General features: G+C 32.7%; 2 protein-coding genes across 2 annotated transcripts in view; one reads left to right on the top strand and one right to left on the bottom strand.

Moving 5' to 3' along the window:
- Window positions 1-1,258: 1,258 nt before the first annotated feature.
- LOC129225185 (integrator complex subunit 3-like) lies at window positions 1,259-112,278 on the top strand (the record flags this gene model as incomplete). Its single annotated transcript, XM_054859750.1, is given in 30 exon segments — window positions 1,259-1,342; window positions 6,918-7,001; window positions 10,747-10,860; window positions 10,948-11,029; window positions 11,936-12,002; window positions 15,329-15,470; window positions 18,775-18,904; window positions 20,166-20,263; window positions 22,211-22,258; window positions 38,135-38,366; window positions 41,695-41,774; window positions 41,874-41,965; window positions 42,882-42,976; window positions 46,094-46,216; window positions 46,845-46,980; window positions 47,114-47,171; window positions 48,742-48,842; window positions 56,319-56,363; window positions 56,726-56,969; window positions 59,292-59,351; window positions 61,233-61,301; window positions 64,680-64,755; window positions 74,512-74,625; window positions 80,493-80,541; window positions 84,963-84,969; window positions 89,152-89,309; window positions 95,716-95,804; window positions 99,191-99,263; window positions 105,505-105,658; window positions 111,983-112,278. Coding segments are annotated over 30 exon segments (2,973 nt in total), but the record flags the coding sequence as incomplete, so codon positions are not given.
- Window positions 112,279-135,166: 22,888 nt separating this feature from the next.
- Window positions 135,167-144,179, bottom strand: part of LOC129225041 (uncharacterized) — a 15,128-nt gene continuing 6,115 nt past the window's right edge. Inside the window, exons 2-4 of the mRNA XM_054859587.1 lie at window positions 137,481-142,215; window positions 137,136-137,145; window positions 135,167-135,817 (exon numbers count right to left, since the gene is read on the bottom strand). Coding sequence (XP_054715562.1) covers window positions 135,266-135,817; window positions 137,136-137,145; window positions 137,481-142,215 — 5,297 coding nt within the window. The 3' untranslated portion in view covers window positions 135,167-135,265. The remainder of the gene's footprint in view (window positions 135,818-137,135; window positions 137,146-137,480; window positions 142,216-144,179) is intronic.

A 144,179-nucleotide genomic window follows, 5' to 3' on the forward strand; every position in this document is an offset into this window, starting at 1 on the left:
TTTTCGCGTTTAACAAGAACCCTTTGACATTTCCCCTCATTGCAACTGCTCCATCACTGCAGTGCTTGTGCAGTTATAAGAATGGATCCCGTTGCAATTTATTGATGTAGCTGTAACTTGTAATATTTCCTCACCAGTTGCAATCTGAGCAAGTTCTTTGCAAAAATATAGTGATCTTGAATACCGTCCTCATTAGCAAGAATAATGCACCCTTTGTGTCTGTTGATCCATCAGCATTAAATAAAATTTTCCCAGCCATTAGCAGATTATAAACCAATGTTTTTCACTGTCATCCGTCGTGTCATTAATTCATCGTTTGGAAACATCATCTGGAATTGGTACTCTGACCACCACCTCATTCATTGCATCGGAACCTATCTTTCTTAGTACAATTTCTTTACAAACAGGTAAAATAAACGTTTTACTGTTGATCTGCAGTTTTCAATGCAAGATGGCAATTAATTAAACTAGCAACATTATATCTGATCTCTTGCGCAGCGCATGTAAAATGCATCAGTTCTTCCTTTTTCTATAACTCCGAAAGCACCGCGGCACACCAAGGACCTTGTCACGACACACCAGTGTGCTGAGGCACACCACTTGAGAAGCACTGACTTAAAATAACCAATGAAAAATTTCTAGCATATGTTTTGACACCAAAAACTGAAATTTCTGTGTTCTATGTAACATGCAGCAGAATGAATAAGCTACTAAAATAAATATTTTTTTACATTTTTTGGGATCGTTTTTTAAAAATATTTTCCCTCATATATTAGTCAATAGTTGTTATTTTTAAGTTTTAAAAAATGCTAATTTACTGGGCTATTACAACTTAACGAGATTAGAACGGATCAGCTGTATGTTTATATGTTTTTAAATACATATTTGAATGTTCACATTTAGTAAATTAAGTTTTAGCAATATTAATAAAATATTTTTTATAATGTTTTTTATATTTTCTTACAAAATAGTTTGAGTTTCACTTAAAATATCGTTTTGAACACTTTAGATGATGGTGAAAACCAAGGTTTTTTTTCATACTGTAGTGTCTACTGTACTTCATTTTTTTAATAAGTAGGATCTGCGAGAACTCAAGACTTTACTGCTGATTATACCTATTACAAAATAAAGTGGTCTATTTTCGCTTCCAGTTCACCAGCCATCTCTCTGTGGTCAAGCTTCAATATTATTTAAGTATTTACCCTTATAAATTCTTACAGCATCACTTTATCTCTAAATTTCCTTCTTTCTTTTTCAGAAGTACGAACGTTGTCATTCACTTGTTTTAAATCTCATAAATGGTTTATCAGAAAAAGAGGCACATGATGCTCTAAGCGGAGTCGTAAGTGATTTTCAATTTTCATATTATTTTGACCTATATTAGGCTTTATTGTAGTCGTATGTGCTCATAACTAAAATACTTACTTTGAATTTCATAGTTATGGGTACCCAGACTTAGATAAAATGAAAAGCTTTAGTCGGCGAACACAAATCCTAACTGGAAAATTTTCTGCAAAAAATTATTTTGCTCAACTCACCCTTGAATGAAGAATTAAATTTATATTCAAATATGAAAGAGAAAAAAAAGTTCTTTAAATCATTTTATTTTTACAACAATGTATAATTTGTGCTTATTTTTCACCAACTGAAAAAAAAAAAAAACCTACCAAAACCATTATTTTTTTCACAATGTGCTTTAAAAGGCTTCAACAGAAACAAACTGGGATTTTTAAAAAAAAACTGCAAAGCCAAAAATTTTCTGCGAACACTGTTCGCAGCGTTCGTCTCTATTTTGCAAGACTGTGGGTACGTGAAACAATTTTAAATATCTTAGCTAAATCAATCAGTAAAACTGCAACCTTATAAAAAACAGCAATGTGGGGTTCAAAAAAGCAACCCTTTGAAAATTTAAATGCTAAGGAAATATTATTTTTATGGTGACTAAGAATCATTAACATAATAAATGACACGGTATGGTACGTAAAAACTTATGTTCTGAAAAAATGTGGTGTGGGTGTTCTTGAAAGATGCTATTTTGCGAATCCACTAATGCTTTTTGCGGAATATCGAGCACAATCTTGTTGTTGACGATGTAAGAGAAACCTGTCTATTACTGATTTGGTGCTCATAACTAGTCATTTACCTACGTGTTGGTTTTTTTTTCTGGATAAAATGATAGCAATCTTGCATAACAAAATGTGTATAAAAAACTAAAAACTTGAAGCACTCAATCAATACCAAACACCTGCTCAATCCTCAATATCAATTTGTGTTTTATTTTGAAATTAACATAGTTTCTTTTACAAATTTTTTTCATTGCGTGGTGCACTTCCAACTAAGTACAGGGTTGCCACGCCACAGGGGAATCTGAAGAAAGAGGGAAAATACAGGAAATACAAAAATCAACAAAAATACAGGGAAAATATGGGACATTTTGAAAATGTCCTCAAAAACCTGGAAAATACAGAGATTTTTTTTTAAAAATTGAAGTCACAAAAATCAATTCCAAAATATATAAACGAACAAAAAAACAAAAACAAAAAAGGGAGATAAATAAATAATAATAATAAAGTTCTGAGGAAAAGAAAAACCTGATGATTTACTTATTTTATTTATTTATTTATTTTTGTTTAACTAAATATTAAAATGCCTAACACAGAGGTTCCAAACCGGTAGTTCGCGAACCCCTGGGGGTTTGCAAGAGGTTTCCAGGGGGTTCACGAATTATTTTTTTTGCAATGGCGGAGTTTTAATATGCCTGTTTCTGATAAAGTCTCATGTTCAAGCGGTTTCAAGCAAATTTTGCTCCTTTTGTATTAATTTTGGTTTCACACATTCCATACTCTTAGCATGAAAATATTTGCATACTTGCTGGCATATTTTACATTTAAAGAATTTAGTCTGTCATTGCAAAGCGCCGGTTTTAGCACTTTCATTGAGAATGATAGCCCAGATGCTATGCTGAAAAAGCTCTACATGTGAATACTATGTCCTCAAATGAAAGAAGTTGAAAGCGTTCGTTTCCTCAGAAGCTTTTGATCGGAAAGGTTTATTAAACTTGATGAAAACATTACATTGAGCATATGCGAGTGTCTTTAGTTTCTGTTAGGAGGAAAAACTATTTAAAGTTTTAGTGGACCTCACAAATGTGTCTTGGTTAAGTCAAGTTATAGGAAGCATATTTAAGTAAATCATTAACATTTATTAGTTCAGTAAAAATACAACATGTTAGCAAACATTTCTAAAGCTTCTTAAGTAAAAATAGTGTATTCGTGTAGAATCCTAATCCAGCAATGAAAAATATTGCAGCATAACAAAATAAGAAAAACAGAGGTGCTCCTAAAAATTCATCTTAATAAAAAAAAAGTCCAGTAGTCTTGAATCGTCTTCACCCAGGTAATTTCCAATCCAAATCTTGAGCAGTTCACGCAAGGCCGGCCGGCCCAACTTATTCATTCAGCAGGTGGATTAAGCACGATTCCAGCATCAGCCGGATGATCGAAGCCCAGGGCAGCTAGCGCACTACTGGAGCTTATACTGGAGGATACATACTTGTTGTGGAATCGGGAGAAAGAGAGATCGATGGACGGATGTCCACCGCTTAAATACCTCCTCACTGATGTTCCACTCAATTTGCATGTTCACACTAGACTGTTTGATGAAATTCTCCAAAGAAACTTTAAAAAAAATATTATTGGCAACACTTAATTTCATTGAAACCGTTACTTTGACAAAAAACAGTCTTATCACTGTGAGTTTTAACTGAACCGTTAATCGTGGACCATGCGGTTTGTTTACCTTTTGCACCACACCTGCCGGTATGAACGAAAGTTTTGGGACTGTATTTCACTAGTGTAGGGTCAAGGTGTGGAGAACCCCCTCACATAGAAATAGGTAAGTATAATTAATATCATTTCCCCAGCACCGGAAAGTCAAGAAAAATTAATAAAATTTCTAATATTTTGACATTTCTTTACCATTGGAGTCCGCCGAAGAGTTTCCCTCTTCCCGTGTGTAAAGTCAAAAATGCATAGAAGTGAGATAGCGCTGTTTGTTGCTATAATTTTCACACTATATAAACTCCAATTTTTATCAAGCTTTATAGTTGAAAAAGAGAAAGAATGGCTAGCAACTCAAAAATACCACAGGAAGTATGGAAAATTTTCGTGAGTGAATTGTAGTGTGAGGTTTTCAGTAAAAATAAAATTAACCATGCAACGAAATTTGCGCTAAATTTAAACAAATAATTTATGAGATTTGTGTAGAAAATTTCACTTGTAGTAAGTGGGATTAAAATATTTTTTTTGTTAAAAATCAGCTTTTGTGTCAAAATTAGAATAAATGCGTAAATTGAAAAATAGATGCTGCTATTATTTTGCTATATACTCATTTTACTCCTCATTTATAGTGTAAGTACAGGAGAATTCTTCAGCAATCAAACTATTAATGTGCGCAGTATATTCTATCAAACAGCTAAGCTCGTAGTCATTTTCAAGAAGACTTAAATCTAGAGATCTTTCTCATTTTACAGGAAGAAAAGAGTTCATTTAGTTAATCTGAGGCAGCTCTCTGAAAGATATTTTAAAGGTCATTCTTTAATTGACTTCTGATTTAGTGATAGAGATAAATATACCCTTGTGTCACAAAAATTTCAACCAAACTTCGAGCTCTTTGTTCCACTAATACTCCATTTAAAAAAAATTTTGAAAGTAGATTGAAGCCCAACACTGACTAATCACTGTGTTTATTTGTTGGTGAATTTGCTTTGTATTCATGTATTTGCGATCATTTTAGTGCGTAGCAATATTTGTAATTCTATATAGTCGCCTCAGAGCAACTCTAAGACATCTAATCCCAGGAATAACACTAAGATATCCTACTGTTGCTCTGAGACGACTATATTTTGCAATTATATTTTCGTTCTTGTTAAAAAGTATGGAGCAGCATCAAACTAAAAAAAAAAATCTCCCAAATTTTATTGTCTATTTGTGTGTGTGCGCACACGTTTTTTTTTTGCTTGGTTCTTATTACCTAGTACAAGGCTGTCCAACTGGTGGCCCGCCAACACATATTCTGCAGCCCGCCAATTTCTTATTCAACAAATTTCATCGACAAACATCGATGTTGACATTCCTGCCCTTGTAACGAAGGCGGATCGGCCTCAGTTTTCCCATTAAAATGTAAGCAAACTGTCCTTCTGTTTCATTGTTTTACTAGTGGTACCCGCACGGCTTCGCCCGTAATAGCAAATTAAAAGGTCTTTTGGTTCGCCTGTATATTTACAAATGATGTGTAGTGAATTTTCTCGCCAATTGGCTTGTGCCTACGTTACGGTTCCACGTTATGATAAATTCGTATCTCGCCAATTGACTTGTGCCCATGTTACGGTTCCACGTTATAATAATTTCGTAATTTATTCGTCCATCTTATGATATTTTTTTCTTAAAATTGGAATATAAAAAGAACAAAATCGAATTTTCAAAAAATCGCTTCGAGGTGCACACCCCCATGCTACATACTAACTTTGTGCCAAATTTCATGAAAATCGGCCGAACGGTCTAGGCGCTATGCGCGTCACAGACATCCTACAGATATCCCACAGACATCCAGACATCCTCCGGACAGAGAGACTTTCAGCTTTATTATTAGTAAAGATTATTAATAATTCGACTTTTAATTGTCAACTTTTTTAAGCTGCGTCCCGCCAGGTGATCAGTGACCGGAATTCTGGCCTGTGGGTTCTTTGCAGTTGGACAGCCCTGACCTAGTACATAAGGGGTTCGCCAACTTCCTTCGGAGTTTGGAAGGGGAAAAGGTTGGGAACCACTGGCCTAACATAAAACCAAAAATTATTTTTAGTTTTATTTGACATTCATCTTGAATTTTCTGCTAATTTAATTTAGAGAGCATGAAATTGTTTGCTCTGCTTAACTTATGCACTTTTATCCTCATAGGTCCAAGTAATGCAGCATTTCTTAAATTGTGTTCCGTGGAAACAAGGGGTTCCATGGAGACCAATAAAGGGTTTCACAAAACTCTCAGTCTTTATTTGCCTTGCTTTTTACGAAACTTTAAAAATCTATTAAAATAATGAATTCTAGTTGTGCACCTCCCTTTTTGGTTGCATTCTGATGTTTCAAAGGGGTTCTTTTGGGGGGAAATGTTAATTTCAATGCAAACTAAAGTGGTGTTGGCAATATATCGCCAAGCTTTTGGTCGCCAAGTTTTGTTGCCAACTTGGCGACAAATTTGGCATTTTTTATTTAATTCAATTTTTAAAATTGCCAATAATGGGGAAATAACTTTAAATTGGTGTAAAAGGAAGTCATGTGATGCACACATCAGCTCGTTTTTCAAACTTGTTTCCAGATTTTACTTTTGTTTAATTTTTGATATTATGTTTTGGCATTAAAAATTTTTATTTCAAATAACTTCTGCTTTGACTGTAAATAAAATATTTCAAGAATGTTGCTTCAAATGAAGTGGTTCCACTCATTAAACAAATTAAGAAACGCTGAAGTAATGCATGGGCAAAAGAAGGCATTTTTTCCCCTTTATATTAAAAGTTAAATGTATTCTATCTTCTATCACCATTCTATTCTCAAGCAATGAATTCTTCTTTATATCCCCTTATTTTCATATTTTTTATTTGTCCCCCCCCCCCCCCCCCCCCCCCCCACCTTTGTCATGAAACTATCAGGATATTAATATTCTTTTTCAAATATCAGTATTTGCTTATTTGTAATGCTGCATTTTCATACTGGGAAAACGCAGGGATTTTTTTTTTTGTACAATTGACTGGCAACCCTGAGTGTGTAAAATATTAGATGTTCAATTATGCATGAAAATTATTGCATTTTAACTGATTGTTATTTGTTTTCGATAAACTAACTAAAAGTATTACTTTTCTTTTACAGGTATGTAAGAATTCTCAAAGTCATGATGATGTTAACCTTGGTCTTTTAATTGCGATTTTAACTGACCCCACTAACGCATCTAGGGTGAGATTGTTATTCCTAAATATTACTGTTGAATTTAATCCATTTCATGAAATCAATGACAAAAGAATCTATTAAATTCTTGAAAAAAGAAACCAAACCCTGAGTTCCCACCCCCTTCCCCATCCAATTTTAATGGAGCACTCCTGTATTTTTATTATATTGTATTATTAGTATGCGAAAATTTAAGTTTATTGACAGGCTTATATAACTTAAACTTTCGCAGCTTAAACACCCGGTTCAAGAACTTGACAGATGGGGCATTTATAGTATTTCTTGTAGTGTCAAATGACATACTGTCGGCTCCGCTTAATCGAATATTGTCGGTTACAAGAAATATTATTTGATTAAGCAGGGAAATTTTCTTTTCCTTTCTAAATTGACAATATTTGTTTTGAAACATAATAATAATAAATAAATAGCTATATAAAGGAATTGATTAATGTTATTGGGGGAAACTTTTTGAAATACGAGGTAGGGTCAAAAAGTTCCCGGAATTGGTTAATACAATTTAATTGAAAATATATATTACATTCTTACATTATTTTCCTTCAAAATACTCTCCTCCTGCATCCACACACTTATTCCAGCGTTCGTACAATTGTTGGAAACACTCCTGAAAGCCGGTTTTTGAAAGTTCTTTCAGCTGCTTCGTCGCATTTTCAATCACCTCCGATGAATTAGCAAAACGACGTCCCTTCAATGCTAATTTCAGCCGTGGAAACAGATAAAAATCTGGTGGTGCAAGATCGGGAGAATATGGTGGGTGTTCCAGAGTGGTAACATTGTTCTTAGCTAAGTACTGTTTCACCAATAGAGAGCGATGTGAAGGGGCATTGTCATGCAACAAAAACCAATCATTTTCTGCCCATTTTTCAGGTCTTTTTCGTCGAATTGAATCTCGTAACCGTTTTAAGATCTCTCTGTACATTTCTTTATTTACTGTTCTCCCTTCAGGAATAAATTCATAATGAATCAAGCCACGGTAATCAAAAAATACCTCCAACATTACTTTACCCCGGCTTCTGTCCAAGCGAAATTTTTGTTTTCTGGGTAAACTTTTTGACTTCCATTCAGCAGACTGCCTTTTCGTCTGAGGGTAGTAAAGAAAGCACCAAGTCTCATCACCTGTTATAATTTTGCGCAGGAAGCTGTCGTCTGCATCAGCCATTTCAATCAAGTCCCTGGACATGGTCACTCTCATTTCCTTTTGCTCAGGGGATAACATTTTCGGAACCATGTGTAAGCAAACAGGATGGATGTTCAAGTCATTATGAAGAATGCTGTGAGCACTCCCATGTGAAATACCAAGTTCGGAGGCAATAGTATCGATGTTTGTTCGCCTGTCCGCACGCACAAGTTTTCGAACGCGCTCAACATTGTCATCTGTAGTGGAAGTGGAAGGCCGCCCAGTCCGAACATTATCTTCAATTGTTGTGCGACTGCCAAGGAAACGCTTGTGCCACTCGTAAACTGCCGATTTCTTCATCGCAGAGTTTCCGTATGCTTTTCTCAGCATCTCAAGAGTCTGTGAGGGTGATTTCTCCAGCAACACACAGAATTTAATATTGCCACGTTGCTCTAATGACTACATTACACAATTCGACGAAAGATAAATCAGAGACTGCAATATTAATACACCGCACGCACGAGACTAACAACATCTGCCTGTTGAACCTCATATGACCTTCACTAGCAGTGATGCCAACCTCCCAAACACAAATTTCCCTTCCAGCGAACAAATACTTGACTGTAAGCGACTATTTCGGGAACTTTTTGACCCTACTACGTAAGCTAAGTAAACAACAAAATAATTTAATAATTAATCTATATATTACTAGTGCATATGAAAATTACAAAAAGTAACTTAGAACTTGAGTTATGAAATCTTGGTTTTGGCACCTTTTTTCCAATACGTTATTTTTTGAAAAATTCTCTAACAGCAAGTTGCTGTCTCAAGGTCTTTTGGTTATATATTTCTGACCCTCTTTTCTCCCTCCTTGTCTGCTGTGTTTATCATTTAATATTTATCAATTTTTTATCATCCAAAATGTGTATATTTCTTCATGTTAATTTAACTTAATTATTGACTGCGCTATCTATTTTTTTTTTGTAATGGCTAAGACAAAAGAAACTATAGAATAGTGGAAACGTTTTCATGGAATATGAATGTTATTTTTCTCACCCATTGTCGGCGAAAAATATCACTTTATATTTTTATGTCAATAATTGTTCTTACATAATTTATTTCTAATTTATTCTAATTTTTTGTTGCAAAAATATTTGCAAAAGCTGATTAATATTATTTGATTCTTCGGGGAAAATATTCAATTAAACGGAGATCTTTCACATTGCGTCTATGGGGAAATATTCGGTTACGGGAGGTTTTATTCGTATAAGCGGGGTATTCGTTTTTCCGTTACCAGTTTAAGTGGGGCTAACAGTACATAGGACAGACTCGAGGTTCTCTTAAATTCCGTATTAAGAAACATGAAAATTATGTCAAGAAACAGGATTTAAAATGCTCCTCTATGGCGCAACACTGTTGGTCTTACAATCATATTTTCAATTTTTCTTCTGCCAAAATTATTTCTGCCTTAGCCCTGACTATAGGGCGGTAACTTACTGAAATTATCTTGCCTTGCCTGCAATCATCGAGTTGAACCGAACCATTGCTTCGGTCACTCATCTGGTGATTGCTAATTCTATATTAGCTACCAGTTTGTTTGGCACTCTTGGCTTCTTTAAGAGGTTTTCCACCTCCAGCTCAGTCACTTCCTAAGCCAGGCTGATGAATGCTAATAAGCACGAAACTGCAGTCTTCGGCTGGAATGATTGAGCTGGAGGTGTATTTCATGTATTAATGGGTGTTCTTCGATTTATGATTTAGATTTTTGGAAATCTTATTACATCTAAAAACATTTTCCTTTAGTAGTTAATGATTTGTCGTGTACACCCTCCATCATAAACACACATATGTTTTTAAGAGTAATTTTAATAGTTTCTTAAAATTCTTATGCTAAGTGATTTGTGGAAGTAAAGTATTTTTTTTAAATTTTCTATAAATGTTTCCATTGTAGAAAAATTTAATATACTGTTTTGTAGGTTCCCCCCCCCCAAAAAATTGACTTGATAGGGTTTTTTTAAACCATTTTATTAAAAAAGTAGCATTTTTTTAAAATGTATCTTTAGTTCAACAACTTTACACATTTTAAAACTTTTAAAATACTGCATTTTATACAAACATACAATGGATTTCAAACAGAGCAAAGAAAGAAAACCATTATCATTGTTAACGTAAATCAGGGAAATTTGGTGAACTTAATCAGGGAAAAGTCAGGGAACTTTTTTTCACAGTTCCTGTCGCCACCCTGTAACTTGACTCATTTTATTTTTTAGTGTTTAGTAATTTATATATTTATTAACATTATTTTAATTGGTTTTTTTATACCATGTAAAATTAAACCAAAAAAAAAAAAAACACACACATAGTTTGACACCTAGGTTCGAATTTTTTCAAAATTTTGTTTCTTTGCTCTTTCTATGCATTTTGTTTTGGGGCCTTCAACATCCTATTAAGTTTAAAATTAGAGCTGGTATTGTAATGTTATTGCTTCATAGTAGTTCATATATTTTCTAAAATTTGCTGCATGCTTACATTATGTTCTGTCGTATTATCTATTATGTTTCAATTATTGTTTTTGCATTTCTTTCTTTGTAACATGCATCGTTTGTTCTTTTTTTATAGTATTATCGTGATCTAACATATTTACAGCGTGATGGTTTAACATTAGTTTTGAATCAGCTTACACAAATAATTTTAGAAAAATTTAATAAACTTCAAGAAACAAGTCGGAATCAAGTGAGTTTCTATTCTTAATAATTTCTTACATGTATTTTTTTATTGCTGTTTCAATAATTATGCTAATTTTCTACTGTAAAATTTCAGTTGATTTGGCTTGTAAAAGAAATGGTAAAAAATTCGCATGCTGTTGATGGTTTGTGTTATCATTTGCTTCGACAGATAGCAGGTAAGTGGCCTCCTAAATTTTGACAATTTGAAAGTTTTAAATTTCAGTTTTAGATATTTTTTAAATAGCAATTTTATTGAAAACAGTATTAATAGCATGATTTAAGAAGTAGTTTGCAGCTATCTGTTTTAATGTTTTAAAATTTGCCTTGATTTATGTAATACAAATTCATAATTTTATAATCGATCATTTGCTCTACAAAATATGTATACCGATTTGATGTGAGAGGCACAATAGATGTACAGTTCGTTTTTAAGTATTTCTTTGTCAAAAAAATAGGAAAAATGTATTATTTTAAAGAAAATTCTTTTTTACAGGAGCCTTGTAAATAAATGAGTAATTTTTCAAATTTTGAACATTTGTAAAATGCTAACTAATAAATTTTAAAATGTAAAAATTTTATCTATTGCAGCTCTCATTATCAAAGGAATGTTATAAATAGCATTTCTGTTCTACTTATGTGTTTTTCTAAATAGACTGGTTTCTCAGTTACTAACAAATATGGATGAAGTTATAGTTAAGGTTATGTTATTAAACGGCAGGCATTAAGTCATAATAATAAAAATGAATCTTAAGTATCAAGTTATGCCTTGAAACAAATATCCCATTCTTTGTAACTACCCAGACCAATACCTAATGATTAGTTTAAAAAAAATGTGTTTCAACTTCAAGTATAATCCAGACAAACCTAAGTACAATGGCCATCAGGTATTAATTTCAGAAGTTGTAGCTGTAACGACTAGAAAAACGTGCATTAAGATGTATGTTGTTATTCAACTAATAGTTTAATTTAATTGAAAAGTAATGCGTATCATTGATTGAAAAATAAAAATATTTATGTATGTATTATTGTAGAAATTGCTAGAAAATTCCTCTTAGAAAATGTATTTCTTAATTCTTTTGTAGGTGGTGATTTATCTGTAAAAAATATGTGGTTAACAGAAACCCTATTAGAAATTTTCATTGAAAACAGGTAATTTTTCTCACATTGTTTTAAAAATTGAAATTGAGACTTTTCTGCTGTGGGAAGACAAAGCACAGTATCTGCATTTTTTATATATTTTTGCATTTGCGTTATTTATTGTACTACAACTTTATTGTACGAGCTTGCCCTTTCGGTTTCCGCTGAAAATGAAGCACTAAAAAATGCCGAATTCCATTTCCTTATTCTTTGTATAAGATCTGAAACACATATCTTCAAATATCTCAAAACTTCATTTTTGCATATACTTTGCTTTTTCTTCCCGCAGCAGTATAAATGCTAAAACTTAATTGTTTCAAATCTTTGTGCTTTTTTTTCTGTATGTAATATCTATAAACAGTAAAATAATATAACCTATTTCATTAATATATATGTTTTTACACTGCATCTTAAAAATACTCTTGTTAAAATACCAATTTAAATATTTTTATTTCCATTTGTATTGTTAGCATGAAAAGTTATATTTCATTTATTTTTATTTGTTGTTATAATTTTTTTTTATTAAAAGAAATATTTATGAATAAGTAATTGAAGTAAAATCCTTTACATAAAATTTTTGAATTTTCATGCGCAGTTAACAACTTTCTAGCTACTATTTGTAGTCAGTTGCATCTATATTGTAAAAAAATGCTGTCTACTATCTAAGATTTAAAATATTTTACAGGGTTCGTACGGGTCATGGAAATCCTGGAAAGTCATGGAAAATAAATAACAGAATTTCAGACCTGGAAAAAAGTCATGGAAAATTGAAATTTTCATTGAAAGCCATGGAAATTTATTTCAAATCATGGAACAATGTCCTGGACAAAAAGAAAGGAACAATAGCTAAAGGAGCATTAGAAATCTTGAGTGATTTAACAGTATAGCTCATAAAAGCTATTAAAAGTGGAAAATTGAACGATCCAAAAATCAAATCTGAATTTTGAAATCTCATTGCATCTACTTCTGTCGTAGCCGCTTGCCATTTTTTGCGATGTGATTTTACTGCCTGGACATCACTTATTTTGAATTTTCTGTTATTTTCAACACTTATGTTTCACATTCTGTAGTAGCAAAATTTCACGTTCTTAGTTTTGCTACGCCCACTCCAAAAAAAAAAAGCAATTCAGTTGCATGCAAGTTCGATTCCATCACTCGTAAGGACTTTATTATTAAATTTATCAGAGTTTATCTTAATTTGTTGAGTGTTTTAGAAAATAAAGATCTTAAGTCAGGCGATAGAATACAGAAAAAGAGGAATTCTAATGCTCTCAAACAGTAGTGCCCAACATACGGCACGCAAAACTAATCCATGCGACCCACTGCTACGTTGAATGTCAGGAATCAAACGTGTTCTGGAATTTCTGAACCTATTAATCTCTATGCATTTGAAAATATGCAAATTTTTAAACAAAACAGATATACTTTTGAATCAGAAGATTGATTCATTACTGAATGGTTTTTCAAAAAAGATCTGGTTTAGAAACATAAAGAACTAAACTATGTGGCTTTTCTTTAAAGAACCAAAATACTGTCAATTTACGTGGATGAAAGGCACTGTTGACATTAAAAGGTAACTTTTGAAGCAAATTTATTGAAACTTAGTGATGACTCATTCAACCTTTGTCTCATTCAATATCATTCTGCCTGTTTTTAAAAAAAAAACATCAGACAAACATAGTGATGTGGATCGGGTAAATACCCAGCGGGTAGGTAAATATTTTTTGGGTATTTACCCGGGTATTTACCCAAGGCCTGGGTAAATACCCAAAAACTGGGTATTTTACAAAAAAAATGCAAAAAGTGAATGGGATTTTTTTTTTTAAATCTAAATATGAAATAATTGGTAAAACTGATACATACATATGTATTACATAGTTTATAATATTTTTTATTAAAAGACTTGATGAAATTATGAAAGAAACACATCATGAAATGAAGAATCTTTTTTTTCAATGTCATAATTGGAGAAGTATAAGCAATTCAATGATGAACTTCAGAATTTCACAATCTAGGTTAGTTATATCCAAATGAAAAAAAAAAGGAAGCGTGAGGGATGTTTGAAAGAATAAACTGAGAAGTTATCAAGACACTGTGATGTTATTTATTTATTTTTTTGCTGTTTAAGTGATAATGTGGCAAATATAGAAACGGTTTTCACATTAATAAGCAGAAAAAAAAATTGTTTTCTGTTGCCTTGCTCATTTGCATTTGCTCCCCGGTACTTCATGATGAATATTTATTCAAACTATTTTTAATACACGCATTAGTGATGTAGGGTGGGAAGGTAAATATTTTTTTGGGTATTCATCCGAAGGCAGGGTAATTGCGCATTTTGCAAAAACGTTTTGGGTAGTATCAAAAGGTGATGATTTTCTTTTTAAAACATAAACCGAAAAATGAAAGATTAAAAATATAAAAATTTATGTATTATAATTTTTTTTAGTTAAAGGCTTAATGAAATATTACCAAAAAAAAAACTGTCAGAATTTAGAATGAACTATTCTAAAACTTAAATGGGATGTTTGCTTTTTTTTGTAACATGTTAAGCTTTTTACTTTTTGTAGAATGACTTTTTATATCTGAAATTTGGCTATCAACATTGAGTAGGCATATCCATTTAATGTGAATATCATATTAGATTGCTAAGTTGTTTCACAGAATAATTCTTTAAATATGTGATCAAAATACAATTTTTGGGCAAAAATTTATTGTTTTGTATATGGTTGGTTATATATATAGTAGAATACATACAGAAAAGTATTTTAGTTGAATATAAATTTTTGAAATAAATACCCGGGTAAATACCCATTTTGGGTATTTACCCAGGTATATACCCTGGGTATTTACCCCTAAAAATAAATACCCGGGTATTTTACATCACTAGACAAACATCATCATTTTCACTTCACTGCATTTTTACTTTACTTAAATTTATATGATGAAGACAAATAAGAATAGTTTAGTTTTTTAAGTGTACACTTATATTTTTTCCATTACAAGTAAGTGCTTCAGTGAGGCTGTGGCATTCATATAGACGTTTTTGCTAATGCTCATTTCCAAATATTATTAAGTTTGAGATAAAATAGTGCTATTCTCTTCGTGTAACGAGGTCATGAAATTTTCATTGAAGTCATGAAAAAGTCTTGGAAAGTTCATGGAATTTTTTCATCCAAATAGAGTATGAACCCTGATTTTATGATTTTACTCCTGGTAATGTTTATATCGCAAATCATATCCAACAAAGCATTATATTGTAACAAGCTAAAATATTTGAGTCATATCACCTGTTCTTGTATAATTTCATCTAACAGAATTCTATGAATCTTTTTTTACAGAGGCTGGGTGGAAAAATTTTCTGTGTTAGTCGCAACAATTGTATATACATACCTCCGGTTAATAGTCGACCACATAGGTCCCAAATTTTCAACGTTAAAGCAACGAGAAGTAGATTTTTGTGTTTCATTATTGAGAGAAAAGGTAAGAAAACTAATCTGTTATCATTGCAATACTTTTTTTTTTGATTATTTGTAAATCATTGAGTGGAAAATACTTTCATTATTTTCAGTTGCAAAGACATTCCTGTGAACTTATGTGTTGTGTGTACCATGTTCATGTACTTATTTGAAAGTTTTCAAAAGACTCTTTTCAACTCATTCAGCAGAGCCTTTTTTAATGGACATAATCGGTACTGAAGTCTGTTAACAGAATCCTATTAACCAAGGAAGATAAATGCTTGAACAAATTATTTGATTTTACATACTGTAAAAAACATTAATCTCATAACTAAGGAGACCCCAAAAAAATTTCATGTTGAAAGAGGTGTATTAAACCGTTCAGTAACCCAATTTTTGATGTTATGCATTTTGTGCTAAACTTAGTTCACTTAGCGCCAATTTTATGCTGTTCGATAAATTTCTGCTTTTATAATTTTTTCTCAAAATTCACTTTTGCTCTCAATTCTCTTAATTATTTTTGCTTTTCTCTTATAGTTTTAACTTTCTGAAAACTCAAATTTTAAAGTTGAAATATCTTATTTTAACAATAATAAAACTTTAGATTTCTAAAACAGGTCCAAAAAACTGGAAAAATTGCTCTAACTCATGACTAACAATAAACTTGTTTCACGAAAATTAGACTGCCAACGAGTGTACTTGCAATATAAGACCTAATTAACGATTTTAATAGGTATGCTTCTTCATTTTATATGTTTGTTTGCTAGAAAAACTTACCGCATTTCTCTCTAGTCTGCACCAGATTGCGCCAATTTTCTGATACATCCTGATACAAATAAATTTGCCAGGCTAAAATTGAAATTTTTAAGTCCAAAAAATGTTTTCTACTGAATAAAAATATTATTAACAGGGCTGCCACTGCAGACTAAAAAAGCGACTATTGCGACTATTTTGAAGAATTGCAGACTATGATGACTATTTCAGCTGAAATTAAGCCAAAAATGACTATTTTGTAAGAAACTGCTACTATTTTGGCCAAAAAGCGGCCAAAAAAAAAAAAAAAAAAAAAAAAAAAAAATTCAGCTTCAAGTATCATCGGGCAAACTTTTCTAATTTTGAACTCGCCCTGTCTGCTAATTACGCGAAAAACCGCGAAATGGACTAGCTCCGCCTTATTTATTGCCAAGAATAAGTAAAACAGTCCTTTTTTTTTCCTCCTGGCGTCATCATACACCCGTATTTTTTGCCAATAAGAAGAACAATGACAACCTCAGAATAACAATAATAGCGTTGTGAAGGGGAATATAAGTTTCAGTTTTGGGGGTTGGCAATTACGAATTTGTACCTTGTACTTCCTGGTTAAGAAGGAAATATGTAGTATGACTAATTCAATGGCAAAGCAAAGTTTAAAGGGGCTAAGCGGTTCTTTTTAGGTATTTTAGGTTACTCTAGATCATTATTTTCTGGCAACCCTGCCATTTTTCTCTGCTTGATGTTCTCTGCTGCTACAATATTCCAACGATTTTATTTGACAAACATTGAGTATTCAGCCTTATCATTATTATTATTTTCATTTTTCTGTAACTGTGAATAAGACTCAAGTGTGTAAATGTAAATAAAAGCTAACAATTGTTTTATCTGCAAAATTGATAGTAAATTTAATGGAATTAAGCTTTTTTTTTTTTTTGTGAGTGTTATTAACAGTTACTTGTGCAATATCTTACTTGCTTCACATTTGTAAATACATTTTAACTTTATTAATTATGCAAGGTTTTGGGGATGACTTGTTAAATTTTTTCCACCACATATTATATTAATAACCATTACAATTATATGGGTGCTAATCTTAGCCTTGTGTTATTTAATAAACATACACTGTTCAGTTTTTTTTTCCATTATTTTCATTTGACTGTAAATGTAAATAAACTTTAATGTATAAATGCAAAAAAGAGCTTTTGAGTGTTTTGTATTCATCGTAAGTGATTGTGAATTTAATAACAGTGTTTAGAGATTTTTTTAAATTTAAAAGTCTGTTGTACTTTATAAAATAAAAATAACTAGGGAGTGTTAGCAATGCCTTGAAACAGAAAAGTGACAGAACTCAAAATTAGCAAAAAATGTATTAGGTACTGACGTAAAATCTAAATTAAATGCTCTTTCTTGCCACAAAACTCACGCAAAGTTAGCTTACGTAACTGGTGAATGGGCATATGAACGATATAATCAATAGGGATACATCATTAAATTTTTATAAATTAAGAACAAATACTTTCAAACTCTAAATATGCATTACTAATTTAAAGATCAAAAACTAACCAGTAAACATCAAATTATAGTTCTTTTGCGCATATTGTAATATTGGAGACTCAATCGCTTAAAACTACTAATGCGTAAAACCTTAATTTTCTCCTTGCAATTTTTTTGAGCTGTGTCACTTTCCTTTCCATGGTGCAATATGGAAGACAGCAGATGATTTTTTAACAGACTATTGGGTTATCCATCATATAAAAAATAATGTAGTGAAAATTGAGAAACGTTTTGCTTTGTTTTATGTGTATACAGAGTAGTGGGGATGAAAAGTTACTTTATTTAAGACAGAAAAGTGGCTAATTAGTACTTGAAAGAACAAAAATGTGTTTTTTTCCAAACAATTATATATTATGGGACACTTTAAAAAAGTACTTACCGGCTGTAATGTTTTAATTATTTTATAAATATCTCTAATATATGCCTAACTTTCATTCTTATTATTGAAATAAGATTGGTATAAAACCATTGAGGGAATACCATTTGTGTGTAACTGGAGAGAACCCAGCTTGTCCAGGAGATCCCGCTCGTATATCATACAGCTGAGATATGTCTATTTGTCAAAGTATATGTGGCATAATTTAATATTAATACTATTTAAAAAATAATAAGACGATTTTAGATACTGTTTTCCTTGTTTGACAACTATTTTGCAGACTATTTTTCATTTAAGAAGCTACTAGAACAACTATTTTTAGGACCATAACTCAGTGGCAGCCCTGTATTCATATTTAAATGAAGAATAATGTCATATAGAAATTATTTCAAAGGAAAAAATCTTATTTAAAATTTCTCTTAGATACTATTCTGGATGTGCGGAAATTATGGTTTTCTCTAAAGTGTGCTATGTGTTGGTCTTTTTTTATTTTCTTCATGTACACTGCTGTAGTAAAATGCTATGTATTTTTTTTTTTAAAGAGATTTGATAAAATATTTTACTAATGGGGGGGGGAACATATATTAAGCGTGGTTTGTAATTTACATATTTTTTAAAAAAATCTAAACCTTTCTTTCTCATTTAGTTTTCAGAGTGTATGATGATTGGACGAGACTTAGTTAGGTTATTAATGAATGTAGCTCGAATACCTGAATTTGAAAAGCTTTGGAGAGACATCTATCTCAACCCTACATCTCTTTCTCCTAGTTTTACTGGTAACCATATACTCATTCTTGTAATTTTTTTAAATGATTTAATTGCTCAAAACAAGATCTTTGTAAATCAGTAAGATGTTTTAGATGTTACATTAAATATTTAAAAAATACATTAACAAAGTAAAATATTGTGTTAAAAATGGAAGGACGACTTAAAATGCACATATGGCAGTAACATTTCAGGCAACATTTTTTAAAGGTAACAAGTCATTTGCCGCCCTTCTTCAGTACAGTAAAAATTAGCTTATGGATTTAAAAAAAACAACATATTCCTATTTGTGCTTTTTTGAAAGTAATTTGTTTTTAGAAATGAATGAAATGCAATGTACTGGGGTATTTACAGAAACAAGTTTTTGAGATATTCGAAGAAATATATTTTTGGATTCCATACAGAAACAAATGGGAAATGTTTGAATTTGACATGCCTTATTTTCAATGGAAACCAAATTTGCAAGCTTGTACAATAATGCTAAAGTGCAATAGATAAAAAAAAGTGCAAAAGAAGAAGGGAAAAAAATGAAAAATTTGCAAAAATTGTGCTTTACCTTCGCATGGCAGTATTAGTTGACCTTTTGGCTCACTTTTGTTTTTTACTCAACTGTCATTATCTGCTGATTCCTCATTGTCTTTTTGCAGCAAGTACATCATTTGTAATGTATTTTTGTTTGATTATTCATTTTTGCTACTTTTAATTCATCTATTTATTTATTATCTGAGGCTCTGTTTCAAAAGGGCCATGTTGCAGAATTCCATTGACTGTTACTAAAATTTGAGGGAGAGAGAGAGAGAGACAAAAAAAAAAAAGACGTGAAAAAAGATTTTCTGCCTGCTATTTGACACAGACCATTTTAGAACTGAAAGAGCCAATCAAATTTAATATTTGCTTTGAATAATGCAAAACCTCAAAAATTGACGCAGTCCCTTTTAGAACCAGGCTACAGATTTATTTTATGTTTCATTTCATTTATTAATTAATTTAAAAAATTTTTTTGGTGTTTGTACACCCTTATTTGCATTAAGTTTTCTTTGTTTTTCTGTGACACTTCCACCATAAATTTTCTCCTGTCCCATTTTTTTAATTAGCTTTTTTTGAGTGTATTAATAATTTAATTCATATACTTATGTATAACATACGTTTGGAAATTTCACAAAATCAGGAAAATTTTTTGAGGTTATGGTTTGTGGGTTTGCCTATGTATAAAGCTGATTTTTAATTAAAGATGTGTAAGATTTTTGATTTATTTTTTAAATATATTTTTAGGAATTATCCAATTGTTAACAACGAGAACGCCTCGTCGTTTCCTCCAGTGTAGACTAACTCCAGACATGGAGAAAAAAATTGCCTTTCTAACGTCGCAGGTTTGTCACATTTTGTATATACTTTAAAATTGCTTTCAAAATATCAGCAAGAAAATATGAAGTGTAGTTTGCTACAACAATCAAGTAATAAACAGAACTAGTACACATATCTATATATTTATGTTTTGTCTTGCATAAAAATTAGAGCATAACTGAGCATCAGTTTTGTTAGATTTTTTACCCATAACCATTAAAAAAATAGTTTTAAAATTTAAAGCTATTTTTTTTTAAATAACAATTCAGTATATTTTTATTCCTTTAGTATATTTTTACTCTTCCAAATGTTTTCATTCTTAGTAAACATTTGAGGGAAAAGATTTGAGTACAAAACTTGCCCTTGGGGGGAGTGAAATTCTTAAAATTTTGTTTTTACTTGCCGATGCTGATCCCAGGGTGTATGTGTGACCTGAAAATGTCCTTGAATTTCTTTATTTTTTTTCAAGGCGTCGGAAAGTTTCTGGAGAATTGGGGTAATGTGCAGAAGCATTATCCTTGATTTTTCTATTGCCATGTGCCAAGCACATAGTGTGATGTGTAGTAAATTGTGTGACATAGAAAACTCTTCTCACCAAAAGAAAATGGTTTTGCCCAAATCCCCTTTTTGGAAAAAAACTCTGGGCAAAAATTCATTTTTCCCCTTGTGTGCCAAATTGATGGAAATAGCTGTTTTTCTATTACTTATGCTAATGTATTAAAATTGACACTTTACCAAGGGACTTGTGGAAAGAACCTGTAATGTTTACTTGTGTTTGCTTTTAGACACAATATCACGTTCTATGCTAACAATTTTTGCCACATTGCTTTGACCATAAATACATTAAGAGGAAACAGAAAGAATTTCAGAAAGGCTTCAAAGAGTTCAGAAATGAAATTATCTTGAAAAGAATACCCAGAAAAAAGTTTGCAAGTTTAATAAAAGAAACATGATTTTGATATGTTTTACGAAAAACATATTAACCGGATTACCAAAAAAAGAGAAACATAAAGGCTGTAGTATTTTGACATTAACAGCGGAGCAATTTTCAGACCAGCAGAAAATGATGATGGAAGCAGAATAATCTATGAAATGGGCAATGTAAAATCAGGGATACACATTATATACATTTATGTATAACTAAGGTTTCGAATATGCTTTTTGTGTTTTGTCTCAGCACATATATCTATTTAACTGGTTTTAAATGTTTTTATAATGTTGAATATCAAGTTATTCATTACAGTTAAAATACTGTTAATTAAATAGTTTTTAATGCATATTTCTGACTTGTAATATAACATACTTAATTGGTTTCATTTATTTCATTCTTACCACATCCTTAATTATTGCTGTTAAGAATCCCGAAAGTGCTGGTTTTTTTTACTCTGAAAGTAGTGTCTTGCACTCTGTGATCCATTTAAATTTCTTATTAAACTAGAAAATCGCCCGTCATGATATGACGTGTGAAAACTATTTTTACATTTGAACGAAGCCATTGCCTGTTTGGTGATATTTTGATAGTTGAAATTTTAACCCTAACACCAGTGGATTAACCCTAAACTCCAGTAGATAGCGTTAATTGTTTTCGTTTCTTCATTCCCCTGAAATGACAGTCTTACCACTAAAACAGTTAAGTGACCGGATCGAGTTCAGCCTTGTCACAATAAAGCCTTCCCCTGGCATGTCAAACATTACCAAAACTATTATCATGCCTCAGCGCAAGTTTCATTGTTGAAACACACGGGTTACTTGATCATCAGCTATTATTTATATGAGGATTTTAGTTGTAGGTAAAATTTTGAAGTTTCTTCTTAGTTATAATTATTCTGATGTTGTAACCTATCTGCTTACTTTTCTAAAAATATTAAAAATTGTCATTTAATGAAAGTTTAATAAGATTCATAAATGTAAGAAAAATATATTTTGGAAATTGGAATTATTAATTCTTTGTATACATTTTTCTTTAATTTTAGGTAAAATTTGGTCATCAAAAAAGGTATCAAGAATGGTTTCAAAGACAGGTAAGTTATAAGATTCTAATTTACAATATGCTGCATATGTTAGAGTTTGCATTTGTCCTGTTGGTTTACTTGAATTGTGTTTGCATGTTTTCTATGCAAATCCCTCATTGATGTACATAGATACATTGTCAGTTTTGGAATTCCAAGCTACACTTTTAATTTCTTGTTTGGAAATGAATACATAAAATATTATTCTTTTTAAGTTTTTACCCATTCACACATATTATTTTTCTCATTTGAGAGCAACTACTAGTATCCTACTAGATACTTTTGGTCATGGAGTCATTTTCAGCTCAGAATAGAAAACAAGCATTATAACTTGATGAAAGTGGTTTCTATTGCAAGATGAATAAACAAGTCATATAACAGTGTTTTTTTTTTCATATGAGTCATTCCACGTCAACTGACCTAATTTTTCAAATCGTCCCCACTCGACCATCTCCGATTTGCATGAAATTCTATAGAGGAGTAGAGATGCCTTTGAAACTAATCTATGCAAATTTTCAGCTTCCTAGATCCAAATCCTGAGGATCAAGGATCTGAAAAATGTGATCCAAGATGGCGGATCAGCTTTTTGTGCCAAATTGCCAAGTTTACACCAATTTTACAGGAAATTTTATTACACTGGAAGCCTGAAATTTTAGACGCTTAAAGTATGGTTGACCGTTAGTATATTCAAGTATTTTTTGTGAATTTAAGCTCTTTAAATTTTGTGTAGCATGCGCGTGAACTTGTGAAAAAGCACGATGGGAAAATTTTTTCCTGGATTTTAAGTTGTCATAAAATCTAAACAAAAGTAATTCAATAGCTTGTACTGTGTGATTCCTGCGTGAGTAAAGATGCTTGTTTTTAATGGGTTACAGTTACAGAGCTTAAATATGTATTTTCTGGAAGATATTGTGATTCAAAGTGGCTATCAAAACCATTCAAGTGAAAAATAGCCTATTTTCAAAGCGCTATAGCTCAAGTTTGTCACCTCGCATCTTCTTTTCTTTTATACCATTAGAAAGAACACACTTTTTCCTTTCAAAATAAGTTTTTCTTCGATGGTGTTCTTTCGAATAAGGATAAAAAAACGAGCTTGAAATTATGTCAGTCGTGAAGAGTTGCCATGTTCAATCTCAGATTACGGGACATTTTATAACACTGGAAGCCTGAAATTTTAGGAGCTTAAAGTACTTTTAGTTGTCAACACATTCGAGTATTTTTGTGAGTTTGAGTTCATTAACTTTTGTGTAGCACATATGCAAAGTCTTGACAAAACGCAGCAGAGAAACTTTTTCCTGGATTTTAGAATGTCATAAATTCTGAACAAAAATGATTCAAATGCTCAAGCCTTGTAATTCTATTCTCGATATGCATGTTTTTAATGGGTTATAGTTGCAGAGCGTAAATATTGATTTTCTAAGAGATATTGGCATCCAAAGTGGCTATCAAAATAGTTCACATGAAAAATAGCCTGTTTTTAATGCCCTGTAGCTCAAGTTTGTCACCTTGCATCTTCCTTTCGTTGGTACCATGAGAAAGAACATATTTTTTCCCATAAAAATAAGTTTTCTTTTTGCTGGTGTTCTTTCAGATAAGCAGGAAAAAATGAACCTGATATACTATTCGTCGTTAGCGAGAAAATCTCGTTAATTACATTAAAAACTAGTATGTTGTGGCCATCACGAAACTTTCTTCTATATTTTTCTTTTTTTTCTGATCCCTCCCCATGCTTGACGAGGAAGCAATATTCCCAACAAAAACAAAATTACACATGCAAAAACTTGACCCAATGTCTGAATTATTGCAAAAGCAAAGCAAAGAGCGAAAATTGAAAGTTATTTTAAAAGCCTTGCTTGAATGAATTACAAATATTTTATTTGTTAACAAACATAAGATGGCAACAGTTAAAAATTTTAAATCATTGAGATAATATTTCCGATCATTTCGATACAATTAAAATCACGAGAAATACGCAGACGACAATCTATTACGATTTATCTTTCTTATTGTTGCATTAATAAAGCCATTTTTGTTCGCAAAAAAAAAAATCAGCACCTCTTGGAGCGATTGGCGTCAAAATTGAACCAAAGCCTGTTTACATATGGATTCACATATATTCCAAATTTCAACCGGAACGTAGCATTACTTCTTGAGATAGGGCACTCACAATAGATAAAAAGAACGGGCGATTGCGCTACCCCCTTTTTAGCTGTTGACACCAAAATAAAATCAGCTCTTATACCCACTAAGGGCTATTTGCCGATAAATTTTTCTTTCATTCCGTTCATTATTTCTTGAGATACAGCAGTCACAATTGACGACAAAAAACGTTCTATAGCTCAACCCCCGTTTGAGTTATTGACATCAAAATCTAATCAGCACCTGTTTCTGTTAATGTCAACATATGGACCAAATTTTGTTTGATTCCGCCAGTTACTTCTTGAGGAATAGCAAGCACGCGTAACTCAAAAAACGTCCTATTGCTCCACCCCCTTGGAGGAATTCGCGCGAAAAACCAATGGGCACAAGTTCACATAGGGGCACATACGGGTCATTCCATGTCAAGTGATCCAAAATTTGGGAAATTTTTTCCCTCACCCTTTTGTATTTCTTTGAAATTTGGCTCATCGATTGTACCCTTTGAGGTAATCAAAAGTCCAAATTTTTAGATTTTTATCTCTATTATTTTTTTATTTATAACACTTTGATTTTTCGAAAAACCCGCTTTTTTTCATTGATGCTTGAACATAAAATGGACGATAACTCAGCACCAAATATAGATAGAAAGATTTGGTAAAAAGCATTTTAAAGTACATGAGTTGCTGTTTAATGGGATATGCAACATGACTAATTTCAAAAAAATTATAATTTTTAAAAAATGAAATTTAAATTTTAAATTTGAATTTCTCAAAAAAGGTATAATGAATTTTTTTTAAAAAATTCTCAAAAATTTTTGTGTATTTTATCTTCATTTGTGCAAAGTTTCAAGTTGGGATCTCAATGGGATCATATTTTTATGAATTTTTAAATAAAATTTGACTTATGAAATAATGACATTTTTCAGATTCTAACTAGTTAAAAATGGGGTTCTCTCACTGGGGATGGTCTAGTAAGTAGTAATTGATCATAACTATGCTTGAAATGAGCTGACGTGAATTTCTATATTGGCAAGCACCCCCCCCCCCCCTGCATCACCACTTTTATTTTTATTTTTTTTCAAAACTATTTTTAAAATGTAAAAAATAAATAAATGAATAAAAACCAAATTGAATAGTAAACTTATTAAAAATTGGTAAATGTTCTTCTTTAAAGTAAGAAAAAGACCCCCCCCCCCCCCCCGGGCCACCACTTTTATTATTTTTTTCCAAAACTATTTTCAAAATGTAAAAAACAAATAAATGAATAAAATAAAACAAAATGAATAGAAAACATATTAAAAGCTGGTAAATGTTCTTCTAAAGCAAGACAAAGTACATTACCCCTCCCCCCCACATTCACTCACACATACGATTAACACTATACTAGTATCACGCTTCATCTGATGGTTTTTTTTTTTTTTTCAGACCAAGTGTTTCTTTTTCAATCCGAACTTCACAAAGTGTACTTGATTATTTCACTATCTGATAAGGAAAGTTATGATTCATTTCGTTCCTTACCCCTGCACCAACTTTCAATTTTGGATGGAGGAAAGAAATAGTTTGCCCCAAGATCACAGCAAAATAGGAGTGTTTCCCCCCGTGTTGTTTCATTCTTTTTACACTAAACTAAAAATAAATCTAAGTATCAGGTCATATGTCTGTCAGCATAAAACTAACTGTCTTTCTATAACATTTGGAGTGCAGCTGTTTTTTCTTTTCTTTAATGCTAGTTTTCTTTTAATTTCACTTGTAACTGAGAGCAATGCAGCGAGATCTATTTATGCATACATTAAAAGCAGTTATAGATCAAACAAATTTTGCTAATTTGAGCATAACCTTCCATGTTGTTATGTTTCATTCCAGATTGCCTTCCCCCTACCGTCCGACTTTCCGAAAGAAAAAAAATCTGCAAATGAGTGGTTCTCTTAAGTTTTTCTGACCCCCCCCCCCCCCCATTTATAAGCTTTAGTCACTACTGATGTTTAGCAGCGTGTGTCCCAGTTTATTAAGGTTATAACTCTTACGTGCCGGCTTTTTTTCTAAATACAGTTTTGAAAGAAAAAAAACGATAAAAAGTGGTTGTGTGACGGGGGGGGGGGGGGGGGGGGGGTACTAATCTACAAAGTCATGTCAGTTCATTTCAAGCATAGTCATGATCAATTACTACTTACTAGACCATCCCCAGTAAAAGAACCCCATATTTAACTGGTTAGAATCTGAAAAATGTCATTATTTCATAAGTCAAATTTTATTTAAAAATTCATAAAAATATGATCTCATTGAGATCCCAACTTGAAACTTTGCACAAATGAAGATAAAATACACACAAATTTTTGAGAATTTTTTTTAAAAAATTCATTATACCTTTTCTTAGAAATATAAATTTAAAATTTAAATTCTATTTTTTAAAAATTAAAATTTATTTGGAATTAATCATGTTGCATATCCCATTAAACAGCAAACTAATGTACTTTAAAATTCTTTTTACCAAATCTTTCTATCTATATTTGGTTCTGAGTTATCGTCCATTTTATGTTCAAGCATCCATGAAAAAAAGCGGGTTTTTCGAAAAATCAAAGTGTCATAAATAAAAAAATGATAGAGATAAAAATCTAAAAATTTGGACTTTTGATTACCTCAAAGGGTACAATCGATGAGCCAAATTTCAAAGAAATACAAAAAGGTGAGGGAAAAAGTTTTGGATCACTTGACATGGAATGACCCATATGTAAACTAAATTTCGTTCGATTTCATGCGGTAGTTTTTGCTGTAGAGCGGCCACAAAAAACTGGTCACACACGGACACACGCACACACAGACATTTTCCAAAAAATGGTCAAAATGGACTCGGCACACCTCAAAACGTTCGAATCCGTCGAAATTCGAAAATTTGCACGAATCCAGTACTTTTTTCTATATATTAGATAAAGAAGAAAGTAACAAGCATTTTTACAATGGAGTCGCACAGTACGAGCCTTTGAATTATTTTTGTTCAGATTTTATGACAACGTAAAATCCAGGAAAAAGTTTCCCATCGCGCTTTTTCACAAGTTCACGCGCATGCTACACAAAATCTAACGAGCTCAAACTCACAAAAATACTTGAATATACTAACGGTCAACCATACTTTAAACACCTAAAATTTCAGGCTTCCAGTGCAATAAAATTTCCTGTAAAATTGGTGTAAACTTGGCAATTTGGCACAAAAAGCTGATCCGCCATCTTGGATCATTTTTTGGAGATCCTTGATCCTCAGGATTTGGATCTAGGAAGCTGAAAATTTGCATTGATTAGTTTCAAAGGTATCTCTACTCCTCTATAAAATTTCATCCAAATCGGAGGTGGTCGAGTGGGGACACCTAGGTCACTTGACATGGAATGACTCATGTGTTGTATAAAAATATCAACAAATTTAAAAGTTCAGTTATGCATTAGAATTTTTTTTTTTTTTTTTTTTTTGGGGGGGGGGGGGGATATAGTAATATACTATGCTATTTCAAACTATTTAAAATGATAAAATCACTAGTACTCACAAAAAATGGTCTTATAAAGTTTCTTTCTTCTTTTTTTTTCGGTTTGAAAGATGGAAAATAGTAAATAAACATGTTTGAGTATGCTCAATTCCCCATGAAATATACAGGGGATGCAAAAAGTCTTAGACACATATAAAAAAAATCATTAAAAAAAACAACAAATAATTATACAAATGTGCAATTTGCACAATAGTTTAATACTTCTCTGCGTTCACATTTTTATGATATCGTAAAAAATATTAAAAGAAGAGAGAAACTTCCACATTGTGTTTAAAGGTGGTGCTGCACTGTCACAGTAAGGAAAACAAACATAATGTGAGGTGTTTAATCATTTTATTGAACAGAAAGAATACCTTTCATTACTAGAGTTGAATGTGTGCACCATTCGTTGTTCAAACCATGTCTCAACTGTACTCGAGTTCATCCCATGTTTTAACCAGCATAGACTGCTGAACAGTTACCTGGGTAATTTGTATTTTCAGATCTTTAATGCTAGCAATGCTACACAATTTGATACAATTGAGTACAAAAATATTCTCTGAATATTTTTAGGCAAACCACGTATCTGTACGACAAATTGTTGCGTTTCTATGAACTTTTTAAATATGTCTAGGACTTTTTGGACATCATGTATTATTCAGTGAGACCTCAGAAATCCTAACTCTGTAGATCCGAAATTCTGGATAATCCCAGCAGCTTGTGAAATGAACAGGGGAACTTAAGACAGGGTTCGTACGCTCTTTACAAACTCATGCTTTTTAAGAAAAAAAAATAAGGGCCTTTAAAACTCCTGAATTTTACTATTACATCCTGACAAACTCCTTATTTTTTTATTCTGTATGACCTGAAAGATTTTCTTCTATCGCCAATACGGTATGAGTGATTACATTAAGACGAATTTTACCAAAATTCCGTTATTTTTTTCATCTGTTAACACCAGAAATCCGATTTTTTCGTTAGAGTATTTTCTTCCCCACATCCGAAATTGTTTTCTAATTTTCTGACGACTATGTTGATGATTATTAATAATATAACATCATGTAGGCTAGTCAAAATACCATTCTAAAGTTTTTTTGCTTTTACAAATTCTTTTGTTTGCTGTTTTTAGACTTTTGATGCTTTCATTTTGATTAAAGCAATCTCTTTACATCCGAAAAGAGAATCGATTTTTTTTTATGCTTATTATGCTTTCTTGGAGGGCAAAAAAATGAAATTTATTTTTATTTCCATAAAAATCTCAAAGTTAAAATTTTCAAGCCAAATTCTGTGTCATTTATGAGAGTCAAAAAGTTAACATCTAAATCACTTGTTTAATTCAAATTTTGCTTCAACTACTTTGATTGTTATTAATAATACATTTATTGTAGAGCTCTAAAATGCAATTCTAAAATAATTTACTTAAATAAAATTCTTTTATGTGCCATTCTTTATGCTTTTAACTCGTTCACTTTGAAAATCCGCCTATAGTATAAGATTTTTTGCATTTATGATACTTACTATGCCTTGTGAAGAGGCAAGGAAATTAAGTTAATTTGTATTTTTTATTAAAATCATTAAATTGAAATGATTTTAACGAAATTCATGATCTTTAAGAGTGTCGAATGTCAGAAAGTTAAATACGCAATTGCTGGCTGAAATTAATTTTTGTTTCAAGTTCTTCAAGTTTTTAATACATTCAAAACATCTGTAGTTGGCAGAGTTTGTGATTTTTTGGATTACAAAAAAAAGGGGATTTTTTTTTCGTTAAATCAGTTTTTTTTAGTTTTAAAAATTTGTAGATATTAATTAACATGAATAAACATAACATATTTTATACAATAGATGAAAGAGCAATTTAATATCTAAGCAATGGTACCACTATTTCCTAGAATTATACTTTTTATACTTTTTCGAAGAAAAATTCTTAAAATTAGTCAGTTTTCTATGTTTATCAGCGTAGAGTCACATAGAAGTTTTGAAATGGTCTACAAAATTTTGATCAATTTTGAAGATTAAAATAATCTGTATATTTTTTTCAAAAGGATCCCTAATGTTTAAATTGAATTTTCTGTATTTCAATCTCGTATGAGTAACCTTATGTTTCTATCCCTTATCAAACACAAGCTTCGCTGAAAATTCTTTGTTGTGTTTGAGCTTGTCCTTTTGTATCATTGTAATATTTCAATTATTTGTATAGTTGGAAGTTATTTTGGCCTCTACTACTTTCAGTTGGCTTATTGTAGTTCTTATGTTCGCAATTATTTTATGTTTTAAATCCTTTTTTTTTGGTTATTAAATTTTTAGTACCTGTTTTGTTTTTGAGAAAATACTAATTTTCAATCACTTATTTTATTATTCATTTTCAAGGAAAAAAAAATATATTTCAATGGTTAACCCCCCTTCCCCTCTCCCCCCGTATTTGAATTTGATTCTAAGACGGCTCAAGTCTAAGTGTTGGGAGACTCCTCGATTTTATTCTGACCATTGTTTATCAGCGAGATTGAACACATAGGTACAAGAACTAACTGAATGCGCTTACATACGGACTTTATTGATGTTTGCCATCCACACTACAACGCGCAGAGTTGCGCTTCCAGTGAAACAAAAAAAAAACAGTCGACTACCTGTTAACAGAAGGTATTATTTTATCTGGCGCCACCTGCCAGATAAATTTCTTTACATCAAAATTTACATAAATGACGATAAATAAGGAATTGAATAATTAAAAATAGAAAACAGTTCAAAGTTCTTTTGTGATCATTTTCACAACACTCCCACCTTTTTGATTTGCTTGAATCAAAAATTAAATAATGCTATTTTTAAAACAGGAGCACACTTCTAACGGGTACAATTTTCGTACAGGACGGGTCAATGTACCATTTTGGGTTTTTACTTTAACAACTCTTACCCTTCCATCTCTTCCAGTATACAGTTCTTGAATACGCGCGATTGGCCAGTTAATTCGTTTGAGATTTTCGCTTCCAAGCAATACAATGTCCCCTAATTTCAGCTTACAGTGAGTTTGTCCATGTCTCTGCACTAGTTGTCCGAGATACTCCTTGCGGAAACGACTTCGAAGTTGTTCCCGCAACTCTTGGCAAAAGCGTTGGCGTACTAAAAGTTTATCTCGGTCTAACAGGTCCAAATCTGGGGTACCTGAAAATTTAATGTCCTGTATAAACATAGAAGGTGTTAAAGGCGTTAAATCCTCCGTGTCGTTCGAGACATATGTTAGAGGACGACAGTTCATTACCGACTCCACGTCACATAGGAGAGTAAGTAATTCCTCATAGGTTACGGATGCTTGTCCCAAAACTCGCACTAATAATTCCTTAGTGGTACGAACTAGACGCTCCCACCATCCGCCCCACCACGCAGCTGTGGGCGGAATAAAATTCCAAGTGATGGGGCTTAACGTTTCCAGCGATATCACCTTTTTCCAATCTATTTTTCTCAGCAATCTTGACGCTCCAACAAAATTAGTCCCATTGTCGGTGTATACAACAGACGGACGACCTCTTCGGGCTATGAAACGCCGAAGCGCTTGTATGAAGGTCTCTGTGCTTATGGATGACACCAACTCTAAATGTACGCATCGGTATACCGCACACGTAAACAATACTATCCAAGTCTTAGTTTTATTCCGGAGAATAAGCGGACCGCATAAATCTATTCCGGTGACTTCAAAGGCGAAAGCATCACGAACTCTGTCCAATGGTAACTGAATGGATCCAGTAGTTGGAGGTTTTGCAGTAAATCTTTTACATCGAACACAGTTCTTAACAATTGATCGGATTGTGCGCCTAGCACCTATTATCCAAAATTCTTCTCTCATTATAACAGTCAATGCTTGAGTTCCAGCATGTGAATATTTCAAGTGATAGTCTCTCACTAAACAGTTCACTATGTAGTGCTTCGATGGCAACAAAATAGGATACCGGAATTCATAGGAATCTTCTCTTTCGACGATTCGTGTTCTTACTCTTCTTAAACCACTTTGATCTCTTATGGTCAAAATGCCGCCAATAGAGTCTCCCATTTCCGGAAAACTTTCCGTCTGAACAAGAGCAAGAAGCGCGATTTTAGATTCTTTTATTTCGGAATCTAGCAAGAAAGGTTCTCGAATTACCGTTATTTTTTGACAATTTTTAATGAATCTTTTTACCCAACTTAAAACTCGTATCATTTTTGAAAATTTAGAAAACTTCTCGTACCATTTAACTTCACTTTCTACTACGGCACTAAGATTTAAACATATGCCTTTCTTGCGTTCTGCAAAAACTAAAGTTTCACTTGCTTTAACCTCAGATTTTGGCCAATTATCTTTAGGACTTTTAAGCCAAACAGGCCCACTCCACCAATCTGATTTAGAAAACTGAAGAGGCAAACAACCGCGTGAAGGTAAATCTACGAAGTTTAAATGACTTGAAATATGTGACCACTGATTTGCATTTGTAACTGAGCAAATTTCCCTAACACGATTACCCACAAAAGTTCCCCACGCGTCATTTCTTTGTATCCAAAATAATGCTGTGCTGGAATCTGTCCAAAAATATTTAGCTACATGTAATGCGAGTGCTTCCGACACGTATTTAGAAAGGCGCACACCTAAAACACACGACATAAGCTCTAGACGCGGAATAGTAATTCCTTTTAATGGAGCAACTCTTGACTTGGCTGCTACAAACCTGACAAATATTTCCCCTTCACTCTCGGACCTCAAAAAAATTACCGTTGCATATGCATGCTGGCTAGCATCACAAAATATATGAAGTGACCAGGTACTTCGATCTCCGAACCCTATACGTCGCGGTATTCGCAAATCATTCAGAATTTTCAGTTGATTATACCATTTTAAAAATTTGTTTCTAGTAATACCGGGTAAAGGGGCATCCCAGTCCACTTTCATCTCCCAAATTTCCTGTAGTAACAACTTCGCTTGCAATAAAACAGGTGTCAAAAATCCCAAGGGATCAAAAATTGATTGCGTTAAAGACAAAACCTCCCTTTTAGTCACTTTCTCTGAAACCGCTACGTTCTCAATTTTTACGTGAAGATTATCTAACTTTCTGTCCCACATAATTCCTAAAACTAGAACGGGATTCTCTGCCGGGGAATCTGCGCTCAAATATACTGGCGCCAATTCAATATCTTTCTCTACTGGACCATATGTCCACATTCGCAAGTCCATTCGAGCTTCAGCTAAAATTTCAGTAGAGGATTTTACAAAATCCACGAGATCCTTTTCATTATCTACTGAAGTCACGCAATTATCAATGTAAAATGCTCTGTCTAATTTTCGTGCAATATCATTTTGATCAGGCGGGTACTTTCGACAAATGGAAGGAAATAACCGCCCCCAGTAAAAATGGGCTCGGCCGTACCCCGAACACGACTCTTGTGTGACGAAGAACCTTCAACTTGCCTTTCTCCCACCATAAAAATCTCAAAAAGTCCCTATCTTCTTTCCTCAACTCAATCTGCAAAAATGCACGCCGAATATCGGACGTAACACCAATACTTTTCTCTCTAAAACCCAACAAAATAGATGGAATTTCTTCGATTAAATTTGGGCCTTTAACCAAACAATCATTAAGGGAAGGTGATCTATTAACTTTGCATGACGCGTCAAAAACGGGTCTTATCTTAGTCGTAACACTACTAGGTTTAAAGACTGGGTGATGAGGTAAATAATGTCCTTTAAAATGCAATTCATTATTTGGTACCGCTTCAATTACACCCTCTTCTAACCACTGTTTAAAAATGTTATCATATTCCTCATATTTTCTCAAAGATTTAAGTCTATGGGTGACATTGAACAATCTCTTTTCGGCTATATGACGATTTGAGGGCAATTCTACATTGCATCCCAGCCAAGGTAATCCCACACTATAACGACCCTCCTCGTTTCTCGAGAGAGAATTCAAAAATTGCTCACGTGCTATTTTTTCCTCTAAAGAATTATTTAAATTGAGATTAGCATCCAAAATTCCGATGGTTTCTAAGCTCCAAAGATCGGAAATCTTGAAATCCTGTATTGCTAAATTCGTACAAAAGGCAGAAGCATTTTTCCCTTTATGAAAATCATCTGATACACCGCAAACTGTCCAGCCCAATTTTGTACAAATAGCGGTTAAACCTCCTTTCAATTGCTTAACTCGCCCGGTAAGAATTTTCCCGTAAATGTCACTACCTATGAGCATTTCTATTTTAGGACAATTTTCACCTAAATCCGACAACCAAATCCGATTTCGCTTTAATTCTTTCAATATCGGACCCTTTGGTACCCGAGGTATATCCCCACAAATTACCTTCTGATCCAAGAATTCAAATTCTAAATTTGGATACCTATACGAGCTGACCGAGCACAATTTTGCTCTGTATTTGTTATGCAACTTTGGTTCAGTTTTAGTACCCCCAAATAAAGTAAGAGCTACATTTTCTTTTGACACAACGGGTAATTCTAGCTCTGTGGCCAATGATTCCAAAATGTATGATTTTTGGGAACCACAATCTAAAAGGGCTCTTATTTCTTTACACTCCTTAATTCCCGCTACTCTTACCCACAAAGTCATTAGAGCTACCTCCGGGGTACAAGTTTGCCCTACTGTAGTTGTATGCAATATTTCAGCTACCGTCTTTTCCTCTATTGGCTGAATTGGTTTATTCAACTCTGGGCATAAAATATTTAAATGCGCTTTACCGCAAGAAAAACACTTAATGAACTGTTTACAAAATTTTGCTATATGATTTGGCTCTAAACATTTTAGACAACATTTCTTTTCTTTAACTTTAGCTATCCTTTCATTAAGAGATAATGCACGTGCCCCATAACAATTTTTACAATCATGCATTTTATCACAAAAAAGACAAGCTCGATCCTTAGTGCTAAGAAAACTTGAAGCAGTGGAAATGTGAGCTTGTTTCTGAAACTTAAATTTTCCTTTCAACTCACGATTTCCGTCTTTATGACTAAAATTTTCTAACCCACTGCGAGCCAGTTTTAGCCTCTCTTCACCCTCCACTTCAGCTTTCAAAAATTTCATTAAATTGGAAAGGCGAGAAACATCAACCCCTTCAGGCTCGTTAAAGAGCGAACTTCTTTGCCACGCTTTCAAAACATCCTCGGTAAGACATGATTCCACCATCGGAAACAACCAAGCTGTATTTTCGTGCGACTTTAAACCTAAAGATTCCAAGGCTCTCAAATGAGCTTCAATTTTATCATAGAGTTTATCGAGTGATAATTTATCCTTACTATTTGCTTTAACATTAGAAACAATTAACTTAATCAACTCTCTGACATATACTTCTACTAATAGTTCCGGTTTTCCGAAACGTTCTTTCAAAGCTGAAATAGCTTTATCATAATTCTCGGAAGTAACTGGATAACTTTCAATAAACTCTCTAGCTCGAGAACCGAATTTCATACACTGAATTAAATAGGCAAATTTGTCACTCTCATACAAATCAGGGTCACTGTGAATTTTTTCAAATTGGGACCAGAACGGCAACCAATTTATAAATTCCCCGTCAAACTTTTTTAATTCAATTTTTGGAAGTCTATATTGTTTAATCCTATTCAAGGAAATGTCAGCACTATCGGCTGACCTCGATTCTAATTTAACTTGTTCAGGATTTTGAAATTTCTCATTTACTTGCCGAGACAAAGTTATGAATTCATCAGAATACATTTCACACTGTTCTATTTCTTTATTAACATCTTCCTCTAAAGTATTCTCATCAGAAACCAACAAATCAAGAATTTGATTATCAAGTGTTTTAAGTTCTAACTGTACGTTTGTTAACTTGGTAATTTTATCTCGTACTACATCTGAGGAAAATTCTTCCTCACTTAACTCTACTTTTACGACATTCGCAGTTTTCGTAAAAGAAGTTCTTAAACCAGTTCGTTTAACCCTCAATGCTTTTAATTTTAAAGATTCCATTTTTAGCATTCAAAGTTACGTTAATTTGCAAAACAATGTCGACATTACAGAATTACAAACTATTACAATTGCTAAAAATTTACTTTAAGAAACTTGAAAATTCCGAACGTTTATCAAAATACAAAAGTATTGGAAAACATCGACAAATACTTAAACACTTCTAAAAATACCTCAAAATTCCTATAATCCTCGTCACGGACGCCACTAAGTGTTGGGAGACTCCTCGATTTTATTCTGACCATTGTTTATCAGCGAGATTGAACACATAGGTACAAGAACTAACTCAATGCGCTTACATACGGACTTTATTGATGTTTGCCATCCACACTACAACGCGCAGAGTTGCGCTTCCAGTGAAACAAAAAAAAAACAGTCGACTACCTGTTAACAGAAGGTATTATTTTATCTGGCGCCACCTGCCAGATAAATTTCTTTACATCAAAATTTACATAAATGACGATAAATAAGGAATTGAATAATTAAAAATAGAAAACAGTTCAAAGTTCTTTTGTGATCATTTTCACAACACTAAGAAGCAGTAAACGCATATTTCACTATAAATTTAGTATGTGCATTCAATGTATTGTATGAAAATAAAAATAAATAATATTAGAGTTGTACATATTTTTTCCGGAATATGTTTTAAAAAATGCATCTTTAAACAAGAAACTAGTCCTTAAAAAGTAAAATGAACTCCTGCAAAACTCCTTAAAAACTTGCTTTTAATTTTCCAAGTCGAGTATTGAACCCTGTTAAAAATATTTGAAAAAACAAAAGGGAAAAATCAATAACTATGATTCAAGAACTAAGTTAGCTTTTTTTTTCTTTTACTTTTAACAAATGTTTGAATTCATTGTATAATATAGCTCTGTTCATCTGTCTGTATTAGGTAATTTTTCGTTCACACAAAAAACTGAATTGGCTTGATGAAATGATGTTGCACCTGCGACACATGAAAATTACATTAGCACTCAACAGTGTTTACAGGGTTCGTACGGGTCATGGAAATCCTGGAAAGTCATGGGAAAAAAATAAGCAAATTTCAGACCTGGAAAAATCATGGAAAATTGAAATTTTCAGTCTAAGTCATGGAAATTTATTTTCAGTCATGGAAAAATGTTCCGGGAAAAAGTAACAATAGCTAAAAAGAGTATTAGAAATCTTGAGTGATTTAGTATTGCACCATGAAAGGTATTTAAACTGGAAAATTGAACGATCTCAAAAAACATTGCATCCAAGTTCGTTTCCATCACCCCTAAATCTTTATTTTAAAATTTATCAGAGTTTATCTCAATTTGTTGAAGGTTTTGGACAATCTTTAGTTATGCGATAGAATACAGAAATATCGGAATTCTAATGCTCAAAAACAGTAGTGCCCAATATATGGCCCGCAAAACTAATCCATGCGACCCACTGGTACGTTCAGTGTCATTATTCAAACATGTTCTGGAATTTCTGAACCTATTAATTTATATGCACTTGAAAATGTACAAATAAGTAAAAAAATACATTTAAATCAAAAGATTTATTTACTATGAAATGTTTTTATTCTTTTAAATAAATATCTGGTTTAGAAACATGAATCTTAGTAATGATTCATTCAGCCTTTTCCCCAATCATTATCATTCTGCCTGTTTATAAAAAAATAGTCGACATTTAAGTATCATTCACTGTAAACTTAAACCCATAAACTTTTACTTAACTTAAACTTATATGATAAAAACAGGTAAGAATTATTCAGTTTTTTAGGTGTACACTGATATTTTTTTTCAGTTAGGTAGTGGCATTCACATAGAAGTTTTGCTAATGTTCAAAATAAATAAATAAATAAATAAAAATTAAAATTAAAAAAAATGGCAAGTTTGATATTAAATAGTACTATTCTCTTCATGTAACAAGGTCATGAAAATTTTCATGAAGTCATGAAAAAGTCTTGGAAAAGTCATGGAATTTTTTCATCCAAATAGAGTATGAACCCTGTGTTTAGCACTCATGCTTTATCAGGGGTAAAACTGCATTATTATTAACTTAAAACAAAGATTCTCAGATCACTAAGAGACTAGTTTTTCAAGAGTTTAATTAGAACACTGAAAAGGGCTCAGCTTTAATCAGTTTGGATTTTTCAGGTTTCACTGTACTAATTTTCATTGAGTTGTATGATTTTTGGAAGTAAATTGTGCTATTGTTTAAGTTGCTAAATTTTCAGCTCTGTGTTTGCTTTATATGAGTGTTAATTCAATGTTTGTTTGAAAACCGAATCATTGTTTTAACAGTTTCCTCTCATTTCAGTACCTTTCTACACCTGAAAGTCAAACCCTACGCTGTGATCTCATTCGTTTCATCTGTGGTGTCATTCATCCGTCAAATGAAGTCCTGTGTTCAGAAATCATTCCTCGTTGGGCAGTAATTGGCTGGTTACTGACCACTTGTACATCCAATGTTGCAGCTTCTAGTGCAAAATTGTCATTGTTTTACGACTGGCTGTTTTACGATCCTGAAAAAGACAGCATCATGAACATTGGTAAACTCTTAAGCTTTCTATTCATGTGAAATTTTAAGCAACATAAGTTCTGAACCTCAGAGTTAGACAAACGTAAAGCCAAAAATGGCAATTTTTAGGTTATCACCACATCATTTGTAGAATCCCATTCCTCATTGAGCCGTTACATCCAGGGCTGCTGAGTCGGAGGGAAAATGACCGATTCCGACAACTTTACTCCAAAATCAGTCCAACTCCACAAGCACTGGCAGAGTCGTGGACTTAAAAGGAAAATGACCGGCTCCGACTCTTGGAACTTTCAGGGGTGCCCATCTCCCCAAAGCTCAATGGCGCAAATCCCCCCCCCCCCCCCAAAAATTCTCGCTTTCGAATCGGGTTAAATATAACAGTTTTTAGAATGTGTAATTTCCAGTTAAATTCATGGGAGGGGGAGGGGGGGGGGGGTAGCGCTAACAAATAGCATTTGAACTGAAATATTGTTGGATTGTTGACCTGCCTTGCCTTCTCAAATTTTACAACGTGCACCTTGAGTAAATAAGTTTTGGGTACCCCTGAATTTTGCTACACCTTTTTTTTCTCCCCCAAGCGTATGAACAATTACAGGAAGAGTGGATTCAACTTTCTGGCTTGGGATAGAGTTATTACTAGATGTATACAATATGAATCTTATTTTATTGTCACTTAGATAGGAGGTTCAAAGGTTTCTACTCCGGAAAATTCTTGAAATTTTAGTTTTAAAACCACCATTTTAGACGATCTCTGGTGATGTTTGGGGGATAAAAGGTTTGGTGTGCCCTTCCCGGTAATTTTTCAATATTGAAACTTTAAAAGCGCAATTGCAGATAGTTTAACGTTGTGTGAAAGAGGGCTTTCCTTTGTTTTCAAAATTGTAATTCTGAAAACGCAGTTTTAGACGATCTGTGGTAATGTTAGGGAAAGAAGAGATCCTAGGGCTTGCCCCAAGAAATTTTTCAGAATTAAAGTCTTTAAAACGCTATCTATGGTTGGGGGAAAAGCAGTTTTCTGAAATTGAAGCTCTAAAATCGCACTTGTAGCCGACCTTTGTGATGTTAAGAAAACGAGTTTTCGGAAGCTCTCCCGGAATTTTCTCGAAATTGAAGCCCTGAAAACCAAATTTAACACGATTTTTTAATAATGTTGACAAGAGTAGGGAGGGGGGAGGGAGAGGGGCACTCCACTTAAATTTTCGAACTTGTAGCTTTAAAACGCAGTTTTGATAGATCTGGATAATTTTAGTGGAAGGTGAATTTCGGTGCCATTCCCCTGGCAATTGTTCGAAATTGATACGCCAAAAACGCAATTCTAGGCTTGTCTTTGATCGTGTTAAGGAAAGAGGGGGAATCAGGGGCTCCCTCCAATAAATTTTTCAAAATTGCAGTTCGACAAACGCAGTTTTAGATGACTCTTGATGATAAAGAGGGTGTTATTCTGGCACTGCAGTGGGGAGCGCTCTCCTGGAAGTTTTCCAAAATTGAAGTTACATATCCAAAAAAGATGGATCGGATACACCGTGACAGATATGTTTCGGAAATCCTCAAAAATGGATTCAGCTATTCAGCACACATCGAAAATCAGAACTTGAGAATTTTAATGAATCAAATATCCTTCTATACATGTCAGATATAGAAGAAAGTAAATATGATTTACGAAACATAATTTAAACACCTTAAGAACACTGAAAATTTTAATAAAAAATCATCTAATGATAAATTGAAACAATCAGTTTAAAAATGGTAGAAAAGATGGGAGTAAAGTGAAATGAGAAAAATTCTTCATAAGCTTAAGCTTGTTAATGAAGAAAATATATTAATTGTCAATTGGAGGAATAAAAATTATGTTATTGCCACCAGATTCAGAAATGCCACCTGCATCTCTTCATCAAACTTTGATTTACTTACGATTTTTACATTCAAACATTTAGAACTTTTGGTGTGAGAATTCATTATAATACTTTGAATCTCTTTTTGCATTTAACTGTTTTTTTTCCCTCTATCTCTCTATTTCAAATTTATTTCGGCGATCAATACATTTTTCTCCACTTAGCAATGATTTTCAGGACATTTTTCATCAAAAAAAAAAAAAAAAGTATATACATATGGGAATGTTTCGGCAACCCCTATCCTATGGGCTGTCTTATTTATTTATGTATTTTTATTTATTTATTTATTTTTTAACTGCAGAACCATGAAGCATGGTTTTGTATAACCAGGGCCGCCGAGAGACAAGGCGTGCAACATGTTAGTTTGGTCGCCTGTCCTCCCTCCCATTGTTCAAATTTTACTCTATGCACAGTACTTTAATTCGAGCCAGAGCCCATAGTTTCCTAGTTTGCGACTAGGCAGACATACGCACTCTACGGGCTAGTGAAGAGTGGACTGTACTGAATACTTTTTTTTGTGTTAATAAAAATGTTTGAAGTGTACATTCCTGCGGCCCTTACGTAGATACTCTTGATAAAAGATAATCATGGATGTTCCTAAATTGTATTTTAAGATTAAATTTTCTATTCAAATTTTGACAGAAAAAATACTTTTTGTCACTATTAGTTCACTTGTTCATTTATAATTACTATTTTAATCTTTTAAAACTACGAAGAGTTTTCCTTTTTCTTTGTTAGTTGCATTGCTAAAATGAAATTGGTGACAGCATTTCTGAAAAACGCGGAGGGGGGGGGGTGGCTTGCTACGGTGACAGCCCTGAAAAGTACGCGGAAAAAGTATTATTAATGCATCTATTTCTTGTTGAATGAGTTTAAATATTTTTCTTTCCAAAATTCAAAAATTTCATGTTCTAAATTAAAAAAAAACTTTCTGGAAAAAAAAAATCCCCCCACCCCAAATTTTGATGCCGCAACTTGCGCCATAATCCCTCAATGTACTTTACCCCTGGGAACTTTAGTCCTTCAACTCCCGACTTCTTTACCCCAAAATCAGTCCGATTCCAACTCTGTAACCCTGGTTACAGCATATTTCTTTAAAAAAATCCTGTGTAATTATGTATTGGTGTCATAAGACTGTGAGTCCTAACCTTTTTGTGTAGCAGACAAAACGTTTTTGCGCTCTCCAACTAAGTAGTGATAATGTGACTTATGCCAATCTGGCTTTGACATACTGAGTTTTGCTTTTAAATTATTTAACAAGTTCTATTGTATTATTAAATGTGAAATCTTGTTGAAACCTTTTGCTTATCATCCATAGTGGCAACTGGATATTTATTCATTGGTTTAATTAGCCTGTAATGCTAACCTGCATCATTCTATAAAATATATCAAATCAGTTTGAAGTATTTTGATCATTTTGTTTGTAATTACTGTTATTTATGTTTTCAGAACCTGCAATTCTTGTAATATATCATTCCGTGAGGTCGCATCCAGTTATCACAGCAACGCTTCTGGATTTTTTATGCAGGGTATGTAATTCTATTTTACCATAATATTTTCTTATTTTCAATCATGTGTTTGGATATAAATGCTTTATTAAAAGTATTTTTTTTCTTCTTTTACTGTAGATAATGCCAAACTTTTGCTTAACACTCAAAGCACAAGTAAAACAAGGCATATACACATCGTTGCGTCAAATTTTAGAAAAACGGGTCTTACCGTAAGTTCTAAATTACAATCATTCAATAAACTCCCACAATCTTGCATATTTATGTTTGCAAATTGAAGTTTTTAAAAGTTTTTTAAAAAATTTTATTGACTTATTTTGTTCTTGTAGAATATAAATTTTTTTTGGAGAGTCTGAAATTATTTCAGAATGTTTAGTAGTTTGTTTCTTAAGCATTGCTTGATACTTTATTTTTGGTTTTTTATGGTTCATCATCATTAGTTTTTATCGAACATGATTTGTCTAGATTTAGACAGAATTCCATATTTTCATTTTCTGCTAAATATATTCTATTATTTTCAGTTTCTCCTCATTTCTGAAAAATTGTAGTCTTGGGAATTTATTTCGCTGTGAAAAAGTATGATTGTTATCTGAATAATTTTTCAAAATATGTACATTTATGAGAATAATATTAATGCACCCTAATGGTATCATTTATTTTTAAGAAAGAAGCAACGAAAAAATCTTTTTCCGTGCTGGACTTCACTTTTTTCTTGTTTCCGTAGAATGGAATACTTTATTCTGTATTCCATTTTTTGGTTGATCCGCTGCTGAACAAACAAATTGTTGGTGTAAACAGCAGTTTCCTGTGCTGTAATTGACCCAGTTCAAGTCTGATCAATTGGGGAAGTGTTGAAATAAACGGGTTAGAGAAAACTCTTAATAACATGCATGAAAATTATCCATTGTTTTGCAACAGTCTGATTTTTGCAGATGGGTTCTGTCGGTTCTTGTGATCGAAATGAATCTGTTACAAAGCTCTGGGGGAAATATGGAAAATAAGGGTCATATAACTTATAGCATTGTTTGCAAAATCTGTCATGTGAATTTGTGGGAGTTAGTTTTATTGTAATTATTTCTTCAAAACTTGTATATATGTGTATTAATTTCTGTGTTCTCTGTCTTTTAGGTCCTTATCACCATTATTTGACAGTTCTAAGTTAGATACAGAATTACAGATATTGCTTAGAGAAACATTTCCAGAATTTTGTTCCCCTACAGGAAGTAATTATTTCATTCATAAGTTTGCCATTGAGATTCTTTGAAATTACTTATTTTTGACTTTGCTTTGTTCCTGAGCGTATTATATGTAGTCAAATTCTAAAAATATGAGCCTATAGGTGCCAGTGCGATGATGAAATTACTGCTTTTAATTGTATTCTTGTTGAACATTGAACAAAATATTGCATTAGAATTGCAATTTTATAAGGGATCTCTTATCACTTAATAATCACTATCAGTTTCCATGAGCTAAGCACTTAAATTTAGGGTCTCAAATTACGTAGGATTTTAAAGGAGAGCAAATTCGTGTCTAATATTTTAATGCTTGAGGCTGACTCGTTAAATCCTATTTAGCTCTTAGTTAGTTCTTGGTAGTATCATGTGAAAAATTAAATTAAAACCTACTTTCTATTAAATGTGGCATGTGTATGGAATTCTACTGATCCAGTAGAAATAAAATCCTAATTGATCAGAATAGAAATAACTGATGAAAGGGGGGGGGGGGAATAAATCAATAAAGATTTGCAGTTATATCAAAAAACTGGATGGGAGATCTTTTCTTTTCAAACTCACCATATGTGTTTCTTTTTTAAATAAAAGTTCAATTAGTTGCTAAACAAAACTATCCTTCTTGATTTTACAGTAGACCCTCGTTTTACGCGGGTTTATTTTACCCATTTTCGATTATACTCGGTTTAAGATTTAACGCCTTTATTTTATTTTACGCGGATGAGTTTCGGGTTTACGCGGTTGCGGTAATGCAAACGGATAACATTTTCCCCTCTCTCAAAATCCAAACTTCTAAAGATTGCAGATTACACGTAATAAACTGCATTTTGGCGTGCTAACAAGCGAGCTTGTGTCACTGGAGACATTTTAAGTGACTGGTTCCAGAGCTTTTTCCAGAAGCAAAGTTATTAAACTCATGCAGTTCAGAACTCACTGAAAGAAGAGCTTTTAGGAATGACAAAGGAGGACTAAACTAACGGGGATACCGACATCAGTGACACACAACCAAAAACGTTCACATTGAAACTTTTGAGCCATTCCTAGACAATAGAAATGATCGTTCTGATTTGTTTGTGAAGGAAGATTCTATCATGGAAATGGCGCAAGTAGTCATGGATGCATTAATGCTCTGTAAAGAATTAGAGAAAAATTCTTAATGCCTGCCAAAAGTCTATCGTAGCCAGCTCTTCTTTATAAACAGAACACAAAATTACTTTTTCTTTATGCATGTTGTGCATACAAATCGATAGAAGTTCACATTAAACTTATTATACAATTAGTATCATAGAATGAAGTATTTTGTTATCTATGGAACCAAACCGCCGTTTTAAGACTAGTATTAGGTCTCAATTTACGCGGTTTCGATTTACGCGGCATTTCTGTGGAACGTAACCCCGCATAAAACGAGGGTCTACTGTATTTAATAATTATTATTTTGGTAACTTAATGGATACTTATAGCAAATTAACTTTACATGAAATAATATACCGGCTTGTGGTTTTTGTATGATTTCACCTTCAGAATTTAATTATCATTTATTTGTTTTATATTTATCGTTTGCTGTCATTACATATTTGTTTTTGAAATTGATTTATTTGCAATGAATTTTATTAGCAAACAGTTTTTCAGTTTTTGCTGTTCATATTGTTTTGGGGACTTCCAGGATCTATTAGATTTCATTTAAGTCTTGGTTTCATTATAATCAAAAATTTTAAACAAATGCATAAAGGTAATGTGTAAATAGATATTGTAAAAGAAAAAAAAATCCCTCATAAGGTATTGAACATTAATTTTTTTAATCACGTAAGCAGTTTCATTTTAATTATTTGAACACTAAGACACATTGTTCAGGTACTGTTAGAAGTACAGTACAATACTGCCATGAGCAGGTAAAAGGCAGTAACTGCAAAATTTTCTTTTTCTTTTCTTTTTTTTTTTTTTGCATTTTTGTCATCTATTATACTTTAGCTTTATTGTACAAGCTTGCTTGTTTGGTTTTCGCTGAAAAAAAAAAAAGCGCAAGAAAACCCCCCCATCTAATTCCAACGTTTCCCTACTAATAGTTCTGAATCCGATACGAGTTTCTTCAAATATCTTGAAACTCATTTCTGAAGATACTGCCATTTACCTTCCCACGGCAGAATAGGCTGCTTTAAAGTGCTTTGTTGTCCTTTCCTCTTAATCATGGATTCTTTTACGACAAATGTAGCACTGAAATAGAATAGATTCTCAGTACAGTGAAATACGTTTAACACGAAAATGCTTAACATGAAAAATCGGTTTACGCGAACTGGTATAGGGATCCGAACTGTATACTGCACACTTAAATATAAATCTTTTAATTTGAAATTCGTTTAACATGACATTTTTTTTTCAGTTCTTTCAGCTCTGTGTTAAACATTTTCCACTGCATGTGTTTCTCAATTCAAAACCAAAAACATAACCGAAAGGTGGATTAAATTTTTGTTCTCTGCTATCCATTCTTTAGCATCAGTCAAATTGCTGCAATATAATACAAATGAATTACGAGCTAGGCACAAATTGTTATGCATTGGCGGGCCATAGATTGTGCATCTCTATTTTGAATATTTAGTTTTCTTGCTTCAGCATTATTACAGCATGTTGTTGTGTGCATTTGTTCTTTACCCAGAATTAATTTGATAAGTTATTGTATGTGCATTTAAAATATATGGTTTACAAAAACATAAGTGTACAGACTCAAGTAAACTTTTTTTTTCTTTCATGCAAATTTTTTGCCAAGTTGAAAAATATTTGTCGATTTATCTCATGTTTTATTTTAAAGTTTTCAAAATGTATGTTTGTAATCAATCAAAGTATGCATGAATGTATATGAACCTACTCTAAATTTCATAATAACAAATACTCTAGCTAATAATGTATGTTTTTTTTGCAATTTTGGGGGAAAAAAGGGAAAAAAAGAAAATAGCTATTTTGCTCTTAAATACTTTTCCTCCATTTAAAAAAAAAAAAAGAATAATATAATTTAAAAAAAACTGGATCATCTAACTTCAGAAAATTTGAAAGAATTAAATATTAATTAAAACAATTAGTTGCTGTAATTAGTTCCATTAATTTAATGCTTATTTTCAGTTAAAATAGACGAGACTCTTAGAGATTCTTCTGAGCTAATGATAAAAACAAATCACACATCTGTTGTTAATAATACCGAACATGAAGCTCAGTTCAGCGAAGACGAAGATGACATTCCTTTAGGTATATTTTCTCTTTTTATTTTTATTTATTTATTTTATTTGAGTTTCAGGCCTTGAGTTTTTTAATTTTAAAATTTGTTTTGTAAAAATTGTGGCAAATTTTGATTGTTTGATATTTTTTGCATTTAATTGTTTTTTCTTTTTCTCTCTTAGTTACGTTGTTATGTATTTTTTGATTTGGAGTCTGTAGTTTTTGTTTTTAAAAATGAATTTTGAGTGTTAATTTTATTTTTTCATCTGTACTCTTTTGTACACTTTTGTTTAATTTATGCCGTAGCTGATTGTATCTTTTTTAATTTGATACACAATGAATGTGTGATCTGTTACCTTTTTAAAATGGTCAGTTAGGGACAAAATAAATAAATAATTTTGCTTGTCATTAATTTCAGAAAGGCCTCAATGGTATAAGCAGCCAAAACAAATATTGTGATTTTTGTGTAGTAAAAAAATAATTTAATGGTTTTATTATGATGAGGTATAATATTATTGACCGGGATATACAATTATAAAGTATTTTTTATACAAAAAAAAGAAAATTAAAAATCCAACATTGAAAAGTTCTTTGAAATTTGTTTATATAAATTAATTTCTTTTTGCTAAAATATATTTTTGTATTCAAATTCAAGCAGATAAACTTCGAATCCGAGACGTGAAATTTCGACCGATCCGAGAAAACAACAAAATGGATCAAATAGTCATTGTCGAATTAATTCAGCAGTTAAATGGCAATATTAAGCAACACATTCTTAACCTTCAAGATGAAAAGTATGTGTATTTTCTCTCAAATGTAATTTTAAAAATTTGTTAATGATTTTCTTATTTATGATGTTTACCAATATTTGCAATATGATGCCCTATTTTAGATGCATGCTCTAATAAATGAAATTTTTGGTTACAGGGATGGGGAAACTCGGTGTGAGATTATGGAAAAATTATTGGAAGCTGTTCTTCAGGAAGTAATTATTTTTAATATTTATGATTCAAATTTTGTAGTATGAGATATTTAGTTAGTTTATCGAAAAGTTCTTGACTGATGAAATAGCTCTTAAATGCATAGTAGGAAATATGTTGGACATTATAATGGTAGTTCATGCATTTTATCTTGAAGTATAAAGTGCATGACGTTCCCCCTTAAATTTATAATGCATGAAAAAAAAATGCTATTAGATCTAAGAATTGATTTCTAAAGTACTTTTTTGTAAGATTATGTCAAAAACAGGTTTATTAAAGCGTGAATTTTTTTGCACACATTACAGACATGCAGTTCTTAATTACCGGGAACCCATTCCTTAGTCTGTTGAATAAACTTAAAAAATGTGCTAATAATGAAAATTTTAAAAATCTAGTTTTCTTATATCTCTTCTCTACTAATAATAAAGCTGAAAGTCTGTCTGGATCTCTGTGACGCGCATAGCGCCTAGACCGTTCGGCCGATTTTCATGAAATTTATTACAAAGTTAGTTTGTAGCATGGGGGTGTGCACCTCGAAGCGATTTTTCGAAAATTCGATTTTGTTTTTTTTCTATACCAATTTTAAGAAAATTTTTCCGAGCAAATTATCACCCCGTGGAATAGTAAATTACGAAACCATCATAACGTGGAACCGTAACATGGACGAGCCATTTAACATAGCCAATTAGCTAGAAATTCATCATCCATTATTTGTTAATATATAAGCGAACCAAATGACCTTTTAATTTTCTACTACGGGCAAAGCCATGCGGGTGCCACTAGTTAAAAATAAAATAGTATAACTCTGAAACTTGTGTTATCATTACAGTGGAAAACGTTTAACACGAAGCTGAAAGGACCGGAAATTTTTTTCATGTTAAACGAATTTCGTGTTAAAAGATTTATATTTAAGTGTGCAGTATACAGTCCGAATTGCTATACCAGTTTGCGTAAACCAATTTTTCATCTTGAGCGTTTTCGTGTTAAATGTATTTCACTGTATATATTTAGGCTTGAATGTGTTTTGAGTTCTATTATATGTTCTATTACAGCATACGTGATCTTAGGGTTTTTCCCATAAAGCTTATATTGTATTTTATAGAAACTGAGGGATGACAGCAGTACTGGGAAATCAGGCTATGATTGGGAAATTTTAAAGCTGTTTAAAAATCAGATATTGCTAAATTTTGAGGGGGGGGGATAGAATCAGCCAGTCTTTTTTTTAAATTTAAGTGCAATAATTGTTTTGCTTTTTCCTGTGCTTATGCTCAAAATAATTAAGGGTTTCCACCCCCCCCCCCTGATACTTCATTGCTGTCTTTTAAAAAATGTATATTGTTTTTATTCTTATAGCATACGCTTGGTTTCCATTCCACTTCTAAAGCATAATTTAAATTTTGTTGCATTTTTTGTTGTAAATACATTAATTAAACAGAATATATATTTATAACTATTGTACAATATCATTAAAATAACAAAATTTTTAGCTGATTCGTCTTTCAAACAAAAACTTTTGTAAATTTGTTTATCTTGTCATGTTAAGCTTTAAAATTAACAAAAACTTTTATATTTTAGGAATTTGATCAAGACGTAACATCAACGTTAGGATTATGCTTAGCACAAATTCTTGCTGAAGAATTCTGCCGGAAAATATTTCCAACAGAATTAGATGATGAGTATGTTTTTGCTTCATTATGTTCGTCTAATTAAATATGCTTCAAATCAAAGCAAAAAAAAAATGAAATAAATAAATAATAATAATAATTATTATTATTAAAAGAAAAAAAAAGATGTTATGGTTGTCAAGAAAATAAAGTCTTGAGTTCATATGTTTAAAATCAATACAAACAGAAATATCAGAGATAAAACTTCAAATATTTTAAGTTATTTCTTCTTATTATTATTATTTTTCAATTTATCACTATCTTTTTCATCTGTTTTCTTCACAGTGATGGTGATTTATTATGGTTGTTATGACAACAAGTATGGCAATTCAATTGCCTTAATCTTTAATCTTAAATCATAATCAATTGAATTGATTATGATTTTAAGATCCACTCTTTTTTGGGAATTTGACTGTGAAATAGTCACATGATTGCTTATTGTATATTTAATATTTTTTCAATTTCAAATTAGTTATATTTCTAAAAAAAAAATCCAAAAATAAGATCAAAAATTTATATTCAAAATTTTCTATTGGGAGATATATAAGAGACGTACCATACATGTGTATTCTCTGCTTTTAATGGTATTTAAACTATTTGTTTTTTAAAATGTTGTTGTCATGTTTTACTTTGTATTTAATGTATAACTGTGATGTCAAAGCATTAAGCATCCTTTATGGCCTCATAAACACATGTATTACAGTTGACCTTCGTTTTACGCAGTTTCGACTATACATGGTTAAGAACTTTTATTTTATTTTATGCGGATGAGTTTCGGTTTTACGCGGATGCGGGGAATGCAAACAGATAAAATTTTCCCATCTTTCAAATTCCAAACTCCTAAAGATTGCAGATTACATGTAATAAACTGCATTTTGGCGTACTAATAATCGAACTTGGACTACTGGAGACAGTTAATACGATTAGTTCCAAAAAGCTCTTTCCAGAAGTAAAGTTATTAAACTCACACAGTTCAGAACTCACTTAGGAGTGACAAAGGAGGTCGAAACCAAATAGGATACAGACATTGGTGACACACAACCAAAAACGTTCACATTAAAAATTTTGAGCCATTCCTAGACAATAGAAATGATCTTTCTGATTTGTTAGTGAAGGAAGATTCTATCATGAAAATGACGCAAGTGGTCATAGATGCGTTAATGCTCTGCAAAGAATTACAGTGAGAAATTTTTACTGACTGCCAAAAGACTATCATTGCCAGCTCCTCTTTATAAACAACACGAACTTATTTTATGTTTTCTTTATGCATGTTGTGCATAAAAATTGATATAAGTACACATTAAACTTATCATACAATTAGTCACCACTAGAATGAAGTTTTTTTTTTTAATCTGCAAAACCAAACCCCTGTTTTAACACTACTATTAGGTCTCAATTTACGCAGCATTTCCGTGCTGGGGTGGCATTTCAGTATTTTGTTTGGGGGTTTGAGTTTCTTGAACATGAATTTCCTCAGTACGGAATAAAATACATATTGGTTAACAAGAAGTGATAATAAAATAGTTTTAATGTTAAGAATAATTAGATTTGTTAAGAACAATTAAAATTTTTGTGACCAAAGGCTTTAAATTTATTTTGTAATAAGTTATCTCACAAAATATCTCGACACTAGTTTCTATTTTATAGTAAAGTTTTAATCTGCTACTTTTGGAGTCAGGAAGAACAGAAAATTTTGTAACTATATTTAATCAATATCCAATGATTTGCTTTATTGCCAGTATAGCTAAAGATGAAGGTCTTGCTTGCCTCATTGTACTTTGTAGGCAATTCTCTAACCTCATGTGACACAAAGTCAAAATTGGTTGACGTTCAGTTCTCGTACAACTTTCTGGTTGTGTGCTGAGTTTTTTACACTGATGAAAAGGCTCCATTGTACCCTTGAAATAGCTATGTGCTGTATTTTCATGTTAATTTATGCTTTATTTACGTTGATTTTTCAATTTAATCATTAAAGTCCTCTTTCAAATGACTGACCTGATTGAAACAGCCAAAAAACAATGGAAGCAAGAAAGTTATGTCAAAAAGCACATTTTCCTTCAGATTCCTCGCTAAAATAACCAAGAAAGCTTTTTAAATTGGGCTAATATTTATTTTGTGTCACTGAAAGTATAGTAGCAGTTCACAAAACAATTCCTCTTCCCTCATGCTATTACTTATAAGTATAATTAATTAATAAGTATAATTAATATTCTTTTTCGTTTTCTATAAGGGTCATTCCGTGTCAGATCATCACACGGTTTAGGTCGGACCGTCACAGAACTGGATGAAACTTGGTACATGAAGAGATTTAGCCCAGTTATGAATGAAAATGCTAAAAAAAAATAATTCTTTCACCTCATTCAAAAGTTATTAAATATTAATTATTCAAATTTTCATCAAAAAATGCTTCACTTTGAGACGGTTAAATCTCATTTTCTCAGAAACTATAACAGATACAAGCTTGAAATTGGTCTTGTTTTGAAGCTCTTTTAATGTGCTTTAATTTGATGTGCAACTTGATAAAATCAAAAAATAATAATTTTGAAATTAAATTAAATTAAATTTTAAAATTTTAATTTCTTAAAAATGGACAATTTTAAAATTCTGAAAAAATTTACAAAATTACTTTGTGTTATCCTCTAGCATATTACCAAGTTTCATAATGGGATCTTAATGGGATCAGATGATACAGGGAGGACAAGTTTTACATATATCAAAGTTTCTGCATTTTGGACAAAATACCTTTCTGATGGATTACTCAAATATTATTCTAAGTTATTAAATTAGCACAGGAAACTATAAATGAACTGCTAATAGTAATGTAAAACCTTCTAATGTCTTACACCTACTTTAAAATTGAATGAAATTAAAATAATAATGGAAATGAAATAAAATAACTGAAAGTTAAAGAAATGAAGTTTGCACAGCAGAAGACAAGGCTTGAATGCTGACTGAAGATAGTTTCAACAGGAATTGTGTATTACAGAACAAGAAAGTATTATAAACACCAGAAAGAATCCCTCTATCTCCCCCCCCCCTTTTTTTTGTGGAAGGATCATTTTGTAATCCCAAATATGCCCTCCCCCTCTCCTCTCCTAAAAATTTTCAGATCATCTTCATCCCTTCACCCCCCCCCCCAAATAAATAAATAAAAATGAACATTTTATGCTCTATTTGGCAAGCATTTCTAGAGGTTTAGTTTCCCTCTTCATGTGCTGGTTTTCTTTTCTAAAAGAAGACAACAAGAAGAAAAGAAAACACTATGACTTAAACAAAAAAAAAAAAAAAAAAGGATCTTGCAAAAAAAAAAAAGTTTCAGTTTTATTCCTTCCAAAGGTCTAGACGCCTTTTGATGCAAGGGCACTTTTCTTTTTGTTCAGTTCATATGTGTTACAAAAGAAGTTCATGTGAGTGTACTGCTTTTGATTATTTTTGGAAGGGGTTTTGGTAACTTAAGGTGCAAAATCCTTTCCTTCAAAAAATATTGTCGCCCCCATGCCATAAAATTATGACAGGCTTTTATTAATTCATTTCTCCCTTTTCTTTAATATTAATAGTAACTATTATTTACTTATTTATTTTGTGTACTCTAAAATTAATATTGCTACAAACAATTATTTTGTCAAATTTTACAAAAACAAAATTTGATTATAACCTCCCCCCCCCCTTTTTTTTGGAATTAGTAAGTTATCTTTTGAAACTAAAGGGGGGGGGGGCTTTTGAGATTTTATGGTACTGCTGACTGAACTCCACAAGCAAAAACATGAAACATGTTGAAAAATTGGTCAATCCCAAACCAGTGAAAGGTGGAAAAAAAAACAGTGAGGCAGAACGAACCATTGGATCTCATTCTCAATAGACACCCCCAGTCTGTTAGTTTTGTTAGCAAAGGGGGTGAAAAGGGTACCTTACTGTTTCAGATCTGAATTTGTAGTGGATTATTTTAAGTTCACATCCTAAGAGAAAATATTTTCTTTTTTTTCCCTTTCTTCCTTTCCTATTTTAAAATTTTATTTCTTTTTAATTTATTTTTCTCAATAAAATGAGATTTAGATGATTAATATTTTCATTAATGAGTTATTTTTCAGGAACAAATCCTACTAAGAAAAACTTCATTTCTAGTAGACAGTTCTGCATAAAAAAAGTGAACATGTATAAGCATATTTATTTATTTTTTTGCACATAAAATAATAACTATTCAGCACAATAACCCATATTTTGGCAGATATGTGAAACTTGTCCTCCCTGTATCAACTGATCCCATTAAGATCCCAATATGAAACTTAGTGAGATGTGAGAGGATAACACAAAGTAATTTTGTGATTTTTTTCAAAATTTTAAAATTGTCCGTTTTTGAAAAATTTAAATTTTAAAATTTATTTAAATTTAATTTTAAATTAAAAAATTTTGAATTTCATTAAGTTGCATATCAAATTGAAGCAGATTAAAAGAGCTTTAAAACAAGACCAATATCAGGCTTGTATCTTTTATAGTTTCTGAGAAAACAAGGATTAACAGTCTCAAAGTGTAGCATTTTTTAACAAAAATTTGAATAATCAATAATTAATAACTGCGAAATGAGGAGAAAGAAAAATTTTTTTTTAGCGTTTTCATTCATAACTAGGTTAAATCTCTTGATGTACCAAGTTTCATCCAGATCTGTGACGGTGCGTCCTAAAATTGCTCCAAATTGTGTTGATTTGACGTGGAATGACTCATAACCGACCTACATTGATATTGAACTTAAGACCAATAATAAATATATCTCATCAAATCCTGTCTCAATTCCTTGAGAAACTGAATTGATCATTTTATTCAAAATATTGATTTAATATTATGACTAAATTTTCATGTGGGTTTTGTCACCTCTTCTACATTGGCATACAGTAAAAACTTATGAAAAGTTCTGTCAAAGTTCCACACCTGGTTCAAGTATGCATTAGTAGGAAAATTACTAAGAGTTACAATTGTCAATCAAAGAATTAAGATTAACGGGTTGAAATTTTTATGATAGAGTGTAGCATTGTTCATAAACGCTCTGCAGTATAAATAAAGTAAACAAAAATTCAAACAAAGTCATACATATTAAAATGACATTAGATTTTCTATCAATAAAAAGGTCGCTTTCCAGTTATTCTTCCAGGGGTCTTTTATAGATTTAACTCTTGAAGACCATCTTGTGTCACTCAGAGATTGTCAAGTAAAGAACTCGAGAGGCATTTTTTGATGTGAAAGTGTTTTTTGATGTGGGATGTTTTTAAAAAATAGCATATCTTTACAAAAAGTTTCCATGAAAGCATATAATATATTGAGTTGCTAAAATGTGTTTCTAGTACAAGGCATCAATAAACATCAGCTAAACAAAGTTATAATGTGAGCATAAAAATTTATATAAAATGACATGTGGAGTTTACGCATAAAAATTGCGCAGTCTCAACACTGTACGGGCATCTCATACAAGATGCACCATCATAACATAGAGTACACAATTTTGAAATATTTAACCCATATGAAGAGATTATTTCTTTAGTTAAGGCAAACAATTATTCTCCATCAGTGTTTTCTGTTCTGAAATGTATACAAATGATTTTCTAAGTTATCTAAATTGAATTTATCCATTTTTTATTATTCTTCGGGAAAAACTTGGGGAGTGAAACCGCCCCTCTCCCCCCCCCCATTTGCCGCCCCTGTTTCCGTGGAACGTAAACCCCCCCCCCCTGTAAAACGAGGGTCTACTTTACTGCATCATTCACAACAGAATGAAAAAGCTAAACATATGAAATAGTTAATGAATACTTTTTGTTATTACCCATTCTGATCACAATAAAAGAAAAAATTATTTGAGCAAGATCAATAAAATGAAGTTGGTTTTTAATGTAATTGTTAATGTTATCTTTTAAGTTAATTAAATCATTTTTACTTGCTTTTATTATTTTTATTTTATTATTTTCCACTTATCTGTCTATTTTTTTCTGTTAAAGAATGAGTTAAATTCCAGAAGATGTGAAATTCATTCCTTGTCGAGAAATATTCTTGTAATGTTTTGAGCCTAGTCACTATACAGTTCTAGGAAGGGGGGGGGGGGACATTATCTTTACAGTTAAAAAAATCGGATATTATATTTACACACATAATAATCTTCTAATTTTACTCCTTTAAGTTTACTCGATAGTAAGTGAATCTTATTATGGCTTTGCTCTCTAACTCAAATCTTTTAGCTTTTTACTTCAACCTGTATTGATACAACTGACGAATGGAGTGCTTAAAAATGTTAGTTTACATATTAGTAATTGTAATATTAATCAAAGTAGGTGCTAAAAAAGATAGCTATGAGCATCTTACATTATTGAAAATCGTTAGGAACCTTTTTACTTCCTTTTACAAAAAAGGAAATATTGTATTTGCGAAAAAATTCACTGAAAAATCGACCTTAATTTCCATTTTGCTCACCCCCGAATGAATGTAATCTTTTTTTAGACCTGACCACATGTGCATATATACCTAAGAACGTATAGACGCCCGAATTATCCATTTTGATGATTCCCGAGTCCCCTGATGTCTGTATGTACATATGTATATGCATATGTATGTCGCAAAACTCAAGAACGGTATGTCCTTAGGAAGTTGAAATTTGGTACGTAGACTCTTAGTCTGGCTAGTTGTGCACCTCCCCTTTTGATTGCATTCGGATGCTCCAAAGGGGGTCTTTTGCCCCTTTTTGGAGGAAATCATTGTTAATTTTGATGAAAACTCAAGTGCTGTTATAATTTGGCGGACACTTGGCAATATATCCCCAGTCTTTTGGTCGCCAAGTTTTGTCGGTAACTTGGCAAAAAATTTGGGAATTTTTTTCTTCTAAATCTGGTTTCAATTTGGCCATTGTTGGTGATATTTAGAGATTTAACTATTGAATCACATTAAAATTGCCAATAGTGTGTAAATAACATTAAATTAGTGTAAAAGGAAGTCATGTGATGATCAGCTCGTTTTGCTCTGCATTTCACTTTTAGACCTTCGGTAATTAGAAAATATCCAGTTAATTCCTGAAATGAGAAATTTTGTATTTTATTTCCTTTTGGATATTTAACAGAGAAGTTAGTTTATCATATTTCCAACTCCTGAAAAACTTGTGCACAGTTCAGTTTATGAGACATGCATTCAATCAGGCTAGGTTATGCTACTGAACAAAGATTAAAAAAATAGTGCCAGGATCTCTAATACAGTCAACTCTCAATAACTCAAAGTCCCAAGGGACCAGCTAAAACCTTCGAGTTATGGGAAGTTTTTATAACAATCTCAAGAGTTTGGACCCAGTGAAAACTTCGAGATAAAGGAATATTTGAGTTATATAAACTTTGAGTTATTGAGATTGGACTGTACTTTACTACATCTCACAACAAAAAGGTGAAAATTTGCAAACTAAAATCAAGTGCTGCAAAACTAATGTATAGAAATATCTTTGTTCATTGTTTGTTCATTTTGTTTCAGATCCATTGAAGATTCTATTGGCACACCGCTATTTGTGATGTTTAGGTAAGTTGTGTTTTGCATACATTTAAAAAAAAAAACCCTTAACATAAATTATTTTGAGAAATATACAGTAGACCCTAGTTTTACATGGGTTTATTTTATGCGGTTTAAGATTTGACACCTTTATTTTATTGTACACAATTAACTTATTATATAATTAGTCATTACTAGAATGAAGTATTTTGTTTTCTACAGAACCAAACACCTGATTTAACACTAGCATTAGGTCTTAATTTATGTGGTTTCGATTTACGTAGCATTTCGGTGGAACATAACCCCTTGTAAAACGAGGATCTACTGTAATCATATATGCATCTTGCACATGTAATGTACTTTAAATAATTTTTTTTTTTATTTCTTCGTAGGAACTTATGTCAAACACCAGAAGATGATCCCAACCGACAACCTCTGTTGAACATATTGGCTGAATTGTCTATGCATCAGAATCGTTTGGGGTACCTTCTTTTGTATTTTCTTAAGGCTAGTAAAGTACAAGAGAATAGAATGTCTTCTTATAAGGACTATGTAAATACTCAGGGGTCATGGGCACCTGTAACCAGAAATAGTGAAACAAAAGATTTAGCAACCTGCTTACTTAGTGATTTAAAGGTAGGCTAAGTTTATTTTTCTTTTATATTTTTAATAATGTCGGCTAGTATACGTTGTATATATATCCCTCTCTGTCTTTGGGGTCCATTCATTAATTACGTAAGGGTCCCAAGGGAGAGGAGGACTCCAAAAATCTCTACCTACTCTTACTTTGGAGGGGAGGGAGAGGTCAAACCCATTCTTACATAATATTTTCCAAGTCGATATATTAGAAATCTCGCGGTAAAGTGGTTTAGAAGAGATCATATTTCATTTGCTTCTGGAAGGTATAAACGTGATGAGCTGTTTTTTACTTGTTTTACAAAGAATGAATAGTGTAAAATATAATTAAAGAATTGCACTATTAATGGCATGTTTTATTTTTAATTAGTATCACATCCTTTAATATATTTGAAAAATGAAAATCTTTAAGTAACGTCAAACTGGGAGTTTTAGTATAATTGATCCTTTTCTAGCAACATTTTATTATTTTGAAAAATCTTACGTACCCTTACGTGGGGTTGGGGCAAAAATTGCCAAAATCCTCCTTACCTAATTAATGAATGGCCCTTTGGAAGCATCAAATGATAAAAAGAGATAAGGGGAAAAAATTCTTCAAAAATTTGTTTAAGGTTCCCACGGGTCCTTGAAAACTTCTTTAAAGTGCATTATTTTACTGACCTGTTACAAAGAGTTCTTTAAAATGCTTTTTTTTTTTTTTATGAAAGTCCTGAAAAATGAAAAAGTATTTTGTCTCCTTTTTTCTTTTTTTAATTTCAAAGCCCATTGTTTTTCGTTTACTGAAAAATTTTTAATTTCAAAGAATAACTAAGAAAAACGGCTCATCTTAGTTAATTTTTTTTTCTTTTTCGAAATTGATAGTTATTAAATATTTTTAAAAGGCTCTCCTTGCTCCTGTTTTCTCTGTTTCCTTTTGTTTTCTTTTTAAAACTTAATCATATATTTTTAATTGCTCAGGACTACCTGTTTTTCTTCATGTTTTAGTTTGAATGACCAGTTATTTTGATAATTGCGCACTTACCAGCTTTTAGAGCCAACTACTCCACATTTTACAAAGTTTCACTGCAAAAACTGAAACTCCGCAAAGAAATTGGTTTGTTTCCCATCTCGCATCAAACTCATTAACACAGCATTTTCAAGCAAACGTCCAAATGTCCCGCTTTTCCAACAAAATGTTTCTGCCAAAATTATATCTAACTCACATATTCTTCTTTTTCTGAACCCTTGGAAATAAATAATGATTTAAAGTTTTAAAACCCTGCTTATTTAGTAATGGAAATTTTAAAACAAAAGTTTTAAATTTCAAATGCTGTCTTTTCTGTTCTGAAATTAAGCATGAATTGATTGTGGTTAGCATTCTCAATTCTTATTTTAAATCAAAGAGTTAGATTATTTTTCATAAAACTTCTAAAAATAAATCATAAAATATTACCAGCGAAAAGTTTTGGAAGTGTAGCACACTTAGTCAAGATTTGTCTTTTCACATTATTGTTAAAAAGGCATATTAGAAGAAATTCTGCCTGTGAAAATAACTATCAAGTTATAATTCCGTATTACCCCGCATTATCCGGCATGCCGCAAAATTCGGGGGTCACCAGATTCTCAGTACGCTTGTCTGGTCCTTTCCGGCATGCCGGAAAAATCAAGGTTAGGAAAATGTATACTACAAAAAATATATGTTCAGCTTAAAAAGTAATATAAGTTCTATGCATATCTTATTAGCATTAATAAACAGTTTAATTTTGTAAAAATTATTTTAGCAAAAAAAATATTGTTTATTAACAAATAATTTTGTAAAAATTAAATTGAAACTAAGTAAGCAAACATTTAATAAGTCAGTTACCGTCCCTAAGCCAGTGCTGAAGAATTTACCACAGCTATTCAATAAATATAAATTCAAAATATCACTCTAAAAGGAACCTAAAGTAATTTATTTAAAAAAAATTATGTAGAAATTGCAGTAACGATGATTGCTTCTGAATTGATTACTTTATTGGCATATAATTGAATCCATTAATAATGACCTACCACAAATAACAAGTACATATTATGTGCAATACACTTTTTTTTTTTTGAAAGAAGGTTACTTTTGGGATTTTTTTCTTCTTACAGTTGTTTGTTTTCTGTTTGGAACTGAATGGGGAAATTTACTGTTGTTTTGTTGCAAAATAAACCTCAAATTATCCGGCATGCTGGAAAATTCGAATATCCCGTTCTGCTGCTCAACCTTGCTTTTTTCCGGTATGCCGGATAATGCGGGGTAATACGGTAGAATATACTGGATTAAAATACTAATTATTTTCAAAAATAATTTTGTTATAGCTATGTCAAGAAGATGATGTTAGAATGTTTTGTTACATCATTCCTGATATTTATACCCAGGTGAGAACTGATTTAACTTCTTTAGTTTGCTTATTGTTGACATTAAGTTATAGTTTTTGGCATTATGGCCATATAATATATTCATGGTGTGACGAAGATAGTGTTTTGGATACTACCTACAGTTTAAACTTTCATAGTGGTATTAATTTGTTTCTATTCAACTGTTTAAATGATTTTACTAGAAATGTATGAAATGAATGTGCATATATATATATATATATATATATATATATATTATAATAAAAGTGAAAATTATTGAAAAGACCACATCAAAGCCCATAGATGTGCAACGCAGCAAAACTAAAAAGCCAAGTAAATATAAAATATGCAAGCCAAATACCAAATATTAAACAAATTATATAAAAATAATGATGATAAAAAGGAAAATTGCAAAAAGCTATTAAATAGGAAAAGATAAAGTATGAATCCAGAGCTCATCAGCCGTGGAGGATTCATTAAATATGATCAAAAGACTAAAAATTTTTAACTATGAACTAAAAGAGAATGCTTAAGCTCCAGTACATGCAAAAAAGAGTAACATTGGGCAAATGCACCACATGCTAAACTATAAACAATAGAGCTCTGAATTCATACTTTATCTTTTCCTATTTAATAGCTTTTTGCAATTTTCCTTTTTATCATCATTATTTTTATATAATTTGTTTAATATTTGGAATTTGGCTTGCTTATTTAATATTTACTTGGCTTTTTAGTTTTGCTGCGTTGCGCATCTATGGGCTTTTGGTGTGGTCTTTTCAATATTTTTCACTTTTGTTATTATATATATATATATATATATATATATATATATATATATATATATATATATATGCATATTGCTTTATGTTGGTTTTATTTCAAACAAAATTTAAACCGTTACTTACCTACCTTCTATTTCATGATATACTAGCTGTACCCGACGCGCGTTGCTACGCCAACAAAAAAAAAACATCATTATACTGATTTTCATTCGGTTGAACGGGGCAGAAGTTGCTACTCTGCAGTGCCACCTGGTGGCGAGTGGCTTCAATGAGCATATTATGCACCTTCTCCGTGGAAAAATACATGTATATAGCAATTTTCATATTAATCGGTCCAGGTATCAAGTGAAGCCGTGACTATACTCAAATTTTGTATTCACGCAGTTTGCAAGATCAATCAATCGCTAAAAATATCAAATAGAATAAAGCAATATCAATAAAACAATAAAGAAAGAATTTATTTGTTCAAACTCAAGAAAAAATGGCAACAGCTAGCTTCTTATCAATGAGATCTTTCACGCGAATTAATTTCTGCAGCCGATAGTTTTATTCGTATTTATCCAATGGATCGTGACTTAAATTGGAATAAAAAAGGAACTATCGATCAGATTTTTTTCGAACTGGTCTATGAACATTCCCAGTACCAAAAATAACAAACGGTGAAAGTTTCAGCCAAATCTGCCGGGTAGTTTTTGAGTTCATGCATGACATACAGACAAACATTCATTTATATATATATAGATTTCCTTATGTGTGTATTTTGTTTAGTTCTGTGCATTTCATATTCAATTTTGACAAATACTTTCTCATTAGTTTTGTTTATAATTCATGTTTTAGTCAAAACTTGCAACTAATTATTAGCTATAAAATTCATTATTTGTTTGTACTCATATACAGGTTGTGATTTTCGCCAAGATTACTACACAAAAATTGCCAAATACTAGCTTTGTATACTTCCATAACGCTAAAGCTATAGCCTAACGATTTTCTTATTTCTTTTTAATTTTTATTCCAATTGTAAAACTGGTTTGTCTTGTTATTTTAGTTTTATGAAAACATAATTTATTTTTATAGTATGATATTTTATGATTTTTTTAATATTATGTGTTTTTATTTTTAGTTTCCCAATATTGCCATTGGAAATGCAGAGCTTTTAAATTTAATAGTGTCGTGCATTGATCCAACTCAGGTTAGCTTGAATTTTATTGAATAACATTTGAATTTTCAACAAATGTAATTTTTTTTTCCTTTCTTTTGACAAATACTTAAGTAAGAAACCCGGGAGAAAAGAAAACATTTTTCGACAATCGGTGGATATGTTATACAGTATAACTTCGATTTAACGATTTCCTCAATTAAATGATGCATTTCACTCTGCTGGATTTAATTGCATTGAATGTATATGTTCCTCAATTTAACGATAACTTTTTCCAGTTCCTTGACAATCATTTAATCAAGGTTATACTGTACTTTAAAAGAAAGAACAATTAATATATACTTGCCCAGAGAGCCTGGTTATCACATCCTGTGATTGAAGTTTCATTCTTATTAAAACTCCTCAGTCAGGAATAGTGCATAACCAAGCTGGAGGGAGAAGTCTTCTCATTGAAGCTGAGAGCGCCAACAAACTGCAGACACTCCCTGGTGAGAAAAATTCACTTTATCCACCAGTTTGTTGGCACTCGCAGCTTCCATGAGATGACATCTACCTCCAGCTCGGTTATTCACTATTCCTGACTGAGGAGTTCTAATAGGAATGAAACTGCAGTCTCAGGATGTGATAATTAAGCTGTCTAGCATGTAGTTAATTCTGCCCTAGCCCTGGCTTAGGGCCCCAAAGCAGAATACTGCAAAATTTGCGACGTACGTCGCAGAACAGATGCCTGAGCTGCAGAACAATTCTGTCTTAAATGTCAGAGGAAAACTGACAAATTTTCTGCAGAAATTCTGAAATTTCTGCAGAAACCTCGGTGCAGAAAATCTGCAGAAACCGCAATGCAGAAAATCTGCATTAACTGTCTGGTGCAGAAAATCTGTAGAAACTGTAGATTTTCACATATCTTCCAACTCAAGATAGAATTTAGCAGAAATTCTGCAGATGTCTTAAAATTAGAAGAAAATCAAAAATTCTCGCAAATTACGATAATTTGGCGGAAAGCACGCAATGTTGAATTTGTCAAGACCTTTGCAGGCCTTTCCCAATCTACTGCAACTTCCACCATACACATATGTTTTGGAAACATGCCCACATTGAAACACGTCCATAGCCAGAAATTGCACGTCTTGTTTGAGATTTTTCTTGATTCATCACATTTGTAATATACAAAATAATAAGAATTGCTCCTTTCTTTTATTTATTTTTTTGTTTGACATGTGAAAAATATTAATTATCTTCCGCTGTCATGCATGTGAATTATTTATATTCTATGCTTTTTTTCCCCACGTACAGTATAACCTTCTTTATCCAGCTCTTGTTTATCTTAATCTCCTGATAATCCGTATCAAATATGCAGACTTAAAAAAATGTATAATTCATATCAGTGATGATTTTAAATGTTGATAGTAAGACCCTAATAATGATATTGGTGATTTTGCTTTTGATAACAAGTATGACACTCCTACATAGATTGTACTTACTTGGAGCATCAGTCTGACATCACTTCAGCTGAACTATTTATGATAAGTTTAAAACAGAAGATAGTAGAAAAATTTTTTGTTACAAAATGATTCAGAAATTATTATTATTATTATTATTTTTAATGTCTTGAAAAAAGTTCTATGTAATTTTGTTGAAAAACATTGTTTTTTATCTAATAAACTGAGAGTTTGCTTTATTTAAAGACCAGCTGCATTGCCAGCTTTTTCCAATCTACCTTGAAAATAAAAGTTGTGTCATGCGACACGTGTTCAACAATTAGGCTTCAATTAGAGGAAAAGAATTAACAAAAGTACTGTAAAATTTCCCGTTAAAATAATCATTCTTAAGGAAAGAAAACTGCAAATAAAAAATTCCCGAATGCTGTCAGTACAGAAAAAAGAAGATAAATCACCAAATAATAGTCAAAAGGGAAAATTTTTACCTCAAAGCAAAAAAAATAGTAATATTTGGTCACAGTCAAGAAAAAAATGGCAACCTTCTGAATGGTTTTATTCACGTTACTTTAAAATGAGTTTGTGCAAAGGATAAAGTTCTGATATAAAATTGCTATTCCATTAGGCTTAATAATGCTTATTACTGTTCTTCTGGTAATTTTACAGCCTTGTTTTTTTTTTTTTTTATTCGAAGGACATACATGTACTATAGGAAAGTTTTTTTGTGGGCTTGCGAATGGCGTTAAAGTCGTGCTGTTCGAACAATTATTTAGGGTTAAAAGAGCCATTTAACGTCATTTTTGTGCCCTAAAATAAAATTTGAATGGTTCAGTTCTTTTCCGGCGTTTGGAAACTCCCCTACACCCCTTCTCAGATGCCCAAGTACCTCCTTGCCAAATTTGGTCAAGATCCGACGTAAACTGTGGATTTGTATAGGGAACATACACACATATTCTTCGTTTTATTTATATAGATTTGTTTTGCTTATTACACATGTTACTCAGATTATCTAGATTTTGGATTTTCTTTGTTCCCATTCAGTCACTATGAATGAGGTTGTACTGTATTTGATTTACAAAAGATTTGCCTCTATGCTTTTAATTTCGATGCCTAGAAAACCCCAGTTGTTATTTTGACAGTTACTGTCCAACCACGGATTACATGGAATTTTCAAATGTCCAGATAAGACGAATCTATGTGAATAAGGGGGGAAAATAAAAATTTGATGCACGTATTCCGCTCGTTTGAATGAGACTCTGCTTCTGCAAAAGCTGACATCGGTAAAAAATAATAGATTCGTCCATTTCCAGCTGTAAAACGGATGTTTGTCTTTCCATACAATCCGTGGTCAGACAGTAGCTAAATTTCTTATTTCTTGCACTAACACAACTGATACAGGGTGCCATGAAAAACACTGACTGTTTTCAAAAATTTATAACAGGAAAATAGTTAAAGATAAAAAAAATAATTTTTTGCAGAAAATTCATGTGGTGGGCAGTAAGTTTTGTCCCCCAGAATTTCAAATTTTAGTTCAACATTTTTTCAAAAGATGGCGTTGCAGATAGTAAGCCTCTAAGTCCAAAAAGAATTATTGGAATTCACCGACTTTTCCTTCAATTGCGACATGTGGTTGCTACCCGCGGCAGGCATTTTGAAAATGTTGTTGCATAATTTTGTTTTTTAAAAACATTTTTCGAAAAACTATAATGTAATTTTCTGTCTTTCTTTCATTTACGATCTTACAATCTGCAGCCCCAGCTATTGGAAAATTCTTGAATTAAATTTTGGAACTTTGGGGGACGAAACTTACGGCCCACCACATGAATTTTTTGCAATTTTTTTTTTTTTTTTTTTTTTTATCATTAACTATTTTATTGTTACAAATTTCTGAGATCAGTCAGTCTTATTCAGGACACCCTGTACATACCATTATTGTTTTTCTGTATAAAGCTTATTTAAAACTTTATTTCCTTAGCTTCAAGACCTCATATGCCTTATTTTGCAGAGAAATATTGTAATGTTTAGAAAAGATTCCTTCCTATCCGTTTTAAGTAAGTCTATTTTTGTAATTTATCACGTGATACAAGGTCTTGTATTAAGGTCACCTCCAAGTATATATTTATCACAAATATCCAAACTCAACTTGTATCAGATATTGATATTCTAAGATACTATCTGACCTGCGCGAAGCATTCACACAGCAACTTTTCAAAATACCAGATTCAATTACTCACAAACTAATTTAGATAGTGACTTAAAATGCAGTCTTTCATATTTATGTGGGCGTGTAAAGTTTCAAGAAGTTATTAGTCTTTGTAAGAAATCCTACCGCAAAAAGTATTCTTTACTAATAATAAAGCTGAAAGTCTCTCTGTCCGGAGGATGTCTGGATGTCTGTAGGATATCTGTAGGATGTCTGTAGGATGTCTGTGACGCGCATAGCGCCTAGACCGTTCGGCCGATTTTCATGAAATTTGGCACAAAGTTAGTATGTAGCATGGGGGTGTGCACCTCGAAGCGATTTTTCGAAAATTCGATTTTGTTCTTTTTCTATTCCAATTTTAAGAACAAAACTATCATAAGATGGACGAATAAATTACGAAATTATCATAACGTGGAACCATAACGTGGGCACAAGCCAATTGGCGAGAAAATTCACTACACATCATTTGTAAATATTCAGGCGAACCAAAAGACCTTTTAATTTGCTATTACGGGCGAAGCCGTGCGGGTACCACTAGTTGACAATAAAAAGTTTACCAACTAAGATATCAGCACAGAAAATAGCTCCAAGTATGTGTTAACCATAAAGACTGCTCATAAAAAGGTTTAAGCAAAACATTAAAGAGGTATTTTCATTTTTAAAAATTAATCAACTTTCTTGCAGCGATGTTAGTTTTACATTGTTGCTTCTCCCTAGATGCAGCACAGATCTCCCTCTCGAATTTTAAACTATGACAATGGGTGAATGTGAATTGTTGGTTTATTCTTCACAGAGAGCATTGAAAAGTCTTTAAAATGTTGCCCTTTTGTACGAAGTTTGATGAAGTATTAAAGAAGATATGATTTACCCACGAAAAAGTATTTGCAGGATATAAGAGTTCTTAAAGCGAGTGAACTTAATAGTTTAGGAGAAATAGTTATGGAAAAAAATTTCATATTAGTTAGTGCATACTTAACTTTCTATTTGCCAATTCAGAAATTTTCCTTACGGGTATAATTTTTGTTTTTAAACATTCTTTCCTAACTTTGCTATCAGTAACAATATCTAGTAACATTTAATTCATAAAATGCCAAACCATATGACTTGCAGCTAGATGCAAAAGTTAAAATTCAGGATTAATTGACATTTTATTGAAAGAAACTCCCATCCAGCCTTCTCTATCCTAATCATGAGACATTTTTAACAAATATTTACTATCATGAGAGTAAGTCAAAAAAAAAGTTGTAGTTGTTAGAAATTTCTACTTCTAAAATGGCTTCTGTCTTTACTTTTTCTGCATTTTTAAATATAGTGCCTGTAAAAATAGATGAAACTATTTTAAATTTACCTTCAGGAATTTGAACTTTCATTGTTTTCACCCATTTTTATGAAAACAAAAATTTGAAATATGTTAAAATTTTGCATTTTAACTTCAAAACATAATTAATTTTTCCGAATTTGAAAAAAAAAAAAAAAACAGTTGTATTTTATTTTTGAAGTCAACTTATTACATATTTACGTCTACTTCATTGAAGATATGTGATCTACATAAATTTATGTGGGGAAGAAAGCATATTTCCTAACACTATCGCATAAAACAATACAATATTTTGCTACGTTGCTACAACCCTTATTGCCCCTTGAAAAGTTGTTTATTAAAGAAGGGAACAATAATAAAATTTGTGTATATGTGCCTCATCTTAAAGTGTTTAGTTTGAACCTTTCTATTTATAGAAGTATGAGTTTATATTTATTTACTGAAGGAATTGCATGATGTGATATTATTTGTTTCAAAATATTGAAAGGCTGGTGTCAGGCTCATAGTACGTACCATGAACGTTGGCTACCAAGCCTACACTTGTATCCAGTGAAAATGTATTGCCTAACGTATATCTGATACCAGACTTGCAATTCTGTAGAAATCATAAATCCTTGGAAATCATTCTCCTGATTTATGTGTATTTCACTATTATCTTTTCATGACTAAAGTCTTCTTATACCATCTTATGTAAGACATTGTATTTTCAGGGTGCAAATATTACATTTGCCCACTTGCCAACAGCCAGTAATCTACGTTTCAGGCAAGTAGTTTTTGAGAACTTAGAATTACTTGCCGTATTTATAAATTCCACTCTGGCATTCATGAACAGTTTTCTGGCTGATTGATAGTTGTTAATTGATATTCAATTAATTAATTAAGAACTTAATGTTTAGTAATGTATTTTGGAGATAAGGTGAACACAACAAATTGCTAAGAGTTATTTTTAATAGATTAAGCTCTACATTCAGATAAGATGAATCGATAAAGATACTTTCCTCCCAAAAAAGAGATTTTCTAAATAGGAAGGTTGGTTTAGACAGGAATGTTTAGGCATCAGCATTCTTAAAAATTAAGATTTTCAATCAATTGATTTTATTTAAAAGGGATGCAGTTTGAAAGAATTTATTGTTGCAACTAAATATCAATTTGAGAAGATTGAAATGCATATTTATTAAAGGTGTCTTTATTACTATTAACTTTGTAAAAGTGAAATGAGAAAAAAATGATGAGTCAGTAGTAAGCTATTGTACCTATGAAGTTACTGCCTTTTACTACTGATTATCTTCAGTTTAAACAAAAGCAATAAAAAACTTTTAGTTCAGTTTCATAATTTTTTTTTTGTTCTTCAACAAGTCCTAAGTAGGCACAAAAATGGCTCTTATGCAGCAAAAATTTCATTTGTCTGATCAGTTGAATTTTGTATGTTTCCTAATGCAATATCAAAACGCCCAAGTTGATTTAATTTAGTGTCTACAATGTGTAAAGCAATGAGAATAACTGCTGACTTCCCACCCAGAACGAAACGCAAAGAACTTGATGCAAAGCTACACTTGATTGCAAGTAGTGAGTTGACATGCATTGAAATGATGTTCTTTAAAATGGTGTTTCAATGTATGTCAATTAACTTGATAATTATAACTTTTTTATGAAGATTAGCCTAGACCAAACTAGCAAGCTAGTATATAAATGTTTACCTGCCCAGGACAGAGTTCATCCTGGTCTCCCATCCGCTGCTTGTCCTGGATTGCAAAGAATGTTCAGAATTTTGAAAGTTTTATGACCGGCAAGGACTTAATTTATATAAGCTTAAGATCTATTTATGAAACTCAAGTCGCCATGTTTGATTTGGAAGAGAGTGTGCAAGTTATTAATAAATAATAAATTGTTCCATAAATATTGATGACTTTTTCGATGGAAGTGGAAGTACGCTGTTAAACCAGATAAATTTAAAACTAAAAGCTAGGTTGTAGCTCAAGTTTGGACAAAGTACGGAAATACCAGATACTATGGGAGAGAGGAGCAGGCAATTTTTAAGTTGTTCCAAATAAATTCTCACTTTAAATATCAACTTGCTGCGTCGCCTGGCTTTGCACGATCCACCTGGAAAATAAAAGGTATGTCAAGTGAAGCATATTCAACAATCAGGCTTTAAAAAAAATCAGTAAAATTTTGCAGCAGATTGCGGAAAAATTACCGAAAAATAAACATTTTAAATTATCCGATTACAGGAAAAGCCTCAAAACAAAACCCAGAATTTTATTTCTTCATATTTGAGAAAAAAAATGGCAACACATCTTTCTTCTCAATGATTATCTTCACGCTACAAATTTTAATAAAAGGCTTGTTGCGGAAAGTTGAGATGAAGCACTGAATAATAATTTGAATGGAGGAAAGCCTTCGAAAAATAGGGATTTTGTGTCGAAATCTAAGTGTCATAATTAATAGTTTTTAATTGATATCTTTGCTAATCATTATCGGAGGATAAGGTTTAATAGCCAAACATAAAGACTGGAAGATTACAAATCCATCAATACCTGGTTCGATGGTCAGTTCACTGTTGTCCGGGAGAAGAAACTGGGACATAGATGACTACATAGATACATACGCTCAGTTTTTAATTATATAAGCTGTTTCTAGAACAATCGAGATTTCAATGTTCAGAACATTTGATCTGAATGAGAGAGAATTGTCAATTATGGTGAACTCTTGGACTGCAGATAGAGGCAGACTTTTGATCCCTGCTGCTTAACATTTGCTAGATGTTAAAATAAAATCGAAACTTTCGTGTCATGAATTGTTTGATGAAGAAAGTAAATAAGAGTCCCCTTCAAAAACTCGTGTCCAGTGAAAAACTCACCTGATTCACACGATATAACTTTATGAGTGTATGTAAGATTTCAATGAAATGGCAAGGTTTCTGTGTAGTACCAATTCATTTTTCCAGCTCTGAAATCATTAACAAGACCTGTAAAAAGCAAAAATTCAGTAGTAATGCCGTTGTCAATATGGGGGGAGTTGGACCCAAAAATGTATGGTAAGCCTATTGATAAGTCTTCTCAAGATGAAATCAAATAACGTCTGAATTTGAATGTAGCAAAGACACATGTGCATGAACAAAAATTATTCCTATTTTTTAATATTAATGTTTAAACTTCTCTTTGGTACGGCATGGAGAAAGAAACCAAATAAATACATATGATGTATTAATTTTTAGAAATGGTAGATTGGTGACGGTCATCCAAAGGCGGACTGGCCAGGTCGGCTAGTCGGGGATTCCCGACTGGGCCACTTCAAGCAATTTTTTTATTAAACTTAATACATTTAAATTCACACGTAACATTTTTTTAAAGTGTCATAATAAAAAAAATTATAAAATACCTAGTAATTTGTTTACTCTATGTGAAAAAAGTGTTTGGAAACAGGGTTTTTTTTCCCGTCCTAAGTAGAGACCAAAGTAAATAGCCGAAGTTCACACGTGCGAATGCTTTTCTCTCTTATCTGCTTTCTCTACAGTTTTTAGAGCTCTGGGGGCTATGGCTCCCACATTGAGGAAACAGGAAGGGGCCAGAGAAATTGGGGTCCCGCGCGGCCTGAAAATTTGCCCGGAAAAAGAGCGTTCAAAACTTATATTTGTACGTCTATTTACAAAAATTGAAGGGGCCTGCATCCATTAGATAAATCGGCCCCGGTCCTGCTATAAATGCATGGGCCATGCTTTTGGGTGTTAATACATAAGCAGGAGCAAGCACAAGGGAGGGGGGGAGAAGGGACACCTGTTAGCTTGGTTTTGAGCCTGAAGGGGGACCGAGATTTTTTTCATGAGAGGTGAAAAAAAAAAGATTCAGAAACGTTCCTGGAAAATAATAGGCAGCTGATGTGCCCAATTTCAGCTAGTAACATAGTTTACAAAAACCGGGAACAATTTCCGCTAAAAGTCGGTAACCTTCCGAAAATCATCCCTGAACCTTTCTGAAATATTGGGAAATGTCCCCTGTTGAAGCCAGTCATGCTCAGGGAACCTTCTAGAAAAATAGGTGAGTTTAATTTAATTGATTGAAACCCGCCTGATACACCAAGAAAGCTCCATACTCATTATAGCAACCATAGACTAAGCTACGTGAAAATTACAAGCAAGGTCCAAGCATTTTCCTGGCCTGCAATTCCTGCTTCGCGAAGCTGCAGCTATCCAATGACTTAATTTGCTCCCATTTTAGCTTAGTCTATCCGGACGGGCCGTAATCAAGCTATAGCCGATACACTTAATAAACATGCTCAGTTGATCTTTAAACTGGTAGCAAAAGTTTTTTCACACCAGTGAAAAGTCTGCATTCGTACATCGTTTAGCAATTCAGGAACCTTTTTTGCGAAGATACCTGATTTTACAGGGAAATAAGTGAAAAACTTTTAAAAACCTTAAACGTCCCATGGAAATAACCAATAGCGTTTCAGAATTTTTTTACAGCATAGGGACCTAGGGGTAAACAAGATGGAGGAAAGTCCCTAAAATTTATTAGTGATGAGCCCCAAAATTTCTGTGCACACTCCTGGTATTCACTGGTTGTGACAGATTCAACTAAATGCTGTCAGTTGGCAAGACACTTCATTGGTCTATTGTAAATTATTGCTATATACGAGTATTTTCATCTCAGAATCGCATAAGGCAAAGTAAGTCTGGACTACGATAAACTGAATCTGAAACAGGACAAAATTTCGACTTAAAAGGGAGAGCTGATCGTAGGCGGATTTAGGACTGAGTTCCAGGGAGGGGGAGGGGGGGTCAAAAGTTTTTTTTTTTTTGAGCAACATTATTTGTAATCAGAGCCAGATTTAGACTTAACAGGGTCCCTAAGGTATTTTAGGTATAGGTCTATTTGTAGTCCTAAAGTCACCAACGGGTCTTAAATCTACAATTTGATGAATAAACCAGTTAATTCAAAACTTTTATTATTTTTTTTTTAATTCATTTTTGCGTGTGGAAAATATAAGATGTTCCAATTGGCGCAACAGCGAGACACAAATGTAAGATCATACCCCTGCTTTGTAGTAAATAATGTGGGACAGATATTAGCCTTTCTATTTGACACTGATGTTATTTGCTGGTCTTACCAAAAATGAGTGAGTCTGGACTTACCTGGTTCTTGGCTCTTGTATCAAGGCTCTCAAATGTGTTTTTCAAATTTAAATATTGAAAAATTGGCAGACAAAGTCTTCGAACCTTCGCCATTCCCTTAAAGTCACTAAAGATAACTTAAAATTTCACTTATAGAAATTTCTGTGGGAGAGCTTCGTAACCCTTATATCTGCACTATGGCCAAAAATTGATTTCAGTTTCAGAATAAAAAATGCCCAGAGGGAACTATGTTTCCCTCAGACCAAAAAAGGGGTGGTGTGCTTTCATATAAAAGGGTACTTTTTAAGAGACGTTTTGTCAAATAAGGTGATTCTTTTACTTTTTGGTCCACTAGAAACAGGAAAAAGGGGCACATGTGAACAGTTATTTTTCCTTTTTTAATTTCTCATAAAATATTAATTTCTCAGAGCAAAAGTATCCCCATGATTGAATAGTCTTTTCTTTGTACCCTGATTTTTTTTCAGATTAAAAAAAAATATTTCTTAACTTTATGCATTTTTTAAAAAAATGTCTTGAATTGTTCACATGTGGCCCTATAGAGGGGGATCATGTGAACAAGCCTGGGGTACATATGAACACGATTGAAAAATGCAGGACCAGCATCACATTTCAACAGTAAACTCTTTATGAAACATATACGTATATACCAGTTACATTGAAGGATTTGTAACCTGTACTGTGTTAGTTAAACTGCACAGTAACTGTCAATAAAAAATATTTTTTCCGAATTATATAACTCGGCTATCTGTCAAATTTTTAAGTTTCGTAGCATGTTCTAATTACAAGATCAACAAGCAAAAAACTTATGAATAAACAATACAAATAATATTTTATTATGTAAAGTTCATACTTGTTGCATAGTGCATTTAAGCTTCATACAGAATGTGATGATGAATATAAAATTATTTTAAACTTCAGTTTTCAGTTAAAGGAAAATATTTTGTCTTTTTTTTTCCCTTGTAAATATTATATAACATTAAATTGTCAGCCATAATAATAAAAAAAATTTAAAAAAGAAAAAATAATTTATAAATAAATTGTTAATAAATAATGTAACAATAATGATAATAAAGTTTCAAGCTGATTGTACGAGGATAATTATTTTTAACCTTTACACTTTGTTTTTTCACACTTATAAAAACCCTACACTAATATTATAATACGGAGAGGATATTGGAACTATTCTCATGTGCCCCTACATACTCTGTTCACAAGTGCCCCGTCATCTACCTTAGAAGTAACTTTCAAAAATAAAGAATTCATAATTAAATTAAAACATTTAAACATTGTCACAAATTTAGTTGAAATATAATGGTTTGCAATAATTAATTTTAGCTTATTAGTTAGCATTAAATATGTTTTTACGTGAAGAAGAGTGATAAATAATATCAACATCTGCTAAAACAAATAAATTGTTACCACAGGAACATAAACTGGCTCATTGCTCTAAAAGTTTGTTCAAGGAGTAGGACTGGTACTGCCATTGTTTGAGAATTTTTCAAGGTTTTTTGCTTGACATCCCAGCAAAACATGCCATGTTCAAATGTGCGCGGTGCTCACATGTGTCCCTTTTCCCCTACATCCAAAGTTTAAGTGTTTTCGATAGTAATTATTTTTTAAATATTAAAAAGCTTTTTGTTGTTTAGTTTTAAAGGTAATGCAAAAAACATTCAGATATAATCTAATCAGATTCTTGTGGATAAGTGATCGAAACAAGGGAGAGACGTTTAAAGGACAGGCTTGTGTGAATCTTTTCCTTTTGGAAAGAGATTTCGTTTTTGTGAAGTTTTGTTTAAACTTTTAAGGTGCAAGGTGATTTGAATAAATTAAGGGTCAAAGGTTAGTTTAAAAGCGGAAGAGCACAGCACCCACCCCCCCCTAAAAAAATCTTGGGGGAAACACTCAGAAAACCTGTCCCCTTTCCTTTTAATGCTTCCAAACATATTATAAGATTATGTTTTCAGAATTTCAATGTCGAAAAATTCCGAAGGAGAGTCGCCGGATTTCCTACAGTAACTTAAAGTTGGGTCGAGTATACTTCAGTTTTTAAATACTTCCTCCTACTCTCTCAAACGTGACCAAAGAGATAGTTTTGCATTTTTTAATTAGTCGAAACGTTTTCGTTGAGAGCTCCCGATGCTTCCCTGTTCCATTAATTTTACCAAGGGTAGCCTAAAATTGCATTTCTAAAACCTCCCATTTCGGAGAACTTTTGGGAAGAGCCCCCGACATTCAATATAGACTAAAATGAACGTCAATTTTGAAAGAAAAAAAAAGGTAAGAAAGCAAAATAGTGAGGGAACCCCTTCTTTTCCCTCTCTTCTAACATTACCGAAAATTGTAAAATGGCGGTTTTTGACACCAACTTAGAAAATATCGCTTGGAAGGGAACTAGAACACCTCCTCTCGATTCTTTTCTCCTTAGACATTTATAGATCAACCAATTTCGAATCAACAGTTTTCTTATTTCAGAACTTTAAAATTTTATTTAGAAACTTAATGGAAAATAGGAACTAGTGGTAGTTTAATGTCTTTGCTGGGCTAGGAAGAATCGAGATTCGGCACTGTTTAATTTAACTTTTTTTAATTTACAGAGGTGTTCCAAAATATTCTTTCGCTGACTGGGCCAAAGTCAGCCAGTCCGCCCCTGCGGTCATCAATATTTTTCCGATATATTTTTTAAATAATCTTTTGACTAATTGGTAGAGCTACTTGCAATGAGTTACAGCTGTAGAGTTTGATTTCTTATAGCAGATTCAAATTACATCAGACAGTTTAATGATTACTAAGTATTTTTTGTTGTGTTGAAATCAATTTGATGCCACTACAGTGCAACACTAAAATTTATCTTATATGTGTTGTACCTTATAGTTCATCAGAAACAATAGTTAATAGTATCACTGTTGAAAATACAGAAAGCAATAAAAAAGATATGAAATGAGTGTAATGATTTGTGACTAGTGTACGTATTGATTACAGAAATATTTTAACAGTTTGGTTATTTTGAGAAGTAAAATGGTGATATATTTTTGTTTAAATTATTTTAAGTTTTTATAGTTAAAAACTTGCGTAAGGCTTTCAATGGAAATTTGTAAACAACACAAAAGTTTTTCTGAAGAAAAACTAATGTAATACATTGAAATTTATTATAGATGCAAGTTTAGAATGGGAATCTTTTGAGCAGTTTTGCCTGTGGCAGCTAATATCTGCGCATAATATTCCGCTTGACTATATACTTCCTATTCTTCCTAAATTAGAATTCACTGGTAAGTACATTACTTTTTATTTAAATTTTACTTGCTTTAACTGTTTTTGAAAAAACATTTGAGCACAGAAGTGTACCCTTTTGAAATGTTTAAAAATTGCTAATAGTAAAAATTGTTCAGGCATCCCTCATATAGCACGGTACTTCTACAACACGGTTTCGATATTACACGGTACAAAACTTGAATTTAACAGCACACAGCGAATTTCAAAAGATGGACTTCATTTTTGTTTAATACACTGTTAAAAATGTATGATAATAACTCTAATAAGTTTTTACTTTATCTTTATGAACTTTTTATGAAAAATTTTCTCTCTTCGGATCATAAGTTTGGTTTTCCTGTATAACACTAGCTTGTAACTTTTAAATATTTTATTTTTCTCATCAGTGTTCTAAAAACAAAAGGATTAAACTTATTTTATCTCCAATGCATTGTAAGAAAACAACATTAGGATTAAGCATAAGCTATTTTTGGCAAACGATAAATAAAAATGTAGCCGAAACAAAATATAATATAGAATATATCTATTTATTGAATTTAATATTTTGTTTTGTTGTTGTTGCTCAGACAAACTTTATTGCTATAGAAAAGCTCAGATTTGTTTCCTGATAGAATGCATTTTGTTGTTAGTAAAGAAAGTTAATAAAGTTTTTTCTTGTTGTGCATAAAAGTTTTGATTTGAAGCATGTGAAATAATTAAGTTGTATTGTTATAACAACTATTAGTTTTAGATCAGTTAGGCGTTTTATGCTCTGGTTGCCAATTTTCGTTTGTATGTTCTATTGAGCCAAAATTTCATCTATTATAAAATTTGTATCTTACGACTTGGTTTCAATATAACACAATACACATTCCTTGATTCACATTATTTCAAAGTCTCGTATAACATGAAACATGATTTCATTACAACACGGTACATATTGGCATGATTTATAATAAGTAAATTATTAATTAGTTTTAAAATAAGTAAAAAGTTCTTTTTAACAAAAGTCTCATGTAACAAGGTTTGGATACTACATGAACCAATGAACCCTGTTATATGAGGGATACCTGTATCTGTTTAAAAAATAGTAGAGATATGATTCTTATAAACAGTAGATTTTGATTGTTTAAGCAGTTTTGAAGATTTTCATCCATATTTTTAACAGCATAAATGGCGGTGAGTTGCTTGAACTTTTCAATTTTGTGCTTGTGAAAAAAACGAAGACATTAAATGGGCCAAAATAGCCTCAATTAAAACAATAGTTTAAAAAAAACACACACACACACACACACAGTTTAGATGAGCCCTAGGAAATGAGTTTAGAAACAACAGAATAATTCTCAAGTACAAAATTGTTATTAAATACATTTTATATCAAGTAAAAAATTCTGAACATTCAGCTTTAAAGTAATGGAATATGTGACTTTGCTAAATTTTAAGTTTTCTTACCATCATGCAAATCTGTATCTCAATGTTCTTAACCGTTTACCCGCCAATGTTCCAAAAATGGAACATCGTATTTAACTGAAAAATTTCCCAAGAAATAACGTTAAAATAAACAAGTTTTTTTAACACAGTTTAGTCTTATTTCAAAGTATTTTTTGATTTCCTGCTTGATTGTTTATATATTTTCAATTATTTATTGCGTTTTTTCAAAGATGAGTGTTTTTTTAGCTTTTTGCAACTTTTTCTTATAAAATTTACCAAAAATTGGCTTTTTCAGAAAATGTGATGATATTTATTATAGTTGTGAAAAATACTTCAATGTATGATTTTAAAATGCTTGTAGAAATGTACAATGATGTTTCCAAAAGGTGTACCCCTTCAAAATAGCATGTTCCAATTTTGAAACATTGGCGCTTTTAGGGAGTCAAATTTCCAAGAAGTAAATTGTTCTACTTCAAAGGGGAAATTTCATTTTTCGTAATCTATGTTTCTTTTTTCTTCTCATTTTGAATGTACTCTGATGTAGATGTTGGCAAAACCAAGTAAGTTTATATTTTGAAAGGATATGATGTTTCGTTAGCAAAGAAAATAATAACAGTCTACTGTTTGATGGACTATATGGTTCCGAATCCACACCTGCTCGGACAGCTGCATTGTCACGTGATAATAAAAAATAATATTAGTGAGCGTTTTATTATTCATATTTTAAATGCAGTTCAATAATTCGCTAGCTTTGTTTTCGAGCGAAACGAAATTCTGTTTGACGTATACCAACTGTTCATAAATGTTAAAAAATGTCTACAAGATTTCTTACTGTAGAACAAGCGGTGTCTTATTTAGAGACATTGTCAGATTCGGATTTGTCAGATGTACATATATGCCAGTTACCCCCTGATGAAACAGGCAATATCACTGAGGAAGAAGACATTCTAGAAGACAAGTTACAACGTATTATACCAATTGATGTATGTGGACAGGTGGACATTTTTTCCGCCAACTCTCGTGAAAATTTAACAAAAAAATCGGAGGCAGAACAAAGTCTGAAATCATTGGATAATAAAAGTAAAAAGCGAATGAAAACGGAAAAAAAGAAAAAGTTGGAATTATCAGGAAATAAAAGTAGAAAAAGAATGAAAATGGATTTAACTTGGGAGAAGAAAGCTAATTTTCAGAAACTGATTTCGTCAGAAAGTATTGAACCCCTTCGACACGCATTTCTGAATATAGTGGATTTATCTCCAATTGATTTATTTTTTAAAATTTTACCTTTGCAGTACGTTGAACACTTAGCAAATATGACAAACTTGTACGCATTGCAAAAAGGAGAATCAATAGATGTTGACAGAGACGAAATCCTACAATTTTTTGGTTTGCTGCTATTGAGTGGGTACCATTCCGTTCCTTCTGAAGATATGTATTGGAGCAGTGCAGAAGATACATCTGTGCCAATTGTACCAACAGTTATGCCTCTAAATTGTTTTCGAAAAATAAAAAACAACTTTCATTTGATGGACAATCATGAATTAAAACAAAATGACAAACTTGGAAAAGTATACCCTATTTAAGAAGAATTGTGTAAAAACCTTCAACAATTTGGTGTATTTCATGAAAAATTGAGCATAGATGAATCTATGGTTCCCTACTACGGTTGGCATTCATGTAAAATGTTTATTAGAGGAAAACCAATAAGATTCGGCTTCAAAATTTGGATGCTGTGCTCTTCAAGTGGATACCCATATTCCATGAAGATTTATTCAGGCAAAAAATTCAGGCCCTGATGTGCAATTAGGATCCAGAGTTGTAAATGATCTATTATCAGTTTTGACTGACACGTCTATGCATGAAGTATACTTTGATAACTTTTTTACATCATATGACTTAATTTCTCAGCTATCAAAAAAAAGGTGTACGAGCAACAGGAACAATTCGTGAAAACCGAACTGGCCATTGTCCATTGAAATCCAAAAAAGCCCTTTCTAAAGAAGATCGAGGAAATTTTGACTATCGATCTGATGGATCAGTGTACATGTGCAGCTGGAATGATAATGCAGTGGTTACAGTAGCATCTAATTGTTATACACGTGAGCCACTTGCATCTGTAAAACGTTACTCAATTGCGCAAAAATGCAAGATAGATGTGCCACAATCTCATCTTATCAAGAGATACAATGAAGGAATGGGGTGTGTGGACGTCTTGGATAAACTTTTAGGGAGCTACAGACCTCATTTGAGGAGTAAAAAATGGTGGTGGAATCTTTTTAGTAATGCTCTGAATATTTCAGTTGTAGCTAGTTGGTTACTTCATTGTGAGTTACACAAAGTCAAGATGAAGCATTTCGAGTTCCGAAGAGAAATAATAATTAGCCTCCGAAGAAGAAAAGTACAAGAGGAAAGTCATCCAGGGCCTCGTTGTCATTTACATAAACAATCAAGAATGTCTAACGGACATTATATTGTATCTGCATCCCAAGGACGTTGTGCGATGTGCAAAAAAAATATGACTAAGAAATGTTTCCATTGCGACAAACGACTTCACCAGCAATGCTTCCTTTCATATCATGGGCATTAGATATTTCTGTATTGGATTTTCTGAATTCTGGTATGTACATAAATGCAATTTAAAATATTATTTTTTCCGTAATAAAGTATGCTAAGATAAAAACCGCATTCAAAACCTCTTAGTTTAAAACAATTCTCTGAAAAAAAAAGAAAACTTCATGCAAAGCGCCAATGTTCCAAAAATGGAACACACTGAAAAACATAGTAAAAAAAAATTTTCTGGAAATTTTATTTCTGTATTTACTAGACATAAATAGACATAATTTCAAAAAATTACTCAAATTTGATCTTCCGTCAATAGTTCGGCGGTTAAACGGTTAAATATTGCTCTGAAACCCATGGATTAGCCCGAACAACATTGTGTGGTATAATTTAAGTTCACTAGAATTAAAGATTTGCATTAAATCTTCTGGCTTTGCTTAGAAATATTTCTTTTCAGTAATATATATCAGTATTTAATTAGTCATTTGTAACTACTAGAGCTAAAATTATTTGCAAATGCGTATTTTTGTTTCTCTTGATATTAGTTCACATAAAAGCATACAAAAAATAGCAGTTTAAAAAAATAAATTCATATTTAACTGAAATTATAGATTACAAAAGGCAGAGAAATTGGGAGCTATGAATAGCATGAAATATCACATACATTAACAATCCATAAAGCAAAAGCTTGAACCCTTATTAAAATAAAAAAAGAAATTAGGTTCTTCTACGTATAAATGTGCAACAATTATATAACAGTAAAATTTTGAGTGGGTATAGTTTTTATATAGTACTGTGTTCGACTTGTTTTTTGTTGTTAGTGCAGGGGTCACTGGTGTTTTCAGTTGTACCGTGGATAGTGTAGTTTATTTTTTCTAGTTCGAAAACATTAAAGTAAAGCCAAATGCTATGAAAGGAATAAAAAAATGTTTGTTGATTTCATCTGTGTCTTGTGATACTGTAGACGTAACCCATGCAAGTAGGTATTTGATTTTAGAGTATATCTAAAATGTCTTTGGTTAAGTTTTACTTGCATTGAAGGTTAAAAATTATAAAGTGTGTGTTTTATTTATTTATTACTATTTTTAAACAATTTCGTGAAAAGTTTACCATAATAATACAAAAATAATGACCAGCAGCAGGCTCTGGATCCAGCTAGACTGGTGCTAGTCAATGAACTGATCCACAGCTTCTTCCAGAGAGAGTTCTTAATCTAGCAATGAAAAAATTTATTATAATCTTTTGTGCTTTATCTCATTAGAAATTAAGGAAAGTAAGACTCCTTGTTTAAAAAACAAAACAAAACTGGATAGTTTGAGCAGGTAATGAGTAAATTTTTTTTACGAATAATTACAGATGATTAATTAAGAAAATTTCAAGGTTATGAAGTTGGTAGCAACTGAAATAAATCCATTTTTTAGTAATTTTGATTTTTTTCATGACTTAACTCGGTGATTAATGAATGTTAGTCGTAATGTTGAGAGGAAATCATTTTACTTCCCGTGTAATAGCCGTCGAATGAGAACTGAAGGTTTGATGTTAAGTTTGAACTGTGTTTTTAAACTGTATAAACAATGCTTAATTTAAACTCTAAATACTACAAGTGTCAATTTAATTTTAATACAAAAGTTATATGATTTCTAGTCTCTAGAAATTTTCACAGATGTCTCTTTAACCAAAAACTTCGCGGATCGCCAGTGTGTTAGATTATTTACCTTTATTACATGCTGTTTTACATGAAATTCAAGATAGCTCAAACTTTATGTTATAAGTTATACTATGAAACTCCAATATTCTAATATACGTTGAAAGTGTGTAACATAATACCTATGTTTATCATATTTTTTGTTATGTCTATTCACTTGGATCTTTTTTTAATTGTTATTGTTTCTTCTAGCTCATTCTGAAGCTTTGACTAGTATTCTATTACTGCTAAAGCAAGAAAAGTAAGTTTTATTTTATTATTGTTAAATGTATGTTATAATTTAATTACTGGCCCTGTTTTTAACAAAATAAAGTACTCATATCAACTGTACAACCTCTCAATGACGAGATGGTTGCTTATCTGTGTTCATTCCAGTTCGGATGAAAATATTTTGCTTATGTTTTTTAAAGAACATTTGTAAGGTCTCTTAGAATAAATAGTTTATGTTTTACAACTTGAATAGTAACGCAAACTTGGTGCACAGCAGTATAAAATATATTTGAATTTTTGATTACTGATAACATATTGTTTTCTGCCAAATAGTAATAAAAAACGTTTTTCTTTAAAGTCCTCAGGAAAATTATGCTACTCATTCCCCCCCCCCCACCCTTGAGAATTGCTTAGGCCTGCTGTTTGATTAAAACTACATTGTTCTTCTTAATAATGCTTGTTCAGTATCCAGAAAAGCAGGCTTGTAGCTGCCTTTCGTAAGAATATCAGATTTTATACTTGTCCTTATATTCCTGATAAGAAATATTTTGTTCTGATTTCACTATTTTTTCGTGATGTTCCTGATAAAAAAATGTGCCAAAAAAGCTATTTCCTCTGAATTTGGAAAGAACTTGAATCCATGCTTCGTCAAATATTACATGCCTTGCTTGTGATTTCAATCCTTTTGCATCCTTAAAATATTTCAAGTATTTTAAAAATTGGAAATTATTTCAATATGTATTGCACTAAATCAACAAATTTTGTTTGCTTTATCAATAATTCATTTTTATTTTTTCTCAAATTTGAGTTGCCATCAAATTATTGGTAGTTGATTGTTTTTAAGGGAAATATTAAACTGTAAAGGAATGAGCTTTATTTTTTCTTCGTATTTTAACTTGATTTCGATGTCTGCTCAAGTATATTCTGTAGTAATCTGTTTAAATAAAATGAAGAATATGTTTGTATATATGTGTATACATATATGTGTTTGTATGTTCCCTATACAAATCCAGTTTTCGTGGGATCTGGACCAAATTTGGCAGGGAGGTACTTCGAATTTTAATTTTAGGGCCTGAAAATGGCATTAAATGGCTCCCTCTACCCAAAATAATTATCCAACCAGTTCGATTTTGGTGCCATTCGAAAGCCCGCTAAAAGTACCCATAGAATTCATTTGATTCCTTCGAATTAAAAGAAAAAAAGGCTGTAAAGTCACCTGGAAAAAAATTCAAAAGCACTGTTAATCCTAATGGAACTCTATTTTCCTATCGGAAATTTATCGTTTGCGCAATCTCATTTTAAATTAGCATTAATAAAACCAATCAGAAGGTTGCCACTTTTTTTTCTAGACAGTCACTAAATGAAATTTTGTTATGTTTCGAGGTAAAAATTTCTCACTTCTGTTATTATTTGGCAATTTATCTTTTTTTAAAAAGGATTTTAGTTGTGTTTATGGAAGGTTGCATTTACTTTATTCGGAAATTTTTGATTTGACGTTTTCTTTATTGAGAATGATTATTTTGATGAAAAATTTTACAGATTTTTTTTTCCTCTAATTGAAGCTTGATTGTTGCACATGTGTCACTTGACACAACTTTCATTTTCGAGGTAGACAGTGCAAAGCCGGGCAATGCGGCTAGTATATGATATAAAAACTAAATAATGAGGGCAGGGGGGATGCACCTTTATGTATGTGAAGTTCAACAAGAATATTTGAAGTACGATTTTGTATCAAAAAGAAATGAAAAATTTTGTCTCAGCTTATCACATCTTCTTCCAGAGTCAATATACCAGTAATATGGATCAAAACATGCCCATTTTAGGAATTTAGCAAACTGCATTGTTTTTATGCTAATTTTTTCTTTCAAAATAAATAAATAAATAACCAGTTGATTACAGCTTGTGATGATGCAATACAAAGCCATTCATAGTCGAAATCTGTTATATCTTTGGAAAACATGTGTATATTCCTTTCTTAAAAATAATTCAGTATTAGAAAATTTCAGTGTGTATATGTGTTTGGTATTTTCTATAATTTTCTAGTTGCTTCTTCCAACGGCTAAATCTTAGTGCTTTTTAGTTGAAGGGCATCCCACCATCACGTGTGGGAAAAATACGCTTAAATTTCATTAACATTTTGTCATATCTCTTAACCCTTCAAGCGGCCGTGACGTAAAATTCCTTCACCCAGCAATGTATTGAAGAGCGGCCGTGTCGAAAAATTTGGCCTTGAATATTCTGCTTCGAGAACGGCTGCGGTGTAAAATTCTATGGAAGAATATTCATGGCGAAATTTTTCGACACGGCCGCGCTTCGATACATCGCTGGGTGAAGGAATTTTACGTCACGGCCGCTTGAAGGGTTAATATTTTAATGAAACAGGGGAAAGCAATTTTCTAATCTTTACATTTGATACGAAGATACTCCTGACACAATAATATTTTTATTAAACAATTTTCTTAATTAAAATAAAATTTATTTACATGCGTCACGAAGTCTCAATGAAGTCTCATGTAACTGTGTGAAGAATATGTTACAAATTAGTACAGACGGAAAACGTTAGTTGTTGTTATCCAACCACGCAAGTTTTGTACAAATGTGATGGAGAGGAATGGAATTTTTCAGAAAAGTTTATGTGATCAGCTTTTATATAAAAAAAAAAAATCTTTAACTAGTGCTTTTATATATTTTTTTTTTTTTTTTTTTTTTTTTTTTTTGATTATGTTAAAAGAACTTTAATTTTGTTGATTAATTAGTATTGCCTGATGGATTCCAGCCGTGATTTTTCTTTTTACTTACGTAATTTAAGGTGTAGTATTTCTAACACCTGTTTTTTCTATAAATATTATTAAATTGATTGAATAGCACTGTATAGACCTTTCATTGTTAAATGAAGATAATACAAAGTCCTACAACACATTACACACATTGAAGAATATAAAAATTTTTGTTATTGTTTTTGTAATGTGTCTTGATTTTTTTTTAAAAAGCAGCTACAAGATATTTAATATTAGTTACTAAAAATAGTTACTATCCTTCTCTCCCTTCACCCAGTGAATTGTGTGTTGACAGAAAATTTATCCTTTAACTGTGTTAATGAGCATACATTTTCACTGCTGTCATGGAAATCCTGGAAAGTCATGGAAAAAAATTTAGCGAATTTCAGACCTGGAAAAGTCATGGAAAATTGAAAATTTTGTTCAAAGTCATGGAAAATTATTTAAAGTCATGAAAAAAGGTCCTGGGCCAAGAGAAACTAACAGTAGCTAAAAGAGCATCAGAGATATTGAGTGATTTAACAGTCTTACGTATTAAAACTGGAAAGCTGAACGATCCCAAAAACAATTATGAATTTTGCAATCTCATTACATCCACTTCTGTAGCAGCCGCTCGTCTTTTTTTGCAATGGGATTTTACTGCTTGGACATCACTCATTTTGCATTTACCATTATTTCCATGTCAAGTGATCCAAAATTTTTTCCCTCACCTTTTTGTATTTCTTTGAAATTTGGCTCATCGATTGTACCCTTTGAGGTAATCAAAAGTCCAAATTTTTAGATTTTTATCTCTATTATTTTGTTATTTATGACACTTTGATTTTTCGAAAAACCCGCTTTTTTTCATGGATGCTTGAACATAAAATGGACGATAACTCAGCACCAAATATAGATAGAAAGATTTGGTAAAAAGCATTTTAAAGTACATTAGTTGCTGTTTAATGGGATATGCAACATGACTAATATCAAAAAAATTATAATTTTTAAAAAATGAAATTTAAATTTTAAATTTGAATTTCTCAAAAAAGGTATAATGAATTTTTTTTAAAAAATTCTCAAATTTTTGTGTATTTTATCTTTATTTGTGCAAAGTTTCATGTTGGGATCTCAATCGGATCATATTTTAATGAATTTTTAAATAAAATTTGACTTATGAAATAATGACATTTTTCAGATTCTAACTAGTTAAAAATGGGGTTCTCTCACTGGGGATGGTCTAGTAAGTAGTAATTGATCATAACTATGCTTGAAATGAGCTGACGTGAATTTCTAAATTGGCAAGCACCCCGCGCCACCACTTTTATTATTTTTTTTCAAAACTATTTTTAAAATGTAAAAAATAAATAAATGAATAAAAAACCAAATTGAATAGTAAACTTATTAAAAATTGGTAAATGTTCTTCTTTAAAGTAAGAAAAAGACCCCCCCCCCCCCCCCCCGGGCCACCACTTTTATTATTTTTTTCCAAAACTATTTTCAAAATGTAAAAAATAAATAAATGAATAAAATAAAACAAAATGAATAGAAAACATATTAAAAGCTGGTAAATGTTCTTCTTTAAAGCAAGACAAAGTACATTACCCCCCCCCCCCCCACACACACACATTCACTCACACATACGATTAACACTATACTAGTATCACGCTTCATCTGATGCTTTTTTTTTTTTTTTCAGACCAAGTGTTTCTTTTTCAATCCGAACTTCACAAAGTGTACTTGATTATTTCACTATCTGATAAGGAAAGTTATGATTCATTTCGTTCCTTACCCCTGCACCAACTTTCAATTTTGGATGGAGGAAAGAAATAGTTTGCCCCAAGATCACAGCAAAATAGGAGTGTTTCCCCCCGTGTTGTTTTTCTGTTTACACTAAACTAAAAATAAATCTAAGTATCAAGTCATATGTCTGTCAGCATAAAACTAACTGTCTTTCTATAACATTTGGAGTGCAGCTGTTTTTTCTTTTCTTTAATGCTAGTTTTCTCTTAATTTCACTTGTAAACGAGAGCAATGCAGCGAGATCTATTTATACATACATTAAAAGCAGTTATAGATCAAACAAATTTTGCTAATTTGAGCATAACCTTCCATGTTGTTATGTTTCATTCCAGATTGCCCCCCCCCTCCCCCTACCGTCCCACTTTCCGAAAGAAAAAAAATCTGCAAATGAGTGGTTCTCTTCAGTTTTTCTGACTTTTAGTTTTTATGACCCCCCCCATTTATAAGCTTTAGTCACTACTGATGTTTAGCAGCGTGTGTCCCAGTTTATTAAGGTTATAACTCTTACGTGCCGGCTTTTTTTCTAAATACAGTTTTGGGGAAAAAAAACGATAAAAAATGGTTGTGTGACGGATGGGGGGGGGGGGGACTAATCTACAAAGTCATGTCAGTTCATTTCAAGCATAGTCATGATCAATTACTACTTACTAGACCATCCCCAGTAAAAGAACCCCATATTTAACTGGTTAGAATCTGAAAAATGTCATTATTTCATAAGTCAAATTTTATTTAAAAATTCATAAAAATATGATCTCATTGAGATCCCAACTTGAAACTTTGCACAAATGAAGATAAAATACACTCAAATTTTTGAGAATTTTTTAAAAAAAATTCATTATACCTTTTCTGAGAAATATAAATTTAAAATTTAAATTTTATTTTTTAAAAATTAAAATTTTTTTGGAATTAGTCATGTTGCATATCCCATTAAACAGCAACTAATGTACTTTAAAATGCTTTTTACCAAATCTTTCTATCTATATTTGATGCTGAGTTATCGTCCATTTTATGTTCAAGCATCCATGAAAAAAAGCGGGTTTTTCGAAAAATCAAAGTGTCATAAATAACAAAATAATAGAGATAAAAATCTAAAAATTTGGACTTTTGATTACCTCAAAGGGTACAATCGATGAGCCAAATTTCAAAGAAATACAAAAAGGTGAGGGAAAAAACTTTGGATCACTTGACATGGAATGACCCAGTAGCGAACTTGCACATTCTTAATTTTGCCACGTCCACTTAAAAAATGCAATTCAATTGCATCCGAGTTTGTTTCCATCACTCGTAAAACCTTTATTACTAAATTTATCAGAGTTTATCTCAGTTTGTTGAAAGTTTTAGAAAATGAAGATCTTTAGTAGTGTTCACTCTAGGAAAAAAAAGGGCAGGGTGCTGGCCTTTGAAAGGGGCACTTTTTTAAAAAAGGGCACTATTTCAACGGGGTGTCCCCCCCCCACCCAAGACCAATGATGCACCACTCAAAAAGTACTGAGCGCCCCCCCCCCCAAAAAAAAATTGAGAGGAGAAATAACACTTAAAACACCTTGCAAAAATTCAGTCTATTCTGCACCATGACCTCCCCCCCCCCCTTGATTGCCGTCACACCACTGACTTTAGTATTAAATATGATTTCATCCAGAAAACGCACTTGTCTTCAGAATAGGTGTTAGCTCACCCCCCTCCCCCACACACAAATGCCCACTAAGCCAAGCACATTTTCCACTCTAAAGGAATATTTAGCTAATGCTGAAACTTGGCTTTGGGTGTTTTTCAACACTTTTCAGGCCATAATTTTAACTACCTATAAGAGTTTAAAAAAATTCTAGGCATTTCAAAACCCTTGGAATTTTAATTTAAGAAGAAGAGTATTTAATTACTGATCTCCCCTTCCTACCAAAGAAACTGCCTAGTAATTTGCATTGTGCCATTAAGTATTTTCGTAGACATCAAAATTGTGATGAGTGTAAACTCTCAGTTTTTAAATATATTACACTTCAAATAGAATAATTAACTTACAATACTGTATGCAGTGCTTCAAAAATGCAGTGGTAGCAAGTTGCAAAACTAAAAAAACTTCATTTGAGCTCTATTTCCTAGTCTTGGAGTTGTTCAAATTCATAACACAAATGTGTTGGCGGATGTATGCGCTCTTAAATACAATGCATAAGCAGCTTGGACCAAGCTAAGATTTTTATCTCAGACAATTTTTGTGAAAATTTAATGTATCGGCACTTTAATTTTGTGATTTTTTAAAAAATCAATTGTATAATATTTATAAAAGAAAAAGAAACAGTGCAAGATCATTTTAGTTAGAAAAAAGCACGAGTATGTCAAAAGTATGCTTTTTATTATGTCAATAAGTGTTTTAAATAATCTGTTATATGAATCACACACAACACACACACATATACAAAGATAATAAAAATACTTAGCAAAAAGGAAAGAATTGAATGAACGCCCTGTCAATGCGATATGTTTCCATTTCAAATGGTTTTTTAGGGGGGATGGGGGTTAAAAATCCAAGATATTAAAAAAATACCCTTGCATTTTAGCCCAGTAAGCTTTGTACTATGTTCTTCTTAGGAAACAATCAGAAAGTTAACTTTCCAGAAACAGATGTAAAAAAAGATTGCTACACAATCACTAGCAATGCGCTAAAATTAGCTAAACCTAATTTCCACGTGCAAACGAAAAACGGACACAAAGGGCTGAAATGTTAAGAAAATGTCCTATTCCCTCTCTCATTGTTGATTCTCAGAAGATCAAGGATGGGAAGGAATGAAACAAAGATCTCTCCCTTCCCAGAGGACCCTACTCCTTCCCACAACCTTTCAAAAACCCACCCTCAGTAGAAGGAAGAGCATGCCTTTGTTTCCTACTGATAAGCTTGTTTGAATTCTGAGAATCTCATCTCCTCTTTGCCTAGGTATTTGCTTCCCCTTTTGTTTATGGGGCCGTTTTCAGGGTGAAATTCTGGGAACAAGGATAAGACATAGGCGTTTTTTGCAGACGATCGCTGGACAAATAAAATTGCTCCGATATCGCGGCAGGTCGAAACGATGGTTGAGGCATCTTTTTAAAAACCCAAAGTGCAATTTCTTATTTTTGAAAAGGGCAGGGTGTATTTCGCGATCTAAAAAAAGGGCAGGGCGCATTCTGCTGATATGCAAAAGGGCAGGGCGCTGTGCCCTTCAAAAACGGCCTAGTGGGAACACTATCTTTAGTCAGGTGATAAAACACAGAAATAGGAGAATTCTAATACTCTAAAACAGCACTGCCCAACATACGGCCTGCAGAACTAATCCGTGCGACATACTGCTACGTTCGATGTCAGGAATCAAACCCTATGTTCAGGAATTTCTGAACCTACTAATTTATATGCAATTGAAAATGTGCAAATAAGTAAACAAGTACATTTGAATCAGAAGATTTATTCGCTACTGAATGTTTTTCTTTCTTTTTTTTAAATATAAATATCTAGTTTAGAAACATGAATTTACTAAAGAATGGCTTTTCTTTAATGAACCAAAGTACTGTATGTGTATGCTTAAATGCACTGCTGATGCTAAAAGGCAACCTTTGAAGCAAATTTATTGAAACTTAGTAATGACTCATTCAACCTTTTTCCCATTCATTATCATTCTACCTGTTTATAAAGATTATTAGACACTTAAGCACCGTTATATTTCATTCACTGTAGTTTTACTAACTTTACTAAAAGTTATATGATGAAAACAAATAAGAATAGTTTAGTTTTTAGGTGTACACTGATATTTTTTCAATCACAAGTAAGTACTTCGATGAGGTAGAAGCATTCACGTAGAAGTTTCGCTAATGCTCATTTCCAAAAAATTTCCAGTTTGAAATTAAATGGTACTATTCTCTTCATGTAACAAGGTCATGAAATTTTTTTATGAAGTCATGAAAAAGTCTTGGAAAAGTCATGGAATTTTTTCATCCGAATAGAGTATGAACCCTGAGTATCTTTCTGTTCAATTACAAAAGGATTAAAATTGCCTAATATTTGATGATTTTTCCTTTACAAAACACTCAAGTATTTTATTTCCTGTGTTTTAGGCCATCAGCAGACCTTATTGAAGCACATAATGTGTCGTGAAGTTAAGCTTACTGATCAATTTGTTGTATCTGTTTTAAAGTATTGGACTCAAGAGCACGAAGAAAAGTTAGCGGAACTAATTTCTTCACAATTATCAAAGTCTGGTTCAGCTCTCAAAAGGAAACGGTAATGTACCTGTTTTTTTCTTCTGCCGCTGCTTAAAAATTCTGAAACTGCTGCTATGTTTGAATCTCACAATTATTATAACTAGTACCATAAAATTAGTGACATACAAGTATTTATGTAATAAAAAATTGGCAAAATATTTGCAAACTATGTTGTATGTTCAAAATTGTATTATGCTTTTGTAATAAGTTCTTTTAAATTTCAGATGAAAGCTGACATCCTCAGAAACCCCCCTTTTTTTGTTTAATATCGATATTTAAGAAAGGAATTATTTTAGAAACCGTGACAACATTGAACTTCCCTGATTTCGCCTAAAATTGCTCTTGTTTTTGAAATTTCAATCTTTTTGCATCCTGCAAATATTTAAATATTTTGACTAATCGAATGTTTTTTTTTTTCGCATATGCTACCTCAGATTAGCATATTTTATGTTTAATTTTAGTAAAAAGTAAAAATTTATTTTATGGAAAACATACGTTGAACTTCTCAGACTTCGCGGAAAATAGATTCTTGTATTTGAAATTTCAGTCGTTTTGCATCTTGCAAATATTTAAATATTTCGGCTAATCAGATGTTATTCTCATACATGCTGCCTTAGATTAGCATATTTTATGTTTAATTTTAGTAAAAAATAAGTACATTTATTTTTTATGGGAAAAATGCCAATATTGAACTTAATTCGTGAAAGTTTGCTTCCCATGTTTGAGTTTTCAACCCTTTTGCATCTTGTAAATATTTTTATATTTTTGGCAATTAGAAATTAGTTCTAGAAATTAATTATTTTTGTTTTCTTTAATTTTATTTATGCTCATTTAATTTTGAAATTTTGATTTTAATTATCATTAGCTAATTTTTGGTTATTACATATTTTTTGAAAAAAAAATTAAATCTAAGCAATTTGAGCACCTAACATTTTAAGTTAAAAGTTTGTATTTTAAAAGTTGAATTATATAATTTTATAAAGTTGAAATTATAAGTGCATCACATTTTCTTTATATCTGTTAAAATAATTAAGGTATGTTACGGGGTTGGTTCTGTTTTGGTTACTACTGGAAATCCAGTAGTGCAGTAGTGTTCGTTATGCTTTTCCCTCCCTCCCTCATATTTTCCCCCTTTACATCAAATGTTCAAAATTACTACTTATATTGGGTTGTGGGCATTTGGAACAACTTACCAGAAGAGGCTGTAATCAGCGAAGGAGGAGGTAGCTTAAGAAGGGTCATTGATCTTCATTGGGGTCTAATAAATTGACAAGGGCCAGCATAGCTAGAACCAGTGCCTGTTGATGGTTATCAGCAAGCACTGGGCCTGGTATTTATATGCACAATATTTTGGCTTCATAAATTATTTTAACATAAAAACAAATTGTATGTAAAGTCAGACCAAACAACGTAAGTAGAAGCACAAATTTGTAAATTACAGCAGACACGTGTTTCGGCGTTACAGGGAACGCCTTTTTCAATGCAAAAATAATGAGCTTATGGATGAAAGGACATCCGACAAAAGCCAAGAGCAGATAAGCATGCAGCTTAAAAGATAAAAACAGCGGATTAGCCAGACACCAATGACAAAGTTATAAACCGATCAGGAACCAATAGGAATGCAAGCAAAGGTCAGGAGCTTTCGCTTAGGTACGAACCCAGAAAGAAAGAATTCAATTGGACAAGGATTAAGCCGAAGCTTAAACAAAACGAAAAGAAATTGTCAATAACCGTGAACCGCAAGAAAGGAAAAGCAGAATGGAAAACCATGAAATAAGATAAACAGAAACAAAAAATATTCGAAAAAAGGAAAAATAAAGATAAATAGAAGAAAATTGGGGGGGGGGGGGGGGGGGGGGTGTCAATCAAGACAAAAAGGCAAAAAATAAACAAAGGAAGATAGATAAAAAAAAAAGGGGGGGGAATGGGGAAAGGACAGTATTAAAGATATGGGAGCCAAATGTTAGAAAAATATGGAACTGCACTAAGATCGTTAACTAAGTTAGAACTGTTCCTCAAAATATGAAAGGATTCCCAAAAGTCAAAATCTGATGAATTGGGGCATTTTTGGATAATCTGAAAAGAGTTAAAATCAAAAGAGTGATTCGAATCCCAACAATGTTGAGCAATACTAGACTTATTTAATTGTTGTTTTTTCACATAATTTTGATGCTCTTTCAAGCGAATTTTTAAAGCACGCCGAGTCTGTCCAATATAGGCAAGTTTACAACTACAATTAATTCTATAAATTCCACAACAATTAAGAGGGTGAATAGGATCTTTAAGAGAAGAGAATGAAAGTTTATTAATAGGAGAGAACACCACCTGGAATTGGAAACGTTTTAGAATCTTAGCAACCTGATAGCTTACAGATGGAAAGAATGGCAAAACAACCAAATTCTTTCTGATGAAGGTTCGGTTAAGAACATTAGTTTGGGATTTATTTGAAAGTTTTTTATAAATGGAATCAATCAAAGTTGGCGGATAGTCTCTATCAATTGCCACAGCTTTAAGATAATTAAGTTCCACTTTTTGGGAATCCTTTCATATTTTGAGGAACAGTTCTAACTTAGTTAACGATCTTAGTGCAGTTCCATATTTTTCTAACATTTGGCTCCCATATCTTTAATACTGTCCTTTCCCCATTCCCCCCCCCCCTTTTTTTTATCTATCTTCCTTTGTTTATTTTTGCCTTTTTGTCTTGATTGACACCCCCCCCCCCCCCAATTTTCTTCTATTTATCTTTATTTTTCCTTTTTTCGAATATTTTTTGTTTCTGTTTATCTTATTTCATGGTTTTCCATTCTGCTTTTCCTTTCTTGCGGTTCACGGTTATTGACAATTTCTTTTCGTTTTGTTTAAGCTTCGGCTTAATCCTTGTCCAATTGAATTCTTTCTTTCTGGGTTCGTACCTAAGCGAAAGCTCCTGACCTTTGCTTGCATTCCTATTGGTTCCTGATCGGTTTATAACTTTGTCATTGGTGTCTGGCTAATCCGCTGTTTTTATCTTTTAAGCTGCATGCTTATCTGCTCTTGGCTTTTGTCGGATGTCCTTTCATCCATAAGCTCATTATTTTTGCATTGAAAAAGGCGTTCCCTGTAACGCCGAAACACGTGTCTGCTGTAATTTACAAATTTGTGCTTCTACTTACGTTGTTTGGTCTGACTTTACTATTCAGCACAAAGGTATTTATTTATCTTAAATTGTATGTATTTCAAAAGTAGTTACTGTACATATGTATATTTAAGTAGTAGGGGTCTTAGTTTTAAAAATTACTCCAGCCCCCCCCCCCCCCCCCCCCCCCGATTAGCTTTTTGAAACTTACAGGTGTTTTTTTATGAAATTGCAATCACACCTGAACACCTGAATATTATCGCTTCGATAAATTTAAATTCTAAGATGTGTATCAACTTCTTGTGAAACTTTTCAATTTGGAAATATGGCTCTATGAATTTGAATTTGCACATTTATTGACTATTGCAAGTTATTCAGTAAAAGCAGGCTCACGTTTACATTCAGAATATTTATCGCTTTTGCGAATTTTAAGGTGTGGAGACCGGACTGGGGACTTTCATAAAATGTTCTTTCTTTACTAATTTTTAAATTTACTTGAGGACAGTTGAAATGCCTTATTGCCCAAGCAACTAATTCATACATACAAATAATTGATTTATTAGTTGAATACATATAAATAATTTGCGAACCTCTAATATGTTTGAACTTAATAGTGCAACCAGAAATTACCTTCTGTGTGGTGATTTTGATCCTAACTGCCCTTATATGTGTATAAACCACAAGCAATATTGGAAATGTTGAAACCGGGGGGGGGGGGGGGGGGGAGATGGGGTTTACTTCAAAACCTCCTCTTTAGCTATTCCGTTGAGCTTAGGTATTTTGGTTTTTTCCCATAAAAGTTAAAAGCATTCATGAAAGATTTTTTTTAATGGGACCTGCTCCTCTTTATGACTGAGCTTTTCAGACATTTGCAAAAAAAAAAAAACTTTCAACACGGTAGATCTTTTATCAAAGAGTCTCTTGGTGTTCCTCAAAGGGCCATTTTGTTTTCCTTTACTTTTTTATACTATTGCCTATGATTTATAAGTTTGCATTAAATGAAATCTGCATACAATATTTTTAGTACAAATTTATAATATTGCCTTGAAAAAAAAATTTTTTGCCTTAAAATTGCTTGAATTTTTTTTCCCCTAAAGAGTATGAACCCTGAAGTGTGTCTCCGGGGAATTGTATTTTATATTTAAAAAAGTGCTTGTGGTTTTTTTTTTTTTTTAATTTAAAAAAAGTTATTATCATTTTTCAAAATTTTAATCTTGCCAGATTTCAGAACGCCGGATTTTAAGTCTAATACAGACCTAATTTAAGAAATTCCTATTTATATTTTAAAAATCCCTTTTACACTTTTTTTTTTTTTTTGGCCTTAAATTTATTCATGCTAAATCTCTTGCATTTTCAGCTTTCAATGTTGGCATCAACATGATAATGTTTCAACTACAGAAAAGTTGTTAATGAATATAAAACATAATTAGATAATCATGTTATAAATTATCATGGTGAACCTAAAAAAAAGAAAGAAAGAAGAAAACCGAGTTATGTTTTCCACCAATTTACTGGAGCCAACAATTTACTGATTATGACATATTACCAATTGTGACATTCTACTGATCATGACTTTGTTACTGCACCAGTATATTTTTAATCATTCTTATCTTTAATCAAGGCTATTTTTGAAAAATATGTTGTTTCTAAAATGTTAAATAACTTTTAATCATTTTGTAATTAATTCTTCTTATCATTTATGTTTTTGAAAGTAATATCATTTTCTCTTCAAAATTGTACTTAAAAAAAAAAAAAATCATTAATATGTTTTTCTTCAAATTGCAATTAACCTTAATTATTTTCACAAAATGTTGATTTTGATGGTCTTACCGTATTTTTTCAAAATTTCAATCAAGTCAGCTGTTGTTCTGGGTTTCTTAAGTTGGATGGCGTTGGAGAGTCATTCCACATCTCCCACCAAAACCGAGGAGGTCTTGTTACCATTCGGGGGAGAAGTGGAGGGGTTGTCTTCAGTTGTCATGGTAAACCTATAAAAGTAACTCTTCTTCTCAAAAAATGTATCCTTCGTGAGAAAGTGATAAGAAATTTCATTCAGTTTATTATGACACTTTCTAACCAAAAAGGCTGCTAAGGTATTGCAAGCAGTGAATTAATTTTGAAATTTCAGTACCATTATGTTTGTTGAACTGGCACTTTTATTCATTTCTGGATCTTAAATAGTTAAAAGATGCTTAGGAAATGTTTGCGTGTATATGTACACCCGTATAACAGTAACGTCTAGCTGCAACATTGCAAACAATATTATGTAAAAGCAAAACTGCATATATCATGTCGTGTAAGGTTGCCTGTATCATAATGTGCACAGTTTTGAGCCTGCTTGTTAGTTTTTTGTAGTATAGATTGCTATTTAGTGTCCATCCACTATGATAGTTCTGTTTCCAAAATAGAAAAGAGAAAAATTGGATCTTTTTTTTAATCCTCTATTTTTTTTCCATAAAATTGTATTTGATGGAAATAATTCCATTTCCTCACCCTGCAGCTAATGAAGAACAGGTTATGACCTTGTTCTGTTTTCCCCGTAGCTAAGTATATTTTCCTTTTCAGAAATGCTGTCTTTAAATGCTTTGATGATCAGGGTGCTAAAAATTGTCATTTTTCTCATCCCTTATGCATTTGTGCTTCATCTGCCTATTGTTTGTTTCCTTTTTGCTTTTTATCCCCCCTGTTAAAAGAAAAGTTTCAATTTATATGTTTGATTAGACCAACTAGTTCCTCGAACTTGTTGCTCGGCCCAACGTTACTATGCAAGGCCTTACCTAACCTTAAAATGGTTTCTTACTTCTGGTGTGTAAGTTTTAAAATTTCTTGCTTTATTTCTTAAATTCATTTTTCTTGGTTTTTTCTTATGTTTTCCATGCTTGAGAAATACTAAGCAGTTTGATTCCTTCTTTATGTGTTATCGTTATCTCTTGAACTTATCAAACTAGTAATTACTAAGCTAGTCATAACAAATTTTTTAAATTTAGTGTGTCCTCCTGAATATAATAGTGTTTCTTTCTGCAATGGGTGATTTTAATAAGTTCCTCGAGCATTGTTGTATCAAGATTTTACTGTTATAAAAATAATGTGAAATCTTTATAATAAAGTTGTGTGTGCGTTTTTATTTATAAGTAAGAATTTAAAATTTTTTAACACTTAGTAAGAACATCTTTAAACTTACTATTAATGATCTTGTGCAAATTCAAGTGGTTTTATGGTCCTTTTTTATAGTTTTAGAGAAAATTGTTTTAAATGTGTGAAAAAAATATTTTACAACTGCTTTAATTTTCAATATTTCTAATACTTCTAGGCAGCCAAACAGCAAGTCCTTGGGTCCGTCTGTTGATCAAACTCTTGCTCATTTGGATCAGCTACGACAAAATTGTAAACAGAATTCATGTATGTCGGTTTGAATTACTATTTTCATTATGTGTAAATTATTTGAATATGTTTCTAGTTTTATTTTCTCATTACAATCTTTCAGTTAACAATCTGCTATTATTTATGATTTTTTTTAATCCATTTATCATAACCCTTTATGTCTCTGAAATTCTTAAGTAAGTGAAGAACTTACTCAAATTTTTTATTAATTAATTTTCTAACTTATGCAAGCTCTAAAATACAGTGGCCACCGCTTATATGAATCACATTTGTTCTAAACAGTTTTGATTCCAAAAAATAGCTGATTCAATAAAGCTTCCAATTTTAATAAAGTTGGATTTTATTTCATTTTTGACAATTTGATACATTAAAGCAGTTGATGCAATTAACCACTGATTCAATGAAACAGCGTCCACTGTATTTTATTTTTACTAGCTTTTACCCGCAGCTTCGCTCATGTTGATGTAGTTTTTTATCGATTCACATTAATGTTCAACTCAGGCAGAGGTCAAATAGTTACCAAAAAATGTTTTGCCCCCAGTTTTTGTAATGGCTGTAGCGCCAAGATTTTTTAACACTCGTCCCGACCGCGTTATCATAACTCTGCCTATTGAATAAGTTTTTAATATGTCATTTTGTTTAATTTCATTTTCTATTTTTTCAGTTAAAAGCAGCGTAAAACTAAAATAATAAATCCAAATCCGTTATTTATCGCCAAAAGACCACACATTCACCACAAACTTGCCAAGTTAATAAAACTGCATAAAATGTTTGCTTAATCTATATTCATAAGGTATGATTTTTAATTCCAAATAGAAGATGCTATAAAGAAAATGTTTTACATGTCTTTGGCCCTTCCTGGTGAAAAATAAATTTTTTTCAATGGTAACTGGGGGTAGGGAGCAGACTCTATTTAATCACTTTATTTAGTTACAAGGTTATTCTACATAGCAAAAATACTAGGCGTTGCCTAGGTCTGTAATAATTATGAGAAACAATCGCTTACTTTTATTCGTTTTCTTCTGTAACTGAAATAACTGCAAACACACCGCTTTGACGTGATTAAAAATCAACCTTTTTCCTTACCCTTAAAAGTAAAATGGCAATAAGTATGAAGAACAAAATAGTACTCTTTTAGAAACGAAAAAACAACATTTAAGAATATACAAATTTGAGGAGTTTCCAAAATATGAATTTCAACTTCACTTTAAAAAAAAAAATTTTTTTAAACATATTCTAAAATCTTCTGTATATTGCTATTGAAGTATAAACTTTTAAAAAATGTAGCCGCCCGTAATCCCTTACTGCGATTTAAAATGTTACCAAATTTGCGGTAATTGTTTTGGATTACCTTGGATAAGACTCCCCCTCCCTACTTTGTAAAACTGTGTGTTACTAATTTTATCGAAGAGATAGTGTCGCCAAATATTGAGACTTCTGGTGACCATAAAATGTTGTTACCCGAAATGTTTCCAAAATAAGTAGCAAAATTTGGCAATTGTTTGAAATTGTGCGCAAATTTGTGCTGTTTATGGATATGCTTAATTTAGTTGGAGGATTATTTTACATGTTAACAAATGATTATTAGAAAGAAATATTAAAGAAATGGCGTACTTTTGGTTACATGGTGAAAACCGAGAAACAGTATTCGTCTAGTTTTTAGCTTCAAAAACAGTGACAATTGAAAAAATTGCCAAATGCCTTAGCTATTGAAATGATTCCGCAAAAACAGTTTGGTGAGATTTCTGCTGTTCGATCTAATACCCAGTCAACACGAATAAATAATTTTTTAGAAAAAATCACATCAATTGCCTCAAAGTTGCGATAAACTGGAAAATAATCAGCCAAATTTGCCAATCTTGTGCAAAAATCTTACTTTAAGAATTGCAAAAATAGTCAACAATACAACAATTGAGTCTATCGACAGGGAGTTGAGATGATACACTAAATACTGTATTGAGTTGAGGAAAGCCTTCGAACATGGATCTAAAAAGCTCATAACTCCTTTTCTATTCTACTTAGAAATTTGGAACAGGTGCCATTTTCAGCAGAAAAATCAGAGCTTTCGATGGACATATAATGTTAATATGTGCAAGTATTTTTTCATCCCCATATTAAAGAATTTATATAAAAATTGTGTTTTATCGCCCCTCTATGGGGGTTTTGCCCCATAAAGGGATGAAAACTACTCTATGTGTTATTCTGATGCATAAGCTATATTATTGTAAAGTTTCGTCAAAATCCATTCAGTAGTTTTTACGTGAAAGAGTAACAAACATACATCCACACAGACAAACTTTCCCATATATAATAGTAGTAAGATTGTAAAAATAATGCAGATTAAGGTGGAGCTTAAAAGCCATAAAAAGATAGTTTCAAATTTTTGCATTTCCCGCTCTATAAGTTGGTTTATTTTACTATAAAGATGATAGTTAAAAAGTCTGAACTACATATTAAAATATTTAGAGGTAGCTCAAAGGTCTCTAAAGTTCAGAAAACATTGCAAAAATTAAGGTTATCTGTGTGACAAACTATTTAATATTAACTTGGTTACTTTAAAGTATTTGTGTTTCACATTTACTTCAACTCTTTATTTTAAATTAAAACTGCATGGATTTTTGCAAAATTAAAGTCTTCTTTCTGTTGCCAGAGAATTTTTTTTAGTGATTTTCACCAAGTTTTAACAGCAATTGCTTCTCGGGGTTCATCATAGATTTTTTTCCCACCGTGCTCCATAATTAAAACAATAGCATTTGTCAGTTAATTTTGCAATTCCTAGGACTTGAATTACTTTTTTAAGGCAGTTTATGTTCACCTCATACTCTCAGAAGTATCAAACAAAGCTAAACAAACAAATTTCTTATAAATACCACACCACTAATGATTAGAAAATTGAGTGGTGCTGATTCTGAAGTGGCTAAATAAATTGATAAGTGTTCTAGTAGCAAGTTCAGCAGCAGATAGTTCTAAAAAGCACATGGAGCTGAAAAGCGACAAAAAGCTGCTGGAAAAAACGACTCTGTGCTCAAAAAAATGACAAATCAAAAATAAAATGAGTCTAAGTAGTTTACAGGATTATAATTTAATTCCATTTTTTTACGGTGCAATGCTGCCTACGACATAGGTGTTGGTTTATGACCCATAATTCATAGGTTGGTTATGAAAAAAATCCATAATTCATAGTAATGGCAAAATGCAAACCATTGTCAGATTGTCACCGAAGGTGACAAATATTCAATGAAAGTTTTTTGCTAGTTCTGTGCTTAGTAAATTATGAAAAAACTGTTTTGATAACATTTGAAAGCTAATTAAATAGTTTAATATGTATCCTTGACTTTTCATGGTTGTTACTTATTTGACTAGTGTATTTAACGTACGTTATATTTTGGTTTCAAATCTTGCAGTTTTCAACTTGGAAGCTGTTCAGTCAGCTCTCATGCAAGTCCAAGCATCTTGTTCTGATGCTCAAAAAACCAAGTAAGTTTTTATGCTCATCTTTTATGCATTATAGCTGTGCCATACAGTAGAATACCTTCAAAATGCAATGGGGTTGTTTCCTTCAGTCAAATATAGTACCTTTAGTCACTGAAAATGATAGAATAAGTAAAAAAATAATAATAATAACATGAACTCAGGAAATACGTTCATTTTCCCAGCATTTATTTTTTAGTTATTTTTTTAAATGTCTGATTCTTCAAACAAGACATGGTCTTTATGACGTCACAAATGATGCACTGTGACGCATCTTTCTACCTCAGTTCCTTGTTATGAAAATCAACTGGCAAATTAAATATTGTGCTCTACGCTTGCTATCAACCATATTGTTGCCAGTACACATGAGTAAAGATGTAAATTAAATATTACGCTCTAGGAAAGCCAACACAGAATGGCATTTCATCATTTGTGATGTCATCGGCAGAAGCGTAAATAATGAAAGCGCACCGATTGAAGTAATTTTTTTTTAATATTAAACTTTGTCAAATTATTTAAAAGATGGTCAGATCCTATGTTTTGAAGCATGCTCTTTCAGAAAATAAAACTTTTAAAATTTTGGAAACGACCCCATTCTTTATAAACCAGACAACTTTTCGGAAGTAAACAATAAGATGTGCAGCTAAAAAAGCTGCTCTTCATCCTACATTGCAATCGTAACAACAGCCTTTTGAAACAGTTTTTCATGTTTTCACCCAAATTCAAAGCTTTTAAATGAGAAATTAGTATTCAAAATTTAAAAAAAAGTACCAAAATGTCCCTGAAAGTGCAGCTGCTACACAAAGCTGGTAGAAAGTGCAAGATAATGCACTTACTTATTATGAAGCATATTTATTTGAATGATAATGTGTCAAATTTCACAATATGATCGTCAATACTTATTGCAGCTAAAAAATATACTAAACTGCAAAGTTATTGGTATATTCTGAAATTATCAATATTGGGGGGGGGGGGGGGTATCTATATAAATGGTGTGTGTCATAAAAGTCTTCTACTGTATGAATGCCTGTATATGGTTATACAGTCGGACCTTGATTTAACGAACCTCTATTTAACGAATTTCATGATTTAGCAAACGTTTTTTCCCCCCGAGTAAAATAAAGGCCAAAACCCCCATTTACCGAATGATAAACCCCAAATTAACAAATTATTTTAACAGCCGATTTTTTTTTTTTTTTTTTTTGATTTGAGATAGGAAATATTGGACCGTTTATCAAATGATATATCGATCTTGTCTGAAGCAGAAAAAGACTTTTCTTAGAATGAGCAATTTTTGTTGGGCAAGGGGCAACCAATGAAAACCGATACTTTTTTTAATGCTTTACATGGCCTGAAAACTGTAAAAACATCTTTCTTGCAGCAGGCTGTAAATCACACAATATTTTCTTCTCTCCATAAAGTCGAGAGAGAAGTATTTCGAGTCGAGTGTCAAGGAAATTGTCAAACATGTATTACTCAGTACTTTAAAGTTAATTATTAACTAGTGTATGATAAGTCGAGGGGAATGCTGAATAAAAAGTGTACACTCTCTAATTATAGATATGTTTGTGCAGTTGCTTATTAAGGCTTTTAGATAAGTTAAGTGCAATTTTTTGATACATTTTTTTCGCAACCCGCTATTACGAATAACCCTGATTTAACGCATAAAAGTTGCAGTCCCAATGAATTCGTTAAATCGGGGTCCGACTGTACTTTAGTAAATAGCCCTGTGGTAAAAGTTAACTCAAAACTAAACCAGTGGTTGTTTTATGGGTAGGAAAATGAGGGCAGTCACCCCTCCCAAGTATCGGCGTTCTGTCATCAATAATTAATAATGTGGCGAAAAAAACAGATTAATAACTTCTAAAGCAATTAATTTATCTAATTCTCAGTTAGCAGAAGTTTCAGAATCGAAACAAAATTTAACAGTAATTCTCTTGGATAACCCAGTCCGAGAAGCAATGCTACTCAATTTAAAGCAGAGAGGTGTGGCTTCCATTTATGAAGCACTAATTTTGGTGGAAGTCTGATTTGGCTCAGACAGCACACGATAGATGGCAGCACCATCTTTCAACATTTTGATAATTTAGAACCAAACCAGAAGCTAAACAACTCCTGGTTTAGCACCTCCTATTTTGTCTACCCCGGAAAAAACTGTCGCGGACAAAATGTCATTTTGTCCGTTTCGTCCACTTCATCAGTAAACTGAAAGTTTTGAGTTAAAAATTTGAAGTTTGAAAATAATAAATAATTATTTAAATTTTTCCTAGTCAAGTAATATTTTAGTATAAAAATAGCATACATAAATATGTATATAAACAATTGATTGTAAAATGTTTTAAACTGAAAATGAAAAAAGTAAGATCAGTTGAAGTTTATGTAAGTGTAATTAAGGTGTTAATAAATCAAATGAGTTGAAATAAATTATAATGCAAATAATAGCATTTATGAAACAAGCACATCAGCTGTAAATTTTAAGATGTTTATCTGTGATATGGAGGTTTATTGCCCATAATAAGTGCATTTATAAAATTAAAAAGTAGAAAGAAAAAGTTTTTAAAGGTTAGTTTCAAAACATTGAAAATCGTATTTAAAAAGAAAAAGAAAAACTGCTTGGTATTAATAAAAGAAATGTTGCCATGAAGTGGAATCTGTTCTTGCAATACAAATACAAATGCAATGATCAGCAACAGGCTCTGACTAGGCTGTTCCCCTAGTAAATTTATTAGTCCCCGATGAAGATTAATGGGACTTTTAAAGCTATCTATCCTCTTGTCTATTATAGCATCTTCCGGTACACTGTTCTGAGTACCCACAACTATACTAAAGTAGTAATTTTTCTTAATTTGTATGACATTAACATATCCATAAAATATGCTGAGTACATAAATATTTTACTATGAGGTGACATCAATAAAAACTCGAAAAATATAACAGTTATAAATCATTTTTAGTTTATATATAAATCTTTATTTTGTATGTATGTCTCCAAGCATTTCATTTTACTTTCCCATTGAGTTTATTTTCTACTATTGTATATAATAGTCTAATCATGCTCAATAGCTCATTCACATTGTTAAATTTTATTACTTTTAAGTAAATTATGATCTAAAATTAGCTGTACCAATGTGTGAGATGTTTTTTAGATTTATGAAATTCTAAAGCTAATGATTCTATTTTAATTAAATGATTAATTCATAATAGAAAACGTATTAGAATAATATACTATATGTTATTACACCGTAACAATAAATTTATGTATATATAATCAGTTTATTTTTCATTGCGTCCATTTTGTCCAGTTTCTTCCGGCGTCCCGGACTTTTTACGAAAAAGTGGACAAAATAGCAACTTTGACCCCCAGAAGCATTGATTCACTTGGAGGACTTTGACCATGAGCAATTTAAGATCCCCCAGTCACTATTAACGAAGACGGTGGATCTTCGACTGGCTAGGATCGAACCCGGGACCCTCCGGTCACAAGTCCGATGCCTTACCGATCAGGACCCCATGGCAAGAGAAATTAAAAACTAAGATCACATTATTTCGTCTGAGATATTTCAAAGTGGCTGGCTACCTTTAGCTTTAATACAGAGCTTTAAACGTGTCATAAAATTTTCTGCTGAGGGTCGTAACTCACTTTCTGATATTTTATCCCATTTCTTGCATAAGGATTTTTTACGGGATGCTAAAGTTTTATGAGGTTTAGCACACACCCTTGTCTCCAAGACCTTCTTGCAGGGGCGGATACAAACTACCATTTTAGGGGGGATCGTGCTGAAGACTGACCCCCTTCCCCCATTCATGAACAAACCTACGGTTTTGGGTATGAAAAATTTCTAAAACTGTTTGGGTATCAATAAATAACACTAAATCGGCCAGGAATAAGGCGGAAACGCAAGGACAAATACAAGGGAGGGACAATGGGGCGACCGCCCCTCCCTTAAAGGAACCCTGCCTGCAAAGGCAATTTTTCTGAATTAGAAGCTCTAAAGCGCAAGGCCCTTTTTGATGACGTTAAGCAAAGGAATGGGGTTCAAATTTCCCTCACAGAAACTTTTCTGAATTGAAATTTCAAAAAGACAATTTCAGACTATCTTTGGCGATGTTAGGAGGAAGTGTTTGGAGGTCTTCAGTCGGACATTTCTCAAAATTTAAATCTTAAAAATGTGACTGCAGATATCTCAGGTAGAGTTGGGGTGGAGGGGGGTGTTCAGAAACTTTCCTACGGTAATTTCTTGAAACTGAAATCTCAAAAAGCGCAATTTTAGAATAAGACCCTCTTGCAACGTAAAATTAAAGGAAGAGGTTTGAGGACCTCCTAGGGCAAAATATCTACATTTTAGTAGTTTTAAATAAAAATACTGTCGCCCCCCCCCCCCCCCCCGCCCTCCCTGAGCATGTGTAATCAGATACTTAGTTCAAAAAATCCCCATCCTTGAAGCATTTCTGGATCCTTCCTTGCAGAAACGCTACAAATATTTTTCATAATCGATAAAAGGGGAGTAGTATTTCAAATATTTATTTTCAAAAATAATTAATGAATTGAAAACGTTACTGAAATCCTTTGCATTTTATTCATAAAGTGTTGAACACAATTAGGATGGATACTATTGTCAACGGTTTAGGAGGGGGGGGTCATGTCCCCCTTGACCCTCCCCTTATATCCGCCACTGCCTTCTTGCATTGTTGAACAGCGTCAATCACCCCAATCTGTAATGGTTTGGGGTGGGATATTTTCTAGGGGGAAAACACCACTTGTTTTTTTGATCAAGGGATAAAGATAAATCAAGAAACAAATCATAAGCTCATTTTGAAGCATTGTTGTCATACCTTGGTCACTAAAGTTCTCTGTAAACAATAGGTGGACCTTCCAACAGGATTCCACACCTGCGCACATAGCTAAAAGGCCTCAAGATGGGTGCAGGACACATTTTTCGGACTTCATTGAAGCTCAAATTTATTTAAAGCTCTGTATTACGAATGAAGATAGCAACTTTGAAAATTTGTTAATATATTAGACAAAACAATGTATTCATATTTATTTTGAAATTTGGTGGGGATATTTTGTTCATCAGCATTAAAATTATAATGTGTCCAAGTTATTTCTTGTCACCCTGTATTTATTTTTCTGGATCCTGTAGCTATAATTGAAGCAGAGATGCAACTTCTTCTGCTAATTGCAGCAAAATGCATTTGTGCCATGGTGTGTTGAAGGGCTATTTCCTCTTAATTCGTATCATTCCATTGTGGATTTTTGATCCTGCTTACCTTAATTTTTGTATTGTGCTTAGGGTCAAAATCTGTTTTTCTCTGCTATTGTATTTACTTCATCAAAAAGTTACTTGAGTTTATTAGTCACTGCACCTAGGGGCCATCCAATAATAGTGAAATTGTGTGACATTGTAATATACTTCTGAAAAACTATGTGATGAGGGGCATGGAAAAGGTAATATGAAGTGAGACGCGCTTTTTTACTTCCTTTTACAAAAAAGGAAGTATTGTATTCGCGAAAAAAATTTCACTCAAAAATCGCCCTTAATTTCCATTTTGCTCACCCCCAAATGAATGTTGAGTTTTTTTTTCGATTCGACCACATGCGGAAAAGTGCCTAAGAATGTATAGACACGCGAAATATCCATTTTGACCATCACCGAGGTAATTACAACGACTTTTCTCGTGACGTCTGTATGTATGTGCGTATGTATCTCGCATAACTCAAAAATGGTATGTCCTAGAAAGTTGAAATTTGGTACATAGACTCGTAGTGGGGTCTAGTTGTGCACCTCCTATTTTGGTTGCATTCGGGTGTTTCTAAAGGGGTCTTTTGCACCTTTTTGGGGGGAAATCATTGTTAATTTCGATGCAAACTCAAGTGGTGTTATAATTTGGCGGTCACTTGGCGATATATCGCCAGTCTTTTTGTTGCCAAGTTTTGTCGCCAACTTGGCGAAAAATTTGGCGATTTTTTTTTTTTTTTTAAATCTGCTTTCAATGTGGCCATTGCTAGTGATATTTAAAGAGTTAGAGAGAGAATCCCATTAAAATTGCAATAATAGGGAAATAGCATTAAATTGGTGTAAAAGGAAGTCATGTGATGCACACATCAGCTCGTTTTTTTTGTAACAAAGAACTGCCAAATTTGTTGGAAAAAGTGGAATTTATGGATAGCCCCTACAGCTGTTTGGAGACAGTACTGATGTTTCTAATGCATTGTTGATTTGACTTTTTTTTTCCCCCTTTTCAGATTCAGTGACTTATTTGCCTTAGTAGAAGAACTAGACGATATTAAAGCAACTAAACCTGCCAGGACGGGAGGTCGAGGAAAAGTTTCTGCGAAGAATATGACCAAATCAAAGCCTACAGTTGTAGACTCAGAGACAGAAACGGACAGCACGGAAGTAATTACAAATTTCGCATTGATTATTAAATAATTTTTCTAATCCCACTCCCTCCATATTATGTTACTGTTAAACTTGGCTGTTATGATAACTAAAAAATAGCAATCGAAAGTGAGAAGCAGAGGGATCTAAGCAGGTCTTGGGTTTCAGTAGAGACCTTGGGTTCTTTGGATTCGAAATTCCAATTTTGTAGTCATAAAAAAGACGCATTTATTCAATATTTTTCCAATAAATTGTAATATTTTTATTAATGTATAGTTTTTTGATGACGCAATTTAGAATGCATATGCTTAAAATGTTTTCAGAAATACAAAATATGCACACAGATACAAAAAAAAAAAAAAAGGAAATTCTATGCTGTAGCCTTAGATGTCATTTCTCTATGTTGTATAAATTTACTGCCTATATTTTACTGTCTGTATATTTGGATTGTCAAGACATTATGCGTACAACTTTTACTATTGAAAAAGCCTTTCTGTTTCCTTTCTCAAAGTAGATTTCTAAATTCATAACACCAAACATTATCCAAATTAGTTCAGTCATCATTCGGCAGTTAATTTTGAGTAGGGTGTGATTTTACAAATTACTAAATCACTTTTTTGATAGAAATTTGTTTGTTTTTTCTTTTTTGTTTCTTTGTAAATTATGAGACTTCTAGCAAGAAGTTGTTCTTTTTCCCTCATAAAAAGTTTTTTACCTGCATTTATATGCATATGTACACACTACACACATTAAATGAAAACATATTACATTTTGTACAAACATCTCCACTATTTGATGGTATGGATATAATTCTGCTCTATCATTCTGTGTATACATTTACAGTTTTAGTGAGAAAAGTAGCCTGTAATACTTTGGTGTGTAGAGAAATTCAATTATATTATACTTTGCTTTATTAGTTAGTTTCAATGTGAGATACTGAAAGTTAAAATAAATAAATGAATAAATAAATAAAACATTGTAATGTGTAAACAATATAACTGTCTAAATGCACTATTTTGTGCAAGAAATTTCAAAATTTTTAATTTTCCTTGAGTGAAAATTAATCCCTCTGGGAGAAAAAAATTTTTGACCCCAAAATTTCTGGGTTTTTACCTTTAGTTCCCATTTCTAATGATGCTACAAAAACTCTCTTTTGTTTAAAAACACTGACTACTCAACTCATTTTTTTTAGTGAAGTTTTTATGTTTTTAAGATTCTTCTAAGTTATCTCAGCTGCTATTGTCATGTGAATCAATGTCTATATTTATCTTTTGTCCTTTTTACTTCCTTTTACAAAAAAGGAAGTATTGTATTCGCGAAAAAAATTTTCACTCAAAAATCGCCCTTAATTTCCATTTTGCTCACCCCCAAATGAATGTTGAGTTTTTTTTTTTTGATTCGACCACATGCGGAAAAGTGCCTAAGAATGTATAGACACGCGAAATATCCATTTTGACCATCACCGAGGTAATTACAACGACTTTTCTCGTGACGTCTGTATGTATGTGCGTATGTGTGTATGTGCGTATGTGCGTATGTATCTCGCATAACTCAAAAATGGTATCTCCTAGAAAGTTGAAATTTGGTACATAGACTCGTAGTGGGGTCTAGTTGTGCACCTCCTATTTTGGTTGCATTCGGGTGTTTCTAAAGGGGTCTTTTGCACCTTTTTGGGGGGAAATCATTGTTAATTTCGATGCAAACTCAAGTGGTGTTATAATTTGGCGGTCACTTGGCGATATATCGCCAGTCTTTTGGTTGCCAAGTTTTGTCGCCAACTTGGCGAAAAATTTGGCGATTTTTTTTTTTTTTTAAATCTGCTTTCAATATGGCCATTGCTAGTGATATTTAAAGAGTTAGAGAGAGAATCCCATTAAAATTGCAATAATAGGGAAATAGCATTAAATTGGTGTAAAAGGAAGTCATGTGATGCACACATCAGCTCGTTTGAAGTCTATTATGTCCAATGGTCTTAGTGCATATGTCTGCTCAGTAGCAGACACTAGTTGTCATAGGGCATGCTTCCAAGCTTTATGTTATGTCTTAATTGTATTACTTTGATGTGAAATGGTACTGCTTCTATGCAAAATTATTATATGGACACAATATCTGATTTAAGTAGTTAGGCCAGGAGCGGATACAAAGGGAGTGTTATGGGAGTCGTGTCCCCCTCCCCCCCCCCCAAACAGTAACAAAATTATTCATCCAGCTGATTGTATGTGATCATAATTCAGTAATTACATACAAAATAAATAAATGGATGTAGAATATCTTGTAATATATAAGATAGCCAGTAAAGTTTTTGCCATTTTTAATGATGGGAAAAAAGATAGCTTACAGAAAGTATAGCCAATTATTAGTCCTCGTAGTAAACTGCATTGTCATCAAGCCATCTTCTGCCAATGTGTCTCTAGCTGTGCAATCACTTTGCGATAAAATTCAGGTGTCTTGGATGCAAAGAAGTCTGTGAGTGCTTTGCGCAGGTCTACTTCCGTCATGAAGAATTTTCCCCGAAGATAAATGTACAGGGATTGAAAGATGTGGTAATTTGTTGGCGCTAGGTTAGCTGAATACATAGAATGGCACGAAGTCTACGAACCAAGTCACCAAATGGTATCCATGGGCACCTGTGCCCCAGGCGGTTGTGTGTCATCATGTCGGAAGAGTACTCCTTTGCGATTCGCCAGTGATGACTCCTTCGCAATGCTTTTTGTACACGTTGCAATTACTGCTAGTACAAGGCCACAGTGATGGTTTGGGATGCTGGAAGCAACCCGTAGTTAACAATCTGGCGACTAGTCCACCAGAAACAAAGCATGACCTTGTATGAGTGCATAGGTAGCCATGCTGTGTAAGGGGCAGTGACCTGTGATGATGACGAATGTTTGGAAGTGTCATACAGGGCCCGCTTTTCTTCATAAAAAAAAAACATTTGATCGAGTATGGGTGCATTAAAATGACGAGAAAGCAATGACATGCAGGCTGCCACTCTTAGGTTCTTGTGAATTTCTAACGGCTTGTGCTGAAAACGCTTGCTTAGCTTTTATGACTTACCTAAGCCGTGCAGATGAACTATAATGGTTTTATCAGAATCTTGAAACTGTGTTACAACTTCATGTCCTCGTTCATGACAGACTCCAGGGCTTCATTATCCAAGGTTGTTGGTAGTTGTCCACTACAAGGTTTATGACAAAAAGGCAAAACCTTAGATCTGAATTTTTAGAACCATTGGTTTGATGTATGTTCACTCACAGCAATGTCTCCAATTGCTTGACATATTCGTCGAGTTGAAAACAGCTGCTGAAAAATCATAAAGCAAACCCGAACAAGCTCCTTTGACACTTCCATTTTGCTGTCCTACTGTACGGGTCCCACTAGAGCTAATCTCACCCGACATGTGTTAAAAACACGTGATACACTAATTAACATACCTGACAGCTGCTGAAGCCAACTGACACACAAATTTTGCATACCTATTACCACATCTTTCAATGGCTTAGTAAAAACGGCAAGAACTTTATTGGTTATTATTACACTTTGTATTCAAATATTTCATGAATGAAATGGAAGTGTTTTCCGTAAACTTTTTTATTTATTCATTATGTGTTTAAGTAAATATTTGAAATACTTTTTCTTTTTATTGTTTCTGAAATTAACTATTTGTGATTATGCCCTACTAGACACCTTATTTCTGGCCGATTTTGGGCTTTTCCTCGACACCCTTAACAGTTCCGAAAATTTTTGGTACTGTCGGCCCCGCTTAATCAAATATTGTCGGTTCCAAGAAATATTATTCAATAACGTAGGGAAATTTCATTTACCTTTCTAAATTGAAGACAATTTGTCTTAAAACTTAATAAATGAATAGCTATATAAAGGAAATAATTAATGTTATTACTAAAAAGTTCTTGAAATAAGCTAATTAACCAACAAAATAGTTCAATAATTGCTATACAACTACAAGTATGTATGAAAATTATAAAAAGTAACCTACAACTTCAGTTATGAAATCTTTGTTTTGGCACCTTTTTTCAGTATACCTTATGTATTGAAATATTCCATAATAGGGAATTTCTTGCTCAAGGTCTTTGGGGAATACTTTTCTGGCTCCCTTTTAGATGTTTGTGTAAAAACCAAAATATTAGCAACACACTAGACGACAGTATCACACTACAAGATAAAAATATACGTTGACAGTTAAGAATAACAATGTATAGTACTTTTCGTTAGCCGGGCGCAAGCAAAAATCGCCAAATGATTATGCCTAATGGCAAACGATTATTCGCCTAATTGATGTAGAAATCCTCCAATTTTCTTACAACCCTTGTTGGGCGTATTCGCTTGGTGTTGGGCGTAATCATTTGGCGATTTTTGCTTGCACCCGACTAACGGATAAGTACCCAATTTGGCATACGATTATGGATCTTTAGATCGCACCCATTTGCCTTGAAGAGCTAATTAATCTTTTTCATAATCTTTTACTGATAATTTTGTTTTGTTTTGAGTTTGAGAAGTCGGAAAGCAGCAAGCATGTTGTCATTTTATACATATGTATTGCAATTGATAATTTTTGATCAGGATTTTCATTATTTAGAAGCATTGTTTAAGTTTTCCAACTTTACAAATACACTAAAACCCCTCCTAACGGACACCCCTCTTATGCGGAAAATTTTTCATTCCCCAGTTTCAAAACAAATAACATTTTAAACCCCTGTCCTGCGGACAAAAAAAAATTTCCCATTAGTATCCACATTAGAGGGATTTTACTGTAAAACCATCGTTAAAGTTGTATGATTTGCTGAAACTGAATTTTTGTAAGCCTTAAATTTGCTCTTATTAACCAGTCACAAATTGGTAGACTGTTAATATAACATCAGTAGCGCCGATTTAAAGTTTGAATGAGGTTAAGTTCTTATGAGCTGTTGTAATGTGACCATTTTTTTTCCTTCAATTATTCCACTGTGATCAAGTTTCGTGTGGCTAGATATTTTAACAGGGTTTGTACGCTCCTTCTAAACTCTCCAATGCTCCTTCTTTTTTAATTCAAGACTACATAATCTTCCTCTATGACAGTAATTTAAAATCCTTCGATCGACAACTTAACTTCGTCATAAGGGTGATTTTAATGTCGTAATTTCGTATATTTATTTTGTTCATAAAGATGTGATTTACAAAATGATCATATGATCATCACTCAACGTCGAAGATGAAAATATTATTAGATGACTGAGACATTTCATGAGTGAAGTAAAATGTGCTTAAATGGTGCTTTGCTACAGTTTCAAGTTTTATAATTGCTTTTCACTCCACCACACTCTCAGCAGCAAAAGTCAGTTAGTGGAATTATTATTTAAAAATACACAAGTATGTATATATATATATATATATATATATATATATATATACTATATTATGTGATTGTGTTGAAAAGCAATTGTTTAGTAAGTTGCAGTTATGGTATTGTAAAAAGGGTCATAAACAAGTGATGTTATGCCTTGAGGAGGAGACGGGTTCATGAAATTGTGACAAGGGGAAGAGACAGGGTGACAAAAAGTGACATCACACAGTTATTATAACAATATGTTAATAAATGTGACAAGAGGAGGCGTAAGGTGAAGTGTAACACTTTGTGACCAAGGGGGAAGGGGGTCAAATATGTTGAAAACAACTGCGACAACATTTAAGGACAGCTCATTAGTACTCCTTCGTTACTCCTCCAAAACTCCTTCATTTTATTTCTGAAATTGAGTATGAACCCTGTTTGAATAAATGCAATATATATGTATATATATTTTTTTTTATTTTTTTTTGTAATTGTTAAATAGTAAGTGTACTAGGTTTGTAATATTATTATTATTTATTTGCATTTTCCATTATTTTTTTTTTCTTTCCACAAATCTGTACCTTAAAGCCAGAAGGACGTAAGACACACTATGGTAATTTTACAGGAGAGAGAAAAAACTTTTTACTGTCGCATGCAAAGGATGGGTCGCGCACTCTTAACCCTGGTAAAAGATTAAAAAAAAAATTTTTTTTAATGAATTAGGGTTCACATGGCTCAATGCTGAATAGGTTTCTACATACAATGCATTAATGAATGGAGAATCACAATTTTTGGACTTAATTCTGTCTGGCTCTGAGGTACAGAAATTGTCTCCTATTGTTTCAGTAAATTACCTTTTAACAAATAAACACCTTTGTGGTTGAAAACTAAATGAATGAATTACCAACGTTTAATGCACAAAAATTGCAACAATTTTTTTGTGCATTAAAAAGCATTGGTAATTCATTCATTTAATTTTTCCCTTCTGTTTTATCTATTAATTGTATTTTCCTTCCCAGGATGACGAAGCAATAAAACCAAAACCTAGGAAAAAGAAAAGGACTTTATTAGGTTTTGATAGCGATTAACAAATTGTGTTTATAAATTTTAAAGACATTCTCATCAAGAAGTGCTTTGTTCTGTGAGAGCGCATGATCAGTGTATAGAGACAAGTAGTAGTTGGATCATGTACCGCCTTCACCATGAATTAAAAAGACTCATCACATTTTCATCAGAGACATTATATTGTTATTTGTAAATATTTGTATATCAGCTGCATGAGGCCAAAAATGTGCTCTATTGTTTTTAAATAAACTTTTACAGATTATTTATTGATAAAAGTTGTGTGATGGATGCTTTTATTACTTTCTTCTATATCTAATATATAGAAGAAAGTATTGGATTCGTGCAAATTTTCGAATTTCGAATTTTGACGGATTCGAACGTTTTGAGGTGTGCTGAGTCCATTTCGACCATTTTTGGAAAATGTCTGTCTGTGTGTGTGTGTGTGTATGTGTGTGTATGTATGTGTGTCACGTCTGTGTGTGACCAGTTTTTTGTGGCCGCTCTACAACAAAAACTACCGCATGAAATCGAACGAAATTTAGTACACATATGTGCCCTTATGTGAACTTGTGCCCATTAGTTTTTGGCGCGAATTCCTCCAAGGGGGTGGAGCAATGGGACGTTTTTCGAGTTACGCGTGCTTGCTATTCCTCAGGAAGTAACTGGCGGAATCAAACAAAATTTGGTCCATATGTTTGTATTAACAGGAACAGGTGCTGATTCAATTTTGGTGTCAATAACTCAAACGGGGGTTGAGCTATAGAACGTTTTTTGTCGTCCATTGTGACTGCTGTATCTCAAGAAATAATGAACGGAATGAAAGAAAAATTTATCGGCAAGTAGCCCTTAGTGGGTATAAGAACTGATTTTATTTTTGTGTCAACAGCTAAAAGGGGGGTAGCGCAATCACCCGTTCTTTTTTTCCATTTTGAGTGCCCTATCTCAAGAAGTAATACTACGTTCTGGTTGAAATTTGGAATATATGTGAATCCATATGTAAACAGGCTTTGGTTCTATTTTGACGCCGATCGCTCCAAGAGGTGTTGATTTTTTTTTTTTTTTGCGAATAAAAATATTTTTATTAATGCAACAATAAGAAAGATAAATCGTAATAGATTGTCGTCTGCGTATTTCTCGTGATTTTAATTGTATGGAAATGATAGGAAATATTATCTCAATGATTTAAAATTTTGAACTGTTGCCATCTTATGTTTGTTAACAAATAAAATATTTGTAATTCATTCAAGCAAGGCTTTTAAAATAACTTTCAATTTTCGCTCTTTGCTTTGCTTTTGCAATAATTAAGACATTGGGATAGTCGTCAAGTTTTTGCATGTGTCATTTTGTTTTTGTTGGGAATATTGCTTCCTCGTCAAGCATGGGGAGGGATCAGAAAAAAAAAAAAAGAAAGAAAAATATAGAAGAAAGTTTCGTGATGGCCACAACATACTAGTTTTTCAACTCGTGAAGCATTTTATTTATACAGTGAACTCTCGCTACAAACCGATTCGACAAATGTGAAACTAGCAAAAATACCTGGCGTTACCTGGGTCAGTAATAATTGTGAAAAACAATCTCTACTTTCATTTGTTTTCTGTTTTAACTGAAGGAACTAAAAAACACACCGCTTTGAGGTGGTTAAAAGTTGAGCTTCTTCCTTACCCATAAAAGTAAAATAGCAATAAGTATAAAGAACGAAATAGTATTCAGTTAGAAACGAAAGCACAACATTTAAGCATATAAAAATTTGGAGAATTTCCAAAATATGTACTAACAAAAACAAAGATCACTAAAAAAGCTGTACGCTTTATTAACTTAATTAAATAGTACACCCACACACACAAAAAAAAAAGAAGCTCTCGACTATGTTTCCTTAAGTGTGCAAAAAGTAGAGTTTGCAAATATTTAAATGACTTTGAATTCATGTTTGGTCCGGAGAAGCCTTGATTCAAAACTTTCAATATGATTACTATTAATATTGCTGTTGTAAGGCTACGACTTTTTGTAACAATGGGTTTTATATTTAATCATTTGATGGGGAAATTGCATGAAATTTACTGTTTTTCATCATAACTTTTTTAAACTAAGTTTTTTGTCATGTTACTTCTTGATAATGTAGCCTGGTAGCTATCTGTGGTGAAAAAATGGTTAAAATCGGTCCCGTAGTTTTGAAATTTACCCCGGACATACATACAGAAGTAGCCATTTATGTGTATAGATGACGAGAAGTTTTCAAAAGTATTGAAATTTTAGGGCTAACGCAAATTCCTTGTTCCCCACACCGTACTGCACTTGCTTGCAACTTAAGTCGACTGTGACGTCACGACACGCGGAAGAAACAGATTTAAAAGATAAAACGTCACACTTACTAGCTACCTACCCTACCAGCTTCGCGAATAAGAGGAGATCGCCATTTGTCTATGAGCTGCCATTGGCTGGCGCGTTTGATTCAAATGGGTGTAATGTTCTGCGCTGCTTCGCTTGTAAAATTTAAAATATTTAATGATTGACAGAAAAGGTTACATATGCGTGAGTTTTACTACAGGGTGGCGACAGATCAGGGAGATCAGGGAAAAGTCAGGGAACTTTATTAATCAGGGAATTTCGAAAAAATAACAAAAAATCAGGGAAAATTGATTTTATGAAGAAAAAAAAAATTTTTTTTTTCACTTTACAAAATTAAATACTCTAATTCCCTACGCGTTTTCCACCAATTATCTGTTCAAAAAAAAAAAAAAGGTAAAATTAATGAGGTGTGTTTATACACTACCGCATATTTGTGCATTTTTTTCCTCAACATCAAAGTATTGAATCTTACTTATTAACCACAGGATGAACTTCCTAAGATTGCTTCTCTGTCTGTTAGGTAGTTTATTTTACCTAGCTTGAAATTTCCTTTTACGCTTTCAATGCTACGTAAAATAAACAACCGTACTGGCAAAGAGGAAGCCTTCATTAATGCCTTAGCTCCTTTGCCTTTTTTCATTGTTTCGAAGTAATTAAGTACTGTAACGATTTCAAGAAGAAATCTTTGGTTTTTGAATTAATACTATAAAAGCTTAAACTTCTTCGCATTTTTAATTTAATTGCTAAAATTAAACTTTCAATTTAAAAAAATTTGTTTTTTGCCGTTATACTATTTGTTGTCACCAAAGATCGTCAGGGTTTTCTTTTCTTCAGACTTAAGTAATTCTTTAATTTTATAACCAAGTTGTATTCTTCTTTTATATATTTTGAAATTAACTAATTGCTTTTTTTTCCTTGTATTTCAAAGTTGTTTGTTACAAAAGCAATCTAAGATTTTTTTCGTTACATACTTAAATCATTTGAAATAGAGTTAACTTGTGTACATAAGTAAATATCTTTATTTTTTATTGTTAAAATGCTGTATTCATTCATTAAAACCTATGTTCTTGATTAGAGAAAAGCTCTCTATGAATGGATGTCAAATGGTTTCATCTGTTTTGCATAAATATGTCAATTAGTTATATAAGAACACTATTACTTGTTATTCTTGCAACAATTATTATACTGTTTAAAAACTTAGTTCAAATAATTTCAATTACTTTTTAGTTCTGTCATAAGGACACATATGATTTTAAAAGTCATTTTAATAGCTTCTAAAAATTCTTATGCTAAGTGGTTTCTGGAAGTGAAGTATTTTTTTTTTAAATTTTCTATAATCTTTCCATGTGTAAAAATTTAATATACTGTTTTGTAGGTCCCCCCCCCCAAAAAAAAAATGTCTTTTTTTTTAAACCATTTTATTAAAAAAGTAGCATCTTTTTAAAATATATCTTTAGTTCAACAAGTTTATACAACTTAAAACGTTTAAAATACTGCATTTTATACAAACATACAACGGACTTCAAGTAGAGCAAAGAAAGAAATCTATTATCATTGGTAACGTAAATCAGGGAAATTTGGTGAACTTAATCAGGGAAAAGTCAGGGAACTTTTTTTCACAGTTCCTGTCGCCACCCTGTACTAACTTATCTGATTTTTAAACTGAAGAGCATAATTTCACCCGAATACCGGACAAAGCGCTAGGAACTATTTCCTTCGCCTGGTCTCAGCCTATTTCTCCATTGTCATGTAAGCTTGCAGTCGTGTATAGTCTAAGCATTGCTAGTCTAAACAAATAACCACTCCATCTTTCATTTATTTATTATTATTTTTTTCATTCTAAAAATGAAGTAGATGACATTGGTGTTTACAAATGTCTAAAATAATTGGGTTTGTTATAAGAAAATTCGTACACTACTGTTTACAAATGCCAGGCTTTAGCACTCAAGTCATTTGCCTTCTAGTTTCCTAATACTTATGAATAATACAATTAAAAATTTTTAGTTCAGAATGCGTGACTAAATTTTAACTGTTCATTGATGGCTCAGAATGTGCCCATCAGTTAGAAGGTTCAATTGTCCCCTCCCCCCTTGAAAAAATTGTTTTCTTGTATAAGTGGATATGTGTTTTGTTGTTTTCGGATGATATTTGTATTGAGTATATGTCCTTTGCCCCTACCCCTGGAAAAATTCGCAATAACCAACCTGGTCTCCAGAATTACATAGGATGCAAAGTTCTTCAGTCCTTATTTTAAAAAGAGGGCCATCAAGACAATTGTGCACAGTTATAAAAGCCAAAAAAATGGTAGCAGCAGCTTTCATGGATGGTTGGGGACAGACAAATCACTGCTACAAAGACTTTTCCAGGCTCTTTGCTTACGTGCAAGTATCAAATTCAGAAATTGGTTCTAAAATTCCGTTTTCATTGGAATTTTAGCAGAATGGAGAGTCAAAAGATGATTTGGTTTTTGCAAAACAGCGATAACCAGACTTGCCAACTCACCTGTTTTAGACAGGAGGCTCCTGCCGTCACAGAATTTTCTCCTGTTTTTTAAGAATTAAAAAGTTATATATCTTGATGATTATCAATAGGTAGTCTTCCTAGTTTCACCTTCCTAGGTTCAAAATTTAGAAAGTCTTATGACTGTTAAAGCAAAGGAATCCTATATTTGTCACACCAGAAATTTGGAGTTTCTTTTTGGTAAATGCAAACTTAGATATTCTAGCAAATTTATACAAACAACTAGCAAAAATACCCGGCGTTGCCTGAGTCAGTAATAATTGTAAGAAACAATCGCTACTTTCTTTCGTTTTCTGTTTTAACTGAAATAACTCAAAACACACCGCTTTGACGTGATTAAAAATCGAGCTTCTTCCTTACCCATAAAAGTAAAATAGCAATAAGTATAAAGAACCAACGAATATTTATTTAGAAACGAAAGCACGAATTTAAGCATATAAAAATTTGAAGAATTTCCAAAATATGAGCTAACAAAAACAAAGATTACTAAAAAAACCGTGCGCTTGCTTCATTTATTTAAATAGTACACACACACACAAACAAAAAAAAAAGCCATCTACTATGTTTACCTCAGGGTGCGAAAAGTAGAGTTTCCAAATGTTTAAATGACTTTAAACTCATGTTTACTCCGGAGAAGCCTTGATTCAAAATTTTCATTTTGATTACTTTTAATATTGCTGTTGTTAGGCAACGAATTTTTGTAACAATGGGTTTTATATTTGATCACATAGAGTAAAGAAATTACAAAGAGAGGCCCTGATATATTAAGAAATTGAAGCCGGAAGTTGCACGGCTGTATCCCAAGATCCTTAGCTTCTTGCTAAGTATTTTAAGATTCATTTTGAATCAAAACATTCCATTACTGAATCTCAATTGGTTGCTAATTTAAACTTAGATATTGTTGCAAGTTTATGAAGCACGTTTTTGAAATTGCGTTAAAACATGAATTAAAAGGCAAACCAATCTGCCAGCTACTTTATACGGTCTGTTTGCGAGATTGTTGAAAACTATACTCGCGAAGCGATCACATTATCATAACCCTGCCGATCATTGCACTGCTGTATCCCATAATTCCGGCTTCCATTTCATATCCTTTTTACCATAGACGGGGCCTCTCTATGTATATTTCTTTACTCTATGTTTAATCATAACATTAGGGAAATTACATGAAATTGAAGCCGGTTTTCAAACATAACTTTTTTAAACTAAGTTTTTAATTAATAAATTATAGCCTAAAAGGTGCTCCCTGATAATATAGCTATCTATGGTGAAAAAATGGTTAAAATCCGTCCAGTAGTTTTTAAGTTTACTCCGGGCAGAAGTAGCCCTTTATGTATATACAAGATGAGGATACAATTCCTAAGAAAGCAATAAATTTCATGCTTGCTCCAGAGAAGCCTTGATTCAAAATTTTCATTATGATAACTATTAACATTGCTGTTGTAAGGCAACGAATTTTCGTAACAATGGGTTTTATATTTAATCTTTTCATGGGGAAAGTACATGAAATTTACTGTGTTCCATCATAACTTTTTTAAACTAAGTTTTTTAGCAATAAATTATAGCCTAAGTTGCTCCCCGATAATGTAGCTATCTATGTGGAAAAAATGGTTCAAATCCTTCCAGTAGTTTTGAAGTTTACCCCGGACAGAAGTAGCCCTTTATGTATAACTAGCAAAAATACCCGGCGTTGCCTGAGCCAGTAATAATTATTAGAAAAAATCGTTACTTGCTTTTGTTTTCTGTTTTAAGTGAAAGAATTTAAAACACATCTTTTTGACGTGATTAAAAATCTAGTTTCTTCCTTACCCATAAAACTAAAATAGCAATAAGTATAAAGAACAAAGTAGTATTGATTTAGAAACGAAAGCACTATATTTAAGCATATACAAATTTAAAAAACATGAAATTAATCTTCTCATGTTTAAAAAGATTAATCTGTTGATACTTTTTTTTAACATGGAGTCTAAAACCTTCTCTGTATGGCTAATGAAGTACGAAGTGATTAAAAAAAAGTTGCTGCGCTTGTAATCCCCTTATACTTGCTTTAGTTATTTCGGGAAATTTCAATCATTGTGGCTCTTGGTGCGATTTTACCGAATTTGCGAAAGTCGTTTCGGGTACCTTCGATGATGCTCCCCCATTCTTTCCTTACTTTGTAAAACGGTATGATATTAATTTTCGTTACAGAGATATCGTCGCCAGATGCTGAGATATTTTTGGTCACCATAAAATGGCGCTAAACAGTTTCATCCGAAATGTTACCAAAATAAGTAATAAAATTTGGTGATTGTTTGAAATTGTGCAAAAAGGAAAATTAATGGAAGTTTTTGTGCTGTTTATGGATTTGCCTAATTTAGTTGCTGGATTATTTAACACAGTAAAAAAAGTCTTTTGAAAATTCTTTGATTGGCGATATTTTGTTTACATGGTGAAAGCTGAGAAACATTATGACGTAGTCTTCAGCTTCAAAAACAACAACGTTGAAAAAACTGCCAAATGCATCAGCTACGGAAATCTTTCTGCAAAAATTTTGGCGATCTGCTGGTTGTTTGGATAATGAGTAAGTGTTCAATCAGCATAAATAATAATAAAAACCATTAATTACATTAAAGTTCCGTTTAAATGGAAAATCATCAGTCAAATCATGTATTATTTGCCAATTTTGTGCAAAAATCTTACTTCAAGATTTGACTTGAGAAAAGCCTTGAACAATCACGAAAAGCAAAGAAAATCAACAATACAACAATTGTCGCTATCGACAGGGAGTTGAGATGATACACTAAATACTGTATTGAGTTGAGGAAAGCCTTCGAACATGGATCTAAAAAGCTCATAACTCGTTTTTTATTCTACTTAGAAATTTCGAACAGGTGCCATCTTCAGCAGAAAAATCAGAGCTTTCGATGGACATATAATGTAAATATGTGCAAGTATTTTTTCATCCCAATATTAGAGAATTTATACAAAAATTGTGTTTTATTGTCCCCCTAAGGGGGTTTTGCCCCCCATAACGGGACGAAAGCTACCCTATGTGTTATTCTGATGCATAAGCTATATTATTGTAAAGTTTCATCAAAATCCGTTCAGTAGTTTTTGCGTGAAAGAGTAACAAACATCCATACATCCATCCATACATCCATACAGACAAACTTTCGCATATATAATATTAGTAAGAAGATAAGGATACAACTCCTAAGAAAGCAATAAATGTCATGCTTGTCCAGAGAAGCCTTGATTAAAAATATTTATTGTGATTACTTTTAATATTGCTGTTGTTAGGCAACGAATTTTCCTAACAATGGGTTTTATATTTAATCACTGAATGGGGAAACTACATGAAATTTACTGTTTTCCACCATAACTTTTTAAAACAGTGTTTTTTAGCAATAAATTATAGCCTAAGTTGTTCCCTGATAATTTAGCTATATATGGTGAAAAAATGGTTACAATCCGTCCAGTAGTTTTAAAGTTTACCCCGGACAGAAGTAGCCCTTTATGTATGAAGATGAAAACTTTTTAAATTTTTGTTTTTATAATGATTTACTGGTTGCTATTTAGTAACATTTTTCTCTTTTTTATTTATTTTTTACTTAGGACCATGTATGAATGCTAGTTATAACTATTTTTTCCCTTTTTAATCAGTTGCAAGACTGAAGAAAGTTGTTTCAAAACATGTAGTGAATAATCTTTAAAAATAAAAGTAGCATAGAGTGTTTTATTAACTTTTAAATATAAAAAAGTGTAAACCTAAAAATAAAAACGTTATTTTTTGTGCATTATTTTTTTTTTTTAATTATGTGTGTCAAAAAACATGAAAGTTATCAATTTTATACTAACAATCACCTGATTTAAAGCACCAAAATGCCTCCAGCTTTATCGTTTTATTTTCCTGCTTTTCTATTTTGTAAGATTGGCGAGTCTTTCTTTGGATATCTTTCTTTGTCTTTATGTACTGTACAACCAAAAAACAAGATTTTAGGTAATCGAAATGTAGATGTCCCCCCTGTCTGAAACCTCCCATCCTCCTCTTCCTGGACCCCTCCCATCGCCCGTGAGTTTTTTTTTTTTTTACTTGATTATAATCCTTTTTATGTAGTACATACAGGGTGTTCCGTTTTAACCTGCAAGACCTTTATTTTCACAACCGTTAGTCCTAGATTCATACTTCCAATAGCAAAAATGTTCAAAATCAGATGCAGAGTTAAGATATTGAAAGTTTGAAGTAAAAATAAAAATGAGTCAAATAATACAAAATTTAACTTTTTATACGGGCCGTAGGTCCCCCAACTTATATTTACGGAAATAATCTCCATTAAAAGATATTACTAACAAAAAATTTGACATCAAAACCCAAGGAGATATTCGAGTTCAAAGTTTTAAGGGGCCATACAGAAGAGGAGATTGGAACTTATCACCCTTTCAGAAGACGGGCAGGTTGTCAAAGTAAGAAAAACAAGGTATTTATCTTTTTCATTGCTATTCAAAAATTCATGCAAATGTTATGTCGTGATACGCAAAAGTACGCTACAGAACCTCGAACAATTTGAAAAACTACTCTATGCACACATATAATTTTAAACACTTGTTAACAGCTATATTTTCCCCCAGAAGATGTTATTGACAGCAAGTGTAAATTGGTTTAAGTCACAAAACGCTGCGTTTCATAAATAGGTGAATATTGGTCGTACTAAATTCAAAATTTTTGTTTTGGAATTATTTCCTTAAATATAAGTTAGGGGACCTGGGGACCGTATAAAAAGTTAAAGTTCGTATTTTTTTTCTTTTTTTTTTTTTTTTTTTTTTGCCTTATTTGGTTTTTTTTTTTTTTTTTTTTTTTTTTTTTGCTTGAAACTTTCAATATCTTAACCCTGCATCTGATGCGAAAATAAAGGTCTTGTTGGTTAAAACGGAACACCCTGTATAATAATTCCTAGAAAAGGTAACAATAATTTCAGATTTAATAAATGAAAAAAATAAAATGAACTTCTTTTACTTCCCCTGCAAAGTCAAACTGTTGCTACATTCAGGAAGACATTAATGCGTGTAAAAGGCAGCCGTGAACAGGAAAAGTAACTACAATAAACAATTGAACATACAACAAAAGCAACAATTTAAAATCAAAAAGAAATCAGTAAAGTAGAGGATTTTACAATTGTAGCAGAAATAAAGAGAAAGTCATTACAGGGAGTCTACGACAGATCACGCAGACCAATAAAGCTTTCCGAGTAATTTTAGTTTTTGATCAGTTGGGTCAAGTTTCGAGCAGGAGAGGAGATGAGCAGCATTTTCGTTGCCAGAACCACAAATCAGACAGGTACTAGATGTTAAGATACCTATCTGTACCTGTGTATATTTAGATTTACATGAGGGATCTTGGATCTTTTGCGTAACTCAATAATGATTGATTACTTGACTTTCAGAGTACAGTAGAACCTCGTTTATCAGGATCAAATTCGCAACCTTTTAAAAGTTCTGTGTGTTCACATAGATAAATTTACATTATGACACCAAAAGATGTAACTATTAAGTGCACTGAACATTCGCTTTTTGTTTCTATTAGCTCCTGCATTGATTGTGCAATAAATTATGGTAATCCAACGAACATTACTGCAGCTGAACTACAATGATAAAGGGTTTGGATGATCTTGGTTTATTCAAATGACGCACGTGTTTGCATAGGCGGATTTAGGACTGAGTTCCTGGGGGGGCAGGATTTTTTTTTAGCAACATTTTTAATTGCCCTCCCCCCCCCCCCTCCCATGTTTTTGTCTGTTTTCTGTGATGCGTAAGGCCATTCTTTACTTTTTTATGTCATTTTCATTACTGTGTGTAATCATGCTGTCCTTTTTAAATTGACCTTAAAAGAGAGGGGGCTGGTATTAAGAGAGTAACGCAGTGCTCCCTTTTAAGTGGGATATAGAATATCTCCAGTTTTAGGGGGCCCGGGGGAAGTTTTACGCTTTAAAAGTGCTTTGTGATGCAAGTTAATACTTTAAAAGAAATGGTGCACAGATTTAGAGAATAGGTGTCAAGAGAGTAACATACTACCCATTTGAACAATTCTTAATTTACAGTGGCTCCCAAAAGTGTTCGACTTTCAATGAAATAGGCCCCTATGCATTGGTTAGAATTAATATTTCGGAATAGGTATTTAATTACAAGATCTATGATCTATTTTTAACAAAACTACACGAAATTTTTAAAAAAAACATTAAAACTTAATTTTTTAAAAATCAAAAACCAAAAATTGCCGGAAATTCAACAACAGTTTTTAAACGTCTGGGAATAGATTTCATTGTTTTTTCTTTCTTTTTTTCTGCAATTTCTGAGTAAGTATTCAGCCGCACTTCGAGTCTTACTGTTTCTAGTTTGCTTTTCGTTTCAATGGTGTATTTTCATAATCTAGCCACCAGATGTTTCCAAATATGTTCCATTAAGTTTAAATCTGGCGACTGAGGAGATATTTCTAACTTTAAGGACAATTTTTGAGGCTCCAAACGCAAACGTGAACTTCTTATCGTTATTTTGATTTAAAAAAAACATAGTTGTTTCCGTTTGCCAAATTTTGGGCTAATAGTTTAAAATTGTTTTTTGAAATATTTAAATGAACGGCATGATTCATTATTTCATCAAAAAACTCAAAATTTCCAAGTCCTGCTACAGTTATGCACCCTCACCCAAGAACACCTCACCGTCCTGATTAACTAATCCAGCTAAGTTCCTAAGATTAAATTCCTCCTTTTTCCTCCTGTTGACAATTTTACAACAATTTAACCCAAATTAATTTTCCTCTATAAGTAAGACGTTGTTCCAAAGCGTTTTGAGCTTATTTATCATTTATTTTATGACGGAAAGCGTGAGCTTAGTGTTTTTCGCATGAACAAGAAAATTTCTGCGGTTAGAGGTCCCCTTTAATACAACTAATAAGAGAACTTGGCAAATAGTTTTAGGTGAAAATTAAACGTAAAATGTTTCATTCAGCTATGCAGAAACTTTTTCAGCACTCAAATGCGTATTTTTCATAATTTCTTTAACTGTAAACCTCCGATCACGCTTTGTTAACTTTGCCAGTTGACCTTTTCTTACCTTGTTTTCGATCTTATTCTTGTCTTAAAAGCATTTTATCAAGCACTTCACTATAGAATGGTATAAATTAACTAATTTACAGATATTTTAAACCAATTTATGTCTACTGTGAGAAATTTCGAATCGTGTTTGTTGTTTTCTACGCATACCAGCCATTTAAAAATAATAAGTAGAATATTAGGGAATAAATAAACAAAAAAATAAAGCCAAATGACTTTGAAGGGTCAATACAATGCAAAAATAATAAAAAAACGACATATGATAATTTTAATCATGAATTTATTCAAAAATATTTCAGTGTACGATGACTTTTGTGGCGTATTTTTTCTCTGTCTCTTTGTTTTTTGACAAATTTCAAAAATAAAATGTGGCAATATTTTGAAAAAAAAAAAAAAAAAAAAACTACTCGGTTTTATTCAGAATGGCATAGGAATGGTGCGAAAAAAAATTGGACTTCATATTCGAATTCAGTTTTGCGTTATTTTGGTTTTACTACAAAATCTCAAGGTGTACGAACACTTTTGGGAGCCACTGTATACACTTGATAAGAAATAAAATTGAAGCACACTTTGCTTAGGAGTCTTAAAGACATGTGTAATTATTTTCAAGGTTTGGTTGGTTAGATTGGGTTTTTGGTTCAAGAGCACTTGTAGGCTATACTGCACCAATTCTTTTCAGGGATTTTAGAACCTATGAATAATTTGCACTTTCTAGTCTCTGAAATTGAGTAGTAGATTATACACTTGTACAGTATTGTTCAAACTTTGTAAGAAACGGCTATTTTAAGTTTAAAAGAAAAAATAAACTTTAATTTCCTATTCAAAAAAGAAAAAAATCATGATTTTTGTTTTGTTATAAGATTTTGAAAGATAAGTTGTTATTATATAAACACCTCCCAAAACTGGGGAGCATTGTCCTCTTTGCCCCCCCCCCTCCCTATAAATCCACCCATGCTCTTCTGAACTATTCAAAAACGAAAAAATAATTTTTTTTTTTTAATTTTTGGAAGATGTGTTGTTACTACATAAAGTCCTCCCAAAACTGGGGGGGCATTGCCCCCCTCTGACCCCCCATAAATCCGCCCATGCGTGTTTGCACCAGAAGACAGTAGACCAATTATTTGTTAAAACATTATGAGAAAAATTGTTTTGATGTTTTTAATGCCTTGTGAACAATTCTGGGTAATTTTGCCACAAAACAGGCCCTAATTTCTACGCCACTGAGAGTCACGGGCCGTTTTAGTTCAGTGAGCCTCCCCTGCACTGCAGGCGCTTAGATCCGAGCCTGTGTGCCACCGCCAAGGGCGGAAAATTTCATGATGGCAAAATTTAAGGTTGCAAAAAAAAAGAAAAACTCAATTTTTTTCTTTTTTTTTCTTTGCAGAAATACGTTAGAATATGTTCGATGATTTAAAAAATGTATATTATTTAGACCGGGGGCGGCACTTGTCAACATCGCCTGGGGCAGCAATACTACTAGAGCCTAACCTGCTGCAAAATACGGTTTTTTGATATAATGAACGCTAAGTTTGTTTGGATTTGCTTTGCTTACCTCTATATCATCCGGATTATTTGAATTTTCGATCATCCAGATTGCCTTTGGTCCCAGTTAGTACGGATAAACGAGGTTCTACTGTACTTGATTTTTCTGACGGGTTTTTGAAATTAAGTGGAAAACTAATCCCTTTTTATTCAAGCCAACTTGTATGTATTACATAAATAATGTATGCACTTGAGCAGTTTTCATGCTTCAGCCCCGATTTTTTTTGCATTTCACGATTCCGTATGATTACCCACTTGTTTCGAAAACTCGACTGTTTTTCATGCAATACAACGCCAACCCAGTCATTCGTTTGGCACTCTTGGCTTCCTTAAGAGGTTTTCCACCTTCGGCTGTCACTTCCTATGCCGGGCTGATGAGTGCTAATAAGCACGAAATTGCAGTCCTCGGCTGGAAATGACTGGGTTGGCGGTGTATTTCATGTATTTCTGTCTTAGCCCTGACTATAGGTCAGTAGCTTATTTAAAAAATCACCCACCCGTTTTTGCTTTGATACACATAAATCCACTCTTTGGACACTAATTGTGTGTAAATTATTATTATATTTTTTTTGTGTGTGTGTGTGTGTGTGTGTGTGTGTGTTTCGTGTTGATAGAGGATTTGCACACGTCATTTTACAACATCCTCTCAAAAATTTCAATCCAGTGTTTATTTTAGGTTTATAATGATTTTAGTAGGTAAAAACGGTCTATAAAGTAGACTGGGATATAACGTTGAAATTGGAGTTTTGATTGCAAAATTATGCAGCAGCCCAGAAGTGTTAAGAGTTACTTCATTTCAGGATTCTCTAAAATTGTTTTTTGTTACCAAGTAAGTTGGTTTTGACCATAAATTCAATTTTTTATATCATTAAAAAGTTAATACTTTTATCTTTCTAAAGATATATCACGCTTGTGTGTGTGTGTGCTTATCCGAAAAGCAGAAGTTATATTCTTTCAAAAGCATTTAGTGTATTGGCTCATATAAAGAGCCGTTAAATTTAAACAAACCACCTTCTTGTATAAACAAACTTATTTTTTGTAACACAGTGAAATCTCATTACGACGAACTTTAGAAACCGCACATTTTGTTCCTTGTAACGAGAATTTTGCTGTAATGGAATTCAAGCAATGCAATTTAAACTAAATCGGAATCGAACATTTATTTCGTTCACACAGATATTTCGTTGTATTGGTATTCGTTTTAACGGGATTTCACTGTAGTACGAGTAGCTCCACAGCAGCTGCTCTTCATTACATTATCTTTGTTAAACTTTTATATATTTGTTTGGACTGGCAACAGTAATGATGACTGCAGCGTTTTTATTGAATTTTTGATTGTTTATTTTGTTCTTCGTGCTTTTTATAGTGAATTTCTTTCTTTGAATTTCCGTAATTGATACATCCTGTGTATCTTATATTACATACATGCGCTGTGCTTTGGTAAGTAATAATTTACTGAAATGTATAGTTAAATTAATTTGTTTATAATGTTATAAAAAAAAACATGAGTTAAATCCTGCGACATGCTATTAAAAACATGATAAAGACTTTCAATGCGCTTTTCTCGAAGTGTGAAATTTTCATGTTCATGTTCCTTTTTCTCAATATCTTTCAAACTTATAGAGTCAACTTTTAATATAGAGTAAAGAAATATACATAGAGAGGCCCCGTCTATGGTAAAAATGAGATAAAATTGAAGCCGGAATTATGGGATACAGCGGTGCAATTATGGGTGGGGTTATGATAACAACGAAATCAAGTAGCTGGCAGATTGGTTTACATTTTAATTCATGTTGTAATGCAATTTCAAAAACGTGAAACATAAACTTGCAACAATGTCGAAGTTTAAATTAACAACCAATTGAGATTCAGTAATGGAATGTTTAGAATCAAAAGGCATAAAATATCTATCTAAAGGCAATAAATATATGATTTAGGCATAAAATATCACGAACCAACATGTGATTGCACAAATAACTGTAATTGCCTTACCATAAAAAGAGTCGAAAGTATGAATTATTTGGGTATAACTTTTTAGTGAAAATTTAAAATGGAAATGCCATACTGATAAACTTGTGAAGAAATTAAGAGGTAGAATACATTGGCTTTATCTATTGAGAAATATAGTTGGGGAAAAAGTTTCTTAGATGTTTATTTTATGCCTGGATAAACTCAATAATCACGTATGGTATTTGCATGGGGAGGTGATTATGAAACAAATGGATCTAAACAAGAATTTAATAAAAACGATACTATTTTACAAGAGTCAAAGAAAATCTATTATATCAGAGAAATATATGCACAGAGAATATTGTATTTTTTACATAACAACAATAACTGGTTTGAAATTAATGAAAACCAATATAATACTCGAATTTCAGGTAAACAATATAAAGTTATAAAACCAAATAAAACGCTTATTAAAAAGCAATTCTTTTACTTGGCACCGCGGCTGTTTAATGAACTAACGGAAGATGTTAGGAATGAGAACTTCAAAAAATATAAACAAGGGGTCAATGAATATATACAAAATAACGACATTCTATCACAATAATTGACTTTTAGCTGATAAAATATACTGACTTGCCAACGGGGGGGATTTTGTATTGTATTTTTTATAATATAAAATGTTTCAATGCGAGTTATTGTGGTTTTTTTTTTTTCCTGGAGTCAAACAGTCAAAATTATTAAAATGTTTCAATGCGAGTTATTGTGGGGTTTTTTTTTTTCCGGAGTCAAACAGTCGAATTATTGTTGTGTGAAATATTTATTACTTGTGTAAAATTAATCTGTTATATTGTTTAATGCATATTTGTGTTTGTACTCCAAATTGGACCGATTGAGTAACACTGCGGACAATGCCTTTGGCGCTCTTTTGTGTTGAATTTACTACTAACTCATGTTAAACTATAATCAAGAATTTCTTAATGTTTTGTTATTGACGTTTGTAATTTATGTTTTATAATTCACGTTGTATGTTTTAACTTTATTTTATTTTTATTTTGCTTATGTATGTGTGTTTTTGTTGTTATTAAATCTAAATCTAAAATGTATTTCAAGATATTTAGCAAGAAGCTAAGGATCTTGGTATACAGCGGTGCAACTTCCGGCTTCAATTTCTTAGTATAGCTGGGCCTCTCTATGTAATTTCTTTACTCTATGATTTTTAATCACATTTACATTAAATAATGTTTCGTACTTTAACACAAAGAAGGATTTGATGATATACTGATAAATATTTATTTTATACAGTGAAAAATCACCAGAAAGGATACATCGTCGCCTCAGAGCAACAGTAAGACATCGAATGCCAGGAATAACCCTAAGATATCCTACTGTTGCTTTGAGGCGACGATATATAAAAGGGGCTATTTTAGGAAATGACATGTCAAAGTATAAAACATGTTGATCTAACATCCGTACAAAAAAATTTCACCTTATCTTTCACCATTTCTGAGAAAAAGGTACTAAAGTTGGTGAATTTAATAACATGGCGGGGATGGATCTTACCAGCTTCCCTCAGGGCCCGACTAACTAAAAGTGAGGCCCTAGGCCAACATTACTTTGAAGGCCCCCTGAAGACTGTCTGTTTCAATCCCGGAGGGAATTCTGATATGTATATGTTCATAATAGAGATAGACTAGCACTAGAAAGACGGAGGGGCCTGTGTGGCCCCTCGTGTAGGTTGTTTAATAACTCGGATAATATCTAACGGAACTTAATGGAATTTTCTGACTTTTCATTATATGACACTATTTGAATGCTTGTTTAATCATTTAATCATTCGCCTCATAGTACTGTTAATATTGATCCTTATACCTAGAAAGACGGGAGGGCCACAGTGACCCCTAAGCATTTTGACAATGAAAAAATTTATTTTTTTCCTTTCTCCTAATTGTTGTAGCATAAAAAAAAATGCCATTCACTCTAGTTTAACCTGTAACTTCCACTTTATGCAGCCGATTGGATATCCAAATACTATAAACAGTACCGACTGCTTACCATCCTAACGGTGGCCATTGCTCTTAGAAAGGAAAACTAATTCAACCTTTTGCCCAGTATAGAGAGAAAAACTAAAAATAATTAAGTACTAAGTTTTTATTTAGTCATGAAAGAAGGTGTATCAGGCATGTAGACTCCCTCAGGAAGAATTTTGAAAAGAATTCACTCCAAGAATGGGTAGGGGCCACACTGGCCCCTTCAGTCTTTCTAGGTATACAGAAAATGTCAGTCGTTCTAGTGCTAGGGTGCCGTGAAAAAGCTATAATTCTTTATAAGGTGACATCAGTTCCCTTTTTTAAAAAGAAAAGAAGAAACAGTACGACACAAAAATATCTTGTTTTTAGTAAAATTCTTTTAATACCATAAAAGCATATATTTTATAGTCGTTACTTTAATATAAAACGGAATTGTTTGTACAATGTTACATAGCTGAAAACAATGCATAACTTTTGATTCTGTGTACATAACCGAACATTATTATTAATGAATTAGATGGCATCTTTACATGAATTTGACAAGTGAGACATTTTTGAAAAATAGAAGCGGTCTATGAACATGATATTGAACAAGCAAAAAAATTCATTCCACAAAATGGCAAAGCACAACTTTCTATCAGAGTGACAAAATAGCACTTTTTACAGTATTTTTTACAGTAGCACTTTTTCAGTATATAGAACAGTTGAAGGGATGCCTTTCCCCCAACCCTCTTTTGAAAGAAAGAAAAAAAGGAAAAAAAAAAAAAAAAAACAAGGGAACGGATACCGTGGTAATGCGTAGAACTACTGTAGTACGTAATTTTGCCACTAGGTGAGCATCAAGCAACTGGTTACAAGTACATTGTTTCTGCCATAATTATAACAGTGGTTTCTACTCGAAGGTTTTCGATTAGATTCTCTCCCCCCCCCCCTTTTTTTAAATATATTGCTTTGAGAAAAACTCGACAAATCAATGTTTTTTCACGATTTTTGGGGAATATATGGAGTTGATTCAAATGCTATTAAACTACCATTTGTAAATTACACTTAATTAGAAGCCTTTATGTCTTCCCTCGTATAAAAATGTTCAACAAAGGTGAAACATTCTATTTTTTCCTAAACTAGTAATTACTTAGAGGATAGTTCTCAGCCGACAATATAAAAACACATAAAACAAAGAACTCGTGTAAAGCAAAGGCTGGTGCGTCTTCAGGGAGAAGATTGGACTCGGCTCCATAAGACTCTACCTAAATATGTAACTAGATAATTAAAAATACAAACTCCTTTAGACGTTTTCAGAATGTATCTCACTAGACCTTCATAGCTTAGGAGGCCCTAATGCAATTGTACAATTGCGCTATACTTCACTCTAGTAAGCAGTTTCCTACTTGTCTAAAGCAGTGTAAGGAAGATGGAAACGGCGCATAAAAACTATCTAAAGGAAATTAAGATGGTTATTAGCAAATTCCTACCTGATACAAATTGCCTTTATTCCGAAAATTTTCAATGGAGATAGATGTTTGACTTCCAAGAAACTTTTAAGTTCAATTTTTCTGTTTTTTGGAACATCTTGAAGTTATTTAATGCAAAGATTTCCAAACTTTTCATACCCTCGCCCCTCTTTTTTCACAAATTAATAATTATGCGCCCTTGAATTTTGCTAAGATCCAATTTTATAATTTTTATCCTGAAGTTACACTTTTTTAAGTTAAAAACTACCATATTTTATATAAAATAGGTTATATGCTCTGAAACATATATTTAATCTTATTTTATGAGTACTGATATTTTTAGTATATTAACAACTGATACAAAAGTACAGAAACATAAGATATTTAAAATTAGTTGAAATATTAATACGAGATTAATGCGATGGGTAAGCTTGTTTTTTTTAAGCTGAATTTTTCTCAAACCGTGATGAAATTAGAAACATATCGATGCTCTTAGTGAGGGCGCTCAAATCCGAATGCTACAGCGATAACATTTTAATTAATTTTTATTTTTTGATACCTAATTATTATTTTCTGCGCATTAAAAATGATATGTTGGTAAATAGTTGCCTGCCCCCCTCCCTTATAATTATTTCCCCACTGGTAGGAAACCACTGATTTAATAATTAAGTATTAGTGATTGCCCCCCCCCCTCCCCCGCGCAGAAAATATTCTTGTTATACTTCTGCATATAATCGATCCTTATACCTCAAAATATCCCTTATTTAAAAAGGACAATACACACATTCAAAATTATTTTGAATGACTTTTAAGTTCAGTAAATCATATGAATTTGGATAAGTTTCTCAATATATTTGAACTATAATCATACTTAAAGTATACATAATGTCTCGACTTATACTTCAGAGGGTGAAGTTAAGGAGCTATTATGCAATTTCCGATATGTGAAATTTTTATGTTTCTTTCTAAAAGGAAATTTGATTAAAAAAATGTGTTTTCCCAAGTTACAAAATAATAATAGATTCATCTCTTGCGAAATGTGCTGGAGCTTAGATTGAAGTAAAACTTATTTACTACAAAAAGCTCCCCTTATATGGTTTTTTACCGTAAGAGGGTCTCGTAGATTTCCTTACGAAGTTGGGAATGACAATGAGAAGTCAGAGTTAACTTTATATGTACGTCATACAGTGAAACCTGTGTAAGTTGACCACTTGCGGTGCAGTATTTTGGTGGTCAACTTAGACAGGTGGTCAACTTATAAAGGGTAATACTGTTTTTTTTCCTTCTCTTTTTTTGTCATTTCTTGCATCATGTCTTCATTTTACGATTAATTCACACTTACTCTTTCTGTTCAACTCCCTTTCATTGTTTAACATTACTTTGAAACAATAATTAAAAATGTTATTCAAATATTTTTGTTTTTTCCCCTCGTGTTTTACTATATTAGACACTGTAGTTTTAGGAATTCCAAATTCCATTTGTGTCAGCTAATTTTCTCTTGCTTTCCCTCTTTTCAATTAATTTTAATATTTCATACTTTTTATCAATCTCAAGTTCTACTAACTTTCTTTTTGAAATCATTTTATGTAAAATTTATAACACAAAGAGAAACAAGCTGGACTCCCCTAGTTTATAAAGGCAATTGAAAATGAAAATGTTCTATCTTTTAATCCCTTGCTCCAGAAATAAATTACTTTACTCTTAAGCACAACCAGACCTTTGCGGAGCAACTCTGCAAGATGCGGAGCAGTTGGCAATCCTGCATCAAAGCAGTAAAATTATTCGTGCAAAGCCATAAAAAAGAAATAAAAATATAATAATAGAATTTGCTTGATTAAGTTTTAAAAAATAAACAAAGTGGTCAACTTACAAAGGGTTCTTTACAATACTCCAAACCAAATTTTGTGTACATTAGTGGTCAAGATAGACAGGTGGTCAAGATAGAGAGGTGGTCAAGTTACAGAGGTTTTCCTTCATTATATAAGATAGGACTAATTCCGTTCCCGACAAAAGCGGTCAACATAAGCCGGTGGTCAACTTACAAGGGTGGTCAACTTTACAGGTTTTACTGTATTTAACTGCCGAGTACTGTTTCTGAAAAGAGAAAAATAAAACAGAAAAGCTTTCTATTCACGCTTTTTGATCACGAAAGTTTCTTATTATACGTTTTATGCTTTTATTAATGGGGTGGCGTCAACATGGACTTCAGAGTTATTAGAACCTTAAAAATGGAAGCCTCTATAGTACAAAAATGCGCTTTTCACTCCATTGTTGCCAAAGATAATCTTGAGGAATGTAATGTTTTTGTAGTTGCAATCTTCTCTACAAAATGTCGTAGATTTCGTAATTCTTTCCCTTTGCAGTTACTTTTGTGGAAGAAGTAAAATTCCCACGATTCGTTGTAGTGCTATTTTTAAAACTTCTACACAGCTTGAAAATTTAAATCTGAGCACTGCGAAGAAAGTTGTGGAATCGTGTTCACAGAATAAACTAATGTTTCCAATTTCATTTCTTGTTATTTAAAAATGAATTTTCAAGTTCACAGTTGAGGATTGAAAAGCAAAGGAATGAAAGTTGACTTTTTAAAGTTTTGAGTGAAACGCATGCAAAGTTCACTCTGTAAGTAGGTGCTTAATCGACGTTCCAAATTAAAAATAAAATATAGGAGGCGTTGCAGTCTCTGGCTAATGGCAGCTTAAAGAGGCAAACAAATGCCAAAACTTATAGCCTGCTTTTAAGCTTAATGAATGACAGTAATTTTCAACCTTGTTTATGGGGTTTTTTCTTTTTTATTCTTTTGAAATGACAATCATAAACTGTCAGAAGCATAGACTTTACCACAACGGAAAAACGTGAAATGGAATGTTTTACCTCTGTCGTTAGTTTCTCAAATCACCGCAAGGTAGCGTAATCATGCTCTAGAATTGCGAATGGATAAGGTTTTTTCTGAAGTTCGCTGGTATTCACCTGACCAATCGACTCTCGATCAGGTATCTGAGCTGCAGATTGAAGCTTTCTCTTACAGTCACTCAGTCAAATTGAAATTCAGTCATACTAGATACCCGAACTATCAATCGAAGTCTTCTTCAACCGATCAGAAGCATTACTTACTCAGTGGTTCAGATGTCTGACTGAGGTTTAACTTGGCTGGTGAAAAAGGCCGCTATTGGTTGAAGAAGGCTTTGACCTGCCGTTTAGCTGAATAACCGAGGGTCGAATCGTCTGATGAATACGGACAAAATTCATGCTGTTTAGAAGTACTTACCATTGCAACCACTATAGTCCCTTACCCCAAAACGGAGGAGAGCTTCACCTACGAGTTGTACTAGTTATCTCAATTTTTTTTAAATTTGGCGCTTACACCCCTTTGCTTTAATTCTGAAATCATTTTTTTCAATCAAAATACTTATTTTACTTTGATCGTTTACATTTGTAATATTGAAAATACATTTTCAACGCATTTCTTTTTTTTAATTTAGCTGTTTAATTTTTGGAGGATTTTTTCCCCTAGATTTTAATGTGACTTTCTCTTTGAATGTTAATAAAAGGATAAAGCACTGCAGAGTTTTGGCGAACTTCGATTTTTTTTTTAAATTTACTTCCTACCCTTCTTGCGAAAGAAGTTGATTGCTTTAGGAAACATTAGTTTTAGTTAGATATCATTAATAAAGCTTTATACACTTAATACAAATTGATGCATTAAATTGGGTCAAAAGTAACTCATCACGTTTGTGTATCAAGCGAAGTAAGGTAGTAATTATGATGAAAACCGAAAGTTTTTAGTAAAACAATTCATGGATGATTGGTGTTCAAAGTCTTAAAAATGTACAAAGTTTTACAAGTTCTTATCAACAAACTGACACTTGCTTAAATATGTTATTCGTTGACGTGAAATATGTTTGTAATTGATTAGCTCACGTATTCACCAGATTATTCGACTCTCGGCCAGACTCCAGAACAACAGGTTTAAGTCTCCTTATTGCTTGAAAAAGGTTAAGACCGGCTGTTTGGCTGTCCGACCGAGGGTCGAATTGTCTGGTGAACCAGGCAAGACACCTGAACCGCCGATTAAAGGCTCTTTATTAGTTGAAGAAGGCTTCAATCGGTGGTTTAGATCACTGGTCTGATTTACCTGAGCCGCAGATTGAAGCCTGCTTTTTAGTTGAAAAAGGATTCGACCGGCGGTTTGGCTGCCCGACCGAGGGTCTAAATATCTGGTGAATATGGATATGCACTGACTTTCAAATGAAGATGTATCGAGTTCATCGTGAATTTATGAGTTTAAAAAGTACACATCTGCTAAATGTTTTCAATCAACCGTGTACTTTTGGGGCATAGAAGATATGTCCATTTCTTTCTTCATTGAATGCCAGCCCCGACCGGCCCGTTTGCAAGTCAATAACAGGACAATGACAATCACCTTTAGTCTCGAAGCTCTTCCTGTACGTGGTGTCACCAGTGAATCCGTTTTCAGTAGCCAGGATGTTGTGGTTCTGTGGTTTTATCGTCTTGGTTTTTTCCACCTGTTCCACTGGGATTTTAAAAGAGCTACGAGTTGTAGTCTGTCCTTCGAAATGTCCCTGTCCAACTTTCTGACTTGTTGTTGGCCGTTGCGCTCTTGATGGTCTGTTGGTGGTATGTCCGACGTACGATGCCCTAGATGTAGACGTATGGTCTGCCCCAGTTTCAGGGTTTGACCGGCTTGTGTTCGTAGGAGTTTCTCGAGGTTCGTAACCTCCTAGTTTAAATGAAGATCTAGGCCTTAAATTCTTGCTCCTTGAGCCCGCGTTACCGGTGTATGAAGTGTTGGCTGTCGTCGAAAACTCCATACCACCATTTTCCGCTAGACTGCTTTTTTGAGCTTCCTTGTTCCTGTGCAAAAAAGGACAAAAAGTTGTAAATTATTGAGTAATTTAAAACTGAACATTTTTGACAAAATCAGAGTAAGATTTAGAGAATTTAGAACACGCTCGGAAATGCACCCCCAAATCTCACGAAAATTTTACCGTATTTGACTAAATGGCTTCGTGAAAAATGCTCCGATTAAACTTTTCGTCAAATTGGCTGAAGTTTCGTGAGAGTTGAGCATGAGTTTCCGACGCAGCGAAGAAAGAATCGTCGGAATTGACAAATTTTGTCTAAGGATTCAAGAATCCTCGGAAGTGAGCAATGGGTCAAGTACAGTTAAGAAAAAATCCGTTCATTTTTCAGTTAAAGCTAGTAAATTTTTTGAAACTTTGAATTTATCTCCTTATGTTTCACATTGCGAAATTGCATACTTTCAAGACCGGAACCCCCTTGAGACCTACCGTTTTAAAGTTTCGCTTATGTCCTATGGTGTAGCTAGCGCACATTTTTGCCCCTATATTCCTATATATAACACTGGCGACTTAACTGAATTGTATTAAAGTCATTCTAAGTTCTCTATCGGAAGTCGAACACAGTTCAGTCAAAGATTCAGGATTTTGCCAATGCTCTCAGTCAGATCAAACTGAACAATCTTTCTATGTTATCGCCAAATTTCTTTCAATGAATGTGCTCTGTAAGACGAACTTGAAATTAACGTTATAAATATATTTTTGGCTTTCACTAAACTTACTTCAAATTTAACGAACTTATCAATCTGACTAAAATTTGTCTGAACCATAAAAATTTTTTTTTATCTAGCTTCTCAGAAAGAAATGGTCACATCTGAATGATATTTATAAACTTGTAATAAAAAACTTTTAAAGTTTGCTCAATTTTTGCTCTGGACCAAATTTTAAAGGCAGTTTCAGTTTTTTTTAGTACTTCTGATCGTATCTCTAATATTACAGATTTCCCCCAAACATATTCTTGACCTTAATGTCTAGACCCTAGCCGAAATTCACAGACGATTCGACAATTTCCTCGATGTTCTTGATTTGATGGGTAATGGAGAATTTTCCACCACTCTTTAACGTGAGCCGTTTGCAGTTTTTCTTCTTCCACGTTCTTCTTTCGCCATCATATAAAACAAGAGGCAACAACATTTTGAACTTTAGTTAACAATGTCGTCAATGTTTGTTCATCTGCGGGTTTACCTACGAGAGACTTGCTTAAACATGTTTATGATTTATACTACCATGGGAAAATAAAGGTCAGTATCTGCAAGCTTTTAGTTTTATTTGTTTATTAATTTTGCATTTTTGCCATCTATTGTACTTGAGCTTTACTGTACAAGCTTACTGAGTTGGTTTCCGCTGAAAATTAAGCGCAAAAAGAGCGTCAAATTCCAGCATTTTGCTATTGTCAGTACTGAATCCAAAACGCGTTTCTTCAACTATCTCAAAAATTCATTTCTGCAGATTCCTTTACCTTTCCATAGCAGTATGACGCACTGCTCATAAAATAACTAATCCCAGTGCAGTCTCTCTCAATCCCAGTCTCCCTCTCCACCGGCAAGATATTTCAAGGCATAATCAAAATTTTATCACACATTTATGACCTACGACTTCAAGCAAAATTCAAATATGAATCAAATACAATATATACACAAAATCGACTTACCTTAACTGCATCTCCCGTCTATTCGAGAAATAATCCTTATTAACTGAATAATCATGTGATGTCGTCTCAAACTCCATTTCCCCTTCCTGTTTCAACGACTCGCCGCGTCTCTTTGAAGATGAACGTCTAGCTTCCCATTTCTTGTACTCTGACTTTGTAGTCGAGGCACCTTCAAATGGTACTAAGTCTATCTTCAAATTGTCATCTGGCTTGTAACGTTTCGGTGCTCGTGTACGCAAGTGTTGTGACGATTGAGATGCTGTCTGATAAATGTCTTGCGATTCAGAAGACTGAGAAATTGTTCCCTGTGCCTCGTTTAGTGCAACATGGCCTTCGGTTTCTCCACTACTTTCTTTAACGGTTTCTCCATTCATTATGTCTTGCACATCTGATCTTTCACTGACTCCATTTTGTACAGCTGACTGCATATCGACTGAAGCAGCAGCTATGTCAGCCTGAGTGAAATCTGTTTTTGATGTTGTTGCAAAAGACATGCTTCCGCCTGGTTTTAAATTCACATCGGGTCGAATAGCCTTCACTCTGGGAGCTAGTTTGCCTCCATAGTCCGCCATTACTGTTGAAACATCTCGATAAGTAGTTTTTTGGGTGACTTCAGTAGAATGAGCTATTTCGTTTTGAGATTCCGCTTCAATATGTTGATTCGAACCTTCAACATCCTGTTTCGAGTTTTCATCATCAGGATGTAATACCACCGATTGTTGCAATGTGCTGTCTTCAGCCTTTTGCTTTTCATTAGTTGGTTGGGAAGTATCTTCCCCCGCTTCCAAACTTAGAGCTTTCAACTTCCAAAGCTGATGATCTTCTGCGTTTTCAGCCTTCTGATTTTCGTCTATGCCATTTGAGTCTTTTCCTTGCGTTTGTATTCCAGCAGCATTTAATTTCTTTCTTCTTACTTGCGTATTTTCCATTCTCACCCATTGTTTGTACTCTCTGTTAGATGTTGTTTCGTTCGAAAATTTACCTGCTTCAACATGCAGATTGTTTTCATGGCGAATTGGTTTCACGCGTTCTAACTTTTCGTGCTGTTGAAACATAGCTTGATTAGTTGTAGTTGCTGTGAATTTCCCTTCAGTTTTATTAGTAGTTTTTGGACGGATTTGTTGCACTTTATCAAAAGACTTTTCTCCGAATTCCGAACGGTTCGTTGTCTCAAAATTCATGTCACCTTCGTGCTTCAGAGATGTGACGAGTTGATATGCTTTTGGTTTCTCTGCTACCCACTGCCTGTACTCATCGCTTGTAGTCGTGGTGCCTTGAAACAATCCTTCGTTCATTTGAATATTGTTGCTTGGCCTTATTTCGCTAGTTTTTTCCATAGTTTGAGCTTCAAACATCTCTTGATTCGTTGAAGTTGAATGAAATTGACCATCTAATGTTTGCGTTAGAGTTCTTTGCCTCATTCGTTTAGGTCTGTCGAGTGGTTTTTCTTCAAACTCAATCTGATTAGATGTTATGAAATCGAAATCTCCTTGCTGGGCAAGACTTGGCTGATGTTTTATAGGTTCTGGTTTGTTTGATGGTTTGTAACCGAAATCTTTCAAGTTAGTGGTTTCACTACTAAATTCCCCGCTTTGGATTCGTAAGTTATCCCGTGGCCTTATATCCCGAACTTTTTCGATTGGAACCGTTTGATACATGATCTGGTTAGTGGTCGTTCCGTCAAAATCTCCTGTTACAGGAGAAGAAGCATGAGGCACTATCTTATCCACTTTTGTCATTGGTTTTTCCTCGAAATCAATTTGGTTTAACGTGGTGAAATCCATTGACCCTTCCTGAGTTAGATTTGATGTTGGCACAATGGCGTCTGGTCTATTTGTGTTCCAGTGCTGAAATTCTCTTCGAGCTGTTGTCTCTCCATTAAATTTTCCTTTTTCTAAATGAAGATTAGTAGAGGGTCTTTTCCCTCTCACTTTTTCGACTGTTTTGTTCGGAAACATAATCTGGTTGGTAGTAGTGGCATCGAAATCGCCTTCTCCAACAATCCGTGTGGCTGTAGTTGGTCGTACTTGTGGCATTCTTTCTCCCATTTTACCCTCAAATTGCATTTTATTCATGGTTGTAAAATCTAAGTCACCCTCTTGTCGCAAACTGCTACGAGGTTTAATTGGAGACGGCCTTGAATAATCCCACGTTTGAAATTCTGTTTGGTTAATGGTTTCATTGTTAAAAGACCCTTGCTCAAGCTTTAAATTTGTTTTTGGTCTTATTTGTCGAGGTCTTTCTGTTGGAATATTCTGAAACATGAGACGGTTTATTGTAGTGTCATCAAAAGAGCCAGTTATTTTTGGATCACTTTTTGGTCTTATTTCTGACACTCGGTTTACACTTTTAGCTGCATATTGTAATTGATTCGTAGTTGTGAAATCCATCTCGCCTTCTTGATGATTAAGTTGACTTCTCGGTGTTATTGCCTCTGGTTTAGCACGTTTCCAAGCTTGAAATTCTACTTGATTTGTTGTGTCACTGGAAAATTTTCCTCTTTCAACCTCTAAATTATTTCTTGGTTTTATCATTTCGGGCCTCTTATAAGCTTGTGTTTCGAACATTACTTGGTTAGTTGTAGTGCCGTCAAAATCACCAGTGATTTTTGAGGACGTTTTTGGACGAAACTGCTGAAGTTTTTCCATAGGTTTCCGGTCAAACTGCATCTGGTTCATAGTTGTAAAATCAATAGAGCCTTCTTGCCGTAAATTTGGTACCGGTCGGATCGGTTTTGGTCTGTCTGCGTTCCAGTCTTGAAACTGCGCTTTACTCGTTGTTTCAAAGTCAATTGCACCAGAACTCATTCTCAGATTGGGTTGCGGAACAATTTTCTGAACTCTTTCTATTGGATATTCAGCATGCATTTCTCGACTTGTTGTTGTTAAATTCAAATCTCCAGATATTTTATTTGTAGTTGTTGGTCGAATGGGATAAACTTTTTCCGGGTGCTTTTCTTCAAACTCAGTCTTATTCGTTGTAGTAAAATCAATCAAACCTTCTTGAGTAAGACTTGACTTCGGTACAATAGGAGCAGGACGATTTATTTCCCACTGCTGAAATTCTTTTGCAGTAGTGGTTTCATCAACAAAATCTCCTTTTTCGACGTGGAGATTACTTCTTGGTCTTATGGGAATTGCTTTTTCTGCTTGTTCACTGGAGAACATTATTTGATTCATAGTAGTGGCATCGAAGTCTCCCTCGAACACTTTAGTCGTAGTTTTTGGCCGAATACCTTTCACTCTTTCCGAGGATCTCTCAACAAACTCACTGCGATTAGTTGTGTTAAATTGCATCTCTCCTTCTTGCCTTAAATTACTGTGTGGTCTTATAGGTTTAGGACGGATTTCATCCCATGTTAGATAGTGTTCTTCATTTTCTTCGTATCCATGCATATACTCTTCCACTGGCATGCTCTCTTGTACAGTTTGATCTTTTAACCTTCCATTTGTAATAGTCTCTACATGATTTTCATTTCTTCCAGCAAATTCTTGATCTTGGAAAGATTTAGCTTCAACTGAAGCAGCTTCTGCAGATTTATAATCAGTAGTATTTTCTGTTCCATGTGCTTCTGTAGTTTCAACGGCTTCGTTCCTTTCACCCGCAAAGCCATTTTCAAAAGTCCTTATTTCAGCTGCTTTCACTTCTTGGTGATCAGAAAGTGCCTCAGAAGACTGTTGAGCTAGCTTTGATGGGGAATAATCCGTGTCCTGTGTTGTTTCAAAAGTAAAGTCGCCTTCTGAAATAAGGTTGTCTTTCGGTTTCTGGGCAATGCGTTCGGACAGGTGCCTCATTTGGGAACCATCTAAATCTGCAAATGCCATACTCTCTGTTCTGAAACCATTTGTTTCGGAGCCATCATTTAGTTGAAATGTATCAGATGGCTTGTGTCTCAACGGTTTTCCAACTTTCCAACGTTTGAAGTCGTTCACAGCTGTTGTTTCATCTGATATCGGTCCGGTTGGTATTTTAATTTCACTTTGCGGTCTGGCGTTTTTCGGCTTCAGTGCAACTAGGTCCTCAGAATGGATGTTTGAGGCGGTGGCCTTGTAATCTAGTGATGTGGTATCGAATATCATTTCACCTTCGGGCTTCAAATGACTTCGACTAGTACCTTTCTTCACTTTAAAATTATCACTAGCACGTTTTGGTGTGAAAGCTTGCTGATAAGAGCTATCAGATTGGAATTCGCCGCTTAGTTTTAACGATGTTCTTGGTCTATTAAAAGGCTCACTGTTATCCAGTTCTTCTTCCGATTTCTTTCTAAATACATTTTCGTTAAAAACAGCATTGTTTGTCGTTTCCAAATTCAGTGGACCCGATAAAGTCAGATTGTCTTTCTTAACTATCTTTCGCGTTTTTGATACCTGTCTTCGATTCCAAGATTGTTCTGTTGCTTCTCGGGCGTTGGATTCACTCGCAGGATGTATTAGCTGAATCTTTGAAGACTTCGTCTGAAAGTCTTGTTGGTGAATCGTTGTAAAATCTGCATTTCCTTCTGATCTAAGATTATCCGGCCTTCTTATAGGTTTAGTTCTCGGAATTTGTTTAGCTGACCAACTCGAGTCACCATTTGCGATTAAACTTTGGCTATTACCTTTATCTTCGACAGTTAATGCTGTTGCAATATTCGTTACGTCACCAAGAGATTGTCTTTCTAGTCTTTTTGTCGCAGATAGTAGTGACTCTTCTGATTTACTCTTAGATAAGCTCCATCGTCTCCTTTGCCGTCTCTCTTTTAAAATAAGGAAATTAATAACAATTAATAAGTGTTAATATCTTAAAATTTGCTAAAACAATTTTTTTTTTAATGTTTTAAATGTGACTTTTGTAATATTTTGTAGAGTCCGGAAAGTTGATTCCAAATAAATAATTTTTTACCTATTGTTTTGACGAATAAAGATGATGCTACTTTTGTGTTATAGATATTTGCATTTGAAAGGAATTTAATAAAATGAGTCGGGAAATAAGTCTTTAGTTAAGAATAATTCATATTTGCAGATTAACCGCTCATGTTTCTAGTCCATAATTATCATATGTTAATTTTGAGGCTGATGCTACAATTATTTTCTAAAATTAAAGCAATGTAGTACGATTTTTTTTTTTGTAAATGTCATGAGCAGAACTGAAGAGAAAAAAAAAGTGAAAATTATGTGGCAAAATGCTTTTTGTACAACCTTTAACGAAAAGAGTATGTTTAATGACAATCCCTTTTCAGTTTAAATTCAGAGATTAATTAAAATATAACACAAATTTTGTTATTTATAACTTTTTAGCACATACTTGAGGAATACTATTGCGAAACAAATAGACTAAATTAAACTAAATATCGCACGATTGATTTTTTTTAATTTAACATTTAAAATTAAAGACTTAATATTTTTATTATGCGAGGAAAACAAAAATCTTTATCTTTATCTTTACTCTTTACTAATAATAAAGCTGAAAGTCTGTCTGGATCTGTGTCAGGATCTCTGGGACGCGTATAGCGCCTAGACCGTTCGACCGATTTTTATGAAATTTGGTACAAAATTAGTTTGTAGCATGGGGGTGTGAACCTCGAAGCGATTTTTCGAAAATTCGATTTTGTTCTTTTTTCTAGTCCAATTTTAAGAAAATTTTACCCAGCAAATTATCACAACGCGGAAGAGTGAATTACCAAATTATCACAACGTGGAAGAGTGAATTACCAAATTATCATAACGTAGAACCGTAACATGGGCAAGCAAATGAACATAGCCAATTGGCGAGAAATTCATCCTCCATTATTTGTACCAAACAGATACAGGCGAACCAAATGACTTTTTAATTTTCTACTACGGGCAAAGTCGTGCGGGTACCACTAGTTTATAATAAAAATAATTATTCAAAGGGATGAATATTAAACTACTTTGGTTTAGATAATTTATTCATCTTTCAACTTGGTTTACTTCGGCCTTTGTTGGTAAAATTGGTTCAACGAACAGACATTGAGTGCTACCACTAAAGTCAAGCCAGTGCTGCAGCTGCCACCTATTAGGCCCTTGAAATGGATAAATGATAATCGGGGGCGCCCAGAACTTAATTTTTGAGATGACGGAAATTCTCAGTTGCCAAATAGAGCTCCAATTTTCGCCGAATGTTGATAATTTTGCCGAATTTCCAGATCGAATTGGCCATAAGGATATTTTTTGGAGGTCACAGTGACCTCCCATCGGGGAATCCCCGATGATAACCCCTTTCCTATATCTAAATATAGTACAGTAGACCCTTGTTTCACGCGGGGGTTACATTCCACGGAAATCGAAACCGCGTAAATTGAGACCTAATACTAGTGTTAAAATAGGGTTTTGGTTCCGCAGATAACAAAATACTTCCTTCTAGTGATGACTAATTGCACAATAAGTTGAATGTGTACTTATATCGACTTTTATGCATAACATGCATAAAGAAAACATAAATTAATTTCGTGTTCTGTTTATCAAGAGGAGCTGGCAATGACAGTCTTTTGGCAGTCATTAAGAATTTTTCTCTGTAATTCTTTGCAGAGCATTAATGCATCCATGATCACTTGCGTCATTTCCATGATAAATTCTTCCTTCACTAACAAATCAGAAAGATCATTTCTATTGTCTAGGATGGCTCAAAATTTTCGATGTGAACGTTTTTGGTTGTGCGTCACCGGCGTCGGTATCCCCATTGGTTTTAGCCTCCTTTGTC

Source organism: Uloborus diversus, chromosome 6 (genome assembly GCF_026930045.1).
Source record: "Uloborus diversus isolate 005 chromosome 6, Udiv.v.3.1, whole genome shotgun sequence".
Classification (NCBI taxonomy): Eukaryota; Metazoa; Arthropoda; class Arachnida; order Araneae; family Uloboridae; genus Uloborus; species Uloborus diversus.